General features: G+C 32.4%; 12 protein-coding genes across 21 annotated transcripts; 10 read left to right on the top strand and 2 right to left on the bottom strand.

Moving 5' to 3' along the window:
- Positions 1 to 9,552: 9,552 nt before the first annotated feature.
- Positions 9,553 to 16,465, top strand: LOC107942256 (kinesin-like protein KIN-7J). 6 transcript variants are annotated; one of them, XM_041094852.1, is made up of 17 exons: positions 9,553 to 9,680; positions 9,820 to 9,878; positions 10,044 to 10,099; positions 10,370 to 10,522; positions 10,718 to 10,808; positions 10,922 to 11,290; positions 11,428 to 11,517; positions 11,611 to 11,711; positions 11,793 to 11,906; positions 12,001 to 12,082; positions 12,179 to 12,246; positions 12,330 to 12,395; positions 12,485 to 12,609; positions 12,710 to 13,046; positions 13,154 to 14,371; positions 14,473 to 14,762; positions 15,829 to 16,465. In XM_041094852.1, the coding sequence occupies exons 6-17, from the start codon at positions 11,116 to 11,118 to the stop codon at positions 16,148 to 16,150; spliced, it is 2,988 nt and encodes a 995-aa protein (XP_040950786.1). In that variant the 5' UTR covers positions 9,553 to 9,680; positions 9,820 to 9,878; positions 10,044 to 10,099; positions 10,370 to 10,522; positions 10,718 to 10,808; positions 10,922 to 11,115; the 3' UTR covers positions 16,151 to 16,465. The 6 variants fall into 6 exon arrangements, with proteins under 6 accessions (XP_040950786.1, XP_040950789.1, XP_016731371.1 ...); XM_041094855.1 differs by having other exon boundaries at positions 9,555 to 9,878; positions 12,710 to 12,878; XM_016875882.2 differs by having other exon boundaries at positions 9,555 to 9,878.
- An 839-nt stretch (positions 16,466 to 17,304) lies between these two features.
- Positions 17,305 to 19,519, top strand: LOC107942258 (protein DECREASED SIZE EXCLUSION LIMIT 1-like). Its single transcript, XM_016875884.2, has 6 exons — positions 17,305 to 17,322; positions 17,704 to 17,833; positions 17,945 to 18,036; positions 18,449 to 18,555; positions 18,764 to 18,827; positions 19,046 to 19,519. The coding sequence occupies exons 1-6, from the start codon at positions 17,305 to 17,307 to the stop codon at positions 19,142 to 19,144; spliced, it is 510 nt and encodes a 169-aa protein (XP_016731373.2). The 3' UTR covers positions 19,145 to 19,519.
- Positions 19,520 to 22,693: 3,174 nt separating this feature from the next.
- Positions 22,694 to 26,358, top strand: LOC107942260 (probable LRR receptor-like serine/threonine-protein kinase At4g36180). Of its 2 annotated transcripts, XM_016875886.2 has the most exons (3): positions 22,694 to 24,851; positions 24,895 to 24,906; positions 25,092 to 26,358. In XM_016875886.2, the coding sequence occupies exons 1-3, from the start codon at positions 22,881 to 22,883 to the stop codon at positions 26,235 to 26,237; spliced, it is 3,129 nt and encodes a 1,042-aa protein (XP_016731375.2). In that variant the 5' UTR covers positions 22,694 to 22,880; the 3' UTR covers positions 26,238 to 26,358. The 2 variants fall into 2 exon arrangements, with proteins under 2 accessions (XP_016731375.2, XP_016731374.2); XM_016875885.2 differs by having other exon boundaries at positions 22,695 to 26,358.
- Positions 26,359 to 29,187: 2,829 nt separating this feature from the next.
- Positions 29,188 to 32,754, bottom strand: LOC107942264 (V-type proton ATPase subunit c2). Of its 2 annotated transcripts, none has more exons than XM_016875891.2 (3): positions 32,458 to 32,754; positions 32,076 to 32,361; positions 29,188 to 29,725 (listed from the first exon to the last, which is right to left on the bottom strand). In XM_016875891.2, exons 1-3 carry the CDS (start codon positions 32,534 to 32,536, stop codon positions 29,593 to 29,595), a joined length of 498 nt encoding a protein of 165 aa, XP_016731380.1. In that variant the 5' UTR covers positions 32,537 to 32,754; the 3' UTR covers positions 29,188 to 29,592. The 2 variants fall into 2 exon arrangements, with proteins under 2 accessions (XP_016731380.1, XP_016731382.1); XM_016875893.2 differs by lacking the exon at positions 29,188 to 29,725 and adding an exon at positions 30,487 to 30,613 and having other exon boundaries at positions 32,458 to 32,747.
- A 958-nt stretch (positions 32,755 to 33,712) lies between these two features.
- Positions 33,713 to 38,860, top strand: LOC107942263 (protein DECREASED SIZE EXCLUSION LIMIT 1). The gene is made up of 13 exons (XM_016875889.2): positions 33,713 to 33,883; positions 33,975 to 34,037; positions 34,130 to 34,201; positions 34,287 to 34,343; positions 35,269 to 35,441; positions 35,997 to 36,079; positions 36,190 to 36,271; positions 36,783 to 36,849; positions 37,101 to 37,183; positions 37,295 to 37,386; positions 37,799 to 37,905; positions 38,111 to 38,174; positions 38,392 to 38,860. The coding sequence occupies exons 1-13, from the start codon at positions 33,771 to 33,773 to the stop codon at positions 38,488 to 38,490; spliced, it is 1,155 nt and encodes a 384-aa protein (XP_016731378.2). The 5' UTR covers positions 33,713 to 33,770; the 3' UTR covers positions 38,491 to 38,860.
- A 144-nt stretch (positions 38,861 to 39,004) lies between these two features.
- Positions 39,005 to 44,012, top strand: LOC121218143 (protein RCC2 homolog). Its single transcript, XM_041094851.1, has 16 exons — positions 39,005 to 39,830; positions 39,940 to 40,001; positions 40,117 to 40,184; positions 40,267 to 40,388; positions 40,549 to 40,654; positions 40,748 to 40,799; positions 41,036 to 41,153; positions 41,284 to 41,314; positions 41,409 to 41,432; positions 41,577 to 41,701; positions 42,099 to 42,180; positions 42,585 to 42,707; positions 42,796 to 42,849; positions 42,947 to 43,016; positions 43,372 to 43,405; positions 43,492 to 44,012. Exons 1-16 carry the CDS (start codon positions 39,641 to 39,643, stop codon positions 43,824 to 43,826), a joined length of 1,596 nt encoding a protein of 531 aa, XP_040950785.1. The 5' UTR covers positions 39,005 to 39,640; the 3' UTR covers positions 43,827 to 44,012.
- Positions 44,013 to 46,694: 2,682 nt separating this feature from the next.
- On the top strand, positions 46,695 to 50,271 carry LOC107942265 (protein IQ-DOMAIN 32). Its single transcript, XM_016875894.2, has 5 exons — positions 46,695 to 46,941; positions 47,703 to 48,068; positions 48,153 to 48,386; positions 48,486 to 49,773; positions 49,906 to 50,271. Exons 1-5 carry the CDS (start codon positions 46,855 to 46,857, stop codon positions 49,923 to 49,925), a joined length of 1,995 nt encoding a protein of 664 aa, XP_016731383.1. The 5' UTR covers positions 46,695 to 46,854; the 3' UTR covers positions 49,926 to 50,271.
- A 392-nt stretch (positions 50,272 to 50,663) lies between these two features.
- Positions 50,664 to 53,441, top strand: LOC121218142 (zinc finger CCCH domain-containing protein 6). 2 transcript variants are annotated; one of them, XM_041094850.1, is made up of 5 exons: positions 50,755 to 51,173; positions 51,553 to 51,664; positions 51,899 to 52,108; positions 52,275 to 52,399; positions 52,485 to 53,441. In XM_041094850.1, the coding sequence occupies exons 2-5, from the start codon at positions 51,608 to 51,610 to the stop codon at positions 53,227 to 53,229; spliced, it is 1,137 nt and encodes a 378-aa protein (XP_040950784.1). In that variant the 5' UTR covers positions 50,755 to 51,173; positions 51,553 to 51,607; the 3' UTR covers positions 53,230 to 53,441. The 2 variants fall into 2 exon arrangements, with proteins under 2 accessions (XP_040950783.1, XP_040950784.1); XM_041094849.1 differs by lacking the exon at positions 51,553 to 51,664 and having other exon boundaries at positions 50,664 to 51,173.
- A 602-nt stretch (positions 53,442 to 54,043) lies between these two features.
- Positions 54,044 to 55,626, top strand: LOC121218141 (probable methyltransferase At1g29790). Its single transcript, XM_041094848.1, has one exon. It carries the CDS (start codon positions 54,200 to 54,202, stop codon positions 55,388 to 55,390), a length of 1,191 nt encoding a protein of 396 aa, XP_040950782.1. The 5' UTR covers positions 54,044 to 54,199; the 3' UTR covers positions 55,391 to 55,626.
- A 26,185-nt stretch (positions 55,627 to 81,811) lies between these two features.
- LOC121218140 (auxin-induced protein 6B) lies at positions 81,812 to 82,883 on the top strand. The gene has a single exon (XM_041094847.1). It carries the CDS (start codon positions 82,015 to 82,017, stop codon positions 82,468 to 82,470), a length of 456 nt encoding a protein of 151 aa, XP_040950781.1. The 5' UTR covers positions 81,812 to 82,014; the 3' UTR covers positions 82,471 to 82,883.
- Positions 82,884 to 100,214: 17,331 nt separating this feature from the next.
- On the top strand, positions 100,215 to 104,855 carry LOC121218139 (filament-like plant protein 4). 2 transcript variants are annotated; one of them, XM_041094846.1, is made up of 6 exons: positions 100,215 to 100,506; positions 101,129 to 101,272; positions 101,350 to 101,569; positions 101,643 to 103,956; positions 104,048 to 104,105; positions 104,279 to 104,855. In XM_041094846.1, the coding sequence occupies exons 2-6, from the start codon at positions 101,144 to 101,146 to the stop codon at positions 104,720 to 104,722; spliced, it is 3,165 nt and encodes a 1,054-aa protein (XP_040950780.1). In that variant the 5' UTR covers positions 100,215 to 100,506; positions 101,129 to 101,143; the 3' UTR covers positions 104,723 to 104,855. The 2 variants fall into 2 exon arrangements, with proteins under 2 accessions (XP_040950780.1, XP_040950779.1); XM_041094845.1 differs by having other exon boundaries at positions 101,122 to 101,272.
- Positions 104,856 to 117,562: 12,707 nt separating this feature from the next.
- Positions 117,563 to 118,276, bottom strand: LOC107940722 (auxin-responsive protein SAUR50). Its single transcript, XM_016874165.2, has one exon. The coding sequence runs from the start codon at positions 118,171 to 118,173 to the stop codon at positions 117,841 to 117,843; it is 333 nt and encodes a 110-aa protein (XP_016729654.1). The 5' UTR covers positions 118,174 to 118,276; the 3' UTR covers positions 117,563 to 117,840.
- Positions 118,277 to 120,984: the final 2,708 nt, after the last annotated feature.

Genomic DNA, 120,984 nt, shown 5'->3' with positions numbered 1-120,984 from the left:
GGCTGGAGAATTAGACTTATTAACTGGGCAAATCCCCATCTGCTCAAACTCCACCTGTTTTGGAGTACACTCCACCTGTTGTGGAGTATTGCTCGTCTGAATATCTTTATCTGCTACCTTTTTCAATGTGGCAGATTCATCAAAGGTAACATCTCTGCTACAGATCATTTTCTTTGTGCTTAAGCACCAAAGACGAAATCCCTTCACTCCAGAAGTGATTCCCATAAAGAGAGCTTTCTTTGCCCTCGGATCTAACTTTGACTCCTTCACATGGTAATATGCAGTGGATCCAAACACATGTAAGGAATCATAATCTGTAGCCGGTTTTCCAGACCATACCTCCATAGGAGTTTTTCTTTCTAATTCAGATGATGGCAAACGATTAACAAGATGGCCAGCGTATGTCACAGCCTCAGCCCAAAATTGCTTGCCCAACCCAGCATTGGACAACATACATCGAACTTTCTCCAGCAATGTTCGATTCATACGCTCTGCCACTCCATTCTGTTGTGGTGTATCCCTAACTGTGAAGTGTCGAACAATACCATACTCTTGGCACACATCGAAGAACGGATCACTTTTATATTCCCCTCCATTGTCCGTCCTAAGCCGCTTGATTTTCTTGCCAGTCTGGTTTTCGATCATAGTTTTCCATTTAAGAAAAACTCCAAGCACTTCATCTTTAGTTTTCATGGTATACACCCAAACTCTTCTGGAAAAGTCATCAACAAAAGTAACAAAGTAGTGTTTTCCTCCCAACGAAGGTGTTTTGGAAGGCCCCCACACATCTGAGTGAATATATTCCAAAATACCTTTTGTATTATGGATAGCAGTGCCGAATTTCACTCTCTTTTGCTTTCCCAGAACACAATGCTCACAAAATTTTAATTTGCAAGCCTTTGCACCTTTCAGTAATCCTTGCTTTGCCAGAATTTGCAAGGATTTTTCGCTGGCATGTCCCAACTTCATATGCCACAACTGCATTGAGTCCAAGTCTTTGTTACCGGAAGCTGCAGCGACTGCTCCAATAACTGTACTACCTTGGTAGTAATACAAGTTATTTTTCCTGATGCCCTTCAATATCACAAGTGCGCCAGATGTCACTTTCAAAACCCCATCTCTCATAGTAACAACTGAACCATTGGATTCCAAGGCTCCCAATGAGATGAGATTTTTCTTCAAACTGGGCACGTACCGAACATCAGTCAGAACTCTGGTTGATCCATCTTTATTCTTTAATTGGATTGAACCTATCCCAACAGTTTTACAGGCATTGTCATTGCCCATATAAACAACTCCTCCATTTAGTTCTACTAAATCAGAGAACCACTCCCGGTTAGGGGACATATGATAGGTACAACCCGAATCCAATATCCACTCATCTGAATGGAACGACGATGATGATGCAACCAGTGATAGTTCAGAGTCACTAGTATCATGCTTTGCAACACAAGCATCTACAGCAGCTTTTCCCTTATTCTTCAGCTTTGGACAATTTTTCTTCCAGTGGCCTTTCTCATGACAAAAAGCACATTCATCTTTCCCGAGTCTGGACTTTGACTTTGATCTCCCCTTTTGAGTTTTCTTCCGAGTGTATGAACGACCTCGGACTACTAAAGCTTCTGTATCTCTGATTGAGTTTTTCTGTTTGTCCTTCTTTCTCTGTTCATAACTGTATAAGGCCGCACAGACTTCGCTCAGAGATATATCACTCCTGCCATGAAGTAGAGTAGTTTCTAGGAACTCAAACTCCTCAGGAAGTGACCCCAACAGCATCAAAGCCAAATCTTCATCTTTGAATGTCTCATCCATATTCAGCAAATCAGTGACTAACTGATTAAATTTGGTGATGTGATCATTCATTGTGGTACTTGGGACGTATGTGAAGCGAAACAGTCTTTTCTTCAAGTGGAGCTTATTTTGACTGTTTTTCTTCAAAAATTTTTCTTCAAGTGCCACCCACAACTTATTTGCAGAAGTCTCCTTTGAAAAAGCATACCTCTGCTCTCGAGAAAGGCATGATCGAATTGTGCCACATGCCAACCGATTGATCGCCTTCCAATCTTTCTCCTGTACATCATCTGGTTTCTCTTCATCAATGGCAATGTCTAGACCCTGCTGAAAAAGGGCATCTAGAACCTCACTTTGCCACATACCAAAATGGCCCGTGCCATCAAAGATCTCCACTGCCAATCTTGCATTTGCAATTGTCGGTCTTGTCCACATGGACGATGTTGAAGCTCCTACACCGACCGTTTTCTCCATAATCTTTCAATATACCTAAGGAAATCTTTTCTGATGTGGAAGATCAGTTTAAACTGCAACCACAGAGCATACTACGATTAACCTTCGGCTCTTGATACCACTTGTTGTTCCAATAGGGTCGGAAGCGTGTAAATTATTGTACTAAAAAATCACACAAAGTTCAATTCCCAGGGAAGAGAGGTGGATCACATGGATCTCTTAAATACCAAGTCTTTCCTTAGACAGAATATCCCTTCTATAGTAATTTAATAGCACAATTAAATACTACTATTATACCCTCAAATATTGAAAGAAAAATAGGACAAGAAAGAACACAAGAGATTTAACGAGGTTCGGTAAATTATACCTACGTCCTCGGGCACTAACACCAGATGATAACTTTACTATCTCCAAAGTATTACAAACAAATAGAATTCCTTAAGAATTCTCAAATGGGAGAAGAGAGAAAACTAAGAGAGAAAGATTGGTTGGGATGGTTGAAATGAAAAATGAAAAGGCCTATTTATAGTTGAGGTTCAGGGACTAACTTGCAAATGGCCTAAAAAATTAGGGACCAAAATTGCAATTATCCCATTCAACTTTTCAACATTCGGTGCAACTTGCTCAACCTTTTTAACAAGTTGCTTCCTACCTTTGTTGACTTTTCAACAGGTACAATAAAAGAAGAGGAAAGGTGACCATGATTGTGATCAAGATAAAGAAAGGAGGGGTATACAAAAAGGGATGGTCTGGTTTTTTGTCTTGAACCAATTTGCAGGGTCATGGTGGGTACAAGCATACCCCCTAAAGACTAAAAAAATGGATTAGAAGTCGCTGTATTAGAAGTTATATTACATTTGTCTCTTTATTAATTTCTACAACTAAGAATTGGTCTGGCTGACTCAATAACTAAACAATTACACATAGCGTGCGACGTGTGCCTTATGCTTACGTATAGGGACCAACTTTTAACAAAAAAATGGATAGAATTTTAACAAAATGACTATTTTTTTATCTAACGTATAGAAACTAATTTGTCTTTTTTTTAGTAAAAACGGTAAAATGCAATTTAACTCTTAGTATAAGTACCTTTATGATGCTTTTACCTTGTTTTTGTTATTAGTATTAATCAACTTGAAATCTTTTAATAGATGAATTAAACGAAACTTTTATGATTAACCTATGAATATATAGGTTAAAATATGCTATAAGTCTTTATACGCCTCACAAATTTAGAATTTAGTCAATGTGCTTTTATTTTTAGGAATTTAATCGTTTTGCTTTTCATATTTGAAAATTTAGGTCCAACTATTAGCACTGTTAAATTTACTTTGTTAAATTTATCTTGTAATTTGATTTTTGCAATTTTACTTTTTTTTGGTGACCCTCTCACCTAAAAAGCTAAAAAAATCAATTATATTTGATTGAAAATTTCAAAAAAAACTGGAAACACCCAAAATCCACTTTAATAATTTTTATCTTTTCTCATTCTTTTAAAAATTAATCCTCAATATCACAAAAAGAAAAGTAAAATATCAAATTTCACAATGTGTTGATATTGAGGGTTAAAAAACTACCACTGGAAGCCTGTTGATGACTAAAAAAGATAAAATTAAAAAATTAGATGATCATTTTATAATTTTTCATAATTTAGTGACTAAAAAAATAATAGTAGTTAAGTGACCATTAATATAATTTACCGTTTCTTATATCAATTCGATGTTATATGTGCTTTGCTTTTCATGGCACAACGTTTATGTTCATCTTTACATTAATTATAGTCCTCTTGATTTCATCGTTTTGAACGTGCTAGTAAAACGACAAAAGTTGTTGTTGTTGGTCAATATCGGGCCAAAAGGTTTCATCTTTGTGCCGACCACCCACATCATAACCTACCTTAGCTAACTTAAAGCAGATCCCTGTCATATGTGCCACCATCTCTGCTCTGCACATGCCCCAGCAGGCTGTATAGTTAGGTCTAACGATGGATTGGGCCAAAGCTAGTTTTGGACTTTTTGAGGACCATTACACTTCTATTTTCTGTGGATTACAACTTTTATTGAAGGACTAAATTATGAATGGGTTAAATCATTATTTAGGACTGAATTTGACAACAATTCTTAATTGGGGTTTGAATTTTTTTTTCAAATTAGCCATTGAATACGATAATTGTTCTCACATTAGAGCTTGAACTCCTTTTTTGTCCAAGTTAATATTTGAACTTGGTAATTGTTCTTATATTGGGACCTGAACTTAGCAATTGTTCTCACATTGAGGTCTGAACTTGGCAATTATTCCTTTATTGAGGCCTAAAATTTAGGGTTTTAAGGGAATATCAAGGACTAACTTGGAAAAAATTAGGCTCCAATATGATAACAATTGCTAATTTCAAGGCCTAACTTATACCAAAAAAATAGTTCAAGCCCCAATGTGGGAGCAATTGCCAAGTTTAGAGTCTAACTTAAGAGCAAAAATAAATTCAGACCTCAATATAAGAATAATTGTCAAGTTTAAGTCCAAAAAATAATTTAACCCATTACAAATTTAAGAGGAAATTATTTTCTTTTGTTTTAATTTTAGAACTCTTTCATCCATTCATAATTTCTTATTATCTAATAGATTTTATGAAAATCACAATATGACACCAATTCAATCAGTAAAGTAATAATATAAATATACTATTTTATTATTTGATATCTATATTGGACATATGTATTAAAAAAATAACATTCAATGATGTGAAAAACTTAAGTGTTAATGCATTATTTGAGATTTGAACTTAGTAATTGTTCCTACATTAAGATTTAAACTATTGTTTTACCTAAATTAGCCCATGAATTTAGCAGTTGTTCCTACGTTCCTGCGTTGAGTCCTAATGCAGGAATAATTGTCTAATTAATTAATGCCCTATTGTAAGAACAATTGCCAAATTCAAAGATTGACTTAAACAAAACAAAAAAAAATTCAAATCCTAATGCAGAAACAATTATGAATTTGGGGCTCCAAACATTTTTGAAAAGTTTGAACTTGTGATTCAAGTTCTATCAACACAAATTCCAACATTTAAGTGCGTATATATTCAAGATCAAGGTAAGGCAATCCATATTAAACGTTGCATACACATAGAAAAAACCTTTTATCACATATACGACATTGATTATTATGCAATTTGTGGAAGACAGTAGACGTATAAAGAATTACAATAATACATATGTATATATGAAGGAGAAATATGATGCAGAAACCTGAAAATTAAGCAGCATGGGGAACTGGAGATGCATATGCACCACCTGATCTAGGTGTAGGGTTCCAAACACCATAATCCTCTACAAAATAATTAGGTTTTTCATATTCCTCTACACCTGCTTTCCCTTGCAACTCCTTGTTTTTGACCTCATTGAAGGAAATAGATGTTGCTGGTGAAGATGGTGACAATGGCGATGATTCATCAGTTGCTATTATGGTGATCATCGATGTCATTATAATAACCATCATTGTCACAATAAAGATATGCATCACTGACCTCTCACTTAACCTAGACATGCTTATCTTATGTCTTGCTTTGGCCCTAGTGAATTGCAACCTTTGATTTCATCTAATAAGACTTCAATGTCCTTTTTAAAATGTATGTCATATTTTTCATTTCAATGGTAATGTGTATATACATGTATAGGGTTAAATCACTTTTTAGGGTCAAAATTTGATAATTTTTCTCATATTAGGGTCTGAGCTTTTTTTGTTTAAAGGCCCTTAACTTGATAATTGTTCCCACACTGGGGATTAAACTTTTTTTTATTCAAGTTAGGCCTTGAACTTGACAATTATTCCTATATTGGGGCTTGAAATTTTTTTGTCCAAGTTAGTCCTTGAAAGACCTAGAGTTTAGACTCCAATTTGAGAATAATTGCCAAGTTTAGCCCCAAGTATTGGAACAAATGCCAAGTTCAGAGTGGATAAAAAAAAAGTTCACGCCTAATGCGAGAACAATTGCCTAGTTCAAGCCTTAATGTAGGAACATTTATCAAGTTTAGGGTCTAACTTAAATCATAAAAAAGTTCAAGCCCTAATGTAGAAAAAGTTGTCAAGTGTAGGTCCTAAATATTAATTTAACGCGTATGTATATAATTTGTGGAAGTTAAGAGTTTGTATCGTGTCAGCCTCAGAGGAAACAATAGCAATGCTCGAGTTATATTGATTTTCCCTCTTGTCATGCCCAATAGATGATTGTAGTCATCGTTTTTGCATGTGCTAAATATTGCAAGCTAATATTTTGTTAGGTAAAAACACTTGATGTATCAATTTTGATATCGAGTAAATTGATCTATTAAAAAATTAGAGCAATTTAATTTTCATCAATTTTAAAAGTGAAAATTTGAGGACAATTAATCATGACATTAATATTTTCTCTCAATTGTATATAATTATGATTGGTATAATAATAAATTTATCCCTTGGTGTTTATATATTCTACGTCAACGTTGACCTCATGTATAAATGTTGCCTACTAAATTTGTTAAATCAATATCAAATTGATAGAATGAGTAAACTTTTAGGGCTAAATTTGTTATTATACCATTAAAAATGTGTACAATTGACGACAAACATCTATGTTGTAATTAATTGTTCTTAGTTGCTAACTTTCGAAATTGATAAGGATTAAATTGTTTTGATTTTTTTTAAAGGAACCAATTTATTCAATATTGAAATTGAGAGGAACTAAAGAATTTTCTTTTACCATTTTGTTATAATTTTTATATGCCATAGTTAATTATAATTTTAAAAATAAAATAAATTTAGTTATAAAATTTTTTTATGACATGTCATTAACTTATCATTTTTAGTTATTAATTAATGTTTTTGCACCAAAAAATCAGCGCTTTAAGATTGTAGAGATAACCTTGGAAAGTTGATAAGATTATTATTGTTCAATAGTAAGGATATATTGAAGAGCATAACTTCTAGATCCAAATTCAAACATTGTTAAAGAGTCCGCTTCTTCACATTTTATTTGAAACACACAAATGCTTACCCTTTTGGTTGAACAAACAATACCGTGCAAGTAGCTCTCTAGTTATCAAAATGTTTGGCGAGTGTAACTTCCAAGTAATCTCCACCATGTCCACCATCTTTGTATCTTCTCTCTCTCCCCCCTACATAATTTCTCTCGTTTCCACTACTTCTTACTTTCAGTATGTTCACTCCTACTTATTTTTGTAATCCCCTTTTATTGTAACTTAAACATTCTTAAATTTTCTCTATAACTTTCTCTTTACAATAACTGTAAACCATTACAACTTTCATCATCCTTAATCATCCAAAGTTGTACTTGATTTTCAAGGTCTACTCTAATCTTTACAGCTTTGACAAACAATATTCATTGGAAGAGAATATTACTATGTCTAAATTCACTCAAAACTTAATATTCCATTGCCAATACTCAAAGTCAAGTTTCTTCCTCCCAAGCATGTGTAGGTTGTCTTTAAATTTGTTTTGATTTAAAATATCTTTCTATGTTTGAACTTATGTGAATATATTTCAATTATCGATTCAATTGCTGATTGCAATCATCACAACCCTTAAAAAGCTCTATCAGATTTATAATCCAACAATTATCTTCTCAATAAAGATTAAACAAAATCAACTCAAGTTTTTGAGTTCAAATTATGATCTATAATAGCCAAATCATAAGGTGAACATTTTTTTTGGACAACATTCACTTTTTTTTTTGTCATGATTTGTCTCCAAGTGCATAAATTTTACTTAATGTATCACATACTAGCTCCATTAATGTTGATATGGGACAACATAAGTTACCTTTTAATGATTTTGTAGTTGTTATTAGCAAATTCAGCTAGTTGCTACTGTTAATGTATTAATCAATCACGCACTTAGGTTTTTACATTTAATAAATAATAAATTTACGATTAAGACCATTTAAAATATATATTTTTATTTTAATAACAAAATTAGTAGTGTCATCAATGTGAACTCACTAATGTTATTATAAAAATAGAGACATCAAATTAAAGTAAAGAAATTAAAATATCAAAATTTAAAATAATAGAAGAAAATCACAATTAAACCAATAAAAATGACAGGTTAAAATATGTTCTAAGTCCATATACTCTTTTTACATTTGAAATTTAGTCCTACTTTTTTTTCAAGGAATTTAGTCCCTCTACCTTTTGAATTTAAAAATGTAAGCCCAATTGTTAATCGTTAAATTCAAGATCATAAGAACGTCATTTTTTTGTTACATGGTTACTAAATTTTAATTTCAAAATGTTACAACAACAAACTGAATAGAATAAACTTTAAAATTTAAAAAGTAAATGGATTAAATTCTTGAAAATAAAACTAGAATTTTCAAATGTACAAATAGTACAGGGACCTAAAACATATTTTAACAAAAAAATAAAAGGTAAAAACACTTCTTTGGTCCTTCTCAATTTCGATATCGAGCAAACTGGTCACTCTAAAAAAACTTGAAGCAATTAAATATCTATCAATTTCAAGAGTGAGCAAATAAGGACAATTAACCACCACGTCAATGTTTTCCATCAGTAGTATATAATTTTAATTGGTATAATAATAAATTTGCCCTCACTTGTGGGCTAAATTTGGTAAATCGGAACAAAACTGACAGAATGTGTAAATGTTGCAAATTAAATTTGTTAAATCAAGTCCAATTGACAAAATACATAGAGTTGGAGAGCTAAATTTATTATTATGCCAATGAAAAATATGTATAGTTGACAAAAAACATTAACGGTTGTAATTAATTATCCTTAGTTACTTATTTTTGAAATTAAAAGAGATTAAATTGCTCTAATTTTTTTAGAGAGACCAATTTACTCAATATCAAAATTAATAGAGAGTATTGAGGTTTTTTTCAATGATGTTTGAACTGGGTCGACTGGATAGACCAAGAATCGGCTAGGATACTCGTCTTGGCTGGAGATAGTATTGAACTAGTTGGATCATGAACTAGTATACACCAATTGAATCAACTTAAAAAACAGTTAAATCAAATTTTAAAAAGAAAATATTAAATTTTTAATATTTTTTTTTATCGAATCAGTGATTTAACCAATTCGACCAATATTCCGGTTCTAAAAATATCGGTTCCTTTTACCTAAATAAAACTACGGATTAGATCGACAATGAGATAAAAATGGGATGATGGCGACAGTGTTCAAAACAAAGACTATGCGGGTCAAAAAGGTAATTTCGCCAATGTTCCTATTTTAGTTAAGAGTTTAGCGGTTATATTTGAAAGGTCGGTACGGTTCCAAGTCAGAAAGAGAGGCCGAAGCGAAGAAACCAACGGCCATTGCAAATTTGCCTTGGCATTTGCCATTGCCGCCTTCTTCTTCTTCTTCAACTCTCTTTCTCTTCTTCTTCATAACGCACTGTTAGAGTCACATAGAGATAAAGTTTAGTTAATTTTGTTTCTTTTTTTCTCTTTTGATTCATCCATTTTTAGCGGTTTCTCGCTACGTTTGTTTTCTTGGATCATTTTTACTCACTACAAATGTTTTCTTCTTTTTAATTGAAGTCTCATTCTCTTTTCAGTTTTTTTCATTTTTCTGAATTGAAAGCTCGAAGCGCTTCGTTTGAATTGAAGCTCGAAGGTGAGAGGATCTGTTTGATTATGTTTGAATTTTTGAAATGGTTTCTCGTTTAGCGTTAATGTAGATGTATAGTTCTTACGTTTTGATTTGGAAATTGGAAGCATCAATGGAGAACATGTAAGTAATTGAAATTTTGACTTGAGATTTCATGCTTCTGAAATGCAGCCCCGCGAAAAAGAAGGCTTCGAAGCAGAGGAAACAACGCGATTTCTTGTTCTAAGGTGATTTCTATTTTCATTTTTTCAGTTTGATGAATTGAAAGTTCGAAGCGCTTCGTTTGAATTGAAGCTTGAAGTTGAGAGGATTTGTTTGAATTGCATTGATTTCTTCGTTTTATTTATTTATTTTATATTTGAACTTTTGATATTGTTTCTCGTTCGGCATTAATGTAGATGTATAGTTTATACGTTTTGATTTAGAAATTGGTAGGACCAATGGAATATACAAGTATTTGAAAATTTGACTCGAGATTTCATGTTTCTGAAGTGCAGCCCGGAGAAAAAGAAGGCTTCGAAGCAGAGGAAACGATGCGATTTCTGGTTCTAAGATGATTTCTCTTTGCTTTTGTATGCTTGAATAGAAGCTAGAAGGCCCGAAAAAGAAGGCTTCGAAGCAGAGGAAACGACGCGATTTCTGGTTCTAAGGTGATTTCTCTTTGCTTTTGTATGCTTGAATAGAAGCTAGAAGGTGTGAGGATTGTTTGAATCGCATTAATTTTGTTTCGAATTTTTGAAATTGTTTCTCATTTCGAATTAACGTAAATGTATAATTCTTACGTAGATCAATGGAACATACAAGTATTTGAAATTTGACTCGAGATTTCATGTTTTGAAGTACAGCAAAGGCTTAGAAGAAGAGGAAACAACGCGAATTCTGGTTCTAAGGTGATTTCTCCTCGCTTTTTGTTGCTTGAATTGAAGAAGCTCCAAGGTAAGAGGATTGTTTAAATCGCATTAATTTCTTTTTTGATGTTCGAATTTTGAAATTGTTTCTCATTTAACATTAATTCTTACGTTTTCTCTTTTTTTTTTTTAATTTGGTAGGTTGAATGGAACATACAAGTATTTGTAATTCGTCTCGAGATTCCATTTTTTAAACTACAGCGAAAAAGGCTTCGAGGATACAGTGCGTTTGAAGGATCTTTTTAGGCAGGTTTAGATGGCATTGAAAATTTGATTATATTTTAGTGAAAAAGAACAAAAAAAAAAGGGTTAGGATAAGAGAGAAACTGGGAACAATGATTGAAGATTCAGAATTTCAAGGGCCAGGAGAGAAAATTTTCGTTTCTGTTAGAATAAGGCCATTGAACGATAAAGAGAGAAAATCTGATTGGGAATGCATTAACAATGACACCATTATTTTCAAGAATAGCTTGCCTGAACGCTCTATGTTCCCTGCCGCTTACACATTTGGTACGCATTTCCCCTGTTTTTTTATCCATTGTGTTAACATAGTAAACATAATTTGCTTGTCTTTTCATTGTGAAAAAATATTTGGAATTGAGATTGTCTTCTAATCATGGTAATCTTCTCAATTTTATTGTGAATAGACAGAGTATATGACTGTGACTGCCCTACGAAACAAGTATATGATGAAGGAGCTAAACACATTGCACTTTCAGTACTAAATGGCATCAATTGTAAGTAATCTTTGTTTCTATTTCATGGTATGTATAACTATTTAATAAAATGGATGTTTTTAGTGATGGGTTTTTTCTTTTTTTTACCTTCAGCAAGCATATTTGCATATGGGCAAACAAGTAGTGGAAAGACATATACAATGAGGGGAATCACTGAATATGCAGTAGCAGATATATATGATTACATTGAAAAGGTAAAATGATAAACTTTGGGATCACTTTTTTTCTTACTATAATGTAGGAAAATAACATTTTTGTTCTGATCAATATCTTAGCATAAAGAAAGAGAATTTGTGGTGAAATTCTCTGCCATGGAGATTTATAATGAAGCTGTGAGAGATCTCCTTAGCTTGGATAGTACCCCACTCAGACTCCTAGATGATCCAGAGGTCAAATTTCTTTTTCCCTTCTTTAACCTTTCCGGTCGCCTTTCTGCATGAGCATTACCTTACCAATACTGATACCGCCGTTTTCCATTCACAGAGGGGAACCGTTGTGGAGAGACTAGCCGAGGAGACTCTAAGAGACAAGGACCATCTTGAGGAGCTCCTTTCTATATGTGAAGGTGAAGTGTTTCTAAAACACCATTGATCTTGTCTCATTTTCTTTTGTTTCACTGGATGGCATTTTTATATGCATTTTGGCATACATGTTTGCACAGCTCAAAGGCAGATAGGAGAGACCGCTTTGAACGAAACTAGCTCGAGATCGCATCAGATTTTACGGCTGGTAGGCATCCTGTACTTGACTATAAACCTTCTTTATCAATGTTGTGCTAGCCTTACAGCTACATTTAATGATGTTATTTGCAGACGATTGAAAGCTCAGCTCGTGAATATGCCGGAGCCGAAAATTCAAGCATTCTTTCAGCTTCAGTGGTATAATACAATTACCTTCTTAAAACACTAAGGCAGTTGTGTTGTAAGTTGAATAAGTAATGAAATTTAACTTGGGTTTTCTTATACAGAACTTTGTTGATTTAGCTGGAAGTGAGCGTGCCTCTCAGACCTTATCTGCTGGTACAAGATTGAAAGAAGGCTGCCACATAAATCGGAGTTTATTAACTCTCGGAACTGTGATTCGCAAACTAAGGTTGAACAGCTTTCTTTTTTTCTTCAATTTTGGCATCTTTAACTCATATACACAGCATAATATTGTTTATGACCATTTTACAAGGCACTATATTTTGCAGCAAGGGCAGAAATAGCCATGTACCTTACAGAGACTCTAAGCTAACACGCATACTCCAGAATGCCTTAGGAGGCAATGCCAGAACAGCCATCATTTGCACTATGAGTCCCGACCGCAGTCATGTCGAGCAATCGAGAAACACTCTCTCATTTGCGAGTTGTGCTAAAGAGGTAACAACTAATGCACAGGTCAATTTAGTTATGTCAGATAAGGCATTAGTAAAGCAATTGCAAAGAGAATTGGCTAAACTGGAGAATGAAATGAAGAGCTTGGGCTCAGCTCCAGTCAAACGTGATACTGCTAGCTTGCTAAGAGAAAAAGAGCTACTCATTGAGCAGGTGATTGCAGGAACTTGTATGTTCAACGCAGGAAAATAAGAACATGTCATAACATACACGATTTACACATGTTAAACCTTGCTTTTTCTCTGTTTGAGAATCTACAGATGGCCAAAGAGATTGAAGAATTGACTCGACAACGTGATCTAGCTCAATCTCGAGTTGAGAATTTGCTTCTGTCGGTTAGAGAAGTTCAAATGCTAAAGAGTGGAGAATATTCATCGAATTCGTCAGAAGTGACCAATGTTCCATGTACGGTTGATTACAGCAATCATAAGGATATTGTTACACCTAGTGTGCCTATAACCAACAACAACAACCAATATGATGGGCATCCAGAGAACTCTGAAGAGGAATGTCATCTCGATGGCATCACTACGAAGTTCGTTGAGCCTGATCCAAGCAAGGGTTGGGACAAGGTTGCTCAAAAAATAGATGAAAAGTTCGAAGATAACTGCAAGGAAGTTCGATGCATTGAATTCGAAGATTCGAGTATTGAGATGAATGAAAAAGAAAAAGTTGCCTCTTTGAATCCTGAGAACAATGAAGGGAAACCAACCGTTGAAACCAATGAGTTATGGATCGATCATGTGGAAGATGGAAAACCGGCCACGAAGGAGGCTGTTATCAAGGAAATCGAAGCTGATAATTTATCAGCTGATCCTGAGGAAGAGCAAGGAAAAGTATCCCTAACCGAGACAGAACTGAGTATCGAAAAGCAGGAAGGTGATGACTTGTCCAGTAATCCAAAGGAAAATGTAGAAGATTTACGATCAAGTCATGTTAATAAAGATGAAACTTGTGAGGCATTGAAACAAAAAGTACAGGAACTACAAAAGACCATTAAGTTCCTTGTTAGGTATCACATTATGGGGGATTCACCTGCTTTATTAGATGCAGCTAGCTCCGCTAGTAGCATGAGTAGGAGCAGAAGCTGTAAGGCGATCGTCACGACAATGCCATCTTCACCTAGGTTCGAGAAATCACAACAGAATGAAACCGTACCCACTTTCACAGAAGCTGAAAAGGACTTCATCGAAAGAGCTAAAACCCTTTCTCAAAAGCTTTCTAACTCGAAAGACGATAACAGAAATGAAAAGATGTCTAGATGTAACTCTCAAGCTTCTATTACTAGTGGTTCCACTGAAGAACAAAGTGTAAAAGATATTGATGTGGAAGAAACCTGTAGTGAAGTCAATTTTCCTCCTCGACCATGGAAATCATTTGCTAGTGGTTCCAAGAGAAGAACTTCCTTCTCCATTGATTTTTCCGAAGGTGGTTGTGACACAAAAACATGTCAAGAAAAGCAAATTGATAAGAATTTGGTGATGAATATTTCCTTCCTTTTCTCCATTTTTTTCTACTTCAAAATGAATACATGCTGCAATGCTTTGTTGTTTAGCTACTAACATATGTTTGATGGTAGGTACCTGAAACCAAGACTGAGAACTCACAGGAAACTAACCATTCTACGAAACTGCACTCGAGTTGGCCTGAAGAATTCGAGAATCTGCAGAGAACGATAATCGAGCTTTGGGATAAATGCAACGTACCATTAATCCACAGAACCTATTTCATCTTGCTTTTCAAAGGTGATCCTTCTGATTCTGTGTATATGGAGGTAGAGCTCAGAAGATTGTCTTTTTTGAAGAACTCAATGTCTTCATTGGGAATAAATGGTTGGAAAGATAGTCCAATTGACACAGCTGCTTCAAGGTAAAATTTCTAAGATTCTCTTACATACAAGTAGTGTAATGCACATTTATCTCTACTTAAACCAAAAACTCTAACTCAAAAAATTCAATTGAATTAATTCCTACTCAAATTCTATTTAGTTTAGTTGAATCATAAATTATGATTTAAGATTCCCTTAATTGAACATAACCCCGCACATTTGGCCATATTTATCATACACTTGTTCAAACTTAAAAATTCATCCTAATCAACACAAACTCAAATTTATCTAATTTTAAAAAGTCAACTTGACATTTATAATTTACGATTCTCTTAGTTAAACATAACAATTCACATTTAGCCTTATTTAAACTTGTCAAACTCTTGTATGAATCTGAAATTCGTCTTTATTAACTCAAATTCAAATTCGACCGACTTGATTTAATTGAATTCAATGATTTGAATCAGCCAGCTCAAATTCAAATTAATTCAAACTTAACCAAAAAGTGTTACCTGTAATTATAATGTATATTTCACTCCAAAAATAAAACTGTGTCAAACCTTGAAGACAACATTGTTAAAAGAGATAATTAAACTCCATAACTTAGACCATAAAATGGACATAAAATATATTAAAATAATATCTAAGCTCAAAATAATTTGAACAAATATCTTAAATAACTCAAATTCAAAATAAAGAGAACCTATAATTACCTAACTAAAAATAATAACATCAAATTCCAACCGAAAACAACTTTAACTTAGAACAAACCATACCCAATTCATATGTCTAGATTATGCACTAGGGGTCAAGGGAGGGGTGCTGCAGGGTCCGGGGCACCCTAATGAGAAATTGCTTCTTTAAACCCTTAAATTTATAAAATATTAAGTTATGGTAAAATTATAGTTTTCTTTCCTAAAAATGCTAGAATTTTAATTTAGTCCTTTTGAAAACCATAAAGATATAAGTCAATATAGGGTAAAATTACATTTTAGCTCTCGTAAAAGTATATAATTAATTTCAATTCCTAAAAAAATTCTGACTTGAAATATGGAAACAACCTTTTAGACCTGATTGAATATAAAGTAATTGGTTTAATGGTGACAGTGCAAAGGATTTGATGCGTGAGAGAAGAATGTTATACAAGCAAATACAGAAGAAGTTCTCGAAAAAACAGAGAGAGGAACTATACAAGAAGTGGGGAATTGGGTTGAACACAAAGCAGAGGAGCTCACAGTTAGCCCGCCGTTTATGGACAAACACACAAGACATGGGACATGTGAAGGAAAGTGCAGCTCTGGTAGCCAAGTTATTGGGTCTTGTGGAACCAAGTCAAGCACCCAAGGAAGTAGTTGGACTCAGTATCTTGCCCCGATCCGTAACCCGAAGATCCAGCAGCTGGAAAAATGTCATTCCTCCTCTGTTATAGAAGAAGGTAGAGAGCAGCACAACATATTACGGATAAAACTTTAGCTCCGGTCACCTGCAGCCTTAACGAGACCTTGCTTCTGGGCGGATTGTGACATATACACTATATAGATTGATATATATATATATATACTTTGCAGGGTGGTGGTGAAATGAAATCATCTCAATTTCTAAATTGGGAGCTGCACATTGACCAGACTTTTTAGTAATAGATTCAATTTGTTGTATTTTATTTTTTACTATAAATTCTTATTGTTGTATTTTATGTGTGAATTGCCAAAGAATGTAATAATGGAATGGAGTTGTTATTTGATTAATCACAACATGCTTAATTCTATTGAGGTAATTTTAAAATCTTGAGATAGTTGAATTTACTTAATAAATTAGTGTTGACGTTGAGTTGGAACAGAGGTTTTTACTAATCTTAAAATATCCTATTGGCAGGGTTTGAATCTTAAAATATAAATCAGTGTGGGGAAGATATATTATAATCTATGCCAATGTGACGCTTCCATTTTATAAATTCAATTGTTGTGAAAAATCTATTATAATCTAATTCATTAAGATATACGATTTTTACTAATAAAATTTAATATTAAATAATCTCATAAATTCTTTTTTTTTTCATATAAAGACCGGTGCTTTAATCAAAATTTCTTTTTGAAAATTACAAGTGATTGCTAAGACTTATTTAAAATCGTAGTTAAATTTCTTTTGGTACTTAAATTATCTTTTTTTTTATATTGTAATGAATAAAAATAATAAATTTGGATAGTGAATTAAACATTATATAAATCAAGAGTTGGTGAATATTATTATATGATCATATTGATTCTCCATCGCTGTGTCATTTCGGGTCTTCTATTAATTTTGATCCGAATTTAAAATTTTACTTTGATTAATCTAAACCTATATCCAACTCTATATGATTCATTAATTTGAACTTTTCAAACTTGAACATAAATAAAACGTAATTAAAAATTATTGAACTAAAAACTACATGAATCCGAGTGTTAAACACAAATGATAATAATCTTACTAAAGCAACGAATGATTTAAATCCGAGTAGTTGATGAATAAGCAACGCTAATAGTTGACAAAGAGCCGAAGAGAGAATCATTAAAATTAATTGTGATGCATCTCTGGGATAATCCCATGGCAGGTATTGTGATGGTGTGCCGTGATTCAAATGGTGCCATAGTTGATGCAGGTCATTTTCTTTCCTGTTCTTTTATCAGTAGAAATGAAAATAAACTAATTGATAGGATAGCCATTTATACTAGGAGATGAAACTACCCACCTAACTGGGTGGTCTACTGATTGGAAATGTTTTCCACTAAGTTTTCTCCTATGTTTTATCTCGGATTTTCAATCAATTTGCTGATTGACTAGTTAAAATGACTTCCGATAAAGAGACATGTTTGTAAGTTTTTTAAATAAAATAAAAGAATTATTGTTTTTAGATTCATGCTCTTCAAATTGTGGAATTAGTGTTCCAAAAAAGGGTTGAGTTAGAGGTTTTGACTTTTGATATGGTGGCGACTTTTGGAGTAGTTATCTAAGATATTCTCACTTAGGGATTTACTTGATTTATTTGCTAGTTATGAAGATGGTTCGATTCTTTGGTGGGATATACGGTACCCTGGGGTTCCTCTAACTTCTGTGAAGTTCCATTCAGAGCCAGGTGTGCCACCCCGAATATGGGAGACTCCTCATGTATTAGGCTTCATCTTATTCTTCCTTCACTAATTTCTTTTTCTTCATAAAATCTGTTTTATTCTTATTCTCTACACAGTTCTAAGTTTATGCATTGATGGATCATGCAATGGAGGTATCTCCGGGGCAGCAGATGACAAGATTGTACTTTACAATTTAGATTATCCCACGGTAATTCTCGTTGAGACCCCCCTATGATCTGGTTGCTAACAAGATATATCTCAACCCCTCTAGCAGCCTTCTTTTAGTTATGACCAATGCATTTTTGTTCAAAATCGTTAGCCAAATTGATCCTATGGTGTTTATTTACGATTATTTGCATTTGAATGCTTTTGCGGATCCAGTAATGTCAAAGAGTGACATTGGATGAACCATAGTGCTAGCTTTGCGAGCATGTTTTTTCGCATTAATCTTAGTCTCCATCATGATAGAGGCAAACAAAAAGTGGATTCCTTTGAATCCTTTAATACGATAAAAGGGCCGGTAGAGTCCTTTGCTTAACCATAGTTCTGGCTTCACAGAGCATAAAGCATAAATCACGCTATTTTCTCTTATGCGTCTTATCATGTTATTCTTCATGTAGGGTTCTTGCGTTGTTAAGAAAGAAATTAGTCTGGAAAGGCCAGGCATATCGAGCACTGCAATTCGGCCTGATTCTAAAATTGCTGCAACTGCTGGCTGGGACCATAGGTTTGTATCCACCTTGCATCCTCTTTTTAAATTCCCGAATCATCTATAATTCGGATGCTCTTCAGGCGTTCATCCTCAAAGTGAATCTCGATTACTCGATTTAATTTGACAATTTTAGTTGCTCTAGGGGAAACCATGTAGTTCGATCTCAGATTATCTGCAAAGGGTTGCTATTAACTTGCTTTTTTAACTTCACTCATGGCTGCAGAGTTCGAATATACAATTATCGCAAAGGAAATCCTCTGGCAATTCTGAAATATCACCACGCTACGGTATGATGAAAGATTTACGAGGCTAAAATTCGGACATTTTATTTGTTCTTTTAATCCATCTGCTGTGACCTCATTCAATGTGTTCATGATCTGAACGGGCTATAACTCCCGTATTTATAACTCCGCATGTATCATGCTATTCTTCACTCGCATTAATTATTCCATGTTATTGTATCATGTTGTACTAAAGTCGAAAATGAAATTATCTACTCTTGCAGTGTAACTCTGTTTCGTATTCGACCAACTGCAAGCTAATGGCCTCCACATCGGAAGACACGACTGTTGCACTATGGGAATTATATCCTCCTCAAACTTGAAACTGAACTGGATGATATATATATCAATATGTTCATATTGTTTTATGTCGTCTCAGGCAGGTGCAGGTGTCACGGTATGCTTGTGAGCAAGCCATCCAAAGGTGTCTAGGCCTGTGACACAGGGTCTTGGTATGTTAAAGAGAAGTTACTGCGATAATTGAACTTGGTGTTGAACCAACCAATGTTAAGTTAATTCCGTTAGGTCGATTAAGATTTAAGTCGGGCAGCTAATGTATGGGGTCGATTGATTATACTGATTTTCTTATAACCGAGCTAGTCAAACTGATCGGATGTTTTCTCCTGTTGTAGAGCAGTTTTTTTCCCCTCTTAAATCAAGTTTTAGAGCAAATCAGGTTGGATTTTTCATTAAGGTTTTCTTAAGTTCGCTAGCAAACTCAAACCAACGATTTAACAATTAGTACGATGAATTGACATCCATTAACGAGTAGAAAAATAGATTTAGATACAAATCAATTCAACGGTTTTATATTTTAATAAAATAGATAATGCTTTTGTCTGACTTGATTTAATGTAATCAAACTGTTTTTATTTCTCTTCACTAAAAAAATACTCGGAATATCTTAAAAGCCAAAAATAATCTAAACTCAAAATGATTCGAGATTAAAATATTACTGAAATATATAAAAGAAAAAGGTGGTTTAAGAAAAAAACAAATTCTAAAAATGGGCCCTCAGGCCGAGCCAGGTTTTGAAGAAAGGTGGGCACCTTTGAAGCAAAGAAGTGGGTCATCTCCCAACGGAAAGCCCTCGGAAAAAGCATATGGGTAGTCACACATTTTTCATCCCAATTTATCCCATAATTCGGTTGGGTTCGATTTTTTTTAAAATATGATAATTTAATTTTTTACATTATTTTTATAAATTTTCAAAATCTTTTGTGTTTTAATTTTTGAAAAAGAAATGTATAAAAATTTTAAGGTATTTTTATTATTTTAAAATGTTTAATTTTATAAAAAAAATTATAAATTAAAAAGATAGAGTTGGGCTCAATTCAAATTATCACAATTTCTTTCACAACACAGGCCAATAATGCACTCTGCCATTATTGAATATATGTACTTTTTTTTTTTGAGAAATAATATATACATATATTTAATTTGTGTCTTTGTGTTTGCTATCTACTATCTATCCAATATTTATTTTTTTACAAATATAGGTCAAATTTTAGAAACGTATACATAACTTGAATCTAACGTGTTAAGAAAATTATTTTTTTAATATGTCAAATCTAAACTATTCTTACGGTCCGTACATATTTATACTCCATATTAGATTTGAGTTAATATTTAACTTCTAAATTAATTACGAAAAGCGGAATAACTTGATTGACACTTTAAGAACACGATTAAAACATTTTTGAAGTTCGGAAATCAACTTAAGTTAGCTAATTATTAATTAAAGGGTAAACTTTAAAAATAGTCACTTTTGTTTGTCTTGGATTATATTTTAGTTATTTATGTTTGAAATGTTATATTTTAGCCACTTACGTTATGGTTTTGTTACGAAGTGGTCACTCTATCGTTAAACTTCGTTACCTTCCTAACGGCAGTCCTATGTGGCAGTCCAAATGGGTTTTAAATGCAAACTTGGATGTCCTACGTGACAGCCCAAATTATATTTATTTAATTAAAAACATATTTTCATCCCAACAAAGTAGGCATCCAAGTTGGCATTTAAAACTGATTTGGACCGCCACGTAGGACTGCCGTTAAGGAGGTAACGGAGTTTAACGATAGAGTGACCACTTCGTAACAAAACGATAACGTAAGTGATTAAAATGTAAGACTAATTTTTTTAATTTACCCTTAATTAAATGGTTCTTTTTGATAAATTAACAAAGAATGAAGGAAGCATCTTATCTTAAAACATGCATTAATAATATTCTTTATGATAATGATTGGCTGCGTGTTTTCTGCATTGTCAAACTTTGATTTTTGCAGATTTTAAGACCCAGGGACCTGAAAACAGGGACCAAAAGCAAATTAATTTTAAAACAAATCAATTTTGTTGTGTGGAGGGATGAGGAGTTTGATTTTCTATTAGTTTGGGATTTCAATGAAAATAATAATAATAATATTGAAAGAGTTTATGTTCTATATGAAGTATTACTCCGATTCGACTTTATATTTAATTGAGATCATTATATCTTTCAGATATTGAAAATCACTGATAAAAAAAATATTTCGAAAATATAAATCTAGCACGTTTCAATGTTCGTGTAGTAGTTTTTGTTTCATACCTATATTCAATTTGATATTTTAGTTTTATGTACCATAATCGAGAACAATTTTATTATGATAAATTGGTAGTTACCCAACTATTGGTAATTTTTTTCGATTTTTTAACTATAAAAAATTATAAAATGGTCACTCAACTTTTTGATTTTGATTTTTTTTGTCACCAATTGTTAAATGATTGATGACATGATAACTTTTGAAATTCATATAATAGCAACTTTAACCATCAACATTTATACATTGTGTGATTTGGTCTTCTTTGCAGTTTTATTTTTCTTTGTAACCCTTTTACCTAAAAAGGTAAAAAACAATTTTATCGGCTAAATTTTATCAAAAATATACTAAAAATGAAAACACCCAAAAATTCAAGATAATAATTCTTAGTTTTTCTCATTATTTTACCATTTTTTAAAAATTAACCCTCAACGTCACAAAAGAAAAAAAAAACAAGATTGCAAAAAATACCAAATTATACAATGTGTAAATATTAAGGGTTAAATTTTTTTTAGAACTAAGACTCAATTGACACAATATATAAATGTTAAGGGTCAAAGTTATTATTATACCAACTTAAAAAGTTGCTCAGTTAATTTTCTATTAATAATTTAACGATCGGTGACCCCAAAAAAAAAAGAAATAGTTAAATAGTTAAGTGACCATATTATAATATTTCATAATTAAGTGATTCAAAATGAAAATTTATAAATAATTTACTCTTTTATTATTCATTTATTTCTAATATAATACCTTAATCCAAACCTTCAAATGCAGTACAATATGGACTAAAATCAAATTTTGACTTTTTTTCTTCTAATTATATAATTTATGTTTATAGCAATTAAAAGTGTTTTAAATGCTAAAAGAAGCCCTTTTCATTTTGCCTCCTCTTTTCAGGAATATAAAGAATTAGAAATTAGTGCCTTTAAAGAAAAGCAAGTTTTATTACCATTTAAGTCTTGAATTAAATTGAAGCGATGGATTGAACTAGTTAAATTGAGAATAAATCGAAATATTAGTTTAAAGGGAATGGTTAGATTGATTGATTCATGAATTATTTCGAATTGGTTAAATCGATTATTTTCTATTTTTTAAGTTTTTTATGCTTTTATTTAATTAAATCGAATCAACCAATCAAATTAAAAAACGATGATTTGATTTGTTTAACCATTGGTGCGATTTTGGGTGCTTTAATTTTTTACTGTAGGTAATTAATAATAAAAAATAAAATTAAATAATAATTAAATGGATGTAAGCAGTGGGTTTTAAAAAAGTGTGGAAAAATGGAAAAGAAATAAAAAGAAAGAAGTCACCTTTGTTGTGCAACGTATGGCGTCGTTTCCATCAAGTTCCAATCTTTACAGTCACTGAGTGGTAGCACACGCTCCCTCTGTACTTCCACCATTCCCACCTTTCTAAAGCTCTCCCACTTCCCCATAATCCCATACCCAAACTCTGTTTCTTTTTCTTTTTTGTTTCTCTATGGAAATAACGGCTAATGCAATCATCTTCTTCTTCCTTACCCTCTTCACCTTCAACCTCGTCATCCCATTTTGTTCCGCTCAGCATCACAGCACCGTCACTTTATCAGAGATCCAAGCCCTGACGTCATTCAAACGGAGCGTTTTCAGTGACCCTTTCGGCGTTCTCGATGGTTGGGATGAGTCCACGCCGTCGGCTCCCTGTGACTGGCGAGGTGTTGTTTGTTACAACCGCCGTGTCTTCGAGCTACGCTTACCTCGACTTCAACTCGGTGGTCGACTTACTGATCGGTTATGCGAGTTACGTGAGCTAAGGAAACTCAGTCTTCATTCTAACAACTTTAACGGCTCTATCCCCGACGCGCTCTCACAGTGCACTCTTTTACGCGCCGTTTACTTCCAGTACAACTCGTTCACCGGTAACCTCCCCGCTTCTGTTTTTAACCTCACGAATTTACAAATCCTTAATGTGGCTCATAATTATCTCTCCGGTAAGATCGCCGCCGTTATTCAACCGTCTCTCCGCTACATCGATTTATCTTCAAACGATTTCTCCGGTGAAATGCTGTCGAATTTCTCGGCTGATTCTCAACTACGACTCATCAACTTCTCATACAACCGCTTTTCCGGTGAAGTTCCGGCGAGTATTGGTAACTTCCAACATTTACAATACCTCTGGCTCGACTCGAATCAGTTGTACGGAACTTTACCGTCGGCTATAGCGAACTGTTATTCGTTGATACATTTAAGCGTTGAAGACAATATGCTTAAAGGGCTACTTCCGGGAAGCATCGTCGCCGTTCCGAATCTTCAAGTGCTTGCTCTATCTCGTAACGGACTTTCCGGTCCGGTACCGGAAACCGTTTTCTGTAAACCGTCGGGGAATAAAACGGTGTCGTTGAAGATCGTGGAGCTTGGATTCAATGAGTTCACTGGAGTCATTAAGCCACGAAATAATGGAAGTTGCTTTGCGGCGCCGGCTATGGAGGTTTTGGACCTTCACGAGAATCACATCCATGGCGGTTTTCCATCTTGGTTGACCAGTTTGACCACGTTAAAAATATTAGATATTTCTGGAAACTTCTTCACCGGTTCATTACCGGTCGAAATTGGCAACCTTTTAAACTTACAAGAGCTTAGAGTAGCCAACAACTCGCTAAGCGGTTCAGTTCCGAGTCAACTCCTACAATGCCGTTCGTTAAATGTCGTTGATTTTGAAGGAAACCGGTTCTCCGGCAACTTACCGGTCTTTTTAACCCAAATAAAGACGTTAAAAAGCCTATCTTTGGCCGGAAATTTGTTCTCAGGTTCAATTCCTGTCGGGTTTGGTAACATTTCAGGACTCGGGACGTTGAACTTGAGTGGAAATAACTTGACCGGAACTGTACCGGAAGATATACTCCGGTTGGGTAATTTATCCATTTTAAACCTTAGTCACAACAAATTTTCTGGCCAAATTCCGAATGGGGTTTCCGATTTATCAAGCTTGGTGGTTTTAAACTTAAGTGCTTGTGGATTTTCCGGGAAAATTCCTGGGAATATTGGGTCTTTAATGAAATTAACATCCCTTGATTTAAGTAAGCAGCAACTTTCCGGTGAATTACCTATTGAGCTTTTCGGGTTACCAAATTTGCAGATCGTTGCTTTAAACGAAAACAAATTATCCGGTGATATCCCCGAAGGTTTTAGCAGCTTGGTTGGTTTGCAATACTTGAATCTCAGCTGTAATGTGTTCACAGGTCAAATTCCAGAAACTTTTGGATTTCTTCATTCATTAATGGTGCTTTCACTGTCGTATAATCGAATTTCCGGTATGGTCCCATCGGAGCTCGGTAATTGTTCTCAGCTTCAAGTGATTCAGCTTCGTTCGAATCGATTGATCGGCAATGTAACGGCGGATTTCTCTCGGTTGTCTCGTTTAAAAGAGCTTGATTTGGGTTCTAACAAGTTAAATGGTGAAATCCCAGAAGAAATATCCAATTGTTCTTTGATGATTACTTTACTTTTAGATGGAAATCGCCTTACAGGTAACATACCAGATTCATTTTCAAACATGTCTAATTTGAAGTACTTGAATTTATCTAGAAATAATCTTGAAGGTGAGATTCCAAGTGGATTAGGTTCTTTATTCAATGATAGTTCTATATTTTCAATGAATGAAAATTTATGTGGTAAGCCATTGAATAATGGCTGTAAAAATGTGAGAAAAAAGAAACAGAGGAAGCTGATTTTGTTGATTGCTATGGTCGTTGGTGGTATTGGGCTATTTGTCGTGTTTTGTTGCGGTTACATTTACAGTCTTCTACGGTGGTGGAAGAGGTGGATGACCGGAGAGAAGAAGCGGAGTACGGGTAGTGCTAGTTCGGGAGCAGATCGAAGTCGTGGAAGTGGTGAAAATGGTGGTCCGAAACTAGTTATGTTCAATAACAAGATAACGTTAGCGGAAACGTTAGAAGCGACGAGGCAATTCGATGAGGAAAATGTGTTGAGTAGGGGACGATATGGACTTGTTTTCAAGGCTACGTTTCAAGACGGGATGGTGTTGTCGATCCGTCGTCTTGTTGATGGAACGATCGATGAAACTAATTTTAAAAAGGAAGCTGAAATGTTAGGTAAGGTAAAGCATCGGAACATAACGGTTCTCCGAGGATACTATGCCGGACCGCCTGATTTACGACTCCTTGTTTATGACTACATGCCTAATGGAAACTTAGCTACACTCCTCCAAGAAGCATCTCACCAAGATGGACATATGTTGAATTGGCCAATGCTTCATCTTATTGCCCTCGGCATCGCTCGTGGCCTATCGTTTTTGCACTCGTTGTCGATACTTCACGGTGACATTAAGCCGCAAAACGTCCTCTTTGACCCCGATTTCGAAGCTCATTTATCCGAGTTCGGACTCGAGAAACTCATAATGGCAACCCCAACGGAAGCTTCAACATCATCAACCGCGGTTGGTTCTTTAGGCTACGTAGCACCGGAAGCAGCTCTAACGGGACGACTATCTAAAGAAGCCGATGTTTATAGCTTTGGGATCGTATTGCTCGAAATACTCACGGGAAGAAAACCAGTGATGTTTAGCCAAGATGAAGAAGATATTGTGAAATGGGTGAAAAAACAATTGGAAAAAGGACAAATCTCAGAGTTGCTGGAGCCAGGGTTGCTGGAGTTAGACCCTGAATCAAGTGAGTGGGAAGAGTTCTTGTTAGGGGTTAAAGTGGGACTCCTTTGTACTGCACCTGAACCACTTGATAGACCAGCCATGGCTGATATTGTTTTTATGTTGGAAGGGTGTAGGGTTGGAGCAGAAGTTCCATCTTCAGCTGATCCGACCTCTCTACACTCACCAGCTTGAAATTTTTATTTTTAGCTTTTTTACAATAGAATGACTTGGCTAAAAAAAGTCATTCTTCATCATTGTGTTGTATTAAATTGGAGAATTTCTGGTTAGATTAGTTGAATTTCCCTTTTTTCAATTTTCGTGAATTGCAAGAATAGAATAAAGTTTTAAAAATAACACGACTAATGTAACTCAAATTCAGACCATATTTAAAATAATAAACCTCCGGATCATCAAACGTAATTTAAAATTACAAATTTTAATTGATTTATTTGAAAATAATGTGTTTATTTTGTCGATTGAGTACACATTTTTAATATAAGTTGGCAATTAAGTAAAGGGGACGAAACGGCGCCGTTTGAGGACCCAGCAGGTAACCTCCCGCCAAAAGTATATAACGTCTAACCTGAAATTGCCACGTGGCAAGGCAAAGAAAAAAGAAAAAGGGATGGGAGAGGAGAGGAGAAAGTAGCCGTTAAATGAGTTATTGGGAAAAGGCGAAGTTTGCGTCAGGACAGAATAAGTTGCTTGAAATTGTCGGAAGTTTGACGTTTTTCAGACAAAATTATTTCGCTCAAAATAGATTTAGATTTTTAATGCCACGTCGGATTCTATTGTTCTGTTTGACTGGCACGTGGGCAACTTCTGATGACGTATTGGGTCCCACCGAAACAGTGTAAATTGTGTAATAGACTTACAGGTTGTGAGTTAGAGAGTTATGGTACCAAACTAACCCCGCCATTCAAAATCCCTCGTCACTTCTAACCTTACCTTAGTAGTCATTCTCAAAATTTAATCCACTCAAGGTGTTCCAATCATTTAAGCTTTACCTCAATTTCATATTATTTCGAGTTGCTTATTTGAGTTTAAATTTTTATACGTTAGATTAAAAAATTTTATGTTTCTTACTCGGTGTTATTTAGATATATACTTAATTTTGGTTTTTGAGCGTAAGTTTCTCTTCGAAAAATTAGAGTTGTTGGATTCTTTACTCATTTTATATTAATTACTTGAGCTGAAAAAAAAGAACTCGTAAAAACTTTGAGAAAATACGAAAGTCCCTTACGAGACTTTTGAGGTTTATCCCATTATGTGTATAAGTTACTAAGCCTTCGATATATTTCTCTTATTTTGGTTAGCTTGCTCATTGATCTGAACTATTTATATTTATTTGCATCTAGGCTCATAAAAAAAGAGTATCAACATATCATTTTCGAGTTCAAGTTTAAATTTGATAGTTTAAATTGCAGTAAAAGTGTCGTGGAAGTTTTTGTATTAAAAGTCAAATTGTATGTTGTCCTTTTTTACTCAAAAAATAAATAAATTAATTCTTATACATTAAATCATCAATCTTTACTGTTAAAAACTAAATTGGTTGATAGAATGTGTACCTCATTTTTAATAATAAAATTAGATGAAAATTTTAACAGCTTTTTAATATAATATACAAATAATAGAATTTGATTCTCATTCTAAGAATAAAACCTTTCATGATATTTTTACCTGTTTGTTTTAACAATCTAATTAGATTAAATTTAAATTTAAATTAATAAGATTTTTTCAATAATTGAAATTTAAAAAATGATTAATTCATGAATTTAACCACTAAAATTTTAAAATAAAAAACATACAAAAACTAAAAATAATCAAACCAAAAGTACAAATACATAAATTGATAGCAGAAGTTGACCAAAATAAAATTACCAAGAGAGTGAAAATGGAATGAACTATGGGTGTTGTAAATAAGATAGTAGGTCCCCTTCAATCAAGTCCCAAGAACTCAATCAATAATACAAGAAGGATAAGCTATTAACTAGCATGTGCAGTGTGTAGCCTGCTGTACTCTGCACCTCTGTGACTTACTTTTTACTCACTTTTTTAATTTTTACTTGTTCTCTTGGTTGAATTGTCACTGTCAAAAGGTGGCCCTATAACATATCATGTACACATTTTTTTACCTTTTACCCACTACCCAACATTCAATGTGATAATAAAGTTAGAAAAGGCAATGGCAGTTGTATTTACCCAATGAGGCTTCTCTAACAATGAAACCGTTTTGATTATGTGTTATATATAATAAGATTTGTGGTAATACTCGGGATTCTTAAATTGGGAACAAAATTTTGATTAAGGGATATCGAATTTCTTATTAAATGAAACACGAGTTCATAAACAGTGTAGCCCCAAGGGCTGAAAGAGGCTTTTGTCAACAGGCTTTCGTTTCAGCCATGACAGCATGGGATAGATCAAAGCCCGAGTGGGCGTCAGCCATTAGTTTGAACATTGTTCCCCTTAATACGTCGATCCTTCCTTGCTGTTGTTTGAAGATTGAAACCGAAACTTGTGACAAAAGCATGAAGGGTCGCCAAAACAACTCAAGTAACATACCAAAAGCCGAAAGGGGTACTAACACAATCAACCCCAACAATGAGAAGCCATTGACAGCACAGGGACGAAGGCATAGGGGTAAGCAATCAGTGGACTTGGGCTTCCCCAGATAATAGATTTGTCATTTAATTCTTTTTTTTTATGAAATTACGTATTAATATAAATTGACCTCCCAATAATTTATAATTAATTTTTAACTCCCTAAAGTAATATTCTGGCTTCATCCCAAAACAGCACTTAGCCACCAGCCCCTTCAAGACCATACCAAAAGCATATACAACCAAAGAAAAACATAAAAAGCATAATGTTATATGTAAATATAGAGGACAACCCATCGGAAAAACAATACAGAGAGTAGTGCCCGGCAAGAAGAAGCCAACGACCAGCATAGAGAGGCTTCTCAATGTTCGAACCACCACCCCCTTTCACATTGTCGGAGGAGTCAACTATGGTGGAGTCACCACAAAACAGTAACCCAACACCATAGTGGAGCCCCAAGTTATTTCTTAAAAATCTAAGTCGACTAGTTTAAAAGCTCAAGTTAGACAAGCAATCAAATCGAATTGAAATGAACGGATTAAGAATTAAGTAGATAAACAACTTTACCAACCAAGATTTAATATACAATCCAAACTCCAGCATCTAAGAAACAATGAAAAGATAACACCAGCAAATGAAGAACTAATGCAAGCACCAAGTCTACAAGGTTCCAAATTGGATCCCCAAGTACATAATTTAATAAAAACAAAACTACAATTTTTATTGGACCATCTAATTTATATATCTCTAATCTATAATCATCAGCCCCTTTGAATTTTTTCAATCTGCAGAAAATCTCAAAGGCTGTAGACAAATACTTTTATGAGCAAAACTTATATTATATAATTCTAACCAGCAAAACAAAATAATATATGGAACAAATTCTTTCGGTAAACCACGGCCAGTGATATGAGAGTCACACTGAGTAATTAGGCCTTTTCTATCACTCGGCTCGTGACTGACCAGCTCTGGATGAGAGAATAATGCCGACGATCAAGCCATATAGTGCCAATGCCTCGGCAAAGATAAGAATGAGGATCATCCCAACAAAAAGCTTTGGCTGTTGTGCGTTAGCTCTGCAAAATCCAATTTTAAATAATAAGACGAGTTTCAAAGTATGGTAGTAGTAACAATTAACAAACAACAATATGAATAGTAGCATACAAACCCGACGGTGATATAGCACTGGTTTAAGGGATATGAAACAATAATAATTTTTAAAATAAATTCATCTTTCCTTCTCCAAAAAAAATCCAATTACACAATATGATAGGAGTTTCGAAGTTAATACAGATTGCAAAAGTAAAGCAACGATAGTAGTAATGAATATCGACTTAAACAAAATGACTACTAGCATGCAAACCTGACAGTGATATAGCACTAGTTTAAGGGATAGAAAACAATAATAATTCTTAAACTACACATTGCTCCTTCTCAAACAATCATAATTCACGAGTACCCTAACAGCATTTCAATTTGTGCATTAGCTCTACAAAATCCAATTACACGATAGGACGAGTTTCAAAGTTATACTATTTGCAACAGTAAAGCAACAAATCATCAACAACGGTCATAACGAATATCATCTTAAACAAAATGAATTATAGCACTTGTTTAACAGATAGATAAGATAAAAATTCTTATAATACGTTCATCTTTCCTTCTCGAACAATCATAATTCATAAGTACCCTAACAGCAACTCAATGTGCATTAGCTCTACAAAACCCAATTACACGATAAGATAGGAGTTTCAAAATGATATCGATTACAAAAGTAAAGCAACGATAGTGGTAATGAATATCAACTTAAACGAAATGACTATTAGCATACAAACCCAAGAGTGATATAGTACTAGTTTAAGGGATAGAAAACAATAATAATTCTTAAAATACATTCATCTTTTAGTCCTAAACAAATAGTAATTCTTAAGTACCCTAACAGCAACTCAATTTGTGCATTAGCTCTACAAAATCCAATTACATGATAAGATGAGTTTCAAAGTTATACTATTTGCAACAATAAAGCAACAAATAATCAACAACGGTCATAATGAATATCATCTTAAACAAATGAAATATAGCACCAGTTTAAGGTATACAAAACAAAAGTATAGATTAGTTTAAGGGATATGAAACAAAATGAAATATAGCACTAGTTTAACAAATATCATCATCAACAACAGTCATAAAGATTAGTTTCAAAGTAACACTACTTGCAAAAATAAGCAACAAATCCTCAATAACAGAACTAATGAATATCAACTTAAACAAAATGAAAAATAACATATAGCACTAGCTTAAGGGATATATAACGAGAATAATGATTAAATTACGTTCATTTTTCTTTCTCAATAATCATAAGGACCATTACAGCATCTCAATTTCTGCATTAGCTTTACAAATTACACAATAAGACAAGAGTTCAAGAGTGATAATACTTGCAAAAATAATGCAAAATAAAAAATAAAAAAAATCATCAACAACGATACTAATCAATTCAACTTAAACAAAACGAAAAATAAGGATCAAATTATGGGTTTGGTCCCTCTACTCAAATATCAGATTTAGCACATGTACTTTATTTCACATAATTTGGTCTCTTTACTTTTATAATGCCATTATTTAGTCCAAATAATTAAATTGCTGACACATGAAAGAAATAGTGTCAAAATGATGAATTAGAAAAGGGTTTTTTGAGAAAAAACCTAGTCAATATTTTAATTGAAAATAGTTACTGTTTTTAATTTTGACTAACTAATTATAAAAATAGAGGGATCAAGGTATGCCAAAATTAACCAACAAGGATAAATCCCAAATTTGAGCATGGTAGATGCACCAAAACCATAATTTGACCAAAAAAAATAACACAGCACTAGTTTTAAGGGGATAAATTCAGTTCAAGGCCTAAACCAGACCCCACTTCAATTTCTCCAAAGCTGCATCTAAGCAAAAACCAATTAATTTGCAGGGTTAACAAAGGTAATATAAATAGAAAAAGCTCTACTTGTGATCATCCATGGTAAATAAATTTTTTGAGTAACTAACGACGTTATAAAAATAGAGGTATCAAGTTATGCCAAAATTAACATAAAAGGACTAAATCACAACTTTGAGAATGGTAGAGAGACCAAAACCATAATTTGAACCCCCCCTCTCCCTAAAAAAAACATATAGCACTAATTTAAGGGATAAATTGAGTTCAAGGCCTAAACCAGACCCTACGTCAATTTAGGGGGTTAACAAAGGTAATATAAATACAAAAAAGCTCAACTTATGATCATCCACACAAAAACATCAAGGCCCTAGATATAATAATACCAACATTCTACATAAAAATAATGCAACAAAACTGATACGACCATAAACCATAAACCAACTAAAACATAAACTGAATCATTTAATCAAAGATTCAAAAAAAGCAATTACCTAACACCAGCATCACCTACAATTCCAATAGCCATACCAGCAGAAAGACCAGCAAGTCCACAAGCTAAACCAGAAGATAAATGAGCATACCCATCGAAAAGGTAATAAGATTTAGCCTTTGGGTTAATCCCAGTACTGATTATAACAGCGATGATTAAACCATAAATACCCAGCACCCCAGCCATTACCACCGGGACGATCGATTTCATCACCAGCTCCGGTCTCATTACACCCATTGATGCTACACCAACACCACTTTTCGCTGTACCATAAGCTGCTCCCATACCTGTGAAACATTGGATCAAAACCCAAACTCCCAAAATCATAGAAAGGTCATTTGGTTTTTCTTTTTTTCTTTTTCTTTTTTCTTTTTTTTGCTTACAAGAGAAAACGAGGGCAGCAGCAGCACCCAGGAAGCCGAAGAAAGGAGCAGTTTCATCGCCGCTGAATGTTGAAGCCATCTTCTTTTTGGTCCTTTGAAGAGAGTAATGAGTTGGATCTGAAAATGTTAAGCTTTTTTTTTTTTGTACAAATTCTAATCCGGAGAGAGCTATAATTGAAGGCGGAAAATAAAAAAAAAATTGTAGCGAAACAAGGACAACCTCAAATCACTGAAATAAGTGGAGAGATCATAGAGCATTTCCTTTAACAAGGCTCATTTTTCTATTGGGCTGAACTCATCTCTATTTGGGTAACTTTATAACATTTAAGTCCCTGGACTTGGTAATATTTTTCAATTTTGGTTCATAAACTTTTTTGTCAACATTAGTCTCAAATTTTGACAGATTTTTCTAATTTAGTCCCTAAATTTGGATTATGTTAAAGTGTGATAATATGTGACACTGAAGTTATGCCAAATCAATTTTAAAAATACTTTTTTGTATTTTTAAATTTTTATATAATTTTTTAAAAATTACGAAAAAGAAAATAAAATATAACACCAAAAATAATATCACAAATTGAAAATGATACAAAAGAATTACTTGAGTTAAAAGTATCATGAAGGCTCTTATACTAGAAGTCAGATTGCATTTTATCCCATATATTAAAAAAAGAGCAAATTAGTCCTTCTTTATTAGATGAAAGAGTAAATTGGTTCTTTTGTTAAAAATTGATTCTTGTACGTTATCATAAAGTACATGTGGCACACCACGTGTCACTTTTGGTTATTTTGTCATCCATACTAGTTTTTAATAATAGAATTTGATGAAATTTTTAACAAAAAAGATCAATTTGCTAGTTGATCTAACATACAAGGACTAATTTATTCATTCTTTGAATAGAGGAGATAAAATGCAATCTAAGACCTAATATAAGGACTTATATGATATTTTTATTATCAAAATCTATATAAAATAAAACACTAAGTAAGACATAATGTAAACATGATAAAAAAAACACAAATTATTCTCTAAATCGAATCATTATCTTAAACCATGTAAAACATGATAGTCACAAGAAAAATTAATATTCTATCGAGCTCGAATTAAGTGTCAAATTGCAAATTTGCTATTATTCAGACTTGGCTCAGCTCATTTCCACCCTAGTTTGGGGGACCAAAGAAAAGTACTAAAATGCTAAAATGGTTATAGTTTGAGATAAATTGAGTATTAATCCCTTTATTTTTTTACTGAAATAAATTGTATAGCAGTACAATTGGTCCTCCACTAAAACACTCGAAACTCAAGCAACCAAATGAGCTCTAAGAGCAAAAGACCACCTCCTGGCCCGGTGGCTGTGCTGCGAGGCCACCGTGCTTCCGTCGCCGATGCTTGTTTCCATCCTTCGAGACCCATTTTATTCACTGGGTAAATTCCAAAATTCACTTCTTTAAGTTCTTTTTTTTTATTCATCAACACACACAAAAAAAAAATGGGGACTATTCTTTTTTTTTTTCAGTTCATCAGATGGTGAGTTACGGATTTGGGATACAATTCAGCATCGGACGGTATCATCTTCATGGTTTGTTGTTATTACTTCTTTGTTTTATCGACAAAATCGATTTTTTTTTCTTTTGCTGGGTCGATTAATTTGACGTTGCTGTTTCTTTATAGGGCGCATAGTGCTGCTCATGGGATTATAGCTGTTGCTTGTAGTTCTTTGTTGGAGACCAATAAAATTATCAGGTGTTTTTCTTTTCTTTTTTTAAGGGTTTCTGGGATTATAAGCTAAATGGGTCTTTTTTTTTAATGCTTTCTTTGATATGTGTAGTCAGGGTAGGGATGGAACTGTTAAGTGTTGGGATATAGAAGAAGGAGGTCTCTCAAGGTAATGAATTTACTTTATAATTGTTCTTTCATTGAAAATGGTACCAAGGTTTGTGGACTACTAAAAAATTAAAAGCACATGGAAGCCTTTGTATTAGGAGTTGGATTGCATTTTGCTCCTTATGCTAAAAGAATATGCAAATTAGTCCTTTTATGTTAGATCAAATAGGAAATTGATCCTTTCTGTTAAAAACTAGTGTGTCTGAAGGAATAACTAGACAATGACAAGTTGCATGCCACATGCACCTCACTTTGACGTAAAGAGATCAATTTTTAATAGTAGAAATAGATGAAAGTCTTAACAAAAAGATCAATTTACTCTTAATCTAATGGACATTGTTTAACTTACCCATTTTTTGAGTAGAGGGGGGCAAAATGCAATCTAACTCCTAGTATAGGGGATTCTATGGTACTTTTATAAAAAAACACGGTTCACCGACCATTTATTGATAAAAGGCCTAAATTTTAATGCTATTCTATGAATTTTATCCATGATGTTATTTAAGGATTTCTGCATGTATTCTCTAACAATGGCAACAATAATTTAGAGACTAAATGACCAAAGTCTTTTTAAAGTTTATCATGTTTTGTTAGTTTGTAAATAATTGTTGACAGTTGAAAATATAGAGAATGGAATCAATCTGTTGTTCTGTTGGTGTTGTAAGTGATTAAATTTCCCTATCTATTATATTATTTCAAGTAGAAGTTCTCCTTCTAGCTGCTGCCCCACACACCTTTTGTCAAATTTGAGGCACTATTTTGTTATTAAGTTTTCAATTTTTTTTTGGTTAACCGAGCTTTGCGGTGCATGCAAAGTATCTGACAGAAATCCTTCACGATTCATCATTTTGATTCTGATGCGATCCACCAGTAATATCTGTTTATGAGTTGGAATTTCACCTTGCTACTATTTTGGTTCTTGACAGGACACCTTCACTTACAATCAGGACAAATTCTTACCATTTTTGCAAGCTTTCTTTAGTGAAGAAACCTGTTGCTAATACAAAGCAAGGGGATGGAACTATTGATATAGAACTTTCCAATGATAGTAGAGGAGAGATAGCAAAAAATCAAGAAGAGGGTTCCAACTCCTTTGAAGGTTAGTCTACGAGGTTCAGGCTGCTTGTAGACATAAATGTTGTAACAAGATAGTCCTTTCTCTATAGTTTTAGATTCTCGACGAGTTTCTAGTTTCAGAAATAGACTCAAGCGACAACTTTTTATCAACTAATACTTAATCAGGACTGAGCTTATATGACAATGAACGTGCTCTCTTAGAAAGTAGAAAACAAATGTTAGAAACTTCATATGTGGATATGGAAATGGGGAATGGAATGGTTGTACTCTTATTGTTGTTTAAACAATCCTACTTGCAATTCTGAAGCAGCCACTTCTTCTACTACAGCATATTCTGGGACAATTCTTTTGGTTTTCTTTGTTAAAGGTATAGCAAGTTTGGTTCTAGAGACACCTTTGTATGTTCTAGACCGTCCTACATTTGAAGTATTGTCCAGGCCTAGTAGTTTTTAAGTGGCGAAATCCTACTATATTTCTCTTGCCGCTGCTCTTTTCATTATGTTTTCCAGCATACTTGCATCTTGAATCCTTGATTGCTTGTTAATTTTGCTAAAAATTCATTGGCATGTCCAACTAGATCATCTGCAAGGTGGATTAATAGATGAAACATCTGTTGAAGGACTTAAGTATGTGGCTATGGCAGGCGAACAATCTTCTGAGGTCAACATGCTTCCTTTGAATTTATTTTTCTATTCAATTTACTCTTGTTTTCTTTCTGCTTATTTGGGGTATCCTATTACTGATTGGTTACCATATCTTTATATGTTAAGATTGAGCTTTGGGATCTCAATACAGGTGAAAGGTCTGTACGGCTACCTCAATACAACTTTGTTGGTTCTATTAAGCAGAGAGGTTGATTTCTGATACATTACTTTTGACTCCGGACGTTGTAATTTTTGCATTGATAAATTAGCTCTAGGATACCAAACATTTGGCTAAATTTTCACTGTCTTGATTGAAATTTCTTGTGATGGAATTGGTTCTGGTTGTTTTTCTTGGGATAAGGCGACATTTAGTCCTTGAACTTGGCAACCTTTCCCAGTTTTAATCCATGTGATGATGTGGCACTCTGAAGTTGTGCCATGTCACTGCATGAGCCAATACTGGGAAAGTTTGTTAATTTCCAGGGCCAATGTGGACCAAAAAAATGTTTAGGGGCTAAGCTGAGAAAAGTTGCCAAGGGCAGGGACTAAATGTTGCTTTATCCCTTTTCTATTTAGTAACATATTGGTGTATCTGTATTTGATAACAATGGTCTATGGGAAGTTATGTGTTTTTCAATGTCCTTTTTTATTGGTACCATTGTGCTTGTTGTTGATCCTTGAGGTGTTTAAAATTAAAACTATAACTGGTTTTTTGGCAGGAATGTGCATGGCAGTTCAATCATTTTTGCTACCCGGAACAGAGGGCTTTCTTAATGTCTTGGCAGGGTAGGCGTCTCCTGCTATTTCCATCTGTTGCACTGGAGTTGTTTCCAGCAATTTCCGTGTTTCTCTTCTCTGATCATTCTCAAAAAATAAAATAAAAGAATTATTGTTTTTAGATTCATGCTCTTCAAATTGTGGAATTAGTGTTCCAAAAAAGGGTTGAGTTAGAGGTTTTGACTTTTGATATGGTGGCGACTTTTGGAATAGTTATCTAAGATATTCTCACTTAGGGATTTACTTGATTTATTTGCTAGTTATGAAGATGGTTCAATTCTTTGGTGGGATATACGGTACCCTGGGGTTCCTCTAACTTCTGTGAAGTTCCATTCAGAGCCAGGTGTGCCACCCAGAATATGGGAGACTCCTCATGTATTAGGCTTCATCTTATTCTTCCTTCACTAATTTCTTTTTCTTCATAAAATATGTTTTATTCTTATTCTCTACACAGTTCTAAGTTTATGCATTGATGGATCATGCAATGGAGGTATCTCCGGGGCAGCAGATGACAAGATTGTACTTTACAATTTAGATTATCCCACGGTAATTCTCGTTGAAACCCCCCTATGAACTGGTTGCTAACAAGATATATCGCAACCCCTCTAGCAGCCTTCTTTTAGTTATGACCAATGCATTTTTGTTCAAAATCGTTAGCCAAATTGATCCTATGGTGTTTATTTACGATTATTTGCATTTGAATGCTTTTGCGGATCCAGTAATGTCAAAGAGTGACATTGGATGAACCATAGTGCTAGCTTTGCGAGCATGTTTTTTCGCATTAATCTTAGTCTCCATCATGATAGAGGCAAACAAAAAGTGGATTCCTTTGAAACCTTTAATACGATAAAAGGGCCGGTAGAGTCCTTTGCTTAACCATAGTTCTGGCTTCACAGAGCATAAAGCATAAATCACGCTATTTTCTCTTATGCGTCTTATCATGTTATTCTTCATGTAGGGTTCTTGCGTTGTTAAGAAAGAAATTAGTCTGGAAAGGCCAGGCATATCGAGCACTGCAATTCGGCCTGATTCTAAAATTGCTGCAACTGCTGGCTGGGACCATAGGTTTGTATCCACCTTGCATCCTCTTTTTAAATTCCTGAATCATCTATATTTCGGATGCTCTTCAGGCGTTCATCCTCAAAGTGAATCTCGATTACTCGATTTAATTTGCAATTTTAGTTGCTCTAGCGGAAACCATGTAGTTCGATCTCAGATTATCTGCAAGGTTGCTATTAAGTTGCTTTTTTAACTTCACTCATGGCTGCAGAGTTCGAATATACAATTATCGCAAAGGAAATCCTCTGGCAAATCTGAAATATCACCACGCTACGGTATGATGAAAGATTTACGAGGCTAAAATTTGGACATTTTATTTGTTCTTTTAATCCATCTGCTGTGACCTCATTCAATGTGTTCATGATCTGACGGGCTATAACTCCCGTATTTATAACTCCGCATGTATCATGCTATTCTTCACTCGCATTAATTATTCCATGTTATTGTATCATGTTGTACTAAAGTCGAAAATGAAATTATCTACTCTTGCAGTGTAACTCTGTGTCGTATTCGACCAACTGCAAGCTAATGGCCTCCACATCGGAAGACACGACTGTTGCACTATGGGAATTATATCCTCCTCAAACTTGAAACTGAACTGGGTGATATATATATATATCAATATGTTCATATTGTTTTATGCCGTCTCAGGCAGGTGCAGGTGTCACGGTATGCTTGTGAGCAAGCCATCCAAAGGTGTCTAGGCCTGTGACACAGGGTCTTGGTATGTTAAAGAGAAGTTACTGCAATAATTGAACTTGGTGTTGAACCAACCAATGTTAAGTTAATTCCGTTAGGTCGATTAAGATTTAAGTCGGTCAGCTAATGTATGGGGTCGATTGATTATACTGGTTTTTTTATAACCGAGCTAGTCGAACTGATCGGATGTTTTCTCCTGTTGTAGAGCAGTTTTTTTTCCCTCTTAAATCAAGTTTTAGAGCAAATCAGGTTAGATTTTTCATTAAGGTTTTCTTAAGTTCGCTAGCAAACTCAAACCAATGATTTAATAATTAGTACGATGAATTGACATCTATTAATGAGTAGAAAAATAGATTTAGATACAAATCAATTCAATTGTTAGTGTTGGAGATTGAAAAAGAAAATTGTAGAAGAGAGTGAAGAAAGCTTTTGGGTAATGTAAATAACAGAGCAGCATATTAAAATTAAATTGGGGACGCCCAATCCAGGCTCATCTTCAGTGGGTCTCGGCTGGCGGAAAATTGATTAAAAAGGATAATAAATAATAAAATGGAACGTTAGATTTGCACTTGCAGTCATAGGAACCCTTCTGATTCCTCGTAAAGCAAAAAAAGAAAAACCCTAAGGACAACCACTCTCATTTTCAAAGTTCAAAACTTGAAAAAAAAGAAAAGAGAACAAAATCTAATCAATTACACTCTTTCTCTCTCCATAATTCATTTCCCCTTTTATTAAATTTAATTAGAAAAAGGTATCCCTATTCTTGGAAACCCTCGACAAGCAATCAAATCCCCTTTTTTTCCTCCTTGAAAAAAACACCATAAATTCACTTCTCAATTCCTTTGAATTAGGGTTCCGTTTTCACTTTCTTGCTTAAACCCCCAATCGCCCCTAATCCCCCGCTTAATACCCGTTGTTTCCACTTTCCCGCCAACTTTGACCTTTCTTTAGGGCCGTTGATTTCTTCCCTTTTTTCGAATTCGAACCGTTAGATTAGATCTGCTCTCACTCGGTCAAAGCTTTGACTTTGTATTGCCCGGGAATGTCGGGGACTGAAATGGAGAAGAAGGTGGAGGAGGAAGAGAAGAAAGGAGGAGAGCTGTTGTTTTGTGGTTCCACGTGTTGGGATGTCATTGGTCGGCGTAAAGGTGCTGTTGAAGGCAACTTGGTCTCACCTACTCGCCTCCGTCCTTTAGTCGGTGTTGACATCCGGTTCGTTGCCTCCGGTTGCTGTGAGTTCAATTTTTTTTTCATTTGGTTTTTTTTTATCTTACACTTGCTCATTTAATTTAAATTTAAAACTTTTTTTTTTAAAAGCATAGCATTCCCTTTTTATTGTAGTATCGTGTCATTGTGTTGCATTGGATGTTGAAGGGCGGTGCTACACTTGGGGTCGCAATGAGGTATGGAAAGCTCAGTTTTTTTATTTTTTATTTTTAGGAAAAACCAATGCTTGTGGATAATGTTGCTTTAATTTGGTTAATATTAGTTGATAGAGCTTTCGCTTTTTATGTATAGAAAGGGCAACTGGGTCACGGAGATACAATCCAGCGTGATAGGCCAACTATAGTTTCTGAACTCTCGAAGTAAGCACTTATTTTATATTGTTCTTAACATTAGTCCACTATGTTCCTTTTTTTTTTAAATTATATTGTATCTTTGTTGAAGGTATAAGATAATCAAAGCGGGATCAGGAAGGAACCATACCGTCGTAGTTACGGAAGATGGTAATTCCTTGGCCTTTGGCTGGAATAAGCATGGACAGCTTGGTTCAGGTTCTACACGAAATGGTAGGTTTCGATGATTTTGATTATTTCTAGTACTATTACTCTAGGTATTTAGTTTTCTTGGTTTACTATTGGTTCTCGTAGAATGCCATGTATGCCTGCTTCAGCATTCGTCTCTGAATTTCTGCTTTATTTATGTGCTGGTTTATCCTTTTTTTTGTAGAAATTGAGTCATCTCCCGTCCGTTGTCTTGTTTCTCAAGTTACACATACTGCCTGTGGAGCAGACTTCACTGTGTGGTTGTCATCGGTTGAAGGAAGTTCTATATTGTATGGTTTGTGGTCTGTTAGTGTTGTTTCTTCGCTTGCATGCCTGTTTTTGTACTTCATTACTGATTTGCATGCTTGTTTTTTGGTTTGCAGAACAGCAGGGCTTCCACAGTATGGTCAGCTTGGCCATGGAACGGACAATGAGGTATGTAGGAGAAGCAATTTGTCTTTCTGGCATGTTTACCCAGACTCTTGTTGAATTTATACTTTGGATGAAAATTCTTGAGTAATTTTAGTCAAGGGTCCCGTCTGATAATGCTTTTAGATAATATTTTAATGTTACATGTTTTGAATCTATCTATGGCCTTTTGTAACTGATATATTTATATTGACTTGCTTTTTCCATGAATGTTTATGTGATACTTATTTTCTTTCCTACAGTACAATTCTAAGGATAGCTCTGTGAAGCTTGTTTATGAACCCCAACCACGCCCTAGAGCTATAGCTACTCTTTCTGGGGAAACCATTGTCAAAGTTGCATGTGGGACAAACCATACAGGTTCATGATATGCTTCTCTATTTGATGTTTACTGCTCTTTCATTGAGTGTTACCCCCTCTAACCCTTCCTCCCCTCTTCATCTTTTACTTAAACATGATCCTCATTTTTTATCTTTATTTTTGCATCCAGTTGCTGTCGATAAGAATGGCTATGTTTACACGTAAGTTCACTGTTGATTATTGCGGAAAGGTTTGTTATTTCCCTTTTATTATCCTTGTCCATGAACAATTAACATTTTTTGTGTGAATATGTAGGTGGGGCTTTGGCGGTTATGGAAGGTTTGTAGCAAGATTCACGCTACTTTTGGCTTCTCATCACTCCAGTATTTGATGTGTTTCTACAAGGCTTAAATCCTTTATTCCTACTTGCTTGTTTTTCCTCTTTTAAACCATGCATGTAATTCCTTCATCACTGATATACAGGCTTGGGCACAGAGAACAGAAGGATGAGTGGGCTCCTCGCCGTGTTGATGTATTCCAAAAACACAATGTTCTTCCTCCTAATGCGGTTGTTTCAGCTGGTTCTGTAAATTCAGCATGTACTGCAGGTATTGTTTGTTCTGTAGTTTGTGGCTCAAAGTTAATAGAATGGTAGCTAAAACTCTATTATATAGTTGAAAAGAAAGATGAAAGGGTGGTCGCTGTTTTTAGATTTCAAGGTGAGTAAAGTTTGGTAGAACTAGTGGAATCACAATAACCCCATAGGTATGCATGAATACCCAGGTAGACCACCTTGGGTTTGAAGGAATCAGGCTAGTCTCATGGAAACTCCTTGATCTATGTAAAATTAATTAGGTTTATAAGGTGTGCAATTACTCAAAATTGCAACTCTGCCCCTGAACAGCTGCAACCCTCTTAAGATTTTAAGAAATGCTTTCCGTACTTCTTGGTAGTTGTTTTACAGTCACCGTTCAGTTTCATTATTGTGTTTTGCTTGTTGTCCAGGTGGTGGGCAGTTGTATATGTGGGGAAAAATAAAGAATGCTGGTGATGACTGGATGTATCCTAAACCACTCATGGATTTAAGGTTTGACTGTGCCATGATGATTGGTTGATTTTGCTTATGGTTTCAGTATCAGCATTGTTCTGTCTCGGTTACTGCTCTTTTCATGATCATCAAGCTTTCATGAAGTTTTATTAATATAATCTACTGTTTAACTTAGCTTGGAAGCTTCTGTTCTCTTGTTGCATTTCATTCTATGCTTTTTAAGCATGCTGCATCGCCTTTGTTTGTTATTTCCTAGAGAATGGAAGAAATCATTAATTTGATGTTATTGACATCTTTTGACTGTTCTATTGTTTTTCTGTTTATTTTGCTTATATGCTTTATGTGAAATTTTATGATATTTTTAGGGGGTTGGAGTACTAAACTTCACGCTCTAGTTTTTGTGGACATGTCTAAGACACGTTTAATTACCCCCTTTTTCCCAGTGGCTGGAACTTACGTTGTATGGATTCAGGCAATATGCACCATTTTGTTGGTGCAGATGCCTCTTGCATAAGTTGGGGCCAAGCTCAGTACGGAGAGTTGGGATATGGTCCCATGGGACAGAAGTACGTGTCTGATAGTTGTTACCTATCATAACAGCATTATAAGTCCTTCCAATGATATATTTACTTCATAGTGTGGTCTTCTTTTTAGGTCTTCAGCAGTTCCGAAAAAAGTAGACATTTTGGAGGGCATGCATGTTATCAGGTGGATATAACTTGCAGTAAATTCATGCACCAATAGTAATACTTTGAATTATCTCTGGACAAGAATGTATTCACAAGTTCTGTTTATCTTTGTATAGTGTTGCATGTGGTATGGGCCACTCGATGGTCATTGTTGATAGAGAAAATGTCGGCGACCGTCTTGATCAGGTAAATTCATAATTTTCTAAAAGCTTTTCACTTATCCTTTTATTAGAGATCATGCTCTTTTTTCGGCCCTGTATGGTTTTAGTGTCGGTCTTGGAATTTCTCTACTTTTCGCCTCTTCCCTCTGCTTCAAATTTATAAACTTCATTAGATTATTGGGTATTTTGAGTTCTTGATGATGACTACTAGTAGCTCATCTCACTGAACCTTCAATTTCAAGTTTGAACCATGGGTTTTAGATTTTTGTTGCTCACTGCTGACGGCATCAATCTGGTTTCAATGTGACGCCCTAGCTGCTGATTTTATTAAGTGTTAGAGATATTGAAATACAAAGGCTAATGTTTAATGTTTTGCACAGCTGGATGTTTACGACGGCAAAGCTACTGCTGAAGGTATGTGTCTCGGTCTCTTCTCTTCTCTTCACATTTTTCAGCTTTTACATTACAAACTAACACGGACACAACCACTCTTACTGCAGGGACTGAGGTACCTGATGCCAATGCTACGTTTCCCAAGCAAACTAACAAAAGGGGAGCCAAGAATACTTCCGATTCTTTGAAGAACTTGAAGAGGAAGAAGTCAAAAGATTCATCTGATTCAGAGGATGAAGAAGAGAACAGTGATGTTGAGAGTGACAGCAGTGGAGAATACATAAATGGTAAGGCTCCCGGCAAAGGCCGAGGTAAGGGTGCTAAGAAATCCACTTCAGGTGGAAAAGGTACTGGACGAGGTCGTCCTTCTACAAACAAAACTCCGCAGTCCTCTGGAGGAAAAACAGGTAAGAGAGGACGACCAAGGAAGTCGCAAGTGTGATATATTCCCGGTCAGTATGGGAAAATTTTGTTCTCTCATTGTAGAGAAGTGTACTTTTTTCTTGCATACATTGACACCCTGTATTTGCAGTTTTTAACAAGACTTGTTTTTCATTTTGTTCCTTTCATCCCAACTATGATACTTGATGAAACAAACATGAAGTAGCGCTTCAATTGTTTTCTTTTACTATGAACTTGCACCAGACTATGTCCATTGGTTTTAGGTTGGTCAATCTAAATCAAGTTAATTTGGATTTAAAATTTTATGATTCTTTCGAGTTTGAATCATTTCAGGTTTGGATTGCTTGGGTTCAGGCCATTTGGGTTTTTTGGGTTGGGGCATTTCAAGATTTGTTATTGGTGCTTGGCATTCGAGTTCAAATCTTTTGGGGTTATTTGTTCGGGTCATTTTCAATATAAGTCATTTTAAATTTGGGTTTGGTGGGTATAAGGTTGTTGGCTTGTTGGGTTGTTTGTGAATAATGTTCCTATTTGGGAGAGATATTTGCGGGTTTAGTTTGATATAAGTTGGTCTCTATATTTTTATAATATATTAGTATGTTCAAATTGATAACATGTAAAAATATTGTAGAGGCCCATCAATTTAGTAGGTGTTATATTGTATATTGTCTTTTCTATTAAAAATATAGGTAAAAAAATAGGCAAATTAATTTTTATATATTAAATCAAAAGGTAAATTTTTTCTATTAAAAGTTTCGTTCATTTTTACTATAAAAAATTTCTATAATTGATAGAATGATCAATTGACTTTTTAGTTTTACGCAAATTTTGAATATGGTAGGCAAATGCAATCCAATTCTTTGTATAATTGTCTCATGATATTTTTGCCCACAATTAGTTATTGTTGTTCAAGTGATAGTGTGAAGTTTATTTTTTTATTATTATTCTATCACATAAGGGCCGTGTAGAAATTCAATTTATCATGTTTAATCAATAATAAATTTATATGTCAACCAAGGACAAAAATTGTTGGTTTTAAAAAAATCCATATTATCACTTTAAGGGAGAGAATTAACAATGTTATCAATTTAGATCTATTGATAACATTATAAAAAATAAAAGAAAATAATGTCAAATAAAGGTAGAGAAATTAATTTTCAATTTTTAGTATAGTAGAAGGACTCAAACCACAATTAACTGATATTTGTTTAGTTGTTTGGCAATGTGGTCCTAGGTTCTTAGCACAACCAATGATTTGGGATTGGATTTTTGTTAGTATAAATAATGATGGGATGCAAAGAAACATTCCAATTGAAAATATAGAAGACAAAGACAAATCTAAAAAGTGCAAATGCAAAGCATCTAAATATAAGAATATACACTTTTACAGCCTGGTTTAGGAAAAAGAAAAAGTTAAATTTTTTAAAAAAATTAATAAATTAATTCATATACGTTAAATCAAAAAGTAAATTTATCTTTTTTTTTTTTAAATTTCATCCATTTGTACGTGTTGCGTATACCTTTAGAAAAATCAATTTGCTCTTTAATCTAACGTATAAGGATTAATTTATTTATTTATTTAATAAAAAATAAAATATAATTTAACTCTTAAAGACCTCCACGATACTTTTACCATGTACATAAAATTAAGCATCAATGAAAAAGAATGATTAATCCATCCTTAAACAACTAATTGAAAGAAAATAGCATATATTTCTTGGTGGGGTTCCCACTTCTCCACTTTGACTATCATTGGGCAATGGGATCCCACATCGGTAAGCATTCATCTAATTTCTCTGTTAATTCTAATTTTAATTAATTTGGATTCAAATATTTTGAACCATATCCTCACACGTGTCGATACCATCATTTTCTGATGACTAGTTTCAAGCATGTATGTCACCCACGTCCCCACCTAATCTACTTATTTGGTCTAATTGCAATTTCAACCCCTTTATTATATTACAATTTGGAATTTAATTTCTTTGTTTTAATTTGCCAAATTTTATCTCACACATCTGGACATGTATTATGTTCATATTTGCAATTATAATTGCATAGAAAACAACAACAAAAAAAACCCGAAAAACTTGGATGAAGTTGGAAGATTGAATTAAATTACGATAAGAAGACCTTTTTGATCTTTCTTAATTTTGATATTGAATAAATTTGTCATTCTCATAAAAACAAATCAATTTTAACTCTGTCAATCTTGAAAGTAAGCAACTACGGACAATTAATCACAACGTTAATGCAATGGTGGAGCCAAAGGGCAAATAGGTAGAGCTTTAAATTAATAATGGTAAAATTACACTTTGACCCTCAAAAATTATAAAAATTTGATTTAATCATTTAAAAATCATAATGATATAGACCATTAAAATAATAAAATTGTATTTTTAGTATCGTAAAAATATACAACTTAATTCCGACCCCCTAAAAAAACTTTTTGCTTTCGCCCTTGAATTAATGTTTTTCGTCAATGTACACTTTTTTATGAGTATAATAACAAATTTAGCCTTTAAAGTTTACACATTCTATCAAATTGTTATTGATTTAAAAAATTTACACATTCTGTCAAATTAGTCATAATTTAACAAATTTAGCCTGTAGAATTTACACATTTTGTCAAAATTAATACAAAATATATAAACATCAAAGGTTAATTTTGTTATTATACCAATCAAATTATTTAAAATTGACGAAAAACATTAACTCCGTGAATAATTACCATTAATTTCACATCTTTGAAATTAACAAAGATTAAACTTCTCCAATTTTTCAAAAGGAACCGATTTACTCAAATATCACAATTAAGAGGGATGGAAGAGGTGTTTTTACCATTAAAAATTTTCAAATTTTGATTTTTCTTTTTTTGTCTATAATTGGCGGATTCCAACGTTCATAAGTAGCTAGATTTAAGGAGTGTGTTTGAAGTCCGTGTTGTGTTTTTTCTTTCTCTTTTGTTCTTTCTTTGTTTTACAATTTCCAACAAAAATATTATCTCTCGTGTCTTGTCTCTCAGTCTGTTATAGTAAAAGCTAGAGGCACCAAAAAAAAAAAAAACCATGGGAAGATCCATTTCCTGTTTCAAAATCATCACTTGCGGCACTGATTCAGCTGATAAAAACGACGACGTTATCGATGTTCCTCAGGTATATGTGTTATCCTTTTAGCCTTTACGGCGGCTGTTCGTTGGATTTAAGATTTCATGTTTTTTTTTTTGTAATTGATGTTTTTAGTTGCTTTAATTGAAGTTTTCAGAGGAATCGAAGCTTTAGAACTTGACATCTTTCATTATTTTGAGATCCGATTGCTTCCACAGTTTATGAATTGAATTTGTTTATTTTCAGCTTCAGTTTCCAAATCTAGCAAGTTTTTTAAGGTCAAATTGTATAGAATGTCTCTGTACCATGTGGTTTTTATGGATTTAGTCCCTATAATATAATTTGATCATTTCTCGGCTATTTCGTTGAATAGTTTGACATTTTTTTGTACAGTTGAATGAATATCATACGTTTATGTCTTGTTGGATTTAGGATTGAAAATACATATTTTGGAAAGTAGAGGGACTAGAAATTTAATCAAATTATATTAGAGGGACTAAATCTGTCTAAACCGCATAGTATAGGGACCTTCTATAGAATTTGACTGGTTTTAACTTTGGTTCTAAGTTCTACTGTAATTTTCAGAGATGGAAAATCTTAATGTGATACAAATTCGAGATTTTTTAGTTCATTCGGATGTTATTGATTGGAAATGGCCGACAATCTTCGAATTTGGAAACTTAACAGTGTAGAATCTGTTAACCATGTTTTGTCTCATAGACAAAAGAATATTCCAACTTGGTGCCTACAAGCCGAATGAATTTGTCTCCCTTTAAGCTGAATTATACGCTGTTCAAATTTTATTGCAGGACAAGAGATCGAGTGACAAAAAGGGATGGAGTTTCCGGAAGAGATCTGAACGGCATCGGGTGCTTAGCAACACTGTGGTACAAGAAGCTTCTACTGGACTGGAGGAAAGTCCTGAAACTGCTAGTTATGTTCAACAGTCTGATGTCTCCGTTGCTCCTGAGAAAACCTCCACCGTTCAGTACACCGAAGAGAAACTTCAGTCAGTGGCACCAAAAGATTACGTTGAAGAAAAATCTCAATTATTGACCCAAGAGGACTTGAAAGTGCCCGAACCTGTTGTTGCTGCCACGAATGAGGCTAAAGATGATTCTAACGTGGATGAATCCGTTGTTGTAGTCGTCCAGACTGCTATTAGAGGGTTCTTGGTGATAATTCCATTCGTAAATCGAATTTAGACTTTACTACTTGGTGGTTTTCATAGTTTTAATCTTACGGCTTTTCATTTGCAGGCACGCAAAGAGCTAGGAAAGCTTAAGAACTTAGTAAAGTTGCAAGCTGCCTTACGGGGGCACTTGGTTCGAAGGCATGCTGTGGGGACCTTACGGTGCATTCAAGCCATTGTCAAAATGCAAATGCTAGTCCGTGCCCGTCATGCTCGTTTGTCTCAAGAAGGTTCCTATTCCGAAAAGAATGCTGCTTCTACTTCCATAGAGAAGTTGCTTAGCAATAGGTTTGCTCGTCAGGTATGTGAACATGGCTTCATGTTCATTTTAACTGTTTTCTAACAGCTGTGTCTCAAACATGTCTACCCGAACATTACTTTGAATTTGCTTCGATTGTAGCTGCTGGATTCAATGCCTAAGACCAAACCTATCCGCATCAATTGTGATCCATCAAAACCGAGTCCGGGTTGGAGCTGGCTGGAGAGGTGGATGTCCACGTCATCATCTGAAAAGACATCAATGGCAGAGTTACCTAACGAACAACCTCGTGACTCTCCACTCGATGCTACAGTTCCATCTAAAGCTATTTCTGAGTCGAACGATGTAAACAAGATATTGGTTTCATCAGAGAGTGAAGAGAATCTAATCACCTATGTTGCTGCCGACTCTAAGTCCAAGGCTTGCCTGCCCACTTCTTCAGTAACAGGTGATTTGGAGCGAACTCAGATTGACAACATGAGTACATCCGACCTGAAAGAGACCTCGCTGGATCAAACAATTGAAACAGAGGCTCATTGTCTTGATGTTGGAGTTGAATCTTTGGATGCCGTGTTGTCAGGGGCAGATACAATAAGCAGGTCAAAGGAGCCAAGCATCACAGAAAATCCAGTCCTACATGATCGGAAGGGTCAACACGATGGCTCGGAATGTGGCACCGAACTTTCTGTCACTTCCACCCTCGATTCACCCGATAGATATGAAGTTGGAACCGTAGAATATGAGAATGGAGTCAAAGTTTCCGAACAAGAAAATTGTAGTTCTAACGGTGCCAAGGATTTGGATGTCAAAGAAAATGCTACAATTGCAATCCTGGTGCCTGGTTCTTCTCTATCCATTGCTAACCAGCCCAATAAACTTGATGACACTAAAGGTGAACTGGCGAATTTAGTTGCTGTTGACTCCCCTCGAGTAGAACATGAACCATGCAGATTATCCCCAGAAGCCTCTCCTAGGAGCCATATGACAGTTCCGGAATCCCAAGGAACGCCTTCTAGTCAAGTATCTATAAAAAGTAAAAAGAAGAAAACTGAAAAGAGTGGTCAAAAGCGCAAGTCTTTTTCTACTGCTAAGGGTTCTCCAACTGCGGATCGTAATAGTGGTGCCAAAAGTAGTACGGAACAACCATCCAAAGATCAAAGAAGCGGGAAGAGACACAATTCTTTTGGTTCAACAAAACCTGATAACATCGATGAGGAACCAAGAGATAGTAACAGTAGCAATTCTCTTCCCCGTTTCATGCAAGCCACGGAATCTGCAAGAGCTAAAGTTAATGCTAATAACTCACCGAGATCAAGTCCCGACGTGCAAAATGGAGATCTTTATATCAAAAAGAGACATTCCTTACCCGGTGCTAATGGGAAGCAGCATTCTCCAAGAATCCAACCATCGTCGGGTGCAAAAGGAAATGGTATGGTTCGAAACTTTACTGTTGTATAGTTAACCGATATACCATCACGACATTTTCAATTAGGATAGAACGGATCCAGCCTTTTTTGGTTTCAGTTCTGGTGGTGTTGATAGAATTTCTTTTCCTTTTCAGATAGAAAATGGCAAAGGTGAAGGCTTGTATGCGAAGCAACCTTATTAACATGTTATCATGGTAATCGACATTTCGGATCACAAACCGGTGCAGATTGTTGGTCTTTACTATCTAGTTTTATATATATACACACACATATATATACATATTATCATGTAAAACTTTCTGCATGGATAGTATGCTTGTATGTTTGGTTCAACAGTGTATTGTGTGATATTATGCTTTCCTGCACCATGTTTTTGGAATGTCTTTTATGAGTATTGGTCATAAAGTCTTTATTATAATAACGTTCATGCAGTAAGTATATTTGTATTTACAATTTGATTTATATACTTCAAATAAGATTTTAGCTGGCATTTAACTTAAGCTAATGTGTAGATTGACAAAAAGACTTCATTGATACAATATTAATATTTTGAAGATTTAATCAAAAGGTTTTGAAATTTAGAGATTGATTTAGAATTTAGGTTCAAATTTGAGGACTTGGGTGAAATTAACCTCACAAGAAAAGAAACAAATTTCTTTTAAAGATTAAATGATATTATTTATCACAATTCCATTTATTATTTTCAAAAAAAGAAATATGTTTAAAGGATTTATTTTTCAAAATTGAAAAATAAGATTAAAATGATTTTTTAATAATTTATTTAGTTAAAACATTCTGACCAGTTGAATTGACTCCTAGTGACTTAGGGTGTTCCTAGTGACTTAGGGTGAGTTTAGATAGACAGTGTGGTAGCCACCGTTAACCTACACAACTAGTGATTGGATTTTAAAAATAGCAAAATTGAAAACAGAAAGTAGAAAAAGTGTAGTCAATATATATCTCTCTCAGTGTCAAATGTCAAATCTTCAACCCCAAAACACAATTGATTTACAGTACCTTCGCATTTGCATTTGCAAATCCAAACAACGCATCGCTTCACCTCCACGCGTCAATACCTGCATGTGCCAGCGCCCTCCATTCAACAGCATCTCACATAACCCTACGGAGAGGGGGCGGAGGGGCCTGGAATATCTTTTAATTAGGGTTTTCCCAATGGAGGGTTTTAATCTATCGAACCCTAAATTCGATTCTTTTGGGGGATCGAACTCTAACATTTGTTTTTGCCGAGAATTGAATATGACAAAGAACCATTTCTGAGGGGCTTTAAAAAAAACTTACCTTAATATCTATCTATCTATCTATATATATTCGATTCGTAAATATGCGAGGCGTACGCAAATCCAAAAGAGTTACTTGGGCACCGGATCTGAGCCTCTTTCAGGTAAAAAGTTGCATTTATACTTTCGAAATCCCTAGATTTTGAGCTCCGTTTCAAGCTGAGATAGAAAAAAAAATTTTAAGTGGAAAATTTTAAGTTGAATGTACCAAAACATTGGAAAATGAATCTATGTTTTTATTTTTTTTTAAATTTTATTCTGTTACACTGTGTTTCGAATTGCATTTGATGTGCAGTTTATCTTGATGGCATTGTTATATGAAATCTTTTGAAGGTGTTCATTTGTAATTTAGTTTTGTACTTTTATGGAACTGTTTTCACTGTACCAAAGAGTGTTCTTCTTTGTGTCACCCTAAGATCATCAACTGAAAGCTGAACTGATTTGAAACGAACGCGATAATGTATGCATCCAACATCGATGTAGGTATAGTGGTATTCAAGTTTTAATATCCACGGCGGAGCGAAAGTCAGGGCAGAGCATGCCAATGACGGAGCTGTGGTGGATTTGGCCGTATCGGCCCTGCTCCATTACCATGGTGTGTACCAGGGAGGGACTAAACCTTGTTTAGTAACTAATACTAGTTTTGATGGTGCAGAATCGTAACAGTATTAGGTGACGAATACCGTGATAAGCATCTGAAATTCACATTGATAGTTTTATTAGTCTCAGCTGATTCTTAGAAGTCAGAGTTTGTAATAACTCTAAGAGGAAATGATATATAATTGAGCCTTTTGCAACTCTGTTTTAATTGAGCAATGCTTTTCGACAGATAAGGCTGTTTTTATCAGAGGAATCACCTTCACAAGTCGGGTCGGGTGCTCAAGATCACCTCCAAGCAAAAACCTTTTCGGTATCCCATTTATATGGGGCAGCCGTGGATGACTTTCTGCCTCCTGGCTTTGAAGGAGCTTCTTCAACAAATCATTTGCAGATTAACTTGTCGGAAGTCCCCGTCATTAGTTGGAGGTTTCCTCTGAGAGTAAGATTTTCTTTCTGGTCATTTCCATTTTAGTTTAAAGGTCGTACGTAGCACCACAAGGCTCTTGCTATCAGCAGGTCTAGTCAATGTTATATTTCAACTTTTAGCTTCATTTATAACTATTGTTCTTGGCATTGCTGTGAAAGATGAATTTGTGTTGTCACAGTTCGTATTGGACGTGGATTGGCAAGTAGTTGCTGGAGAGGAAAGTAAAGAGGTCGAGATTCAACATCAGAGAGAAGTGAGAGTGCTCGAAGCTGTTTATCCGCGCCCATCTGCAATTCCCTCAAAGTCTGATTCTCTTCATGTTTCTAAAAGCTGATTCTCTTTACATTTTACTTTTCAATGAACCTAAAATCTTCTTATCGTTCTGCAGCCCTTCCACTTACGAAGAAGACTGTAACTATGATGAACAGCAAACTCCTCAGATACCTGTCACTCCTATCGAAGACGAGGATGCAGCAATTGGAACACCATTGGGCGTCTTAGCACCATTCCGTGCCCCCATTAGTTCACAAGCTGGTTTACCAGCTGCTGCATCTGCTGCCTTTACAACGATTGACCACAACAACGAACGTGGGAACATGATTGATCCTAACTTGCTCGTCAAAATTCTCAGCAACCCGACATTGATAGAGAAATTAGTTACTGATTACAGGCCTCCTTTTGACCTGCCACCACCTGTGAACGTTTCCGGTCCATCTTCCACCCCATCCTCTGCTGCTACTTCTGATGGTTCGTTTTATGCTTGGTCAAATGGGGTCGGAGTAGCGCCCTCAAATAAACAAGGCCCTATTCCTGCTGTCGGAGTTCCGCAGAAGAAAGATGAAAACTATTACAAGAACTTAATTCAGCAGCATGGAGGAGAAAGACCAGGAACGACACAGAGTTTCGATAGCCGATACAATCACCAGCTAAAACCGAACCTAGAAGTAACAAGTAACCCCAAATCGAGAGATTCGAAGACAAGGATAATGAAGCCGTGTTTGTACTTCAACACTGCCAGAGGATGCAGGAATGGAGTCAATTGTGCTTTCCAACATGATACATTGTCCCAGAACAACGTTTCGGATGCTCCGAATGCTAAGAGAATGAAAATGGATAGAGAGATAAGCAGTTAGGTAATATTATATATATATATGTATTAATAAGCTTACCTTTTAGTTCTAAGCTTAGCCTTATTACCTTTTATTGTGTTTTTTTCTTAAAAATGGTATTTAAATTTTTAATTTTATTTTATTAAGAAAAATGATGTCCGGTAAGAACACTATCTGTAATGTTCTTATTGCCTGATATCATGTTTTGAGGTAAAATGAGATGAATTGATAGTCTAGATGGGGCCTACTCTGATGTTACCACGTTTACGGACGATTAAAATAGGAGCCGTTGATCTAGCTTTAAATGTTTGGAACCGTGACAAGTCAAAACTCTTTCCTCTTTAGACTAACCCCAACCGACAAACTTTTGCGTACTTCTTAAGTGAATTTAAGCTCTTTGTTTCTCTAAATTAATTAATTTAATTAATCACACACTTAAAGTATATAACTTTGGGTTAATGTAACTTTTAGTCCTAAATTTGACAATTTTATCCACTTTGGTATTTTTATTTTTTTTTATCAAATTTGGTACATGAACTTGACAATTTATTTTGGTTCTCAAACTTAGATTCCATTAAAATTTGATGAATTTTACATTTACGAATCTTAGGAATTAAAATGGGTTTAACTGTCAAATTTAGACAGTAAAATGGATAAAAAAGGATTAGTTTAAAAGTTAAAAGATATAATCACATCATTTTATTTCAAAATACCATACTAGTGAATTCAACCAAAAAAAAATAGTTGGAGTTAATAAAATGAATTTGAATTTTGAAAAATCGACAAAGTAGATAAACAAGTCCATGAAAATAAAAGTAAAGAGAAAGAAACTAAATTCTAAAAATGTAAAAAATACAGGGACTTTGAGTTAATTTAACCCAGAAGAATAAGAAAATATCAACTTGCTCCACTTCACAAATCTAAATCTCAAAAAAGCACCAATTTTTATTCTCTTTCTTCCTCATTTCACTCTCTAACAAAGCCAAAACCAAACATGGGTTCTGTTTCACTGAAACTTGGAGATGGAACAGCAAGATTCAAGCGTTCAACACTCTGTTCATCTGCTGTCAACATTCTCATGCTTTTTTCTGTTCTCGCCACCAATCTTTTCGCTTTACACGCGTTCACTTACTCACCAAAACACCACACAATCACCCCATTTCACCACAAGAACATCACTTTAATCTCCCAACATGTCTCTTTAATCATAAAACAAATCGATTCATCTCAAAAAAAGCTTGCTCGAATTGAAAACCAACTCCTTGGTTACCAAACACTTAATGTTTCAAGACCCAACCTTGCAAATGAACTCAAATTGTTCTTACAACACCACCAGCTTCCATTAGGGAAAGATTCAAGGACAGGGATAACTGAAATGGTGGCTTCAGTAGGACATTCATGTGAGAAATCAGCTGGTTTGTTGTCTCAATACATGACATACAAGGTTTCTGGTCCTTGTCCTGATGATTGGAGTCTTGCACAGAAGCTAATTTTAAGAGGGTGTGAACCATTACCAAGAAGAAGATGCTTTGCCAAGACTGTTTCAAAGGTAGGCCTTTCAACTTGGTCTGGCCTTGGTTGTAAGAACATCAACTGTTTGAATAAAAAACCGAATGGTTTTGCCTTTGATAGACAAAAATATGTTAAAACTACAAGCAAGAATGATTTCCTTATTGATGATGTGCTAGCTATGGGGAATAATGGGATTAGAATAGGTTTTGATATTGGAACAGGGTCTAAAACAGGAACTTTTGCTGCTTTAATGGCTGAAAAAAATGTGACAATAATCACCAATACACTCAATGTTGATGCACTAGATAGTGATTTCATTGCTGCAAGAGGTGTTTTCCCTTTGTTTTTGAGTTTGGACCATAGGTTTCCTTTCTATGACAATGTGTTTGATTTGGTCCATGTTACAAGTGGTTTAGACGTTGGAACCAAACCAGAGAAACTGGAGTTCTTGATGTTTGATGCAGACAGGATCTTGAGAGTTGGTGGGTTGTTTTGGTTAGACAATATTCATTGTGGTGATGACGAAAAAAAGAGGACTTTGACTCGTTTGATAGAAAAGTTTGGGTATAAGAAGCTGAAATGGGTTGTGGGACAGAAAATGGATGGTGCTGTTGGGTCTGGAAAACATGAACTTGATCTTTCTGCTGTTTTACAAAAGCCAGTGAGAATCTAATAGAGGTAAGAATATATATATACATACACATACAGATTTTTTGGGGTTTTTTTGTTTTTTGGTCTTAAATATATGAAATTTATTCTATAAATTGGAATAAAATGCCTGAAATTGTTGCCTTTTATGTAATCTAAAGCCTTTTTTTTTTGGTGCCCTTTACTTTCCTATTTGAACAAAGAAGAATTAGGAAATGAGAGTTTCATACTTCATAGTATATTCTAGAAGTTGGTTTTTGAGATTTGGTGCTTTCATTTTTCTTACTTGAATTTTGGCTTTCTATTAAGTATCTTTTTTTGAATGTTATTTAGAGTTTTTGATTCTAAATTGAACTCGAAAACTCGATCCAATCAACTTGAGTCCATTAAACATAATGGACTTGAGATTATTCAAACTGAAATTAACTCTAACTTCAAACAACTACAACTTGAGATATTTTGGGATGATTGGATTGACTTAATCCCTAGAATTGATTGGAGCCGGAAAGTTAAAAAAAGATAAACTACATCAATTATCCCTAACTTTTGATTAAAATTATATTTTAATTACTTAACTTTTAAAAGTTATATAATTGTGGCTAATGTTATCAAAACGTTATAATTTTGTCACTTATTCATTAACTGCTTTTAAGAGGGTGACGTGAAACATTAATTTAAAGGGTTAATAATTAATTTAGCCCTTGAATTATAACTAAATTATCAATTTGATACTTTTAATTTTTTTAATAATAATTCTAAAATATTTAAAGGGAATAGCCACCCAAGTTTTAACGTGTTCCTATTTTGGTAACTAAATTTTTTATTTGTTAATTTAGTCACCCCGTTAGATTAATTGTCAATTTTAATCACTCCACCATTAAAATGCATTGGTCACGAAATGAAATGTTGACATAGCAATCTTTTGATTGGTATAATAACAAATTTAGCTCTTAACACTTTCACGTTTTGTGAGTTTATTCCTAATTCTAAAAAATTTAACAAATTCAACTCTCAATATTTATATATTTTGTCAATTTAGTCCAAATTCAAAATTTTTATGATTTTAAAAACTTGAAAATATATAAAATTTATTATAGAAATGACATAAAAATGTAAAGTATTAATATATATCAATTACATAGAGGCTTAAATATTAATTTGATTGAGGGAACCAAATCAATATTTCTTGAAATTTAATAAAAATTTTTAGGGATTCAACAAAATTTAACTCTTAATTTCTCTTGAATTTTTTAAATCATTGTTTCTTTTTCTTTTTTTTTTAAACCCCACAAGCTAGACGAGTCATTTGAATTAATTCTTTGATTCAATCACAACCAAATTCAACTAGCACCATAATCAAATAGTTGGTTGAAAGATTCAAATCAGAAAGCCTTTACTTATAGAGATATCTCTGGCTAGAGGCTTTGAGGGATTCAAATGCATAAGGCTAAGTGATACTCCATTGATCAGTTTTTCCTCATTAAAAGAAAACGCAAAACTGAGATTGGGTGTGCCTATATATATATATAAAAAAAAAGATAAACTTTGAGTGCGGGTTTAATGGTGAATGCTCGATGACGAAGTGATAATAAAGCTTGGGTCTGGTAAAGTTAAGTATGAATTTGGTATGTTATTTGAGATTGTGAGGTTTGGGCGGGAGTATAAGAACAATGGGAAATTTGATGATGAACAAGGCAGGAGATGAAGGGATGAATGTTGTTTTATAAAGCTTCTCTCTTTTGTTTGTTTGACCAGAACATCTTGTAATAGGAAAGAAAATTTTGAATTTTTTTTCTTGTAATTTTTTAATCAAGATGCTATGCAGTTGCATAACTTTTAAAAGTTAGGTGATTAAAATATAATTTTAATTAATATTTAAGGACAATTAATGTAGTTTACCCTTATATATATATATATGACAACACAAAATTATCCACATTTTGGTTTAGGATATTAATGTTTTCAGCTTTAAAAAAACTAAGGTTACTTTGGAATCCTAACCATTCTCTAGCTTTTGACAATGTATCATCACATGCACTATTTAATCGAACTTCGTCCAACTTTTCAACATGCATTGTTTTTAAAAAAAATATAACTCATATATGAATGGTTATATTTAAAATGTAAAATCTATTTAATTTTAAAATTTTGAAAATTTTTATTGTCAATCCTTACCATTGTATCAACAATTAAATAGATTAATTTAATCTATGTATTATTAAATAGAATCAAACTGGTCAAACTTTAACAGAGTTTAACATTTTTAACGCTTATATAGGTCTGCAAAAGAAATTTTTATTTGGAATCGAATTACAAATGAAAAAAACCCATGTCATTTTTTAAAATTTATATGATTCCACAAAAGAATTTTTTTGTTAAAATCTAACCTTATTTAATTCTTTTCAATGCATAGAACTGGTCGGGGAAATACCGTAAAACAAAGAGTATTTACCTATTAATTTTCGATGAAAATTATCGAGAATGAATATACCAAGTGATAAATTTTGATTTGATGATTTTGAACTTTAACATGAGCAATCTTATTGAACCATAACAAGTTAACAATACGAGTCTATTCAATTTGAATTTGAAACTGATCCAAACTTAAAATATTTCGAATCCAATTTAATTTGAATCTTAAGTTAATATAAACTCGAAACAACTTGAACCTAAAATGATTTGAATTCAGAATGAACTGAACAAATAATAATCAATTAAAAAATCCTATTTGACTTGAATCTAAAATGTGTCAAATTCGAAACAATTAGGATCCAAAATAATCCGAACAAATAACTAGAATTGACACAACCAAAATAATTGAAATATGAACAATCCGAAACTGAAAAAACTCAAATCTAAAATGATTTAATCTCAAAATATTCAGATACAAAACTAGGATAACTCAAAACTAGCTCAACCCAAGAGCGGTATAGATGCAGCCATACAGGCTCATTAATATGAATAATTTTTCTTTAACTTCAAAGATGGAAAAGATTTTAAGCTATTTTCACGAATCATATGAAACGTAAACATGGTATTAGTCAAATATATTCATATTAATGAGCCATGGGTCAGCATCCAAAATGACAGAGTCAAGAGAAAGCTGTAACTAAAGCCTGCAAACATACGATATTGGTCTCTCTACTTCAATGGGGGATCCGACATTGCTTTTCTCGAAACTATTTTTTTTTTAAATTGACTTTTACTTTTTTATAAAAAATTAGAAGTCGCCACCAATCTTTTTTATGAGGTGTGATCGGATCACCTCGTAATTTAATCGTTTTAATAAGCGGGTTGATTTACTAAAATAACGATTTTGGTCTACAAAATTCAATAAATGGGTTCGGGAGTCGGTTACGTACGAGGAAAGATTAGTACCCTCGTAACGTCCAAAATTGGTACCTAATTAATTAATTAATGTCTTAATGTCAAAATTTTAAAATTTGAAGAGCTTTTAAAAATACGATCCTTTATCAAAACATTACTTGACTAAATTAATTTTCAAGAAAAGGGGTTTATTTCAAGTTACTCGAGGAAAAGGATCACGTCCCGTAAGTTAGAACACAATGCATTATATCCTCAAAAACGATAATAACACCAAAAATTTATTTTTTAAAATATATCCGATTATCTCGGTTTTAAAAAGAAGTCATATTCCGTAAGTTAGGAACACGACTTTTCGTATTCCAAAATAATGAATATTTGCCTCAACTTTTCTTATTCCGTCGTCCACGGTTGCCGGAAAAAACTTAAAAACCCTCTTTCACTCGTTTTCAACGCGGAACTCCGATTTTGGAGTAAAAAATGCCAAAGCTAAAGCCGAAACCTTAGAAAAGAAATGAAAACCTCTTGGTTTTCCCTCCCTTGGAGACGGAGGCCTCGCCTACAATGGCGGAAGATCGAGCGTCAGGTGAGGTTTCTTTTTCTTTTCTTTTCTTTTATTCTATTTTCTTTTACAAGTAAAAAAATATTAAAAAATTAAAAAATAAAAATCATAAAAGAATCACCTTTCGATTATATTCAATCTCTGTTTTTTTTGTATTCAATTTTCGTGTGTAAAATACATAGAATTTGTGGCTTTTATAGCCGAATCATTACGCTGTTTATCTACTATTTTTTGCTGTTTGTTTTCGTTTCTTGTGCTGTCCTCCTCTTTTCTTTTGCAGGTGGCGCTCGGTCTACGCATGATGGAGACTCTGGCTTTTACCATTTTGGTGCAACGCAGCAGACATGTGTCAGGCCTCGGGTGCTGAGCGCACTACGGAGGCACGAGGAGGGAGGGGGTGCAGCACGCAAAGAAACCCTAGGGTTTTTGAAAGTACTTAAGTTTTTGGCCCACTAGGCCTCTCTTGTATTTGGGTTTGAATATTTTTTAGTTTTGGGTTGTAACTTGTAAATTGGCTTGTAATATTTGGACTTTGGACTATTATTATTATTATTATTGTTATTATTATTATTTTGTTTGGTTTTTTGGTTGGGCCTGGGCAAAATTGGGCATTTACAGCTTTGCTTAAAGCTTAAAAACACACCTCCGAGGTATATATATAATCATCTTTGATCCTAAATAAATTTTGAGTTGCACCACTTTAGGGCAAAGGACCAGCCAGCTCGGACACACATCGTTAATGGAGTACACCTATGCGATGCACTTCGTATTTGAATAAAAATCTAAAGGGTTAATATAATTTTTACATTAAACTTGACAATTAAGTTCGTTTTAGCCCCTAAAGTTGGCAAGCAAGTCCAATTAGCACCTTTGCACTTCAGATTAATGTAAAATTCTAAAGGGTTAATGCAATTTTTATTCCCTTACAATAAAGCCGTCTTGGTATCTAAACTTAGCAACCAAGTCGAATTTGGTCCCTAAAATTAGCAAATGTAAAAGTTCGATGACATGGTACTGTGAGATTACACCATGTCATCACCCACTTTCACAGTGTCACATCGTTAAATTTTGATGTAATCCAAGCTCAAGGACTAAAATGGACTTAGTTGCCAAGTTTAAGTGTCAAAGTGGGCAAAAAATGGATAGGTACCAAAGTAGACCTAATTGTCAAATTTAGGGACTAAAAGTAATATTAACCCAAATCTATTTCGTAGGCTGATTGAGAAAGAAGTGGAGGACATCTGTGTTGTGTTTGGTCAATCATTTTAATGGTGGATTTCAGATTTTGAGGGTTGAAAAAAACCCAAAGTACATTCCCTTTGGCACACCATTGTACTACTTGTATGATTGGCACTGCAGCAGCTGGATTACATATTTTGGGCGGCTCCAAAGATAACAAATACTGATATCCAGACAGATCCTTCCTTTAGTGGTTGAAAAAAATTGAAAAATATTATGGGTTAATTCCATCAACTGGCCCCCAAACTTTAAAATGTTTCAATTGAGTCCTTAATGTATTTGTGTCATATTAATAAGCTACTTTTGTTATAGCTTAGTCATTAACTTAGGCTTTAAATTTTAACTTAAAATACAATATGGATCGCATATTTAAAACACATGAATCAAATTATAAGCAAAGGCAAAGCTAGAAAATTGTTTTAAAGGGGGTACCATTGAATTATAAATTTGGGGCGGGTAGGGGTGAGTACTGGGTAGGGAGATAAAGTGCAGTTTTTCCATTGTACTAACTTGTACTTTTACAAATTTTGAAAGGATTAAATGATAATTTCACCTTTTGGTGAGTGCGAAGGCCCTTATTTGCCCCTTTGCCTTGCTCTCGATTGTAAATGCACGTGTACTACAATATGGATGGTTTGAATCTAACATGTTAAAAATTTGGACTCCTAATTTTTAACATCACTTTACTTTTTTCAACACATCAGATTCAAATTATTTATGCGATAAGTACACACGTATTTGTAATTTAACCCACATGTTTTAAGTACGCATCAAATCCGAACTTGCATTTAACGCCTAAACTGGCAACCAGACTAATGAAAAGATCTAATTGATACAATATTATTATTTTAAAGACTTAATTAAAACGTCTTAAGGTTTCGAGATGGATTTTAAAATCTAGACAATAGTTTGGGACCATTATATGCATTTAACCCGATATTTTTATATTCTAACCATCTATGATTTAACCACTATATATCATCATTCAGGTATGGGGTTTCTTTCAGTATAACTAACCCATATTTTTATATATATTCGTTTGGGACCCCAGTTTTGTAGTCCAATAAAAAAATTGAACCAAAAATAGAGTTCCAGTTTTAGGTTTGGTAAATGATTCTCAATTTCCATCAAACACCCATGTGATCAGTGTTTTATTTAAACCAGAAAAATACAGAAAAGAAAAAGAAAAGATTAATACAATGTTTCCCCGTATAATACGGTATTGTAACATGCTTTTACTTGTGTATTAGTGTCTGATTAATGAGTTTAATTAGAACACCACAAAGCATATATGTAAATCACTGTCCGAATATGACAGGGAAAGTGTTGTTAGAATAACATTCAAATCTTTGTTTGGTTTAGTTACCTCTTTATGCATTTCTGACATATCTTTTCTATGTCACAATCTCTGCATGTTGAGAACGGATTTTGGAAGATCTTTGATAGATGTGAGGATGATATATTCTATGGTGAACAATTAATTTGCCTTCAACTTCTAAGTGTGGTACAACGTGCCATTAAGTTTAGGGGATTTACTTAAAAAAAAATTTAAAAGGTAAAATTTAAAAGTTAAAAGGGATAATTTTGTAAAAACACAAGGTGCTATTATATTATCTTATCTTCGCTCAATCAAAAAAATAAAAAATCTTACATTTAATTGAATAAAAAAAATTCAATATTACCAACAATGCATTATTAAGTAATCTAAATAAACCTAAAATGAGATATGCCTAAAAGAATATAAGAGGAGATGAAGTTAAAGATAACAAGAAGCAAAGAGCATTAAGGCTAAACCTATATTGATATCATAATCTAAAGGCATATTATCCCAATCATTCTCAATCATTTGCTATATGGAATAATTAAGTAAAGAGTATATTGTGGAAAATTATTAGCACTTTCATGTAATTTGATCCCTAACATCCCACCACCCACCCTAAATTGTTGTTAGTCATAATATACTATAGAATCATTTTGTTCCCTAATCACGTCTAAGGGTCACTAAATCCATCATCATAATGGAGTATTAGTTGTTAGTTAACTTCCATTTGCAACCATCATTTTTTTCTTTAAGAAAAAAAAATTAAAAGAGAAGATAGTTATAAGAAATTCTAAGAGGACAGCTAGTGAGCACTATATATATATATAACACTCGAAAACTTATCTTAAAAAATCTAATTTCAAGGTCAGCTTCAACAAATTTGGGTGTTTTCCTTTTTAGTAATAACATTTAGTTATACTAGACTTTCTCCATGTATGACTCGAATATTAAAATGCTTTCTAACCTTTAAAATATTTTAATTTTTAAAGTTTTAGTATAGTATTAATCAAGTTTTTACTATTAGTTTATTCATTGATTTAAGAATTGAATTCAGTTTGGATCCAAAATCGAGCTTATTTGGATCAAAATTGAAAGACCTATGCATTAATTGTATGGATAGTTTAGTAGGGGCAGCGTCTAAATTGTACAATGTCAATTGCAACTTGAGTAATAACTGTAGTATGATAAAGTTTACCCTATATGAATTGACATATTTTTTAATAAAGTTGTTTGGACCTTTAATTGTTGAATCTTGAAGAGTGATAGCAGCCCATTTGTGATGATCATATGAACGAGAATCAAGGAATTAGATTAAAGACTTTCAAAACAAATCATGCTCCTTTAAATAGAAGATCGGTTTTTAAAGAGAGTTTAATACTAAGAAGATCTCTGTCATTATGGAGATAAGTAAAGATAATTTGAAGATCTTTTTAGATAACTATTTTAGTGGAACGAGTGTTTGAAATTGATTGTAATTTAACAAGCTTTATTAATGTTTATATATGCACAACTTGTTTGGTAAATTGTATGCACTAAGAGAGCACTTTATTTGCTCATAGAGGAACTGTTTCATAAGCATAGAACTTTGTAAGTAAACTAAACTGAGTTAATCGAAGGGAGTTTACTAGATTGAATATGTTGGATCAACTCTCTAGGCAAAGTTATGTAGATATAGAAAGTTTTCATGAACAAATTTTTAGTTTCCATCTCTATTTTTTCTATACAATAATCAGTTTATTCAATTGCAGCTCAACATGTATTTAGATATAAATATCTAATAGGCAAAAAGTCAATGAACTTTCAGTATAAAACTTGATATAGTATTTTAAATATGTTTCACGTTAGATGCAATTTAATATTTAATTCTCAAGCTGATGGCTAAACTCGTCGAAGAACTTAATTAATATAACATGAGACTTTGAGAACTCAATTAAATCATTTTAAATATTGAAGACAAATTTATAATTTGGACCATGAGTTGTGGACCCTATCCACTAGTATATAATTTTGGGTTTTGATAAATCAATTTAAGGAAAGAAGAAAGTCAAATTCTCCTATTAGTTTAGGTATTCAATCCTAGCTCAGGCTATAGTTGTTAAAATTGTTAAGTTAAATTTTACTATTTTTCACATAATACTCACAAAAAAATCACATTATTTTAGTTAATAGATTTAATGAGTATTGTTTGAGTTAAGATCAAAACTCTAAAATTTAAAAAATTATAAAGATTAAAATGATCAAATTGGAAAGCACAAATTAATTCCACAATTTACACATAGTACATGACTAATAGCGAAATTTGACTTAGCATATTTAACTACTACAATTTTAGCTAAAGCTGAAATTCCAAAGTTCGAAAAATATGGGATTGAAATTAACCAAATTAGGGTGCGTGAAATAAATACGCAATGTATGCATAATATAGGGACTAATTAGAGAATTTGGAAAGAAAAAAATTATGGGTGTTATGGCCATTAGGCTCCTTGTGTCAGTACGGATATCTTGGGAAACATCGAGCCAAAGAATAAAAATAAATGATTCAAGCTCACAAAAAAGGAGAAAGTAAATGTGGGGGTTTTGCTTGGGTGGATTTGGCTGGCTTTGATACCAAAATAGTTTCATTATCTTTTCCTCTATCGTGTCATACACTACAGAATCTATGGCACTTTAAGGCAATGAAAATTATTTTTAGAATCGAAGATTCCCCTCTCCATTCACCGTCCAAATTTTTATTCCGTCTCAAAAGATAGTTTTTAGAGCGTGTGTGTGTGTGACATAATAAAGGCAGCAAAAAGTTTATGGTTTTCTTTTGGATTAAAAATTGAAACGGTTGAGTGCAGTGGTAAAATTATTTTATTTTAAAATAGAATATAGATTTTAATTTTTGAAATGAAATTGATTAAAAGGGTAGTCGTGAACTTTGAATATAGAAAATATTTTAAAAGTGTAAGTTGATAATGATATTTGGTAAAAGTTTTATGGAGGAAGTTTTTAGATTAAGAATCGGATTATATTTTACTTTTTTTATTTAAAAAATGAATAAATTAATTCATGTACGTTAGATGAAAGAGTAAATTAATATTTTCTATTAAAATTTTATTTATTATCACTGTTAAAAATTAGAACGTTTGATGAAATAATTAAATAATTACACTTAATATATGTATTTCATGTCGACACATAAAAATTAACTTTTGAACGTTGAAATAAATAAAAAAAATAATTTATTCTTTAATATAATTTATAAAAATTAATCTATTTACTTTTTGAATAATTAACCCTTAATATAAAAACATTATCACTTTTAACTGGAAAAAAGAGGAATGTGGCAGATTGTACGTGATAGTGCAACTCCTATCTGTACTGTCTGGTTCTTTCGGTTGCACGTTTTACGACTTTCTATGCAAAAAATGTGGAGCACGTAATGATGTCGTTTCCACCGTGCACGTACGGCTCATCACCATTTCTGCCAATCGAGTGCCTAGCTAAACCATATGAAGTCATATATTCCTTATCTCGGCACCTATTCATTTTGGTTCTAGACTTCTAAATTTTTTTTTTTGAAAGGTGGGATAATTTGAACTTGATTAATTTGGTTTTTGGGTTAGAGTTTTGGATTGCTTCAAATTTATATTAATTTTGGGTTTGGATGGTTGAATTTTACTTTTAAATTGAATTGGCTAAAATTAATCGACTCAAATTTTTAGGTTTGAATCAGAACTGATGTAACTTGCAATATTTATTAGCATCATTTTTTATAATTTTTTGGACTTTTTCTTACATCATTTTGAGAATTTTAAGAATTTTATTGGGTTGAATCATGTTGAAATTAAGTTAAAGATTTTTTTGAATATTTTTATTCTAATGGGTTTCCTTAATTGAAGGAATATTATGTTATTTTGATTTCATATTAAAAATCTATCCAAGCTAATTTCAAAATTGAAGTTCACATTGATTGAAGATTTGACAAGCCAATAAATGTCTATTTAAATAAAAGCTTGTTGTTGTAATAAGTACAAATTGAAAGCACTTATTCTTTGTAAGGAGCTTATATTAGTACAAAAGCATAATAAAGAAAATGTTCTTCATATTCAATTTGTAACTAAGTTTCTAGGCAAAAGTCTCAATGGGGAGAGTTAATGTATAGGAGTGAGATTGTAATTTAATGAGTGAGTTAAGTAATCAATTTCTGAGTAAAGCTTCCAAGAAAAAGTCTTAATACGAAAGCATTTTACATATTGCAGATTAAAAATGGATTACTCTTTGGGTAAGGCCTCGCAAATGTAAAAAAAAAAATTTGAACGAGTAATCAATTTTTGTGTCCATATCTAATTTACTCTACGCTAGTTGCAACATATAGGCAAATTCAACGAAGTCTCATATTTATTAATTAATGTCAAAGGGCGAAGCCAAAAAAATTTATTGGGGGATCAAAATTAAGTTGTATATTTTTACTATCGTAAAAATATAATTTCACCGTTTCAATAGCTTATATCTTTATAATTTTTAAAGGATTAAGTGCAATTTTATCATTTTGAGGGTCAAAGTGTAATTTTATCATTACTAATTTAAATTTTTTATAAATTATGAAGGAGCCTAAAAGGAAATTCCCATTTTAAGGGGCTTGGGGGCCTTGCCAGCCCCTGGCTCCACTCCTGTTGATGTCCATCTGATCCCATTTTTAATAAAATTCCAACCAGAAGCATACAAGTACTGTAATAAGCCTCCCTGTGGGTATTCGATAACCACGCAAGGGTATAATTGGCGATTTGACAGCAAAAGCAATAAGAAATCCAATATAAAATATTATTCCCAATCTGATAGGACATGATTGATTAGCTAATATTTCAAAATTTAATGTTGATTCATTAGAACTATATAAATCGAGACATAGAACTCCTATCAATTGAAAAATGGAACCCTAGCAAAGTAGAAAATAAATTTTGTGGTCATGTACAAACGTTTCTTTCCCCCTGCCACATGTATAGAAGTAGATAAACGAGAACTAACTCGAACTCCCACATGACGAAAAAAAGTAAAAGGTCTCGAGAATAAAATGACCCTATTTAATCATTGTACATTACTAGCATCAAGAAATGAAATAATCATGAATCTTGAGAAACTGACCAAGTTGCCAAAATCGCTAAACATTTTTGTATAAAGAGAAATTTTAAATTCTATTATATATACTTCAAAATGCTAAATGCTACTAATAAAAAGATTATAGTAAAGTGCCGATGCTTGTTGAGTTGAGTAATAACGAGTTCAATATCCTTGAAATAAGGTCTTAAATTCTAATATGTAGATAGAGAATACAACACATGGAGAGCTTCGCCAAATTTAGAATTTTGTGTAACACCCCTTACCCGAGACCATGGCCGGAGTCGAGCATGAGGCGTTACTTGACTTAACTTAAAAGTTCGGGGCATAAAAATTTACTTTCAAATTTAATTTCATCATTCATAATAAAGCTGTCCTCCTGTACAGCAGTCACTAAAATAATTATAATTCAAGCTACGAAACTCGAAATTTAGATCCGTAAATTTTCCATAAAACTAGACTCATATATCTATTCATCATAAAATTTTCAGAATTTTTTCTTTAGCCAATTAGTACAGTTTATTAGTTGAAGTCTCCCCTGTTTCACTAATCGACTATCCTAACCACTCATCACTAAAATTTAATTATCTCTTATTAAAGGCTTCATATGGTGATTAAACTTATTTCTACTGAAAATATACTCATTAAGGAGTCTATACATATAAATTATAACTCAAAATTCCTTCTGTACAATTTTTAATGAATTTCTAAAGTCAGAACAGGGGACTTCAAAAACATTCTTGCCCTGTTTCACTAAAATTCAAATATCTAAAAGTATATAATTCTTTTGCTTACTCCACTTCTTTCCTATGAAAGTAGAATCTTTCAGCTTTAATTTCATATCTCACTCAACTTCTAATTCTATTTCCACTATTTTTGGTGATTTTTAAAAGTTACATCAATGCTGCTGTCCAAGAACTGCTCCATTGCAATTTTTAAAAAAAAATTCAATATAACCCCTTTATAATTGTCTAACCTTCCCTGCAAATTTCAAATCACAACCAATTCCAGTATTTCATCTACTTCATTTAAATACTAATGAAGTTCAACCAATCAACCATTTCAAACTAAAAACATGTATATATTTCGATATCTAACGCAACCATAACATTCAAATTTACTTTTTACTTCAATTCCCTATACATGCCATATAAATCCAAAAAGTTGCTTAACATAAACTACCGGAGTATATCTGGGTAGTGTGATTCTTGATGTAGATCCGATCCTCCGAATGTATAAATACGTTAATCTGGATCGATTTGCAGAATTTGTAAAAGTTCAGGGACTAATCGGCTACTTTTTCTTTTCCTCGACTTGTTTCAGGTTCTCGATATGATTCAAAAATATGAAAAACCAGCTTATTCCAGACCTCCTATGGCGTTTTTGCTGATAAATTGTGAAGAGATCTCCGATGAGCTTCCAAACCAATCAAGCTTCCTATAATCTATAAAACATATGAAAGAAACTATTTAAGCAATTAATGCTAGTAAGCTCGTATAACTTAAACGCAACTTACCATTTCATTTGCATAATGTAAATAGCATAAGTGTAACACCAACTAAAACCATAAGTTTGGCATAATGCCTATACAACATCATTAAATTCACAAGTTAGTACATTTGTACATGGTTCAAATGAATTCATCAATAAACAAGTAATTCATACATGTATTCACATCATTTAGATCACCATTCCTTTTCATAAATTGATGATACCTTTCATTTGAACACTTACTATTTCATTTCCTTTTCATACTCGTTGAACCATCTAGAATTACATCGGATACTCGGGAAAGCTCACATGAAGTGTGCCTTTACATAACCGTAACCTTTCCTTTACATCATTGCTCACACGAGCTGCGAAATGGGTCTGTTCACAAGAGCTGTGGGTCAGAATGTAAGCTTCACGATACTGCTCACATGAGCTGTGGAGTATCCGTAACAAATGTAGGACCTCAGTCATTGGTAGGACATTTAATACCAGCACCCGAAACATGAAATTCCTAATGACATGTCATTTGTATCTTACGAATTCCTAAGATTCAACTGGGACTCGATAACCTTTATTGCATTGATTTATTTATACATCAATCAATTTATATTATAAATAAAATAATAACATAAAATTTGAAATAACATTAATACGATAACTATTTATACAAACTTACCTCGACAACTAAGGACGTGAAAGTATATTGAGCTAATCCGTAGCTTTTTCTTTTCCTCAATCTAGGTCTGTACGTGGTTTATTTTGATCTAAGGGACATTTAAACAACCCAAATTTATCATCATTTCACAATAAAACCCTAGAATTTATACCTTTAACAAATTTGTCCCTAATTCCAAATTGCATCAAAAATGCTTTGTAAAACTTGTTTATTTTTCAAAAAATACCCATAATCTATCATTAAACATCAAAAACCATTCAATAACATTCATTTCATAACCCTCAACCTTTAACAATTTTACAAATTGATCCCCGGGCTAGCTAGATTAAGCTAAAACGGACTCAAAAACATAAAAAATAATTAAAAATATGACTTGTGTACACTTACATGCAAAGAAATAGCTTGAACAAACTTGTCTTCCCCTTTAATGGTGAATTTTGGCTATGGATGAAGTAAATAAGAAAGATGATAGCCTTTTTCATCTTTTAATTCTTTAACATTTTCAATTAATTATCAAATTACTTAATTAACCTTTAAAAACTAACAAAATTTCATTAAAACCATGCCATGCATATCCACTAATTTATTGAATGGTTTATTTACCATTCAAGTCCCTTGGTTTAAAATTTCATAGCTATTGGACCCTTTTAACTAATGGAACTTAACTTTTATACTTTTTACGATTTAGTCCTTTTCACTTAATTAACTATTTAAACGTAAAAATTTTGACAAAATTTTAATATGACCCTAATAAAATCCTGTAAACACTAAAATAATAATAAAATAATAATTTACTTATCAAATTTGTGGTTCTGAAACCACTGTTCTAATTTTATTGAAAATGGGTTGTTACACCGTCTCTCGCATAATACTTCTTATACCTATATATATAACCCTTCTTTCACGGTACTCAAAGCTCCAATTAAGCCATTACTCGGTAATCATTCTGTCTCCCACTAAGGAACCAGTCGATTCCAACTTAATTGAATAAGGATTGGAACTCAACTAATTGTCAATCAGCACCAATATTTCTAAAAATATTTATGGCTCGGTTTAAAATCTTCGAGGTCTCGATACCTCGTTTTTTTTATTTTAATTATTTTAATATTTATTCCTAGTACACTATTCACTATTTCAAAAATTTTCCTAACTTCACATTTAACTTATACTTACTAAATTTATAATATTTTCTACTCGTTTGTCAGATTTAGAAAATATTATAAATTTAGTAAGTATAAGTTAAATGTGAAGTTAGGAAAAGTGGTGGCATATGCTTCCCGACAACTGAAACCGCACGAGAAGAATTATCCTACACATGATTTGGAATTGGCAGCGATCGTGTTTGCTTTGAAAATATGGAGACACTACTTATATGGTGAGAAATGTTACGTGTATACTGATCATAAAAGCTTGAAGTATTTAATGACTCAGAAAGAGTTAAATTTGAGACAGAGACGATGGTTAGGGTTGCTGAAAGATTATGATCTTGTCATTGACTATCACCCAGGGAAAGCAAATGTCGTAGCAGATGCACTTAGTCGGAAATCATCATTATTTGCATTACGGGCATTGAGTGCTCATTTATCTATTAATGAGGATGGTTCTATACTAGCGGAATTAAAAGCTAAACCTGTGTTCTTTCAACGGATTCGGGAATTACAAGATGAAGACCCAAAATTGATGTTAAAACGACAGATGGTTCAAAATAAGTTAAGCTCAGAATACTCCATTGATGAAAATGGTATGTTATATTATCGTAATAGAATATGTGTTCCAAATAATTTAGACTTGAAAAATGATATTTTATCAGAGGCTCACAGTAGTATGTGTTCTATTCACCCGGGGAGTACAAAAATGTATTGTGATTTGAAGAAAATGTATTGGTGGCCTGGAATGAAACGAGAAATCTGTGAATATGTAGCAAGATGTTTGATTTGTCAACAGGTGAAAGCTGAGCATCAAGTGCCGACAGGGTTGTTACAGCCCATTATGATTCCAGAGTGGAAATGGGAACATGTCACGATGGATTTTGTATCTGGATTACCAGTAACTCCGAAGAAGAAAGATTCGATATGGGTGATTGTTGATCGGTTAACTAAGTCGGCACATTTTATTCCAGTCAGAACAGATTATCAGCTTGAAAAGTTAGCGGAGTTATATGTGTCTGAGATAGTGAGGTTACATGGGGTACCGATATCTATTATTTCGGATCGAGATCCGAGATTTACCTCGAGATTTTGGAGTAAATTACAGGAGGCTCTGGGCACCAAATTAAATTTCAGCACAGCTTTTCATCCCCAGACAGATGGGCAGTCAGAGCGAGTGATTCAGATTTTAGAAGATATGTTAAGGTGTTGTATACTTGAGTTCGGCGGCAGCTGGGAAAGGTATTTACCTTTAGCCGAATTTGCTTATAATAATAGTTATCAAACTAGTATTAAAATGGCACCGTTTGAAGCTCTGTATGGAAGAAAGTGTAGAACTCCATTATATTGGACTGAATTAAGTGAATCGAAACTGGTGGGAGTGGACTTGATTCGGGAAACTGAAGAAAAAGTTCGTATTATTCGAGATTGTTTAAAAGCTGCCTCCGATCGGCAAAAATCATATGCAGATTTGAAGAGAAGGGATATAGAGTTTAGTGTGGGTGATCGTGTATTTTTGAAAGTGTCACCGTGGAAGAAAGTTTTGCGGTTCGACAGAAAGGGAAAACTCAGCCCACGATTTATCGGGCCGTATGAAATCATTGAAAGAATCGGTCCGGTAGCTTATAGATTGGCTTTGCCCCGGGAACTTGAAAATATTCATAATGTGTTTCATGTGTCTATGTTGAGACGGTATAGATCAGATCCATCACATGTAATTCCTCATACGGAAATAGAGCTCCAACCTGACATGACTTATTCAGAGGAACCGGTGAAAATTTTAGCTCGGGAGGTTAAAGAGTTGAGGAATAAACGTGTACCACTAGTTAAGGTGTTATGGAATCGACATGGATCTGAGGAGGCAACCTGGGAAACGGAGGAATTGATGAGATTTCAGTATCCGAATTTATTTCCAGGTACGAAATTTCGGGGACGAAATTTCCTAAAATGGGGGGAGAGTTGTAATAGCCTGAATTTTTAGTGGTGTCGAAATGGTGATTCGAGATCACTAAAAATTCAGGCTATTACAACTCTCCCCCCATTTTAGGAAATTTCGTCCCCGAAATTTCGTACCTGGAAATAAATTCGGATACTGAAATCTCATCAATTCCTCCGTTTCCCAGGTTGCCTCCTCAGATCCATGTCGATTCCATAACACCTTAACTAGTGGTACACGTTTATTCCTCAACTCTTTAACCTCCCGAGCTAAAATTTTCACCGGTTCCTCTGAATAAGTCATGTCAGGTTGGAGCTCTATTTCCGTATGAGGAATTACATGTGATGGATCTGATCTATACCGTCTCAACATAGACACATGAAACACATTATGAATATTTTCAAGTTCCCGGGGCAAAGCCAATCTATAAGCTACCGGACCGATTCTTTCAATGATTTCATACGGCCCGATAAATCGTGGGCTGAGTTTTCCCTTTCTGTCGAACCGCAAAACTTTCTTCCACGGTGACACTTTCAAAAATTTTCCTAACTTCACATTTAACTTATACTTACTAAATTTATAATATTTTCTACTCGTTTGTCAGATTTAGTGATCTCGAATCACCATTTCGACACCACTAAAAATTCAGGCTATTACATTTTGAGTTGGCTAGATATCAAATTTAATTGGAGCCCAATTTAACTAACGAATACCAATAAATCTTTTTTAAAAACAATCTAGTGAAATGCACTTATACTATAACGTTGAAGTCGAAGATTATTATTATTTTGATTATTTTCAAAAAAAATTCATAATTTTTTCTTTTGTGTTTTTTTAGATTAAATTTTTTTCATTGAATCGCATATGTTGACTTGATGGTTAGAGTATTCATCGCTTTGGGTGTGATCTGGGTACTACTCGCGCTAATCGCGTTGCTATTAAGACTTTGACCTCTTCTTGAAATTAACCAAAAAAAACCCTTTTCTTATTTGTTAATTAAAAGAACTATTTCATGTATGTAATAGGCCCAATTTGCCCAGGCCCAAAAGCACAAATAAGAACTAAATAAATAAAAATATAAAAGTCCCGTCCAAAATTACAAAAAAACTCATCAGACCCAAAATACAAACCAAACCCAAATATATAGGCCCAAATCGTTTTAACCCACTAACCTAGCCCAATATCCCCAGCCCATTAAGCCTAAACTCTAGCCTGAATACGACTAGCCCAACTACACCAAGCAGCTAGGGCGAGCCTCCAGCGCCGCAACCACCAGGGCATTCCCTCGGCCTCATGCGCTACGCCGAGCCGCGCCACGTCCCAGCTAGCCTTCGTATGACACCTGCAAAGGACAAACAAACGCAACAAATGCAAAGAAGGGCCAGCAACAGCAGAATACACGAGGACAACAAAGAAAAATAGCAGAAATATAAAAACAAAAAAAAGAATGTCAAGAATTTTTTAATTTTTATTTCCGGCTATATAAAGCCGTTTTCGATTTTTGTAAAGGGATTCTCTTTTACACGGATATTGAATAAAAAAATACTCATTCAGAGCAAAAATAAAAATAAAAAAGGTGATTTCGGGTTCATTTCTTTTGCGATTCTTTTTACTTTTCTTTTTTTTTTTTCGCGTTCATCAATCGTTTTAGAGGAGAAATATAGAAAAAGAAGAGAGAAAAGGAGAGGAGATACTTACCTCGAAGGTGGGAGTGCCGCATCTCGGCTCACTCCGCCGCAATTGGAGTCTGGGCTGGATGAACAGGGTGCTGGAACGGCGCGACTTAGGAACGAGAGGAGATTTTTTTAGTTTTTTTTTATCTTTTTCTTTTCTTTTCTGATTAAGGTAATAGGGTTAATGTTGGTTTAAGTGGGGAGATGAGAAACGACGCCGTATTGTCTGATTCAGTGGCTCTTAAACGGCGCCGTTTTAGGCCGCGACCTGATGACCCGACCCAGACGCGGTTAGATCCGCGTGTTCTAGCGTAGGGAGGGGTAGTTACGCCCCGAGTCCTTCTTGTTTTGCACGGTATTTCAATTTAATACCCTTTTTTATTTTATTTCCTTTTGAAATTTAATCTTTTATTTTATTTTTGTTTTGATTTGATCCGCAACGAAGTGCTGCATTTTAGGAGGATGGGGAATATTTCCCAATTAGTCCCCCATGTTATTCACGCACTGCATTTTTGTCCTTCAATTTTATTTATTTTCGCTTTTTTCTTTCTGATTTTGTTTGAAAACCAATTTAATCCTTATTAGCTTGATTTAATTTTCTTTTTTTAAAACTCATTTAAGTATTTATATTTCATTATTTTTTTGATATATTTAATTTTTAAATCTAACTTTATTTTTATATTTGTGCTTAATATTGTTTTAAATCCTTTATGAATGTTGTTTAAATTTATCACATATTATTATTTTAAATTTATCATAATTATTTTAAGTTTTCATGTATCATTCTTCAAAGTTATTATGTATTATTCTATATATTTTTATGTAAATTTAATATTATTTATATACCATTTATGATATATTATTAATCCCATATTATTCTATTTTTACTTATTCTCATATATATAATTATTTTCTTTTAAAAACCCTACTTCATATTTCACTTGTTTCAACCTTTTTATATATTATTATGTATGTATATTATTTGGTATATTATATATTTTTCTTATGTATTTGCTTTAAATTCGTTTCGTTATTACATTTTTGTATATAGTATTTCTTTTATTTTCCTTTAAATCTATTGCAAACTCGTATGTATACATTATTATGACGAAATTTTATGGATATAATTTATTGTACATTGATAATTTTGAATCTTCTCCCTTGCATGTTTTTTTTTAATTTTATTTTCAAAACTTATTATACTTTGTTTGTATTGATTTGCTTGATATTCCTTATAATTCATTTGCTTTTAATGTTAGTATTTGTAATATGTGATGTGAGATAATTGCTTACGTGTATTATATTGTTTGCTCATATCTATTGATTCTTTGTCGTTCATTAGCGTGCATCTTAATTCACGAATACCATTTCGCGTTCTACATTATTATTTCATCGTTTTATTCGTTCAAAAGACTATGTTTAATATCATTTAAGTATCAAAACTAATTTATTCAAAAATCTTCAAAACACTCGAAGTTTGGAATCCTCGAGAGAATTGAGCCCTAATGTATTGGGTTCCAATTTTCCTCGTCGAATCTAAATAATCAAATTTTTTTAACATATAAATTTCAAATAAAAACCCATTCTCGAGAATTCGACACGTTGTGTCCGAATGCATTGGATATGACATGTTGTTTTCTCGAGGCGAGGATTTTTCTAATAAATGAAAATTAAGGCAATATTTGATATTTAGGAGTTTTGTGAAATCAAGCCCTGACTTACTAGGTTTTGATTTTTTCATTTGACCCGAATAATCAAATATCCTTCTCAAATGCATGGGTTTTAAAAGTTAAAGGATAAACTTAATTTTAAAGATTAAAAATGTCGCGCCCTAACTCACTGGGTGTGACTTTTTATTTCTTTGTAATAAGAGTGTTTTATTATTCAATTTATTCAAGTTAAAATGATCGTATTTTAAAATCTTTCCAAATTTTAACATTAAGACATTAAACAATCAATTCGGTACCAATTTTGGGCGTCACGAGGGTGCCAACCCTTCCTCGTACGTAACCGACTCCCGAACCTATTTTCTCAAAATTCACAGACCTAAAATTATTTTCAAGGTGATCCGATCACACCTCAATAAAAGATCGGTGGCGACTCTCCATTTTCCTTTTTTAAAGTCAATCCCCGTTTTTCAAATCAGAAAATGGTTTCAACAATTAATATATCTCATAAAAAATGAATCTTAATGAAAATGACCTTGGGAATGTTAGTGGGTACTAATTACTGAATTAGCAAAAAGAACATTTGTATTAAAAACTTGGGTTTATAATAATCTATAGAACGGTCCATTTCAAGGTGATGAACTTCAATAATTAAAGTAATTATTATCAAAAAAATAATTAAAGTAAATTAAACAAAACTATAGTATCATTAATTTATTAAAGTTTATTGTTGACAAAAGGTTGGCGCCATGCATATATGAAAATTTAATTAATTTTTTATTTTCTGCAAACGAGGAATTGCTGTTTTGATAGTGATAGGAGAAGAGTGAAGACGTGGATCAAAGATTAATTACTTTATATTTTTTTTCAAAATTAATTAATGGCTGTTTGGATACTCAATTGGGAAAAAATAATAATTAAATTGCTCCATTTAACTTTTATTTTTCTTTATTAAGTTTGCATGCAGACTAACTGGTATAGTGTAAACTTAATTTCATACTAACATAAATAGAAATAGGGTTAATATAAATATTAAGTTCACTTTGATATCTGCACCTTCTTTGGTTTCCTTTAGTACCTAGACTTGTTAAATAGGTCCACTTTGATTGCTGAACTTGGCAAATGTAAAATTTTGATTATGTAGTATTCTGAGATTGTGTCACATCATACACTAGCAAACTTTTACATTTGCCAAATTTAGTGACCAAAATAGACCTAGTGTCAAGTTGAGGTACCAAAGTGGACCAAAAAAACAATACAAGTACCAAATTAGACCTAATTGTCTAATCAAAGGCAAACTCTAAGATTGTGCCGCGTCATACATGATCAAAATTTTACATGCCAAGTCCATGGACCAAAATGGATCTAGTTGTCAAGTTCAAGTACCAAAGTAGACAAAAAAAATAGTACAGGTATCAAATTGGACCTAATTGTTAAATTTGGGGACTAAAAGTTATATTAACCCATGCATATATGAACTGTTGAGATTATTGATTCCATTCTAATTTTGTCAGAAAATAAGAAAAATTTGGTTCTGACACATCTCAATAAAGAAGCAGCATAGTTGCTTCTGTTAAGTGTGTATGTATATAAGTGTGTGTCTATATATATATATATATATATATTATGAGTTGTTATACTATAGTACTACTACCAATCTGCCACCAAACAAAGAACTTTTCATTAATGCTTCAATGCTTCCAAAATTAGTTCACAGATTCTTCTGATTTCAAGTAATTTGATTTGTACGATTCAATGGGTTGATTTTTTTTAAAAAAAATTTCCCCTTAGCTCCAACTGGTCACAGCTATTCATTATTGTGTTAATCGAGTGCTGAAATCAGAAAATTTTTTGAGGGTTGAAATGAAATTATAAAATTTGAGGGGTTAAAGTTTAAAAAATATTAAAAAGGACTAGATTTAATTATGGAAGGGCCAAAATGAAAATTTTCTATTAATCAAAGAGCTAAAAAGCTTAAATAATCAATTGTTAAAAGGGTGTAAAATTGAAATACTTTCATAACCTTGCCATAAATGAATTTTTCTTTTAGAATAACTAGAGCTTCTTAATTTGTATTAAAATTTATAAATTGATTTAATTTGATTAATTAGGTGTGACATTTTGTTGTTTGTGAACGACAACTCCACGTAAGAAGTTTGTAGCAATGACAAAAAGAGTGTAGTATTAGTACAAATTTTGTCCTAAGAGTATATGTATAGATAGATAGCATTGCCCAGACACCCCTCACGTTTGCATTATCATCTTTGTTAATTTCTCAATCACGTTATAATAAAAACAAAAAGAACAAAAACAACAACGATAATGCATGATTTATTTTTTTCAATAATTTAGGTTGATATAAATTAAGCATGCTAAAGCTTATCAAATTATGTATCTTTGTATTAGTTTGACAATGATTATACCTTTTGTTTTTTACTATAAATGGTAACTTTCAAATACATTTTGAAGGGCGGAAAATAATTCTAAAATTCTAATTTAAAAAATCTCGGATCCCGATTCGCTTATTCGTTTAAGCTCAATTTGATTAAAAATTAAAAAAACTTAAATTTGAAAAGATCTTATTAACAAAACTCATAAGGGCCCATTATGAATTTTAACAAGTTTACTAACAGTTTATTGAATAAGAACCAAAATTATTGAAAGAAAGAAGTCTAGATTCGGTTTTAGTCTCTATATTGAAATTTAGGATTTAATCTTTCTATTTTAATTCAGTATAATTTAGTATTTGTATTTTTATAATATTATTAGTTGGTCCAAATTGATAATATTATTATTTTTACCATTAAAAAGATGATGTGAGTATTATTTTTCTTGTTATTTAATCGCACAAAACAAAGCTACATGAAAACCCAATTAACTATGTTTTCATCAACCAATTTCTTAAGGTTGATTCCCTTAAAAAAAATCCACACTATCACTTTAGCAATAACAATTAACCGAATTATCAATTTAGATATACAAATAAAATTATAAAATTATACGTACCATATTACTTCAAATTAAAGTAGAGGGATTAAATGCGAAATTTCAGCATAATTAGCATAATCAGATATATATATATTAAAAAAAGATTACATCAATGTTAACTAGGGAAAAAAATAAAGAATCTAAACTAATATATATTCCCTATTATCTTCCCATATTTGTTGTCCTAATTGAAACAAAACAAGTAAGCGAAAATAGTGAACATGTTATGTGATCTATCTGCATATATATGATATAGAGAAGATATTATTACAACTTTATGTTTTGACAATCCGTTTGGTTCTCTTGTTTTTTTTGGGGTATGGTCTTTGGTTAAAGAACCAAAGCATTTTGTGAATACAAACGAAATAAATGATATGTGATCCTTAAATCCTAGCAAGTGGGGTTTTTCAGTGTGCAAAAACTATGACATTGGGGGGGGATGCACCCTACCCTCCCCATAACTTCACGTGAATCCATGAATCCAACGACCCCATCTTCACCATTCTAAAGCTATCTGGTTGGGAGTAGAGGCAAGGTATGCGAATTGGTTTTGTTATCGGGAGCTTTCTACGTTCAATCCGAGGTGATTTTCTTCTATGGAATTACTTAGGGTGAGGGTTTCGTTTTGGCTTTCAAATTTACTAGAGACCGAATTTGAATTGTAAATTTTTGAGAGAGTCATTGTATTAATGTAAAATTTTACAATTTTTAAAAGATTAAATTATAATTTTTTTTATTTTTAGAGAGAGAATAGTGGAACTTTTGTCATTGTATTGTCAATTTATGCATTAGTTTAAATATTGTGTGGAACATACTTAAAACACATAAAGTAAATCGAATACTCGTATAGATAGATTAGTTTTTACTTATTCAAAAAACAGTTGATATAAATAAAACTTACGAGGGCTATTTTTTATATATTTTAATGTCAAATCAAAATTGTCTTACGCGTAACTAATGGGTATTCAACCTAAGCTTTTCTAATGCTTTGATTAATGAAAAGTTCACATTTTTTGCTCTTTCAAGAAATTATAATTCAATTTAATTTTTTTTAGTTTTAATCCCTAAAATTTTATAACTTTATCTCAACCCCAAAAGAAAACTCCTAACTTCGACGCACGTGTTTCAAATATTCTCTAAGTTAAATTTGAATTGGTATTCAACACCCAATTACAAACAGAAGAATCTAACTAATATAACAACCGATAACAATACTTTAAATATTTAATCAGAATAATATAAAGTTTAAAGATGGGATGGTAGTTTAAGAAAGTAAAAATGAATTAATTCGAAAATGATTGATATTTGATAGAAGGGAAGTTAATCGGTGTTTAAAACCAAAGGTGAAAGAGTGATTAAGTAGGAGGGGGTGTTTTGGCAGTTTGTTTGAAGGAAATAAAGAAAAGGAAAGATGGGGTATCCCAGCACATGGGGGCATTGGCCACATATGGAGAATACAAAATCGTTTGCTTTAGAAGAGAGCTGGATTTTTTATATATATATTAATGTTTTAGCAAACAAAAGCATCTCCAATTGACTCAACCACTTACAAAAAGCCAGTACCTTTTTTTCGACATTTTTTTTTGCATGTGGTGGCTTTATTTTAATCTTAATATATATATTACTCCGAGATGATTTAATATTATTGTTGTGATTAAAAGGTGTTTAAAGTCGGATTGAATCTTGGCTCAATTGGCATAATTATTATTGTCAATGCAAAAAGACGAGGGTTCAAGTGTACTACAGCGCATTATCGTGAGTTGAGGAAGGGTTATGGGTTGCTCTAGGCATTATCTTAAAAAGAGCAAATATTATCAGAACCTAAATTTTATTTAGCAGAGTCAAGATAAAATTATAGAATTCCTATTTGTGGTTTATTGAAAAGGTGTTCACTTTCCTTAAAAATAATTTAGGTTCGAATTATCATTGTAACAAATATGCAAATGTTCGATCTTTATTCAAAAGGTCTAATATAAATTATTGTCACGTATATCCTTATAACTCGAACTCGTAACATGAGTTATGAAATGAACACTCATCAAACGTTAATTACATGTCCTTCAATCCACATTGAAGAGAGTTTAGGGCATAAAATTACTTTTTGTTTACTTATAATTATAATTCTTTTTTAGGCATGATTAAAATCCAACCAAAACAATAAAGTTGATTGCAAGGACGACGCAAGGAGGGCAGGCAGGGGCTTGCCCCCTCCTTCAATGGCAATTTTATTATTAAAATTTAATAACACTTTTAAGTTAGTAACTTGATTTAGGGTTTACTTGAGAACCGCTCATAGTGGCTTAATTGCACAAAGATTAATGTGGCGCTCATGGTCTAACGTTTTAAATTATGGACCTCAGTCAATAATATTTTTTAAACTTGAAAATTCCTTACTTACAAGTTAATCAAATTTGTTCAAAACTCTTATCAATCAGTCAAAGCTTGATTTACCGTTTGATTTGCAGAAGCCCACATGGTACTGGGCAGAAAATGTGGTAATTGGGTTTTTTTTTTATTATATTTCACTGCCAGATCTAGTTAAAAGGAAAGAGTAAAACAAATACTGTGAAACCTTAATTTATTGGTTTTTAATACCAGTCGATATATTTTTATGTTTAACATGCAATTTGAAATACATTTAAATAAACATGGATCTACTTGGGAGATGAGACATAATTGCTTAACACATTATTATTACCATCTTAGTTAACCATGCTTTTATCAATGTAATAAATTCTAAAAGATTTTTGGGTACTAGTTTAATTAATCGGACCGTCCATTCTCTCTTCAACTAATCGATCCAGTCTTGACAATCATGGTTCATTCAATCACTATTTTTTAATGATCAATATATGTTTAAGATCATGTTTTTCTTTGTTATTCATTATTCATAATTATTACATTACAAAAAAACTCAATTCAATGAACTCAAATTTAAATTTGATTTATCGTAAAAGATTATCAACCTAATCTTGCTCAATCTAAACTAATAAATAATTCAAATCAGAAATTATCCAAATCCAAAATCAACTAAACAAAACTTATCTTAACATGAGCCAATAAACTTAAAATAGCTGGAATTTGAAATAATTTAGGGTAAGTTTGGATGGGTGATTGGGTGTGGTGCGGTGCGGTGCATTTAACTTACTTTTTGTCTCATGCTACAGTATCTAATTTCACTGCCACCGCTATTTTTACACTAACTGCAGATAAATACGCCGCCATCCAAACCCACCCTTGAACTCGAAAAAAATTCATAAACATGATTTAAACATTATTCAATTTACCCTTCTTCTTTTTTTGTCACATTTATTTATACAGTTTGCCGAATGACATTTGGGACTTTTTAATCGTAATTTTCTCAAACTTTATGGGTACTTTCGTACCCTTGCTTCTATAAAACCATATTCCCTCCTAGTTTCTTAAATTCCTCTCTAAAGATCCATTTTTTTCTCGATTCTCAAAGCAAAGCCAAAAAAAAACAAAGCTTTTTTTTTTGTGGGTGTTTTAGTCTTACCGGAAAAAAAATGTCGTCGGTGGGACTTGGAAAATGCAGCAAGATCCGCCACATTGTGAGGCTCCGACAAATGCTGCGGCGGTGGAGGAACAAGGCTCGCATGTCGGCCAGTCGTATCCCGTCTGATGTTCCGGCGGGACATGTGGCGGTCACAGTGGGGACTAGTTGCCGGAGGTTCGTCGTCAGGGCGACGCACTTGAACCACCCCGTGTTTAGGAAACTCCTCATCCAAGCCGAAGAAGAGTACGGATTCACTAACCAAGGCCCATTGGCGATCCCCTGCGACGAGACGGTATTCGAGGAAGTGATCCGGTTCATTTGTCGGTCGGAGTCGGGTCACTCCGCCGCCGCTAAGTTCGTCAACATCGGGGGTAACTGTCACGTCGGAATGTGGAGTAATAAGCTCGATTTGTGGACCGAATCTCGACCGTTACTCAATGGGTTGGCTGAAAAAACAATTTGGTAAATAAAAAAATACAGTGGAAAGTGAAAAAAGAAGGAAACTTTGATTCTTACCCGACCGAGTTAGCTCAAGTCAAGTGAGTAATCAACGAGTTGGCCGAGTTGAGGAGGTTCATACTTAATACTAATTCATGGGTTTTACTTACCACTGTAAAAAAAAGTAAGTTGGTTGGTTATTTTACTTCTTTTTTTTTCCATAATTGAGGGAGGAGGGGTAAAAGTTAAAACGTGTTGAGTCAATGGAGATGGCTGAAAAGGTGGGTGAGTGATCCGCCGAGTCGTCCCGAGTTCGGATGGAGACTTTGACACGCGTGAAATTCACTGCTGTAAATTCCGTGATTGAGGAGGGAAAAAAATTGTAGAGATTATATTATATAATATATTTTCCAATCAATGATATTTAATTATTTTCCATTATTGGACCGTTCATTCATTTTATTTAATTTTGAAGTTGGCAAAATTTAACAATATAATGTAATCGAGAATTACAAAGTACATGATGGTAGCGGTTTTGGGAGTTATGATGGTACCCCACCCACCCACGTGAAACACTGTCACTTTCATCCATTTTTTTTATGTTCATATAAATTTTAATGTATCAACAATTTACATTTTTAGATAATTAATATATTTTATTTTTTGAATAAATATTATATAAATATGCAACTTGGATAGAAATCTATCAATCATGAGTCGGTCATGTCATTTTTCGTGAAATGGTTGACGGATGAAGAAATATAGGGACTAATTGTAGAATTTAAGCTAAAATTTTTGTTTGAAATGATGATTTAATGTGCTACGTTAACTTACTATTACACCGTTAACGGCAATTAACCTTTCCGTGACTAAAATATTACAACACAATAATATAAGCGACTAAAACGTAACATTTCAAACATAAGTGACTATTTTAGTAGTTTACCCTAATAATATTTATTACTATATGAGTGAAAGAAATAAAAATTATGATTATTGATAAGATAATTAAAAATGTAAATAATTTCATTAATTTTATCATATTAAATTCAATCGGACATTTTATTTATAATATATATGTAAATCGATAATCATTTAATATATCAGTAATCGAATCTTTTAATCACACAACCGAGATTGAAAAATCGTCATATATTTTTTTCCAAAATTTCAATTAAAAAATATATGATTGGTTTTTAACCTAATTTGTGAAAAAAATTTGGATGCATATATATCAATTAATTATTTTTCAATAATTGAGGAGATGCAACTAACTGTGTGCGGTGAAATTAAGTTAAATCTCTTTCACTTAACCGACAGTTCTTCGGTGGTAATTAAGTTAGGTAAAATGTAAATTATTTGGCAATTGTTAATCAAAAGCAACATTTTTTTTCTTCCAAGTACAAATTATAAAGTTAAGGATTACGATTTTTATTTTATTTTATTCCGATTAAGAAATCGTTAAACATCTTTGGGTGAACTGATAAATTATATTACGTTGTCGAAAAGAGAATTTACGTTCAAATTTTAGAGACATCTACGAGCTTTGAAATACTTGATATAAAAATATTTTAATTTTTATTTATTTGAATTGAGTCTAAAATCTCACACCAAATAATTCACTGTAGATTGATAATTCTGCTGGTAGCCAACAACTTGAAAGTTTATTGATCAACCAATAATAATGGGCAAGGCAATGATGAACACAATTGACTTGATAATTAACTTGTTCTACTTTAGTTGGCCCCCCCACAGGATTTAGACTAAAAAGAATTAAAAATGCAAATATTGATTGGAATTAATCAAAATATTCCAATTTCAAAGCTGGCCATTGTTTTCTATACGTATAATCAGTGGCTTAGGCTGTTACATACCATATTAAAACACAAAAGCCATGTTCACATTGGTATTATCTGACTTCATTTTCCAATTTCCCAATGGTTCTCATTTGCATTGTACCATTGCCCTTTAACCTGATTTTGTGTCAGCTTATAATGGCAGAGGCTGAACCCACCACATTGCTGTGATTGAATGTTAGCCAGCCATTTGGTCAAAATTGTCCCGATAAGTCTAAACACATTTCCCCCAAAATTTGTCGACAAATGGACTAATTTCATCCAACGTCCTATCTTAAAATGGTTCTTAATTTTTAAGAAATTATCATATCCTTTCATTAATTCATATGTTTATTCACATGTTAAATGCTAAGTTGAAAATTTAAATTATGAATTGTCTGTAGGAGTAATGGCCCTCTTGACTAAAGGGTAATTTTCTTTTAAGCCCCTCACAAAATTTCAAACAATCAACTTAATTTGTTTCAGCCTTTAATTAAATCAAAAATTTTATATTTTTGAACTTTCTGCAAAAATTAAAGATTCTATTTTAAGCCCCTAAATAAATTTCTAGTTTCATCGCTACCGATATGTTCAAAGAACAACAAACAATGTCATTAAAATTTAGGTATATCATTTTATTTAGCGTATCACATCTAAATTGTTCATGCAGTAGGTGTTTGTGTTTTGCAATTTCACCCACACGTCACAACAATTTTTAATTTAGTATTTAATGTCTAAATTGACAATAAAACGGATGGAATAACTTGATTAATATGATATTAACACTTTTAAAGCTAAAATAAAAATCAATTTAAGGTTTAGTTAGGCAGAAGTTATCTTGCTTAAAAATCTTGCTCCATATAAACCCCCAGAGTATAAAAGTACAATCTTTGGTGAAAATGACAAAGATTAGAACTTTAAAAACATGCGAAGATTTTGACTTTGTGTTGTTTTTGCCAAAAAAGAAATATGGATGTCTTAATCATTGTTGTTTGTGAAGGACCCAATAATTCAAAAGGAATCATGTAGGAATTGTAGGATTAGGGTAGGAATATAACAAAGGAAGTATAAGAACCAGAGGTAGTGGAGCATTGTCACTTTCTTGGGGATGGGATGAAAGTTTTGATCTTCAAAATTTCCAAAGATGGGGTCTTTTCACAGTGGGATCAAAATTTGGATAAAGATTGGGTTTTTATGGTTAAGTCAAATTTCTGTTTTTTAGGACGGTTTGGTTTTGATTGATTGATTTTATAAGTCAGCCATCACGAAAACACACACACAAAAAAAAAGCCTACAAACCTATAATTCTCCATCTCAATGATTGTCTGAATTTGGAAAATAGATATTACTATTTCAAATTTAAATTCCATTTATTGTGATTTGATTATAAAAAATTATTAATTTAAAAATATTTTAAATTTAAAATAATTCGAGATAAAAAATAATTTGAGATTTACATGATTTGAACCTATGATCTAAAATGATTTAAACTCGAGATATTTTGAATTAACTCGAAATGATTTGAAAAACAACAATCTAAATTTGAAATGACTCAAAAATTTTAAAATTTAAATTGACCAAACCCAAATTGATTCGATTCATCCAATTGAAAAGTCTATCTATCAATCTATTTGTATAGTCCTATACACAAATTTTGTTTTAGTGTGAAATGTCACAAAATTTTAATTTGGTGCAATGGTATATATATTGATTTAGTTTTTACAAATGATTAATATTATTATCTATGTTACTTACTGCATGCGCATATAATTATGGTTACCCAATGTGAAAATAAGTTGACGTATTTGTTATTTTCAAATATGTATAATTGAACAAAAAAAATTAATATTTTATGTGTATAGTTGCATAAACGAGCACCGGTTAAACTCCTTGTTGACACCCCAAAGACCAAGGTTCAGTCTTTGTTATTATCCTCCTCCTCTCTCAACTTATAATACATACCATGCATCAAATTACACATTTAATCAAAATTTATGTATAATTTTAATATTTATAACATAAATAGAATGGGTCTGCAATTCTGTTCATGAAGCCCAAAATATAGCTTCTGTCTCTAATTGAGTTTTAATCTGAAATCAAATCCATTAGACAATTATGAGAGGAACCCCAGAATCTAGCAATGGGCAAAACAGAAGAGGACCGAGTCCTGGATTTGGGTCAATATGCACAACTTATATCTAGGTCCTTGATAATTTTTAATGGTTCACCCTGACCCAAAACCTAACCAAGTTGGAAAACTCAAATATATATATTTAAAGAAGTTATTAATAAAATCACAATCATAACTATAATCATAATTAATCATTACAAAATATAGTTATAATGGTAATTAAGATATATTCAGACTTAGATAAGAATAAATCTAAATAGAGATCATATCTGATAAGACTTAAACCTGAATAAATCTAGAGAGAACTCAAACATGTTTTATAGCAAGCGAGACTTGAATATGATATTCAACCTAAACAAATATTAGTATTTAGTCAAGGCGTTCATGGTCTCATGTATGACATTAACCCAATACATGGTTGTCTAAGCCCAAGCTAGCTCTAAATATGAATTCTAAAATTTGCCCAATCACACTTATAATTGTAAATGATCAAATTAAATCTGTTTAGACCTGTTCATATTGTTTTTTTAATTTTTCAATAAAAAATGTGTCACTTCTATTTAACCTTTATTAATTTTATGTATATTTATTTTTTTAATTTTTTTTTAATTTTCACATGAAATTAATTACATAAGAAAACATGTTATAAAATTTAAAAATCAAGCTAAGCTTCATCCTTGGATATGGAAGCCTAAGCATTATTATAATTTAAACATATATTTTTTTTGGCTTATTGGTAAAATAAGCCTTTAAATTAAAAAAAATCAATTATTCTTCAAATTTTTTAAATCGATTGAGCCCTTGAAATAACAAAATTGATTAAAAGATTCTTTAATTAACGTTGATAGTTAGTATTTAAGAACAATGCTAATGTGAGCGTTAATAGATGTCATGTCAACACTGATTATATTTAATAAGTTGAAGGAGTTTTAACCACATTAAACTTTTCCAAATATCAATCCAACCTTCAAACCCGAGTAATTCAACCTCGAAGAGATACACAAAAATATCAATCACAACTGCCGGTTGTTGAAAAGAAGCAACTTAAGATAAAGATCTTGAACCTGATATTCTGCTCTGTCATTACTCCTGCAATCAAAACCTCAATCACTATTTTGTGGGACGTTGGACAAAACCAGCACCAAATTCTCTAGCTGTTCCATAATATTATATATATAAAAACTCATCCATGGCATGCAAAGGACTTAAATAAAATTATTGGAAAGTTGGTAAACCAAATCCGTAAATTAAATAGGGTTAATACTTGAGTTCGATTTTTTTAATGTGGTATCTGTATTTTCTATGGTTCAATATTTTAGTATTTGTATTTGACAAAAGTTACACATTTGGTACTTGAAAGTCATGGCTATTATAAATTCATAATTAGTTAATAATATTAGCAATTAACTTTTGTTAAAACAACTCTAAAATTTGAATTAAATCACATTTATGGAATTGCATTTGAAAAATTAAAAAAAAAATCATAATTAACACTAATTTTATTCTATCAACAAAATCACAAAAAATTCAAACTTAATAATATTAATAATTAACTTTTATCAATTACAAATATTATATTAGACCAAAAACAACATAAATATCATATTAAAAAAAAGTGTTAAACTCGAACAATAATAGAAATGGGGTAGTGATACTGTGATAGAGTGGAGCGAGACAAACTCAAAAGGGGAAGCATGTGAATGGTGAACCAACCAAAATGAAATGTGCACCTAAAAGTGTCCTATAAGATTTGTATGCCTGGCCTTTGCATGACAGGGCCCACTGACTTATAAGGGCATGCATGTTGAGGACATTGGGAATGGGACGAGCTTTGGGTTCTTTTCTGCAATCTGTAGTTCTGGTAATAAAAGACAGTACATTAGAATGGACCACCTTTTGTTTCATGTACCTATTTGTTATTGGTTATGTTCTTTTGCAAAAGGGATCCACAAATTTTTTTAATCGGCCGAGATTAAGTTATATATTGTTACGAGAACTATTGTATTGACAAACATCTTTATAGTTTTTAAAAAGATTAAATCAAAAGTTTATCATTTCTAAAAGAGTTAAATTATAATTTTATCATGTATTTATTTAAAATTTTATAAACATAAAAGGGATTAAAGCTGAAATTTTCCATTTTATGGGAGAGTAATGGACTTGTCTACGCCTTTGCCTTCGCCCTTAGTTATTTTGCTACCTTCTACAATACAAGGTTAAAAACAATTGGCGGTGGGGCATAATATGGACCAAGATGTTGCTGTAGTCCATGAGGTGGGTGGGAAATTGATAATGTGGCCCAATTAGTTTTGGCTAACAATTCTAGGAGTAAATCTTAGGATTGTTTGAGCTATTTTCGCAGTTAATTTATAATTTAAGAAAAGATTTGTAGTTTGAAGTTGTTTTTTTATCACATCGGGTTATCGTTGAATAAGAAGACATCTTATAATACACATTGTACCTAAAGCTGGAATTTTTATCATCGGTTACTCTTATTTCAATTTTTTGTTAATTTACATTCTTTTAGTCTGGTCATTTGATTGAACATCAAATGTCAACTCAAATATGACATGGAACATATTTAAAATGTATGAATTAAATTATAAAATGTATGTACCTACTGTATGAACAATTTAGATCTGATATGTCACAAAAAAGATAAATAACCTCCTAAAATTTAATAAGCGTTGTCTTAATTTTTTTAATGCATTGGACCCTTATTGAGATTTTAAAATCTAAATAATAGATTCCAACATTTTGATGGCAAAATCTTGGCCTTCCCAGCTTTATAGGTCAGTGAAAACCCTCATCACCTTACGACCAAACACAGCTTCAACACTGTTTCATAGTACTGTTTTGAGACCATATGCATAGGTTAATGTAAAAATATTTGTACAGTAAAACAAGGTCAAGAATCTTTAGAAATGCCCTATGGCAGCTGCAATCTCTATCTGTTACATTACCCATAACAAAGGATATTGAGTCACCTCGACAACCAAATCTCCAAAGTATGGAAACATATTTATAATAATGGATTCTACTGTTTCTTCCAACAATTTTTTGGGTTTGAGATTTGTCCATTTTCGACTCTTATTTAAATTTGGAATCGAGAGTAAAATTTTTCGGCAGTATTTTCATCATCTATAATATCTCAACTCAATACATTGTTTAAGAGCAAGGACCTTGACCCCTTGGCTGAATGAGAAAATTTTCATTTAATCTCTTTAAAAATTTTAAAGTTAAAATATGTCATAAATTTGTATACTCTTTAAAAAAAATTGATATTAATTTTCAGGAATTTAATCGTTATACTTTTCAGTTTTCAAAATTCAAGTTCAACTATTAACACTGTTAAATTTTTCTTGTAAAATTTAAGTTCATTACAACTCTTTTTTTTTAATTGCATGGCTACCAAGTGGGATTTTTTTTATTTCAAAATATCACACTAATATATTTAACCAACAAAAATTTAATTGTGTTAACAATTGGATCTAAAATTTGAAATTTGAAAAGTAAAGAGATTAAGTTCTTAAAAATAAAAGTATAGAGACTAAATTTTAAATTTTCAAAAAAGTATAGAAACTTATTACATATTTTAACTAAACTAAAATATTCAATTTAAGATTTTAGCCTTTGGTCAAATGGAAAAATCACATTTTTTAGCTTTTAACATATATATATATTTAGCTTCCACCCTTTAAAATGTTATAATTTTATAAAAATTTTTAAATATTTGTTCCAACATATAAAATAAAATAAAAAAAACCCAAATTTTTATAGCTTCAACATTTGCCAGCTTCATTGTATTCCTTGAATTGTCCTTTAGCAAGGATTAGATTTTTTTTTTAATAATGATATATGATGATGATTATGATGTTTGAATGTCAATATTTCACTTTTAGCATTTTTTGTAGCTAAAGTAAAGTGGTGTTTGAAAGCATGATTATGATGTTAATATATAGGCACTACCCAACCATGCATTTTTTATCTTAATATCTTTGTTTGTTTGTCAATGTCAAATTGGTTCAACTTTTAACACATTCAAATCAATCAAATTTAAGGTGGAAATCATATTTAATTAAATGTAAGCTTACATTTAAAATTTACTCAATCTCACTCCTCATTTTATTTCATAAATTGTAACATTGATAGATATTAGACAATTGAAATTAAAAAATGTTAAATAAAATAGAGGAGGAATAATTATATGAATTTTAATTTATCAATTTCATTTTTCATACACAAGAATTTAATGGGGTTAGGAATGGAAGGAAAATAGAGAATAGGGAAAAGAAACTATAAATATATAATGAACCCTGTATGTTGTGTATTGGTCTGATGGTTAAGGTGTTCACCACCACAAGTTTTTATCAATTAATTTCTTGTTAGTTTTAAGTAAAATGAGTTAATGCAATTAAAAATGAGAGTAAAAAAAATATCAAAATACCAAAGAAACATAAGATTATCCAAATGTGGTAATCGACACCTAAAAATATGGTTCAAATACGAAAATCCGACATAAATCTCAATATTACATTTCTAAAACTAATAATGAAACGACACCTATAACTTGGCTATATATTTTGAAATGATAGTGATAAGTGAATAGGTACATAGTTGAAAGTAATCTCATTTTCACCACTAGGTTGTTTTCGAGAATTCACTTACAAACAATGCCATTGATGATTTGTTTCTACTCAAAACACTATGTGTGAAAAATCCTAAAAGAAAAAGGGTCACCACATTGCCCTTAGGTAGATAAGGGCCCCTTATTTGAGCCCCATAAACACCAACTAGCCCAATGTTTTTTTTTTATAATCAACTTGGTAGTAGAATTGATCAAATCATTGATTTTTAATTCGACTAATTCATATAAAATAAATTATTAAAATTCATACAAATATTATGAAATTTTAAAATTAGGTTCACCTATTTCATATCGATTAATGAGTCAATCAATTTTTTGCCTCTCCAGATCAATATTCTAACTACCTCTCAATCCAATTAGTTGACTTGATCCAGTTGAAACAACATTACAGTAGCTAGGGGCGAATTTGAAAGGGAGCACCCCAAATAGAAATTTGCTATTTAAGTCCCTATAAAATTATGTTTTAATTTCTCTAATATTTATTATTCAATTCTAACCCCTGTAAAAAATTTCTAGATTTACCTCTGATAGTAGCCCCGAGCTAATGATAAAGCTATATATATATACTAGCTTGAACTTAGCAATCGTTCTCATATTGATATCTGAATTTTTTTAGTCCAAGTTAGCCCTTGAACTTGGTAATTATTGTCACATTGGGGCCTAAAGCTTGTTTTGGTAAAAAAAACTTCAAGATTGGACAAAAAAATGTTCAAGTCCTAACATGAGAACAATTGTCAAGTTCAGAGATTCACTCAAATAAATAAAATTCAAAACCCAATATGATCACTTATCAACTTCAAACCCAAAATAATGCATTAGCCTATATATGTATTACTATGTGATTCAATAGTATACAACTAAGTAAAAGCAATTAACACCATAGTAAATTATCATGGTATCAATAGGTGGTTGGAAGAAAGAGGAGTGGACTTCATCCTCATATAATTTGACGGAATTCAAATACTAGAGTTAACCTTATTGAGATGGTTTTATTTGAATATCACTCAAGCTCGAACATGATTAGTCTAATGTCATAAACAAGTGAAGACTAGAGGAAAAGGGAGGACAAATAGGGGCTTTGGCCTCCCTAAAATGAAAAATTGGCGTCTTAGTCCTCCCAAAATTTATAAAATTTTAACTTAACATATAGTAAAAGTATAATTTACCCCAAAAAAATATTAAAATTTTGATTTAACCCTTTTAAAAATTATCCAAATATAAACTAATGCAACGATAAAATTACATTTTAACTTTCAATAAAATAAATAACTTATTCTTTTAACCTAAAAAATTTATGGATTCCCCAATGGTTAAAAAACAAACCTTAATTATTATGGTAACAATAGAATGAGACAAATGTAGTAACAGTTAAAAAGGAAGCAAAGATAATAATAATGATGAGGATGATGATGATGATGATGATTCTCTAGTAATACAGTGAAAGAAGCATGACCAAAAAGAGAGGAAAAGAAAAAAAGCGAAAAAGAGAAGTGGTGGTGAGTTGTAGAAATACCGATGGGGAAATGTGGATCGAATCCGAAGAGAAAACCTTTTACTTCTGTGCACTGCCACTGCTACTGAGAAAAATAATAATAAGAGAGTATGAGGGAGGAAGGTGGGCTATAGCTGTCATCTTTGTGCCAAAGACTTTTTGAGTACCCAACCCTAGTGGTATGATTGCTGTTCCATTTATTTTTTGTTAATTTATTACAACTCCACCTTTTAAAATTCTTTCGTACAAAGAAAGCAAAGGGTAGAAAATTCCCATCATGCAAAAAAAAAAAATCCTTTTATTATATTCAAATTGTGATTTAGTCCTTTTACTTTTTTTGAAGTTGCATGGTTGAAGTACAATTGAATAAGTAACTCAACAATTAACTAATTCAAAACATGCTAACTAGATGACTAACAAATCAGAATAAATATTAGAGAAAGCTTCGATATTTCTATAATGTGAGACTCGAACATAGAACCTCAAAATTCTCACAGCTTCAACCTTACTATTGAGTCAAGATTTCAATGATTGCTTTACATTAGTATGATATATTGAATCTTTTATTTTTATTTTCATTAGTTAATCCAAACAGTTAACACACTTAAGTGCTTCAATTAAAATGATGACATAGATTTAAAAAAAACACTAACTTGAACTCATTATGCTGACATGGTTTTTCTTTTTCTTTTTGTAAGTGTGTCGGAAAAGGTGTTTTTAATGAAAAATCTGAATTAACATTTTAACCAAATAGTTATCAATGTTAAACTTTTGGATTAATTAATAACATTATAAAAGTAAAATGATCAAATAATATCAAATTAAAGTATAAAGAATAAATCTATAATTCAAACATAATATAGGGATCAAAATCAGAATTTAACCAAATAATAATATTGTCTTACTATACTTACTAGTTGTAGTGGTGTATTTCTATTATCTATAGCTTTGGCAATCATTCTCCTCCACTATCCTCTTTCCTTTGGGTGCTAAAAGAAAAAAGAGAGAGCCTAAAATCACTAGTTCATTATCCATCCTCTCCTCTTTTCATCATTGTCAAATACTTTCCCTAATAGATTTAATAAAATCAAGCACTAAAATAAATAATTATTTCAATCCTAAATAATTAGAAAATCTTATATATTTACATAAAATAAGATTCAAAATAAAAATATCCTTTGCACACTTTTTAATAAAAATAAATCACTATCATACATATTACAAACAAGTAATTTCTACGTCTCAAATTCATGACGTGAACTGTGACATGAACATCCACGAATAACGAGTCAAACATTGAATTTCTCCATTTTATAAATTTATTTCATTTCGTTAAAAGAAGAACCAAATACGTTTAATTAGTATTTGAGGATAGAAGTTGATAGAAAGTAGAATAAATTTAAGTTGGCGTAAACACATTCGCACGCCTTTTCACATGACATGTTTTAGAGATAGTTGCATGTGCAGTTGCAATTAAAAGAAGATATGCAAATCAACCCGATAATGTTCTTATTCCACACTCTACGACGTTCTTTACATTAATGTTAATTTCTATAGGCCATACTAATTGTTAATTAACTGATGTGAGATTGATCCAACTTTTTGCCTCCTACAGTTGGAAAAGGTGGTGATTTTAGGTTTTAAATTTACAATTAAATATATGAATGAACTCTTGTCATGTATAAGTTTTAGTTCGATTAATCAAATTTTAATTTAGATTTAATCTTTTATTTTAATCCTTAATTAGTCTATTTCCGATATATGTATTGAGAATTGTACAAACTCAAGTCTCAAAATAAAATAATGATAAAAGAGAGGTTGGTAAGATGTAGAATTAGTGAGATTAAATCTCACTATTATCAAGAAAGAAAATATTACTAAAATGAAGAGAGAAAAAGACGGACTCTTTGGATTACGCAACCTAATTAGTGGGTAATCAATTTCCTAATGGCAATGTTTTGTATATGATTACATGATAAAATTAAGATTAAATGAAGAAAACTACATCTAATCTCACACATTAATTTGATTAATAAATATCATAATATGACAAAGACAGCTTATATTATATTAATCTTATTATTTGCTAAACTGGACAGTTTGATGTTCAATTCGTTGTCAGGTATATAACATGCATGATTAGTGTCACTTAATACAATTTCAGTTGCAAAGATTATATAGTACTAATTATGTTTTTTTATCAAAATGTCAAAGCCTCGTGTGATGTAAAATTAATTTCAAAAATCTGATCAAATGAAAACGACTATAGGTCTAATTGGTGTGTGACAGACAATTATCGAAGCATGACAGCATCTGTTTTGTATTCAGCTGTTTCGTGAATTTAAGTTACAAGGTTCATGGGGGTCGGAGGTTTGATTTGCCTCGATTTCTTGTTCAAAAATTAAAATTTACATATTTTTAACTTTTAATTAATGAAATGGGTTATTTGGATCGATCGTGTTCAGACTCGAAAATTTTTTGGAACTGAGTTCCGGTCTGACTCAACGTAGTTCATGAACACCTCTAATTCAACTTGTTGACTAGCAATTTTCTATAACTATTGAAATTCAAAGTTTTGATCTCATTAATGGGATAACTATAAAAACTATACATGAGCTTTGAACCAATGTTCAACACCAGACATGAACTTTGATTTTGCATGGTTTTATACATGAAATTTTAATTTGAATCAAATTTCACAAATCACTAATAATGTTATCAAATTAGCATCATTTTACATTAATATATTATATACACAAACAATTATGTTAATCCAATATGAAAATAAATGTAAATATTTATTTCTTTAAATATGTACAATTGAATCAAAATCAATGTATCAAACTCCACATTGAACGATGTTATATATAGATTTGACATTTATCCCTTCAATTAATTTAAAGCATTTTTTAACTTTACCTTATTCGACTACTCTAGACTAAAAAATTGACCCAAAATCAAAATAATGTGATTGAAAAGAACTCTCATAAAATATAACCGAAACTTGAAATAATTCAAAATGATTTAAACTCCGACATAATCGAATTTAAAAAACTCAAATAACATAAATCTTAAATAATTCAAATAAAAAATTGACTCCAACAAACTCAACTCCGATCAATTAAATTGTGGCAGTAGAGTAGATGGTGTGTACTGCATTCTGTATTTTAACTTTCTTTTCCTAACTTTAGAGTTGAGATGACACGACTCAGTACTTTTTTTAACTCACTCCACATTGATGTGAGCATTGTTTTCACAAATGGTACCACCAAACATTTACTTTTAAGCCTATGGAGGTCAAATTTGTTCAATTAAAAACAAAGTACAGTTCCATATGATTCTTCTTCTTTGTTATACATTAACATTGTTTTCCTTTTTCTTTTCTTGTGTTTTTTTTGTTAATTTATTGCGTTTAATGTTTTTATTCGAGTTTTGTTTTTTTATAGTGATATTTGAATACGGTCGAATTATATTGGTTAAATTGAGAATTGATCAACCTATTAGTTTGGTTATAGAAATTGAACCAGCCTCTGAACGAACCGTTCATAAAAAGTTAAAATTTAAGGAAAAAAATAAGTTGTTATTCAATTTTATAAAATTTTAATTATTATTGGATCAACAATTGAATCAATTAAATCGAAAATTAATAATCTAACTTGTTCAATCTTCTATATGATTATTGAAAAATTAATTAGAGGAGCAATTGAGATTCTCAACATCCCATTGGCTAATATGCTTCAACTCTATACAAACATTAATGTTGGTAGTGAAACAAAACTGTCGGTCGTAGGTCATCAAATATTTACTGTTTATTACAAAAGAAGAAATGAAAAGTTAACTTAGCAAAAATGTCATGTCAAAAGTACTTGCATTCATCTTTTCAATCAACTCATTTGAAACCACAAAACTTATGGCACCTTCCACCCAATGTGGGGACTCAAAGCATTGAACCAATCCTGATCCCAATTTATGAAAGCTTTCTACACACAAATAAATTTGACATACAAGTGGGGAACTTTACTCACCATTCTTCGTACGCCAACTTCAAACCCTAAAGACAAATACATAAATGGATCAGTTGAACTGAAAATTGATAGTTGATTTAATTTTATCGATAATATAATGAGAAAATAAGTAAATTTATTGTAAATCGATAAAAAGATAAAAACTCAATTTTTAAAAATAAAATTCTAAATGCATGAATCATATTACAACCTAATATATTATATTTTTTAAATAAAAATAAAATAAATAAGCAAAAAAAACCCAAAATAGTGAAGAAAGAAACAGATTTAATTTTATCGTGATAGAGAAGATGAAGGCTTTTTCTCTCCGCCGACGCTGTCCGTGGCGTTACTGCAATTAAGGCTTGGTTTGGCTTAAGCACCCCTAGGCTCGAATGTAAACGTGGCTCCTTTCCGTTGCCACGTGTAACCCTCAACCTGTTTTTTCTCATCCTGGACCCCACGTGATAAAAAATGAGATTATAACAACACAGAAACGTGTGGACAGTGGGGACCACGTGTCTGTTCTATGACACACTATCTTTTTATCTTTCTCTTTTAAACTGCCCCTCAGTTCCCTCGGATGCCGCATCCACTATTACGGATCTCACCTTTCTAACGCGCTTCCATTCGTGTTCATCGTCCACTCGCGCTATTATTAGGTCTCGCATTTCGACGGTACCAATTTGTGGATTTATTACTACCGATTATAGCTTTTCATATCAACTTTTAATTTCGATATTATATCAGTCAAGTTTTTTTTTATCGTGAATTGAGAAACACGTAAATATTCATTGCATGTAGATTGAAGTTTTGAATTTTAATTCTAAACTTCTAAAATAAATTTATAAACTTGTCTTCGAATTTATAAAATTTATAAATAATAAGTTCTTATTTGAAATGTGTATACACATTTTTCTACAAACAGATTCACGTATCGAATATGTTTTACGTCAGATCTGAGTTATCATATAAATTTAATTATTTGATATGATATTAATATATTCATAATTTGATAACTTAAATATATATATGAAATATAAGTGGTTAGTTGTTGTGGTTGAGAGTGGTGAATAGCTAATTTTAATTAGAGTGGTTGGATGTAGCTGGTGCACTTGAAAAATAGTTCAAACATTGAAGTCTTATCAATTTAAATAAGATTTTGTTAAACAAAAACATACTTAAAATAACAATTAGGTAAGGGATTAATATATTCCTAAACCCTAAAGCTTTATTCTATTATTCATCTCTAAGTTAGTTTGCTTTTGCCTATCAATTTAACTGGGAATGGGTACGTAAATTCTAAGAGAGAGTGACTTATGCACCGTGTCTTCCACGCGCCTTAAATTCCATCTTCACGCGCCTGTGGAATCACCATGACACGCCATTGCTACACCTCCTATGTAAAAATTAATAATGGTTTAGTCCTTCTATTATGTTAAAATTTGCGATTTCATCATTTTACTTGACATTAATGTTATTAGCAACTTCAGATTGATAACACAATTAATTATTGATGTTAAAATGGTGATGTGAATTTTTTATCGTTATTCTATCATACATTAAGGTATTGTCTATTTGGACTTATTTATAGTAATATAAAAGTAAAAAAAATCAAAGTACATCAAATTAAAATAAAAAAATTAAATCTTATGTTTTAGATAATAGAAGGGATTAAAATCACAAATGGACTGAATAATAATTTCTGCAGTGTTATTAAATATTGCGGTAGTGAGTTTTATCACGAGTAAATAATATTTTTCTGGGTTTATGTTATATGTTGATTATATTTAAATTTATTTTAATTTAAGTTTAGGTATCTTTTTATTTTTAATTATTTATTTGCAGTTTGTATTGTAGGTAAAGAGATTAGGTGTTAGATTGTATTTTGTCTTTTTTATCCAAAAAAGAGAAATTAGTTCTTGTACAAATTAGTCATTCTATTAAAAAATTCATCAATTTCTATTATTAAACACCGATCCCTATACATTAGAATAAGATAAACTATCTGATTATTCTATCAATCACACTGGTTTCAAATAGTATAAATTGATTAAATTTTTAATAAAAATTACCGATTTACTTTATAATTTAACACAAAAAAAAATTAATTTATTTATATTTTAAATAGAAGAAACAAAATACAATAGATTACAAAGGCAGTCACGTTACTTGTAATTATCTTGTACAGGTAAATTCCTTAAAAGAATCTATTGTGAGAAACAATCGTAGCCGTCAAATGGAAGATCGGAGGGATATGAAATTCCCGCGGTGGATGGAATTGAGAAATGGTAAAAAAAAAGGCAAGTAACGATGTTGTGGTGGGCAGTAAGCAGTGTTAACAGGTACCTGCTAATGGTCTGAAAAAAAAGACTGTCAGAAACCAAACAGGTTTTTGACTTTTATTATTGACTTTCTTTTTGGAGGTTAGCAACCTAGGAAATGTAGGTTTCACAGTTAAAACTGTTCACCCTGTAGCCATGTCATTTGCCAGTCTCCACTACATTTACGTTCCATGCATTAATAGAATTTTTTCCCAAAAAATGAAAAAAAATTATCATTCATGATTTTTCGGTTAAATTATGTTATTAATTTTGTACAATACATAAATTTACATATTTAGTCCATATTTTTTAATTAAATTATTTTTCCATCTTTATATTTTTCAAATTACAAAACTTCAATTTTGAAATAAATATGTAGAAATAGATAATTAACTTACAACATACAAATGATAATATGTTTTTTTAATAGATTTTGAAAGTCTTTTGCGTATATGGACTAAAAATGAAGTACAAGGAATAAAAAGGTATTGATAACATAAATTAACCCTTTTTTTCCTTCAATGTGAATGTTTTTTTTTCTTCAAACAATATCTAAACTTGCATATAATCCCTTCCAACCTTTAAATAAGAAGATAAACGCATTTCAGCGTGCTCAAATACACCTCCCTCTACACTATAGCAACAATACCAATGTTAATTGAACTAAGACTCAATCGACTTCATCATGGATATTTCAACAATACCAAAATTGACTTGTATTTTGGACGTTTCTCTAATCCAAAACATGCAAATAAGATGATTATATATATATATATATATATAAAAGGCAATCAGTATAGGAGAAGGATCTTCTTCGTTGGTTCGCTATTATTATTATGATTTAATTTGTTTGAATATTTTGAATATAATAAATTTTGATACAATGTATGTCATATTCGAATTAATATTCAACCCCAAGCGAATTACTAGATCGATGAAAAGACTGAGTTGATATGAACCTCACACTTTAAGTTTCAATTTTTTTGTGTTCAAATTAAGAGCAAATTGTAAGGGAACATAATTAAATTATAAATTTTGTGAGGTGAAAAGGTAATTTTACTAATATAATTTTATAATTTTTCAAGGGATCTTACAAAACAAATTTTCCAAGTTGAGGGACCAAAGCCCCTACTTGCCCCTTCCTCAAGAAAAAATGTGATTGTAATCAACTTCAATTTTAGAGAACAATTTTAATAATAATAATGACAATCCGACATATAATTTTAAATTTGTACTTGAAATAAATATAAAGGACTAAATTATAAATATAAGAAATGTAGCATATTTTTAACATAAAAAAATAATAATAAATAAAAAACTCACGTAGCATACGAAATTGTAGCATATTAAAAGGTGATTTGGCTTAGAACTTTTGCCAAGCACTTGCCTTCTCTTTTTTAAAGTCCACCATATTTTTACAGCCTACCCACTTCTCCTCCTCCTTTTCTCCACCGCCATCAGCCATTGCCACCACCACCACTTGTTTCTCCTTTCTCAAACAACACCCGCCATTAACATTAACTAAGAACAGAATACACCACAAATTTGGGTCTTAATCTTTTGAATCTCAGACAGTTTCCTCTTTACAACCAAGCATTTAAAATCCCTTTACAAAGCTGCATTTTTGAAGGTTAGCCAAGCTTATGCAATAAAAAGATTCTGTTTTTGTTTCCATTTCTGCACTTTGTTTCGGTTTTTGGTGTCTGGTTTTTTTAAGATTGTTGTTTCTCATCTGTTTTGTCGGTGATGTTTTTTCTTTTGGTTTTTGCGTTTACATTTTCAATCTAAATCTTTGTGTTTTCTCGTGATTAGATTTTATTTTATTTTTTGCATTTGAAGTGGAGAGGCCATTGATGAACTTGGTTTCCTTTAAAATGTGATCTCATCTAATTACACTAACAATCTTTCTAGCTTTCTGGGTTTTCTGTTTGGTTACTGAGAAAATGTATGATGAAAAGAAAAGAAAATTTTCGATTTTCCTCAGAGCTGTATTAGTACTTGACTTGGTCAACGTGAATTCTAAAAAAAAAAATTGTCCTTTCAATTCTTGGTGACAGTAAATAATAGACAATTAATAATTTAGTGTCATGTAATAAAAAAAAAAGTTATCTAATCTGATGATTAGTTGTCATCTAGCTGTTTCATATCTCTATACGACAGCTTCCTGTTCTTAATTAATATTTTTTATTGCCTTAATTATTGTCATTAATGTGTTAATCTTATTATATTGTCTTTTTTGAGCAAGACAATAGAAGGAGATTTAAGTGATGGACCGTCATTGGCCTTGGAAGAAAAAATCATCTGATAAAGCTCATAAAGCCGCCGCCGCTGCCGCCACCATTACGGTGGATGCTGCCGCCAACGTTGCGGCTCCAGCTGCATCTCAAGGCAATGAGGTACAATTTTATGGATTTTTAATTCATCATAGTTCATTATATAATAGATGGAGTGTTGAGCTATGTTCATTTGATAGGATGTGCCGAAAAAACCGAAGTACGTTCAAATCTCGGTCGAATCGTATTCACATCTCACTGCTTTGGAGGATCGAGTGAAATTGTATGAGGAACGAGTTAGGTCATTGGAGGAGGAGATTAAGGACTTGAACGAAAAGCTCGATGCGGCGAATTCGGAGATTTCTACCAAGGAAGACATGGTGAAACAACATGCTAAAGTAGCCGAAGAAGCCGTCTCAGGTTAGTATATGCTCGTACGATTGATGTCGTAATGGTGTTCCAGTTTTAATCTTTGTTGTTGGTTTTGGTGTAGGTTGGGAAAAAGCCGAAGCAGAGGCATTGGCATTGAAGAATCACCTTGAATCTGTTACACTTTCGAAGCTCACTGCTGAAGATCGGGCATCGCACTTAGACGGTGCGCTCAAGGAGTGCATGCGGCAAATCCGGAATCTGAAGGAAGAACATGAGCAGAAGGTGCAAGACGTGGTGGCGAGCAAAAACAAGCAATGTGAAAAGATTAAACTCGAGTTTGAAGCTAGGATTGCTAATTTAGACCAAGAGCTCCTTAAGTTCGAAGCCGACAATGCCGCGATTACGAGGTCTTTGCAAGAACGTTCTAACATGCTGGTTAAGATTAGCGAAGAGAAATCACGAGCCGAGGCTGAGATCGAGCTTCTAAAGGGTAATATTGGATCGTGCGAAAGGGAAATCAATACCTTGAAGTATGAAATCCATGTAGTTTCGAAAGAGCTCGAAATTCGTAACGAAGAAAAGAACATGAGTATGAGGTCTGCACAAGTGGCTAACAAGCAGCATATGGAGGGTGTTAAAAAGATAGCAAAGCTCGAAGCAGAATGCCAAAGATTACGTGGTCTTGTGCGGAAAAAGTTGCCCGGTCCGGCTGCACTCGCTCAAATGAAGCTAGAGGTCGAGAGTTTAGGACGGGATTACGGAGATACACGATTAAAGAGGTCTCCTGTCCGGCCTTCTACTCCACACTTGCCGGCCGTGAGTGAATTTTCACTCGACAATGTGCAGAAATTCCAAAAAGAGAATGAGTTTCTCACAGTACGTTTATTGGCAATGGAAGAAGAAACGAAGATGTTGAAAGAAGCGTTAGCAAAACGTAATAGTGAGCTACAAGCTTCAAGGAGTCTGTGTGCTAAGACGTCGAGCAAGCTTCAGAGTTTAGAAGCACACCTTTCCCGAAGTCCCTCAAAAGCAGAAGTTTACTCGAGTCAAAATGCTAGTACTCCGCCGAGTGTTACTTCCGTATCCGAAGACGGTAATGATGATGACAGAAGCTGCGCCGAATCATGGGCGACAGCTTTAGTTTCCGAGCTCTCTCAATTCAAAAAGGAAAAGGGTACCGATACGCCGAACAAAAACGAAAATTCAAAGCACTTGGACCTTATGGACGACTTTCTCGAGATGGAGAAGTTGGCTTGTTCTTCAAATGATTCAACTACAAACGGTGCAATCAACATTTCAGGTTGTACCAACGATAAGGTATCTGAAACCGTTAATGGCGATGCTTCTGGAGAGATTACTTGCAAGGAACCCGATGTAGATGAATTGCCAGCTATGAAGCTTCGAGCAAAGCTCTCTATGGTGCTTGAATCGATATCTAAGGATGCAGATGTGCAGAAAATTTTGGAGGACATCAAATGTGCTATGCAGGATTCAGAGAATGGTGTCTTGGAGCAATTCCACGATTCTGATGTCACATGCAATGATCAAGCTTGTCCCGGAGATGCTAGCTTAACCGCAGAGAAGGAAATTACTATGTCTGCAGGTGATAAGTTGACTTCGGAAAATGTGCAAACCTTAAGTCGAGATTTAGCTGCTGCGGTTTCGCAGATTCATGACTTTGTACTGTCCCTAGGAGACGAAGCCAGGGCAGTTGATGATATATCTTTCGATGGCAATGGATTAAGCCATAAAATTGGTGAGTTCTCCGTCACCTACAACAAGGTTTTATGCGGCAACGTAAGTTTGGACGATTTTGTTCTTGATCTTTCTTCTGTTTTAGTCAAAGCTAGTGAATTAAGATTCAATGTGCTTGGCTACAAGGGTAATGAAGTTGAAATAAATAGTCCGGATTGCATAGACAAGGTTGCTTTACCGGAGAATAAGGTGACACAAAACGGTTCATTGGGAGGAATATATCAAAATGGATGTGCCCACATTTCAAGTCCGACTTCTAATCCTGAGGTTCCTGATGACGGAAACTTGGTCTCGGACTTTGAATCAAAACAATTGAGCAAATTCTCGTTGGAAGAGTTCGAGGAACTGAAGTTGGAGAAAGAAAGCTTGGCGATGGATCTTTCTCGATGTACCGAAAACCTGGAGATAACCAAGTCTAAATTACACGAAACCGAATTGCTTCTAACAGAAGCTAAATCTCAATTGGCTTCTGCTCAGAAATCAAACAGCTTGGCTGAGACACAGCTTAAGTGCATGGCAGAGTCGTATAGATCACTCGAAACGCATGCAGAGGAGTTAGCGACTGAGCTGAACATTTTCCGGGTAAAAACCGAAACTTTTGAAAATGAGCTTCAAGATGAAAAGAAAGGTCATCATGATGCTTTAGCTAGATGTAAAGAACTTGAAGAGCATTTGCAAAGGTAAAGCATCGAACTCTTTTTGTTACAATGTTGTGTCACCATCGTATTTACCTATAATTATTATTAACATAAATGATTTCGTGATTTTCAGCAAGGAAATCTGCTCGGTTTGTTCTTCAGCAGCCAATGTTGACCGCACGAGCAAGCAGGTACGCCAATATTTCATCTTGTATTGCTTCTTCAACAAGTTATTGTGTAGCCTAGTTTGTTTCAAGTGAATGGTCGAAGCAACATAATTGCTTCTTGAGTAAGCCAATCATCGGTACCATGTAATCTCTAGTTTAAGCACCGCCCGATTTAGTATCGTTTCTGTTGAACACAGGAGAAAGAATTAGCAGCTGCGGCAGAGAAATTAGCAGAATGTCAAGAAACCATATTCCTTCTCGGCAAGCAATTAAAAGCTTTCCGCCCTCAAACCGAAACGAAGGGATCGCCGTACAACGAGAGGATACCAGGTTTCCATGAGGATGAAACCGTTACCAGCAGCATTAACTTGCATGATCTAAACCAGGCAGAGATAGAAACAGCTGGTTCGGGGAATGCAAGCAGATCGTGTGCAGAATCACCCATGGAGTCATCATTTAACACCCCATGCAGCCCTTCAGATACTGAAGCAAACCTTTTGAGATCACCAATCAACTCGAACAACTCAAATCACAGGTCTACCATGTCAAGCTCCGAGTCTTCCTCGTCTACACCGACACCGGAGAAACAATCTCGAGGCTTTAGTAGATTCTTTTCCTCCAAAGCGAAGAACGGACATTAATCCGGCAAGTCGATAGGTGCATAATAGTATTTTGTTGGACTTTGAATGTGAATTTGTAAGTAATGACTGTATATGGTTTTCGTGTGACATCTATGGTTTTAAAGCTGGTTAATATATTTTGAATATTATTTTATGCGACCTAAAAGCAATGGACTGAAAATCCGACGCTAAATTCCAATAATGCTGGATTAAATCTTAATACCATAGTGTGGCTAAAACCCCAATTAGACCAGATTAAAAAGGGTTTTTAAAGGCTATTTGTTAGTGGGTTTAATGGTCTAATTTCTAAACCCAAAATTACTTGAATCATCTAGAGATTAGACCGTGGCTTCCCAAAATTACTATATAAAAAGGAGTCCATATTTGACATAACAACCAGCATAAGAATCTACATGTATTTAATTACTCAATTTGCAGTCTCATTTCCAACGTATAATCCCAGTATTTATGTGAATGTTGGGGAAGAAACTCTTCTTAAATTAAAGGTGAATACATTGATGAAGAAGCACCTCTAGCACCGTCGAAATTTGCGATGAAGCAAAAATCAGACTTAGTTGAGGAGAAGCCAAAGGCGGAGTAGGACAAGAAGGAAGAAGAGGATAAACCTAGATAAGAAACACCCAATGAAGACTAGAATAATCAAACCCACCATTTATTGAGGCTAGTAAGCCCCAAGATAAAAAAAATAGTCACTTCAAACTTCCATTTTATGATTTAGTGATCCATAGAATCAAATTCGGAAAACTTTTACAATTGAACAACTAAAATAGAAATACGTAATTGAGTAATTATTTTTATAGTTCATTCCAAAAGTGATTTAAAATCGATTTATAATAAAATTTTTTTTACCAATTGGTACATATGAATACACACCAATACAGACATTAACTAAACCAATCTAACCACATTAAAACTATAAAAAAAAACACATTAAATTTTTAATGAAGACAAAACATAAAAACATGGTTATAGATAAAAACAAATTTCGACCCACCATTGTAAGGATGAAGAATTGGAGAAGCAACTACATATTGATGGCTTGCAAATTGCAGTACAGATTTAGGTTTTATAATATAATGTAGTAGGCATGCTAAAGAATGTAATGCTTTCCCCCTGTTCTATAATTGACGGAAAAAACACGCTCGTGGGGACTGGGGACTTGTCTTATCGATTGGATAATTGGACGGATTTTGAATTTTATATTTTAAAATTAATTTTTTAAAAATAAAAATAATATTTAAATTTATAATAATATTTATACTAATTAAATTAATTTTTAAAATCAAATTTTTGAAAGAGGGAATCAAATGACACGCTGTTTGAAAGACCCTTTCCATTTCTACTGAAAACATGAATGTGGATGTCTTGTCTGTTTTATCAATCTTTGAGCTGTTCAGTAGTTATTTCAATCTAGTCCCCCATCTTTTCATCCCATCCCATCCCATCCCATGACTTTATATGTGCTTCCATTTCTACGTTACACGTATCAAGGTTTTGTTTTGTAAGTAGAGTCAATTAAATTATAGGCTCAATTTTAACTCGGTTTTTCGATTTTGAAATTTTCTCGTTGTACAAGTAAAATTTTGATATTTTTATTTGGTGAATTATAACAACAAGATAAAGTTTAAATAGATTATCATATGAGATTTAATTTTGACATTGAATGCTAATTTGGATGTTGTATTAACGCATGCGAACTTAATATAGGAACAATATCAAACTCCAGTGTCCATTTAATACCAAAATTCATAACAAATTGATAAAAGGATCTAATTGAAACTTTACTTTAATTTGATAGTTTAAGTAGAACGTTTAAAAATTTAAGAACCAATTTACAATTTGACACATTTAATAAAATCAATAAAATTCAACAACAAACGTGATGAATCTGAAAACAAAATTTATTTATGTTAGGGTGGCTCTTTTGAGAAAAATCTTCAGAGGATTGTCCGTTGGACAATAGAAAATTTCTCCAACAATCGAAAGTATTAAGGTTTTGCTCCTAATTTTCGTAAAGAATCATGCACAGTTAATGAAGAGAGCATATTGGTTGGTGGAAAAACAACCAACAAGAACTCATGGAAGAAGTCTTAATGTTGAGTATAATATTAATTATAAAAAGTACTCGTGGAGACTCAAACTACCGATCAAAGTTTATATAACCCTTACTTGCAACCATAATTAAGAGTATATAATATGTTAACGTAAAATAATATTACATCGATGTTAGTGATTTATGAAAAGTGAACCAAATCAACATTTATTGTATAAAATTATACGAAATCAAAATTCATATATAATATTACATATTAAACCAAAATTTATATGTAATTTTAGACATTATCCCTTACAAGATATTTAGAAAAATATTCCATAAATACATATTTGTGTTATTTCATTAAAATAAGAAACACCGACTAATTGTTGAACACCAACATGTCCTTATGCCCTACAACTAAGCCAACCTCCCAACATAAAGGGACTTTCCTTGTCTTAAAATATTTAAAAATACACTTTAGTTCGGTTATGTTGATACCAGATTAAATTAATATTCGAGTTAAATCAAATCATCGAAAGGAAGTAAGTTATCTTAACATTATTTTCTTTGTTCACAAAATTTAAATCAGAGACATGAAAGTCATACAATATTAGCGCTAGTTACTACTGCCGACTACAATGCCGATAGTAACTTAAGAAAAAGCTGGCAGAACATTATAGCGAGCTTTATTTGTTGGTTACTTGCATATTTTTGAGGATTTTGAGTAAGTAAATCACAAGATTATAATTGTAGCAATGATAGTTTTCAAGAGTCCTAATGTAATAAATCTATCTTGTTAGAATTGTGTGACCTAAATTTTAAGAGATTGCTTGCAAGTCAAGTTAAACAAAAATATATTTTCTTTCTAGAAGATTTAGTATTTATTAGTATAATATATTTAGCATTTATTAGTATAGTTTATTTGACTTACTAATTTAGCCTATAAATAGGCTCCTTTACAATCTTAGAATTAAGAGACACCCATTAGATTAGAACTCATAACACATTCAGAGAATTTTGTGTTTACGTTTGAGGGTTCTTTGTTTTTCGGGTTTTCGGGGTTTAGTTTTTATCTCCATCTTTTATACTCTTCATTCTTTTGCCATTATAGTAAAATTATCTTTGCCCGTGGTTTTTTATCCTCTTTTGAGGGGTTTTTCCACGTTAAATTTGTGTGTTCATCTTCTCAATTTCTTCTACTATTTTTACTTGTTCGTTGCTTAATCGGGACGATCCTAACATATCTTATGTTTTAAAAAAGTTAAAAGTGAAGGGAGAACTCTTTTGAAGACATTTAATGTGATCATATTTTCAAGCTTGTACCTTAAAAGTTCAAATCAACAAGATCTTTGTCACTTTATTTCATATTTAACACTATACCAAAGGCTATTTTTGTTTGGAGGTGTTGATTCATATGATTATACTTTAGTAAGCCATTAAATATCTATTTAAGTGAATGTTTGTGAGATTGATAGAGCACTTATTTTAATTTTGCGAGGAATTTCTTTTTGTGCAAATTTATTGTAAGCAAGATATTATTGTTGTTCTATTTACATCTAAGCTTTTTGATCCTCTTTAAAGTATAGGATGAGATTGCTATTTGGTGAATGAGCACAACTTAAATTGAAGCTTATATCCTACTAGTCGTAATGGATTAACTATTTGGGACGTAGGAAGTTTTTAAACTCTTTCGGTGCCAATTTTTATTTTACTTTCAGAAGTTACTTAGTCCAATTGCAACAAGGGACGAATGCAAAGGAGGCAGGCAAGGGCCCTAGCGTCTCGTAAAAATAAAAGAATTGCATTTCAATCCCTTTAAAAATCATTAAATTATTATAAATTTATATAGAATAAAATTACACATTGGCCCTCCAAAATGAAAAAAAAAATTGTTTAGGCCTTTAAAAAAAACGATGCAATCTTAAACTAATACACTATAAAATTATATTCCAACTTCTCAAAAATTTATAATTTAATTCTGACCCATTCTAAAAAAATTTCTAGATTTGTCTCCCGTTGCAACCTAACATTTATCTAAAATAGGCAAAAATCAATCAACTTTCAACCTACATTGGCATAAAGAAGATGAATAATTTGGAAATTAAAAGTTTGCGTATTGGAAAAGATCTCAATATGTTACTTCAATTTGGTCCACAAATTCTAGAATAGTATATTTTTACTATTTTCTTTGAAGTCTCTTTTCATTTCTTTTTCTAGCTTTCCAATTCTATTTGGCTTAGAAATGGATTTTGATTTGATAGTAAATCAGATTGGTAATGAAAGTTTAGTTTCAACCATGAAAATTGATCTCTTGGCTGCACCCTATAGAAACGAAATGAATGAAAAATCAAGGTTATATGATATATACACAAGCTTGTGAGGTGATATATTTATATATACACATCTGTATATATAGAGGTTTTTGGGGGTTTATTTATCCACTACACCCCTCATATATTTGATTCAAATCTCTTTTCTTTTTGTTTGTTTCAAGCACTGCTTTTCTCACAATCATTTATGGCATAAATCACAATTTAGTCTTTAAACTATATTCATCTCATTTTACTTCAAAAAGTACCTGATGTTTAATAAGAATGTGTCACGTGTTTTGTTCTTATTGGCAACCTTGTTTTTTTTTTAAATTTTAGGACAAGCTTAAATTAATTGATTCTTCAAAATATCAGGTTTTGCATCAATCAGGTTTTTTTATCAGTTTAGTCATTAGTTTGAGCATTCAATGTCACATCAAATCTAATGTGAGATATATTTAAAATGTGTTAATCAAATTGTAAACACATTTGCATCTATTAATCCATGCGGTAGATATACATGTAACAACCTAATTTTCAGTGGTGTCGAAAACAGTGGTTCGAGACCACCAAATCCGATGAGTAAGCTCGTAAATTTTATTATTTAGTATTTGCGAGTTAAATGTGATTTTAGAAAGATTTTTGAATTAGTAATTTGTGTTTTATAAAGATTTATTAGGTTAAGTGGTTTAGAAAACGAGGTACCGAGACCTCAATTTTATAAACCGAGCCATAAATATTTTTATAAATATTTACGTAGTGTCATTAAGGTAGTATTAAAGTATCGTTTGAAAATTTTAACGTTTTGATAATTAATTAATTAAAAAAGACTAAATTGAAAAAGGGTACAAAACTTGTGAATTAAAAGAAATAGTGATTAAATGACCTAATAAATAAATAAAGGAGGACTTAAGGAGCAAATGTGCCAAAAATAAAAGGGTGGGGCGCAGGAAAGTGTGAAATAATAAAATAATTGAAATGGATGGTAAAATTGTAATTTGTATGTAATTAAACTTACAAATTGAAATTAAAAGAGAAATCTAGACAATTCTTCATCAATCTTTAGCTAAAAACGCCATAGGAGAGTCCCTTTAAGCTTGTTTTTTCATATTTTTACTTCAAATCAAGAGTCCGTAGATACTCGTGAAAAAGAGAAATTAGTAGAATAGTCTCTGAACTTCTACAAATCTTACAATTTAACCCAGGTAAGTTCGTATGGTTAAACTTTAATATTTCTATTAAATTGATGAATGGCATTATGTATCTTGTATATTGTTGAAAATGGAATTATTGTTAAGATAAAAATTTGAAGTGAATATCAGAATTAAACGGAACGCGGGATTTAAGTACAATCGTTGTGTGGCGCAAGACAGTAAAGGAGGAATTGGCGATAAATTACCCAAGTAAACCGAGGATCAGCATTTGTTGCGAAATTTCGTGTTTACTTTTTGTTTAGCTCTCACGAGCTTCTGTTCAACTCATATGAGTTACCGTTCAACTCTTTTGAGCCTCTGTTTAACCCGTATGGGTTTCCGTTTAGCTCTTATGAGCTTCCGTTCAACCCTTATGAGTTTCTGTTTAGCACTTATGTGCCTCTGTTCAACCTTCAGACTTTTAAAAATGAAGTACTCAGATCCGTAAGCCGTTCTCCGATTTGGCAAGTGACTTATGTAATTGAAATTGGGAGACTTATTGTTATTATTGGTATTGGTCTAAAATAAGCATATTCATCGATTAAAGTTATGGTTGACAGGGAATTACATTGAATGAATTTATTTTATTGATGGGTTATAATTTATTTTATTGATGGGTTATAGTAGGTTCAGCAAGATTTATGTTTAATCTATCGAACTTACTAAGCTTCATTAAGTTTACTTGTGTTGTTTAATGTCCATGTAGATTAACGTGACGTCGGGAGATCGGATCAACACATCAAGTCACACTATCCAACTTGTTCCGGTAGTTTTTGCAACGTATATTATAATTTATATGGCACGTATAGGGTTGGTATGGATTTGATTAAAGCTTGGTTTGTGTAAATGTTAGGAGTGAAGTTTTGTCTAAATATTCAAATATGTTGGTTTGGAAAAGAAATAAACTAAAATGTAGATGTGAATGATATATGCATGTATGTATATAACTAGTAGTAAATTTTAATAAATGAATGAGATGGATTAAATAGGTAAGTTTAAGTATTTGAGTACATGTGATGTTGTGTTATGCTTAAAACATGATTTTGACTTGTTTTGATTGCTTGTTTGGGATGTATTGATGTATCAAAATGTTGTGTATAGGTTGATATCAAAATGGGAGAGAAATGTGGTCTTAAAATGACCTATTTTCGTCCATACGGGCAGAGACACGGGCGTGTGTCTCAGCCGTGTGTGACACACGGCCTAGCACATGGGCGTGTGGTCTGGCCATGTGTCCCCTGTATCTTTAAAATTGAGAAACAGAATGCCCAATTTTTTACACACGGCCTAACACACGGGCGTGTGGCTTGGCCATGTGATCCTTGCACCTTAATTTCACAAATAAATATGCTCACATGGCCTAACACACAGGCGTGTGGCTTGACCGTGTTACCCAATTCAGAGAGTTACATAGGTATGGAAACGGGCTGGGACACGGCTGTGTGCCTCACATCGAATGCCCACACTGCCTAAGACACGGGTGTGTCTCTTGGCCGTGTGAGCCACACGGCCTGGCCACACGGGCGTGTGTCCCCCGTACTTCAAGAAAATTTTGAAATTTTGTGAAAAATTCCCTAAGTTTTTGGTTTAGTCCTGATTCATTTCTAACGTGTATTTTGGGCCTTGATGGCTCATATAAGGGACAATATGAGTGATTATGATTAATTTTTGATATGTATGTTAAATGATATGAAATATTTGTATTTGATCAGAAAAGTCCGGTAATGCTCCGTAACCTTGTTCCGACGACGGATAAGGGCTAGGGGTGTTATAATACGCATGTTTATAATTTTATTTGAGTGTTTTAAATATGATCCACGTCAAATTCAAACCGACATTTAATGCCTGAGTTGTCGATTAGGCTGATGGAAATACCTAATTGATAAATATTGATATTCTGTTGACTCAATTAAACGTTTTATAATTTAAGGATAAAATTTGAATCTAGACAATAATTTGAGGACATTTGATGGAATTAATCCTTGTATATGATAAGGTTGGTTTACTTTCCCATGATTAAAGCAGAGATTAGCTCATCTTGTTAACCAAGATTTATTACGGGAAAAGCATTATGCCCTTCAATCATGCAGAATATTTAAACCGCATACCACTTGATTTGATGCAATCACATGGAGTTATAGTGATTATACTCCAAAAACCCTTTTTCTTCTATTTTTTTAATTTAACCAATATACTTATTTTTGGTTATATGTTGTCATATTTCATTTCATTTTTTTAAAACTGATAATCACAAGTAAAATTAGAGTCATTTCAATGGACGACATTTGACAACTAATTAATTAGGACCATAGAGTCATTGGTCAAAAGTATTCACCCTATCACCTTATACCCTATTGTAAGATGGAGCTACATGAATTATGTGCTAGTGATATATGCATGCATGATAATGATTTGTCCTTGATTGTGCTGTGTACATTGTACCAATATATAAGAAAATTATCCTTGATTTGAATGATTTTGGACGTGTATGGAAGATCCCAATTACATAAACATTACTTTTAGGAAGAACTAAAGGGCTAAAGGAGACAACAACGTGAAAAATAGCTAAACCCGATTGGAAAAGTCATAACTTCTTTCACATATAGTATATTACACTGCATGTGATTTAATCCTTCTATAAATTTACACAATTTAATTTCTCTATTTTTATAATGTTTTTAGTATATCCAAGTTGATAAAACGGGTTAATTATTTCTTTATATTTTTATTTTAATATTTTACAATTAAAATATTAATACTAACATATACAGTAAGGACATACCACATCACACGCTATGTAATTCATTTCACTTACTAATTAAGTAAAAGATGAAGGATAATGAGGCTGGAATTTTGCTTGATTAGTATTCTAAGAAATCTTAATTATACATAAGCTTTGATTCAATATGTAACGTCATATATGAACTTTGATTTTGTATAATTGTATACATAAAATTTTGATTTGATTCAATTTTCACAAATCATTGACATTATTATCGGGTTAGCACTATAGACAAACAATTGTATTAATCCATATGAAAATAAATAAATATATTCATTTATTCAAATGTGTATAATTGAATCAAAATTAAAATCTCGTGTATACATACGAACCGTAATTGAAGTTTCATAGAGTAGAATTGCATTGTAGATTAAAGTAGATTGAGTTCATGTATGGACAAATCAAAGTCGTATGGCTTGAGTGAATCAAACGGAAAATATTCTTTAAAAGAGTACAACAAAACAGCCTGCCGTTGAGGTGAGGTAGGTTTAAGGTGTAATGCCTATAGATTAATATATGTGAACCAAAATTTGTAATGTGATCAGTTGATGATTGGATAACAAGATAGAAAACACCAAATCTTTTTTGTCTTATTTGTGTTATTATTATTATGGTTTTCGTGTAGCTAGGGCTACTTATGAAAAGTCGAAGCTAAGGAGCCATCAGCCATGTTTTGTTCGACTGTTTAACCCTTGAAATTTCTGCCATGGTCAAACATTACTACAAAAATTTCCCAAGAAAAATGTCGTCTCGACTAAGTTTTTTCTTTCTTTTTTATGTTATTTTATTGTTTTTTAATGGAAAATTTGGAGGAATCCAATGAGTAGAAACCAGCCAATTGCCATCTAATTCTAAGCTTATTCTGGCTAAATTTTAATAACCCTGAATTCACATGCATGGCAATTTTAGGTTAAATTCCAATTTTAATCCCTTTGCTATGTTTAACATGGATATTTAATATTTAGTATAATTATTTGCATTGCTAAAATAAATAATTGACACCCTAAACTATCCATTAAAATACTAAGACATTTTAAAAGTAATTAAAGTAAATTACAACAATTTAAAATATCGTAATTAAATTTTAAATTTAAATATAATAAAAGAAAAAAAAAACTATAATTTGATCAAGGATTTATTTTTAAATATTGATTATTCATAAATAATAAGAGTTGCCCAAGAATCAATTTCAAGATCGGCATCTATTGAAGACTTAAACTTAAATCGTTTATCAATCCAGAAATAATTCAATCTGTTGTTAAAACCCATTAATAAAATAACTCACTTATTTTCATTCATAGTATACTTAAAATTTTTAATTAAATTGGTATCATGAGCCAACCGAACATCAACTCAGATAAAAATTTATACGCAGCAAGACTTAAAAAAACAAAAACTCTTTTACTTTTTATGTCTTTTTCAGTAAACGAGATTACTAAACTCGAAAAAAAGAGGGTAATGTAATGTATAAAATAGATCACGGCAGCCTAGTCCCTAAGCAAATTAAAGATATATTAACCAACTACACTATTTAATTTTATTCAATGGTCCCATCTAACTATTGATTTTAATAAATAAATCCCAAAAAGGGTTAAAAAATAAAAACCCACTCATCATCAATTTCTTTAACATTTTAACACATAAGCTAACCCAATAGCCAATTTTGCATCCAAGGTTTCGTAGTGTCCGGTCAGTACGGTATAATCTTGTTTTTTTTTTAACTGCAAGTTAATTCAATTATACTCTGCATTGTTTTCCTCATTCAACGTTAAAACTTTTAAATTTAAGTATTAATGTTTGATTGTGTTCCTATTTTGATCATTTGCCGTTAATTTGGTAACCGTTTAATTGGTATAATAGTACATTTAGTCCTCAATACATATATATTTTATCAATTTAATTTTTAAACTTCCTAACTAAAGCTTTCAAAAAAAAGAAAAAAAAAACCTTTTCCTATAAAGCAAATGTATTCTTTAATAATCCATTTCAATTACACTCAAGTGGAAAAGACTGAGGATAATCACAAGGTATTAGTTCCTTTGTTGGATTTTCTGATTTATACATCTGAATGCAAGCTAGCTTTTTACTTGAATAGATTGAATGGGAATTTAGGTCTTAAAGTTTTGTTTATTATGTTAGGTTCGTGTTGCTGAATATAACAATGTGTGTGGGCAATTTGTTTTAATAGCTAATTTGTTTCTGCCTATTTTTACTTTGGTTGTTCGAGATCTATTTAGACTTGTGAGGTCAGAGTATATCATATGTAACATATGCAAAGTGCTTCACTATTTACTCATCACTTGTTGATATTTTTTGGAATTTTACTTATCTATACTACTATATACAAAAAGAATGTGCATTTCTAAGTCCTCTATTGTTTTTTTTAATTTATATAAACATGGTTAAGATTTAATCTTTCTTATGTCTTTTTTTTTGTTATTGGTTATTAATGAATTTTTATTTTTTTAAAAAAAATCAAAATGTCAAATCTCGCACCAACGAGTTTAACAGAAGAATTATAATAAAGTTAATAATAGGATTTGAATTTTAAGATTTAAAAAGTACGAATAACTAAATTCCTAAAAAAGCGAAAACTAAATTCTAGATGAATGCAATATATATATAGGAACTTGGGGTATATTTTAACCTTAAAATATTTATTCTATAATTTTACATTAACACAAAGTGTGGGTCAAGAACCATTCTAGAGTTAGATTAAATGATGGACAGCAAACAAAAGAATACAATGCAATGGAGATAGGCACGGGCGAAGCCGGCAAATTGTTTTTGGGGCTAAAAATAAATATTTTTTTAGGTGAGGTCAAATCATAATTTTACTATTGTACTAATATGTGATTTTTTAAAAAAAATTAAAGAGACTATTATAAGCAATTTTTCATTTTTTAGGCTGCTAAGGCCACTGCTCCTTGCCTCGAGTTAAGGTTAAGACTACTTCAAGTTCTGGTTCTTTTGGGTAGAGTTGTTAATTTTTTCATTCAGGTTTTATACTTAAAGTTTGAGTTATTTTAATGATTAAATCAAGTGGTAATTTGGTTATTATACAAATCAAAATTATATACTATTGATAAAAAAATATTAATATCGTAATTAATTATCTTTAATTATTATTTTTAAAATTGAAATTGAGGTAACTCTGGAATACTGTTGTATATCTACAACACCCACTTGACTTTACTGAAGGCCATTGCTAGTCGTGATCTGATCATCATCATCATCATCACCATATCTACTACTAGATTTTTTTTTTGTTTGTGGTCCCCACCGCATGGCAGGCCTTTGATGGATGCGGATGGATCAACGTGCATTGCGGTTTCGACTTCTTTTTTGTTTTAGTCTGAACGAATGAATGAAATTTTGATGAAATCAAGTGAAAAAAATATAAATTTATGGTTTTAGTCATTCTATCATGTCCAAATTTGACATTTAATCCTTCTATTTTAAATATTTATAATTCAATTTGATTTCACTAATGACATTAAAGAGATCAAATTATGTCAGATTAAAAGTACAATGCTTAAATCTCAAATTCCAACATAATAAAATAAAAAGGACTAAAATCAGAATTGAACCAAAAATTGGTATAAAACATAAAAATATTTTCACGGACTCCAATGTTTAGATGCAGCTGTAATGTAAGATCTGCATATGTTGAGGAAAAGAGCTGAAACTTTCAAAGGATTGGAAGTTGGAAATGACCAATTGAAATTGGAAAACAGCTTTTTTCAGCCTTTTTGGCTACAAATGTACAAACATAAGAGAAATAAAAGAACAACTATCATCTGGTGTTTCAACCATAGTTGCAATGTCAGACAAGGTTTGGTAATAAAATATAAAATAAAATGGTTACAACAAACCAAAGTTACCATTGTTTTTAACCCCATTTCCCCCCTTATTCGTAAGTTTTTGTTTGATAATTATTAACTTTCATCTCTGCCAGAAACATTCCAATGAGCTGTTTAGTTTGATCATTTTTTGGATTAATATATTATTTGGCATCTGACTTTAATTTGATACTTGAATTTGAGTTCAATGTTCAATTTGATACTTCAGGTTTTGTTTTTTACTTATGCGTCTAAATTTAACTTCAATATTCAATTTGGTACCTAAGCTTTTTTATATTCCAGTTAACATCTAGAGCATAGATGTTAAATATTTGTTGAGCCACATGATGCCATTTGATCTTAGCACTAAATTAGATATTAAAGCCAAACTCAAATAACGAAAGGGACAAAGTTTGAAGAGGTCAAAGTATAATTTTACCATTATACTATTATATAATTTTATAAAATTTAAGAGGCTAAATGACAAATTTACCATTTTAAGGGGACCAAGGCCACTACTTGCGCCCCTTTACCTTTGCCCTGGTACTAGAATGAAACAAAAGAAACTCATATACCAAATTGAATATTTAAACTAAAGTCAAGTACCAAATTATATATTAACCCATTTCTTTTAAATGGTCGTTAACCGCTCAGCCCTCCGAGTTAACCACAAACATTAAAAAAGAGACAAATCGTTGATATTAGGTTCTCTCAAAGGGTACATTAGTGGTTGATGTTACAACCCACACCTCAATGAGGAAAATTTTCAATCTTTCTCAAGATTTACAAAATCTAAAAAATAAAAACAAAAACCCAGATACATTAAATAACATTCATGGGTTTTCGGGTCAGAGTTACATAAAAGAACTCAACCAAAAAAAAAAAAAGGTAACCAGAGAAGCAAATGGAGCAGCTTCATCTTCATTTTCATTAAAAACCCTAACCATTTAAAAATCATCTGAGCATGGATGTTAGGGACTGGAACACAACTTCTTCACAAGGAATAGTGAGACCCATATCATGATCAAACCCGAATTCTTCTTCAGCTTGATGGAGCAACTTCTGGAATTCGGGTCGGGTCAAGAAAGAGATAGGGACAATGTATCTACTCCTGTTTTGACCAACATACACAACGAAATGACCTTTTGGGACATCCAATGGCAGCCCTCCTTGTTGTTGTTGATCATCGTAGCATTGTTGTTTCTTACCCAAACTTGAACATCTCTTGAGGATTTGTTTGATAACAGCTGTTTGAGGCAATCTGTTTGGTTTCTTGTCGATAGCCATGATGTTTTTTTTTTCTTTTGGGGAGAGATTTGAAAGGGAAAAAGAGAGAGAAGGAAAGTGAAGAGCTTTTAGAGAGTTGGTGTGTGAAAGAGTGAAGGGGGGTTAAAAGGGGTATATATGGATGAAATTGTAAGAGAAAACATAGCCATGTGGGGGATTAAAGGACTTGACTTTTGGGGTGTGTAGTTTTTCTTTTAGGGCCCCTAGCTTGTGAGTTCACAGTACATGTTTGGAAGGGCAAACCCCCTATTGGGATTATAGTTATACACCCCCTTTGTTGCCTTCCCTAAAGACATTATGGTCCCCTCTTTCTCTATTAGACCCTAGGGACTTGTTTTTAGTTGTGTTCGGAAACTTGGGTCTAATTCAGGCTTCATTTTAACACAAGTCTTTTGTCATTGCATCACTAACTCAATGGATAATTGGTCTATTTTAATTGACATAATTCGATAATATTAGGATAACACCTCCTTTGGCTTTGCTCCTCCCAAACAACATCATGGTCCCTCTTTCTCTTTTATACCTTACTTAAAATTAATTAGATTATTTAATAATTAAAATATATATTCTACATTCTATTCTTAAATTTTAAACATTTCAGTCAACTTTTAAATGTAAAATTTTTATAGAATATTATAATATTAAAATAAAATTGAAGTAATTGAAAATATTACTCATTAAGTGATGAGTAACTCTTACCTACTTATCATATTCCGCACTTTTCTTTTATAAAAAAAATTTTGTTTTTATTTTGGATTATCATAAAAAATTAATTCAACGAAAGTATTAATATTAATATTCAATGAATTTAATTTTTCCAACAATTTATCAAATAAAGCCTTAGTCACTTGAAAATCCAACAAATACAATCAATCCTCTCTATAACCGTTTATTTGTTTATTAAAATTTTGGATGCTATAACTAATTAAGTCTTAGCTCAATTGGTAGCATTATTGTGAATACAATAATACGTGGGTTCAAGTGTATTAAAGCGTATTTTCCTCTCATTTATGTCAAATTTTAGCATGTTAGTCTAAAACCTCAATTAGCTTTTATTAGTTTTACATTAATATTTTATAGATATATTTATTACATAATTTTTTTTCGCACGTGATGAATCTAATGTAATATAGTTTAATGTTCAACCAAATCACTAGTTATTCCCACTATGGCTAGTGATGTAGTTAATTGTAGTACATGAGAAATATAGGCCGGCCGGCCTCTTAATCGCCCTATGTTCCCTATTCATTGCATTTGCATTTAAACTTTGTTGGATTATATGTCCTTTGCCTTGGAGAAAAATAGGATGTTTGGAACCAACCATTTTTGTTGACAGTAGGTGCTATATCGCTACACCAATCTAACACATAAGTCTTTTTTTTTTAATTATGAAAATATATGAAAAAAAATATCTTTAGAACATTAGTTTGATTTTTTTTTTAAAATATAATACCAAATTGTAATTATTGCGATAATGAAGTTGCAAAGATTCTCAGTCTTATCAGAATAACGTTTGATTTGCACTTCGAAAGTCCAAATAGTCACCAATGGTGGAATTTGGTGTAAAAAATTACCTTGAGATTCCCAAATAGTCATTAATGATGGAAATTTGGTGTTTTTTTTTAAATAATCTCATTATAGATTCTGATCATATCTGTTTTTTTGATATAATGCCTATAATTACCAATAGTTCATTTCCAGCTTATAAATAAAAGGATATTGGCGCACTTGAACACACGTCCTCCTGCAAAGATAACAATGCCCATGCCAATCGAATTTTAATACATGTACTTTTATTTTTAGGAATTTAGTCTTTTTTTAATTATTAATAAAATTTAGATCCAATTATTAATGCTGTTAAAATTATTTTGTTAAATTCAAGTAATTAGAATGTCATTTTTTAGTTACATTGCTACCGAGTATTTTTTTTAATTTCAAAATAACACATCAACAAATTTTTAAAAAAATAATAGTGTTAACAATTAGACTTGAATTTTAAAACATGAAAAGTAGAAAAACTAGATTATTGAAAATAAAAGTATAGGGACTAAATTCTAAATTTGACATTATTTTATAAATATTTTCAAACACATATTTTTTAAATAAATAATTTAATTTTTTTTATAATATTTGGTTAAAAAAAGCCTAACACAACACAACCTGTTTTTGCTTTATTGCCATTACTTAAAGTGAAAATTTTCCTCCTTGGGAAGCTATTTCTTTTCTTATAGTTTCAAAGTTGAAATGATTCGGTTTTGTCCTCTATTTTTCGTATAACATGACACACACATTTTCCATTGAAATATCCCATTCCTCAAAGCTAATTTTCCATTTTATATTGTAATTTGTAATTATTTAAAAATTATAATAAAAGGTAAAATTATCATTGAACCCTTGTATTAGAAGTTAAATTACATTTTCCCCTCTCTTAAAAAAATGGATAAATTAATTCCTGTACGTTAGATTAAATAGTAAACTAGTCATTTTGTTAACAATTTCATCCATTTCTATTATTAAAAACTAGTTCATGTAAGTTAGTATGAGGTGCACGTGGCGTGCCAAATGTAATTGTCTAATTATTCCGTCAACCACACCGTTTTTAATAGTAAAAATAAATTACTTTTTTTTATAGAAATGACTAATTTATTCTTTGATCTAATATATAGTAACTAATTTGTCTATTTTTTAAAGTAAATGGAACAAAATACTTGTACATAGGATAAGGTCATTCATAGTTAATCTTTGTATATGTATATGTATATGTATTGCATGCATATGTATATGTATGTACTGAAAGTGTACCAGCAGGAG

Source organism: Gossypium hirsutum, chromosome D06, assembly GCF_007990345.1.
Source record: "Gossypium hirsutum isolate 1008001.06 chromosome D06, Gossypium_hirsutum_v2.1, whole genome shotgun sequence".
Classification (NCBI taxonomy): Eukaryota; Viridiplantae; Streptophyta; class Magnoliopsida; order Malvales; family Malvaceae; genus Gossypium; species Gossypium hirsutum.
This window is presented reverse-complemented; position numbering and strand designations above follow the sequence as displayed.

Coding starts and splice junctions, on each gene's coding strand:
- LOC107942256 (XM_041094852.1), top strand. CDS start 11,116: ATGATTGAAGATTCAGAATTTCAAGGGCCAGGAGAGAAAATTTTCGTT. Junction 12,247..12,329: donor CGCATCAGATTTTACGGCTG/GTAGGCATCCTG, acceptor TGTTATTTGCAG/ACGATTGAAAGCTCAGCTCG. Junction 14,372..14,472: donor AGCAAATTGATAAGAATTTG/GTGATGAATATT, acceptor GTTTGATGGTAG/GTACCTGAAACCAAGACTGA.
- LOC107942258 (XM_016875884.2), top strand. Junction 17,834..17,944: donor GAAGTTCCATTCAGAGCCAG/GTGTGCCACCCC, acceptor TTCTCTACACAG/TTCTAAGTTTATGCATTGAT. Junction 18,556..18,763: donor ACTGCTGGCTGGGACCATAG/GTTTGTATCCAC, acceptor TCATGGCTGCAG/AGTTCGAATATACAATTATC.
- LOC107942260 (XM_016875885.2), top strand. CDS start 22,881: ATGGAAATAACGGCTAATGCAATCATCTTCTTCTTCCTTACCCTCTTC.
- LOC107942264 (XM_016875891.2), bottom strand. CDS start 32,536: ATGGCTTCAACATTCAGCGGCGATGAAACTGCTCCTTTCTTCGGCTTC. Junction 32,362..32,457: donor TGCTGCCCTCGTTTTCTCTT/GTAAGCAAAAAA, acceptor AATGTTTCACAG/GTATGGGAGCAGCTTATGGT. Junction 29,726..32,075: donor GTAGGTGATGCTGGTGTTAG/GTAATTGCTTTT, acceptor TGGATTTTGCAG/AGCTAACGCACAACAGCCAA.
- LOC107942263 (XM_016875889.2), top strand. CDS start 33,771: ATGAGCTCTAAGAGCAAAAGACCACCTCCTGGCCCGGTGGCTGTGCTG. Junction 33,884..33,974: donor AGACCCATTTTATTCACTGG/GTAAATTCCAAA, acceptor TTTTTTTTTCAG/TTCATCAGATGGTGAGTTAC. Junction 36,272..36,782: donor TGGTTCTATTAAGCAGAGAG/GTTGATTTCTGA, acceptor GTTTTTTGGCAG/GAATGTGCATGGCAGTTCAA.
- LOC121218143 (XM_041094851.1), top strand. CDS start 39,641: ATGTCGGGGACTGAAATGGAGAAGAAGGTGGAGGAGGAAGAGAAGAAA. Junction 42,181..42,584: donor AAACCACTCATGGATTTAAG/GTTTGACTGTGC, acceptor CCTTTTTCCCAG/TGGCTGGAACTTACGTTGTA. Junction 43,406..43,491: donor CGGCAAAGCTACTGCTGAAG/GTATGTGTCTCG, acceptor CTCTTACTGCAG/GGACTGAGGTACCTGATGCC.
- LOC107942265 (XM_016875894.2), top strand. CDS start 46,855: ATGGGAAGATCCATTTCCTGTTTCAAAATCATCACTTGCGGCACTGAT. Junction 46,942..47,702: donor ACGTTATCGATGTTCCTCAG/GTATATGTGTTA, acceptor ATTTTATTGCAG/GACAAGAGATCGAGTGACAA. Junction 48,387..48,485: donor GCAATAGGTTTGCTCGTCAG/GTATGTGAACAT, acceptor CTTCGATTGTAG/CTGCTGGATTCAATGCCTAA.
- LOC121218142 (XM_041094849.1), top strand. CDS start 51,114: ATGCGAGGCGTACGCAAATCCAAAAGAGTTACTTGGGCACCGGATCTG. Junction 51,174..51,898: donor CGGATCTGAGCCTCTTTCAG/GTAAAAAGTTGC, acceptor GCTTTTCGACAG/ATAAGGCTGTTTTTATCAGA. Junction 52,400..52,484: donor CCATCTGCAATTCCCTCAAA/GTCTGATTCTCT, acceptor ATCGTTCTGCAG/CCCTTCCACTTACGAAGAAG.
- LOC121218141 (XM_041094848.1), top strand. CDS start 54,200: ATGGGTTCTGTTTCACTGAAACTTGGAGATGGAACAGCAAGATTCAAG.
- LOC121218140 (XM_041094847.1), top strand. CDS start 82,015: ATGTCGTCGGTGGGACTTGGAAAATGCAGCAAGATCCGCCACATTGTG.
- LOC121218139 (XM_041094846.1), top strand. CDS start 101,144: ATGGACCGTCATTGGCCTTGGAAGAAAAAATCATCTGATAAAGCTCAT. Junction 101,570..101,642: donor AGCCGAAGAAGCCGTCTCAG/GTTAGTATATGC, acceptor GTTTTGGTGTAG/GTTGGGAAAAAGCCGAAGCA. Junction 103,957..104,047: donor CTTGAAGAGCATTTGCAAAG/GTAAAGCATCGA, acceptor CGTGATTTTCAG/CAAGGAAATCTGCTCGGTTT.
- LOC107940722 (XM_016874165.2), bottom strand. CDS start 118,173: ATGGCTATCGACAAGAAACCAAACAGATTGCCTCAAACAGCTGTTATC.